The 104,684-nt window shown below is 36.1% G+C and overlaps 4 protein-coding genes across 18 annotated transcripts; 3 read left to right on the plus strand and 1 right to left on the minus strand.

Moving 5' to 3' along the window:
* Positions 1-1,336: 1,336 nt before the first annotated feature.
* Positions 1,337-12,990, plus strand: LOC141386686 (serine/threonine-protein phosphatase 2A regulatory subunit B'' subunit gamma-like). The gene is given in 5 exon segments (XM_073955606.1): positions 1,337-1,364; positions 1,813-2,429; positions 9,089-9,164; positions 9,167-9,257; positions 12,966-12,990. Coding segments are annotated over 5 exon segments (837 nt in total).
* A 3,406-nt stretch (positions 12,991-16,396) lies between these two features.
* On the minus strand, positions 16,397-24,522 carry DUBAI (Deubiquitinating apoptotic inhibitor). Its single transcript, XM_073957198.1, has 4 exons — positions 22,844-24,522; positions 22,434-22,780; positions 21,447-22,374; positions 16,397-17,352 (listed from the first exon to the last, which is right to left on the minus strand). The coding sequence occupies exons 1-4, from the start codon at positions 23,780-23,782 to the stop codon at positions 16,789-16,791; spliced, it is 2,778 nt and encodes a 925-aa protein (XP_073813299.1). The 5' UTR covers positions 23,783-24,522; the 3' UTR covers positions 16,397-16,788.
* A 10,065-nt stretch (positions 24,523-34,587) lies between these two features.
* On the plus strand, positions 34,588-36,736 carry Tmem18 (transmembrane protein 18). The gene is made up of 4 exons (XM_073958112.1): positions 34,588-34,751; positions 34,818-34,935; positions 36,316-36,464; positions 36,589-36,736. Exons 1-4 carry the CDS (start codon positions 34,686-34,688, stop codon positions 36,718-36,720), a joined length of 465 nt encoding a protein of 154 aa, XP_073814213.1. The 5' UTR covers positions 34,588-34,685; the 3' UTR covers positions 36,721-36,736.
* An 8,121-nt stretch (positions 36,737-44,857) lies between these two features.
* Positions 44,858-103,810, plus strand: Pdk (pyruvate dehydrogenase kinase). Of its 15 annotated transcripts, none has more exons than XM_073990696.1 (9): positions 44,912-45,021; positions 46,036-46,241; positions 82,202-82,409; positions 82,481-82,671; positions 83,660-84,009; positions 84,075-84,299; positions 88,150-88,248; positions 90,122-90,182; positions 102,988-103,810. In XM_073990696.1, the coding sequence occupies exons 2-8, from the start codon at positions 46,139-46,141 to the stop codon at positions 90,176-90,178; spliced, it is 1,233 nt and encodes a 410-aa protein (XP_073846797.1). In that variant the 5' UTR covers positions 44,912-45,021; positions 46,036-46,138; the 3' UTR covers positions 90,179-90,182; positions 102,988-103,810. The 15 variants fall into 15 exon arrangements, with proteins under 15 accessions (XP_073846790.1, XP_073846791.1, XP_073846795.1 ...); XM_073990703.1 differs by having other exon boundaries at positions 44,916-45,153; positions 90,122-90,205; XM_073990702.1 differs by having other exon boundaries at positions 44,916-45,021; positions 45,982-46,241.
* The last annotated feature ends 874 nt before the right edge of the window (positions 103,811-104,684 follow it).

Here is a 104,684-nt window from a genome sequence, read left to right on the forward strand (position 1 = left end):
AGAGTTTCAAGCTACGAAAGATGTTCTTGAAAACATTATGCCTTTAGTAGAGTTATATTCATGTGAAGGCGATTACCATATAGTCGAAAAAAGAACTATACTTAGAAATACAATAAATTTTCTTTATAGCATATCATTTACGTGGCAGGGAATAGATAACACCACAGGAATGGTTATTTCTTTTCATACAATGCTTCACTTTTTAGATGATCATGATTTTTCTTTAAATAATTGCACCACTCATTTTGTTATAGAAAAATTTTTTTATAAGTCGAGACGACGATTTAATTGCACCCCTACATTAGACACTTTACTTTATTTAACTAGGCGTTTACACCAGACAGTTTGTCTTCAAATACAACTCTGATTTACTAACACATACATACATTTGTCGTTTGTCTCCCAGCTGTCCACCATTTTTTCACAGACAGTAAGGAAGACAAATTTTTGGCATTTTTGAAAAAAAATGGGAAATAATAATTGAAATATGTTGAAAACAAAAGAACATGGACATAAACAAAATATGTGAACGGAAAATAAAAAGAAATCGACGATTTTCATTCAAAATTTTAAAACTGTTTTTGCCGTTGTCGGGACGCCTACGTCACACAGGCAAGTTGTGGGATTTTGACAATCAATACATGAACTCAACTGTCCTGTCATTTGTAAACGCAGAGTAAAAGCAAGGCAAGACGAGATTGTAAAATTATTAAAGTCATTTCATTCTCAATTATATTGGTGTGAACATAATTTTTCGAAATAATTACATTAATTCATTTAAGACATATATCTAAAACAACGGAAATAAATTTGAATCACAATAACAATAAATATAATGATAGTAAAGAATTAATAAAACCAAATAATAAAAAATAGTATAATAATACAATGAAAATAATAAAGTTAAAACTAAGGAACATCTATATAATATCCTAAAAAATTATAAATAAAATATAATGAAAATAACCAAATGAATAATAAATAATATATAATAACAACGAATATACAATAATTAGTTAACTTCGTTTAAACAAAAATAAGTACACAATGCTACCGTATATTGTTCGTTTACTTTACAGTCTTGCAATACAAAACACCTTACTCGTTTACAAGAAATTACTAGAAATTATAAATAATAATAGTCGGGGGTTATATGGGAAAGTGAATGCGCAAAACATAGCCTCTTCCTTTCCAAGTCAACCTCATCCCACACTTGGTGACCCCTGTTATCGCTAACGAGGCTCTGGCGACAAGCAATGATCATTGGTCTCTATTTTGCTTTTATAGAATTCTATACAACGACTTTGATTTGGTAGTAAATACTACAGCTAAAAGCATGGATTTTTCAGTAGACAACTATGAAGGTGGATTTTTTAGAACAATTTTTAGGGGACTACATCTTGACTTTTTGGGGGTCTATTACAGCTACAAACATGGATCCTTTAATGGACGTTTTAGGGGGACGGGCTATCACAGCTAAAAGCGTCGATCTTTTAGTAGATGGCCATGAATTTTAGCACCTGATGGCCATGAAGCTGCTAAAGAAGAAATTTCGCTGCTTTTCGGTTATGTGTGTGTAAGAAAGTAAGTCCGTAGTCTGTATTTTTTACATTTTTTATAAAATAAAGGCAGTTGTTTATTTTCCTTTGCATTTCTGCGAACTACTTTTGCATAATTTCAAGAAAATCATTGACATTTCCGCCTTTTTCATCTCCAAATTAATGGCGATGACAACTCAACGATAATATCGTTGTCTTCTATTCACCGTAAACGTGTAATAACAATGACCTACGACAGTTCTGTATGCTTTAGCCATTTTCAATTACACAATGCGTAAAGTATGGCTAACACAAGAACGGATTGGACTGTCGTTCTATGATGATGTGGGTCAAGGTTATTTACGAGAAATCGATATGGAAAATTATATTGTTGATATAATACCAACATTGGCACAAATAAGTGGTTGTGTTCAACCCTCATTTCAGAGTTTCTACGTATGTACTGTGGTAAAGACATTCTTTTTCTTTTTGGATCCTCTCCATACTGGGCGTATACGTATACGTGACATTTTAGCGTCTGGTCTTTTGACTGAGCTTTTAGAATTACGTGATGGGGAATCATCGAAAGAATCTCAAGAACATAATTGGTTTTCAATGGCTTCCGTGTTGACAGTTTATGGCAATTATTTAAATCTGGATAAAGATCACAATGGTATGTTGAGTAAACAAGAGTTGGCAGATTATGGTTCCGGCACGTTGACGTCGGTGTTTTTGGATCGTGTTTTTGATGAATGTCGCACCTTTGATGGTGAAATGGATTATAAAACCTTTCTTGATTTTGTTTTGGCATTGGATAATCGTCATGAACCACAATCGCTGCATTATCTATTTCGCATTTTGGATGTCCAGCACAAGGGATGGTTAGGTTAGGTTAAAGGACGCGCAGCTGTCGTGTTGGACAGCCACTCCACTCGGAGACCTTATGGTCCATTGTGTTCACTATAGGAGTAAGGGTAGGAGAAAAGAAAAGAAATAATAGCATATCGAGTTTAGAAGTAGGAAAAAGGAATAGTTAAGTAAGTTAGAGGATAGTTGAGAATGATTAAGTAAGTGCTACGGATTGAGAGATTATTTGTAAGGAGAGAGAGCGAGTAAGGAGATTAGCCGTATTAAGATGCTGTAGTTTGTTCGTGTTGAAGCCACTTCAGACCCTTGGCGAGAAGAAGCAGTGTTGTCGGCTCGGCTTGGCAGAATGTTGTCAGAGATGATAACGTATGTTCACCCATTGTTTGAACTCTCCTGGTCCTGAGCATTGGACAACGGCATAATAAGTGCTCAATCGTCTCTGTTTCTTCTTCGTCTTCGCATAATCTGCAGTAGTCAGTGGGGTCATCTCTATCCCATTTGCAGGTCATTGATCTTATCCTGCAGTGTCCCGTGATAACTCCAGTCATTAGTTTTAGATCGGGTTTTCTCATAGAGAGTAGGGAAGTGGTCTTCCTTTTGGAGAGGTTGGGGCAGATTGCCTTTGATACCTTGCAGCCAGGCTCGTTATTCCAGATCTGACCAGCCTTCTCCCTGTATGTTTGTTCTAGGAGCCGCATGAAGTGACACAGGGGTGGCCTGATTGAGTTATCGATTTCGATGTCGTTTGACTCAGATCCGCGACGTGCCAGTTCATCCGCCTTTTCATTTCCCTCGATGTCGCAATGCCCCGGGACCCAGCACAAGGTAACGATTGATCGTAGGGCCTCCAAAGCTTTCCTGCAGTGCAAGACCGCAGCAGATTTGATTGAATGGGATCTAAGTGATTTTAGGGCCGCTTGGCTATCCACATAGATAGTCACCGGTCCGGCTATATCCCCTTCCATGTTTTTAATCAATTCTGCTGCTTTCGTGACCGCAAAGATTTCGGCTTGGAAGACGCTACAATTTCCGCTTAGCTTGTACGAGATCCGTAAGTTGAGGGTATCGCTGTAGACGCCCGCTCCTGTTCCCTTTTCCATCTTGGATCCGTCGGTATAAATCTCTATACCGGGTAGAGGTAGGGAGTTGTGGGTCCAGGCTTCTCTGTCAGGTATCCGAACTTCAATGTCGTCGAAGTGTAATTGTGGTGATATATAGTCACTGATTACCTCCAAACCCACCGATAGTCCAGATTGTCGTAAGATAGCAGCATGGCCGTAGTCGAAGTTACGCCATGAATTTAACTCCTTGAGTCGGAGAGCACTCTTTGCTGCCAACTCCTGTACCACGAGATTCATCGGATGAAGATCCAGTAATACATTGAGAGCAGCCTGTGGAGTGCTTTTCATGGCACCGGTAATTAGGAGAGATGCCGCTCTTTGAACGACATTAATCTTACGGAGAAGGGATGTCTTACTCAAAGCATTCCACCATACCAATGAACCATAAGTTAGAATGGGGCGAACTATGGCCGTAAAAATCCAGTGTATGACCTGTGGTTTCAAACCCCAACTCTTACCAATAGAGTTCTTGCAAGAATAAAGGGCTATAAGTCCTCTCTTGGCACGTTCCTCGACATTCCTTTTCCACGTTAGTTGGTGGTCCAGGATAATGCCAAGGTACTTGGCCTCTAGGGAGAGCTTTAGGGCCACTCCATCCAGTGTTGGTAGGGTGAATGGTTTGACTTTTCTCTTGTTCGTAAATAGAACCAGCTCTGTCTTAGATGGGTTCACCCCAAGTCCATTGTTGTGTGCCCATCTTGATAATTTGTCCAGAGCTCCTTGCATGAGTTCCGATAGCGTTTGTGGGAACTTCCCGTTGATCATTATGACCACGTCATCAGCATAAGCTACAGTCTTTATACGTAGTTGGTCAAATTCCTTAAGTATTTCGTTAATCACCAGGAGCCACAGCAGTGGTGATAATACACCTCCTTGTGGTGTGCCCCTGGTGACAGACTTCCGAATGGAGGTCTCACCGATATTTGAATTGATTATCCTGCCGCTAAGCATTCCATCGATCCAATTGATCAGTGTAGTGGAAACACCTAAGTTCAAGAGTGAATTGTGGATGGATTCGAGTTTGACGTTATTAAAGGCGCCTTCTATATCTAGAAACGCTGCTAACGTATAGTTTGAGCCCATCATATTCCTCTCGATTAAACCAACGACTTCATTAAGTGCAGTCTCCACCGATCTGCCTTTGATGTAGGCGTGTTGGGCAGGACTAATAACACTGTTTCCAAGTTTGGACCTTATTCCTAGGTCAAGCAGTCTTTCTAACGTTTTCAATAGAAAGGAAGATAGGCTGATTGGTCTGTAGTCTTTGGGAAGCGTGTGACTTGACTTCCCCGCTTTGGGGATGTATGTCACCGTGACCTACCTCCACAGAACCGGTGTGAACGATAGACGTAGACAGGCCCTATAAATATGATCCAGGTGTGGTATCAATGCCTCCAATGCATTTTGTAGCATAGCAGGGAAGATACTATCTGGACCAGGTGATTTAAAGGGCTTAAAAGTGTTTATCGCCCAAGCTATTGTTATGAACAATTTAAGTCTTCGGTAGTTTTAAGTATCAAGATATGGACTATCTTTAATTTGCTATAAGCAAGGTTTGGACTTAAATTAGGAAGGATGCGCAAATGAAAAAATTATTATATTGTGAGCGAGAATTAGACAACAGGGAGCCATTAATTTTGCTAGCAACGGTCGGGGGGCGGGTTCGTGTCCTCTTCTACTCATAAACATTCCTTCCTGAACATAAAATGAAAAAATTATTATAGACTCCCATAAATAACATATGCATACAGAATTAAATGTATTGGGTGGACAAAGTTTCTGACCAAATACTGTACCCCAATTGGCCAGAAATAAAAGGAAGCAAGAAAACCAATCCTATGTATTCTATGACTCCAGGTGTTATTCGGAGTCCAAGCCTCTTATCCCCTCCCTACCATTGTCTCAAAGGCTAACCGTTTTACTGAGACCCCAACAACGAATGCTTACCCGATTTTTCTACCTCACCACAGTAGGAAAAATATTAGCACTTAGTGCTCCATCATAGACTACAACAGTTTTTTTTTATTGAAAAGAGAGATAACTTTCAGATAACTCATTTATTCTTAAGATACTTCAAGAAGGTTGTAGATACAGTGTATCACATGTAAAAATCATATAATCCATAATCTAAGCATACATTCGTATATAAAATCAAAAAAAATGGAAAATAATGAAGGTTCAATGTAGAGTTCTCTTTTGATATTACTCAAATTGATAACAACAAAAATAATACAAGATTCCTTCTAAACTTAGGTAAGAATGCTACATATATCGTGACATGGGAGATAACATACTTTAATTTTAGAATTCCTCCAGGAAGAAGGAAGAAGGGAAAAAATTTCAATGATTTGGGTATTTATCTCTAAAATAATTTATAAGAATTCAATTCATAGGTGAAATGCTATCCAAATTTTTTAGAATAAATGCTATAGGAATATTAAACTTGTACGGAACTGGGCTTTAAATAATTAATATATCTTCCGATAAATGAATATCCTAGCCAGCATCATTTAAGCTTTGCAGAGGCAATACCAGGTTTAATAATGAATGGAAGGGTTTATGCAAGCAAATAAAAGGGTAATGATGATGACTAGGATCTTCTACTCCTTTTAAGGATTCTTTTCTTCTCATATGCAAATATTTCAATTTAATTTCTTATTTGGCTTACAAACACACTCACTCTGTTAATCCTTTTGCTGATTGGATGATATCCTTTTTTTCAAATCACACTAATATCGTTGTTCGTCGAGGCCTCGATGAGCAATTGCATTCGTGGAAGGATGTCGCTTTGTTAGATTACCTTAGCTGTAGGACTGGGATAAGAATTATTAGTTAAAATGTTTGCATATGAATACTGAAATCGATTTAGATACGCTAGTAATTAAAAGTTACGAATTTTAATACTAAGAAATAATGTATGGCAGTTTCGGGATTTGAACCTGGGACCCCAGTGATGTCTACGTTATTACAAGCTGCAACACCGGCTTGCCGTCTGGGCCACTGACTTGTTATAATGATTGATGACTATTGCAAAGTTTTGGTGTGGTGTCGTAAAGCTCAATGGGGACTTCCACTTCCGTCACAGACATTCTATTTTTAGAACACCAGACTAGACAGTTTCTTTTTTTTCATCACGAATATTATTGCATGGCAACAGATGTTGAGGGGATTCCTTAGTTGTCAGTTAGGATGCCCAATGGGTAAAATCTTTGTTGTACTGTATAATATCGATGATTCTGGTGGCTTGGTGTTTCTTAATCAATATGAGCAATTGATGGTAAACTTCGGAGTTCCACGGCCAAGATATAATAACATTAGTTGAGCCACACGGAAAGCAATGCTAGGTTAGCACTTTTTTTTGCCCCAGAATAGTGTATTTTTTGGTTTTATTGCTTTGTGGTATGGGCAATTACACAAACGCCAACACAGATTTTGTTTAAGTGGCTAAACAATAGAAAAGACATTTGGCTAACAAATAGTCGTACGAATTTAGTGGCATGATTTCTTACCGAAAGTCCTTATATAAGTGAGAAAATTAGGTGTTTCCCTTTCCCAACGGGCAATGTAAATGATGGTTTCGGGGTATAAGTTTTTTTTTCACAAAACTTGGGTAATTTTTGGTAACACTTTATTAATTTTCATGCAAGTATGTTAGTTGATTATTGAATATGATTTGTTTAATCAACTGGTTTTAAGAATTCCGTAATGTAAACTTAGATTGCCACAATTTTTATGGATTAATTTTTTCTTGTTAAACAGTTTATGAGATCACACATTCATCAATTTGTCAAAGACCTGGAGTTTTTTTTAAGTTAATATGCAATTTACTTCGTGTGTTAGGGTTGAAGGTAGGAAAGGAAAAGAACATTGCTTGATTTGGTTGATGCTGTGAGAGCCAGCGTCTTAATCCCTTTGGAATTCACCACTGCAGAAGGTAGTGGGCATGAGGAAAAAAATATAAAAAAAATGTCTCACTAATACTTAAACAAGATTAGATTTAATCCAAGTCTCCAAATTCAAAGTACCGTAATATACTGTTGGATTTATAAGATTAAAAAAAATATATAAAAAAAATATTGGCTATACTCGGGATTTGAACTCGAATCCCAAAGATCGTGAATCGGGCGTGCTACCCTTGCGCCGCTTTAATTGTTGTGGGTGGCATCGCTAATGGTTTCCTTAGGTTTAAGGGTGGGTGTAGTTAACTGAACATCTTAGCCAAAAACCATAAAAATATACAAAAAGATAAACCGGAACGAAGGGTAATGGAACATAGAGGATCTACTTCCCAGCAAACATATTTTGAAACAATAGATCTAATTAATGAATGATTATAATATTTTTATAATAGGATTATACTATTATTGATTGTTGTGAAGTAGCTTGGTAACTGTGTCTAAAGGAGTCATTCCATTAATGAAAGTATAATAAGGTGCCATAAACTGCAGATAGACCATAATTTGCCACACTATCTTTGTGTGACTTATGATCTCCTCGATGACACTCACTTCCCCTGTGGCTTGGTTACAGATTGGTGGATCGGCTGAGCGATCTGGTGCATCCATGCAGTTGGGAAAGTGGGTTTTGGCCAGGAGATCCAGAGTTTCTAGACCGGAGTTAGTCCATGTGCCATCATCCCGCTTGATACTGCCGATGGATTTAGGGTCCTTCGACAGTACTCTACGAAACCTGGCTACATCCTTTACTCCCTCTATAGACTCGCTAAAGCAGACCCAAGATCTGCGTTTAGCCTTCTTTATTTCGCTGTTGTACTTATTGAAAGATACCTTGTAGTTCTCCCAATCTGTGGACAACTTCGTTTTGTTGGCTTTATTGTAGAGCCTTCTGCTAATCTTCCTGAGATTAGCCAGATCTTTCGACCACCAGACCGGTTGACATCTTCTGCCTGGGTAAGTGAGTGGGCAGGCGGTCTCATAGCTGTCCACCAAAACCTCTGTCACGTGATTCACTGCACTATTAACCTCTGTGGCTGTTTGGAGGTATCGTGATACTCCCAGCTTGGAGCTTACTAGTTCATTGAATTTGTTCCAGTCGGTTTTCCCTGGATTTCTAAATGGTGGCTGTCGAATGCCATTAACAGAGACTTGGAAGAATATCTTCCGATGATCCGAAAAGGAGCACTCTTCCGATACCCTCCAGTCACTGATAATAGATTCGTCTTTATTAGTGAGGGTTATGTCTATAACCTCCCCCCTGATTCTATTTTGAAAAGTGTATTCATTTCCCCTGTTGCATATTCTGAGATTATATTTTAAGATAAAATCGAATACGGACTCACCTCTGGCATTTGTGTCTCTGCTGCCCCAGTGGAAATGGTGAGCATTGGCATCACATCCTAGGATGATGAGGCAAGTGCTACCCATCTCTTTGACAAGCTTCTCCACGTCATTACCCGGTGGGTCAGGGCTCTCTAATGGCATGTAAATGGACGAGAATATGGTGGCTCCATGGGAGCTGCATTCCATCCTTACAGCCGTAATATCACCTCCGCTGAAATTAGAGAGGAATATTAGTTTAAGACTCTTCTTAGCAACTACACAGGTTCTTACCTTGACCGCCCAAACATTGCATTATTTCTTCAAGGGGATACAAGAGCAAATACGTGCTGTCAATGCAGAGGCGTGAATTTTGAAGATTTGAAGGATGAAATCTTTGATATGGTCAAATCAAAGGACCCGTATAAGATAATATTGCAAGATTTGATTAATTGGTAAGTGAATGCAGTTTACATAACATCTTCTTTAGTCCAAAACCTAAATCCACAAAATTTTAGCCACATTTTGTTAGATTTCGGGTATAAAAACTTGTCAGTAGTGTCCCAGCAAAATGTTCGATGACAGATCATGAGTTGAATCATAGGTGCAAGTGACTTGTCATAGGTGCAAATTTAGGTGAATCACCGATGAAATTTACAAGGGAGTGACACCTGATTTCACCTGTTCATTGTCATGGCATTTTGCACCAGTTCATTGTCATGACATTTTGCACCAGTTCATTGTCACGGCATTTTGCACCAGTTCATTGTCACGGCATTTTGCACCAGTTCATTGTCACGGCATTTTGCACCAGTTCATTGTCATGACATTTTGCACCAGTTCATTGTCATGGCATTTTGCACCAGTTCATTGTCACGGCATCTTGCACCAGTTCATTGTCATAGCATCTTGCACCGGTTCATTGTCATGGCTTCTTGCACCAGTTCATTGTCATGGCTTCTTGCACCAGTTCATCGTCATGGCTTCTTGCACCAATGCTTTGGATCCGGATTTTTGCCAATCAGAAATAAAATACGCAATACAATTATGTAATTTGTTGAATTAATTAATTTATTAATTTCAAAATTATATATTATATTAATCTGCAATATCATATTTATCTCTTCCGATGGCTGCAAGATACTTCTTTCAACTTGGGGGTTCCGTTTTTCCAATATTCGATAAATTATGTGTCAATCTCTGAACCAAGCTCATCGTTTGGGAAATCTAGTATAATTTTGAATTCTGTTATTTTATTTCAAAAGAAAAAGCTTATCCTGTAATAGTTACCACGTTATGGTCTCTTTTATACTTATTTTACCGATCTCCTACTTTGCTTCTCTCACTTTGCATGCCATGCTTGTGATATCGTGATCTTTCCATTGGAGTTTTGTTCCCTCGGGTCGCATAACGTCAAATGGCTCGTATTCATATGCCGGTGGCATCTTTATCCATCCTGTTAACATGGCCCAACCAACCCAATAATTGCAGCTCGATATGTTTTACTATATCGGTGTTGGTCGGCTGGGGAAGCTCGTGGTTTATAGACCGGGTCTTTTACATACTTCTTTTTAATATCCACAAAACGAAACAGGTTTCCAAACAAAAAAAAATTTTCTTTTGTTTTATGTAAATTTACATTGTATTTTTAATTAAAATATATAAATTTTGCCACTATCGACCACTTTCATCTGACTTTTATTTTCATTTTAACAATTACTTTTGCAAGTACACAATTATTCGGGTATATGAGTATTTGATAATTTATTGTGCGGTTACTTATCAATTTATTTGAACTCATGATAATATTGTGACAAAGATCGGATCTTTCACGACTTCAATTGCACTCATGAAAATTCGATGAAAAAGATCGGATCTTTCATGACTTCGATTGCACTCATGAAAATTCGATGAAAAAGATCGGACCTTTCACGACTTCAATTGCATTCATGAAAATTCGATGAAAAAGATGGGATCTTTCACGACTCCTTTCGCACTCATGCAAAAGAACCAGTGAAGTCATGATTTCACATGGAATCACTTCCATTTAATTTTGCTGGGGTTATACTGTATTCCATGATGTAGTAAACTTCTTACATCATGCAGTATTCATTGATATTAGAAGAGCCTTCTATTGTCCATTCGAGAAAGTTTTTTTTTTGGCTATAGTTTTTATGCCCTCCACCATAAGATGGTAGATGTATTGACTTTGCCATTCCGTTTGTAACACATCGAAATATTCGTCGAAGTACCAATAAGAGTATATTCTTGTTCCTACTTATGTATGTCCGTTGAAATAAAGAGATGCCGTTCTATGGGGTCTATGTCAAAATGTGGACCCATATAGCACAGTTTCAATACCAAACATCCTACGAGTAAGATAAACTTCCGTGCCAAATAATATTGAGATTGAACTTTATTATTTGGTGCGAAAGTTTCTCTTACTCCTAGGATGTTTGGTCCACGTCCCTATATAGCACTCATAGAAAGGTCCCTCACGATTTTCGGTATATTGAAGATTTTAGCGTCATCATCAAAATGAAATGGCTAAAAATTTGAATTTAGCCTACGATGGGGGTATAAAATATTCCAGAAGAGAATTTTTGGGATAGGTCCACGTTTTCTATTACCTCCCGGTTTTTTGTCTTTTGAATGTCGTGGTATTTGGGAGTTGTTGTTTTTGTAGCAGCATGAAATCTACGTTGAAGCATAGTGTTGATGTTGGGTTGGCAGCCGCTGGCCGAAACACTATGGTTTCAGGTCAATACGGTACGTAAGAACCCGCTGCCGTGGGATATATATAACGGTACCTCCCGATTATCGGCATTTTCGGAATATATGTAGCCGCGAGCAGTAGAATTAAAGGTAGAACAACTGATGGATATGAAAAGATCACTTTTCCAGAACGATGATGCTCCAGCACCAATTCCTGAAGTTGAAAAATTTTATGTGACCATTAAGTTATAAAAGCATGTAAATGTATATTTTTTGTCCGACTCTAAGTGGATGAAAGCGTGTGCGCATTAGGTTTTTGCGAATGGAAATGTTTGTGTGTGTGTTAGGTTCAGGATGCGTGACTGCCATACTGACAGCCACTCCACTCGGAGACCTTGAGGTCCATTGAGATCATCCAGACTATTGTTGTTATTGGCGATTGATGGTGTTTTTGTTGTGATGTACTTAGGTGAATCCGGTTATTGTGTTGAATATATGGTGATTGTGTGCATGATGGAGATGATGATTGTTGCTGTGTTTGTTATTGGTGATTGCTGGTGTTGTTGTTGTGATGTAGTTAGGTGAATCAGGTTATTGTGTTGAATATATGGTGATTGCGTGCATAATGGAGATGATGATTTTTGCTGGTTAGGGTGTTTGTAATGGTGATGCCAAAGATGATGATGTGAGAGTTCCAATGCTATGTGTTTGGGATGTGGTTGGTTATGTAGGAGGTTTGGATAGGAAGGAGAGGGAGAAAATGGAAATGTACAGAATAGATGAGAGGAGGGAAAAGAAAATAAAGTAATTAGTAATAATCAAGAGTAGGAGAAGAGTAAATTAAAGTAAGGAAAATATAGATATAAGTAAATATGTAAATATAGGTATACTACATGCTACATACGGATGCAGATTAAGTCCGCACTGTCCTGCCCCAGAGCCACTTAAGGCTCTTGCAGTACGCTACCAAGATTTTTGGGTCGACAGAGGAAAAGTAGGAAAGAGATTCAATCACGTGTACACCAAAAAGTAAATGCCTTTTGACAATTAGTCTAGGACATTTACATAAAAGGTGCTCAATTGTCTCCGTTTCCTCCTCATCCTCACATAGCCTACAGTACTCAATGCTGTTGCCATCCCACTTGCACGTCATAGATCTAAGGCCGCAGTGGCCAGTTATGACTCCTGTGGCGATCCTGATCTCCGACTTGCATAGTGAGAGAAGGGACGCAGTCCTACGCCTCGAGATAGCCGGCCAGATAGACTTTGATACCTTACAACCAGGTACGTCCTGCCATATCCTTTCGGTTTTCTCTGCGTAGAACTGTCTAAGCTTGCCGAGAAAATAGCAAAGCGGGGGTTTGACGTAGTCCTCTACCATAAGGTTAGAGGACTGGGAGCCACGTCTTGCTAATTCGTCAACAATCTCGTTTCCCTCAACATTGCAGTGCCCTGGTACCCAGCATAGCCTAACACGTGAATTACAAGTTTTTAACAAGGACCTACAGTTTTGAACAATCCTAGATTTAATAGTATAAGACCTTAGCGCCTTAAGGGCGGCCTGACTATCTACATAGATTGTGACTGCCCTACCTGTTTCGTCCGTCAGTCCTACTATTAATTCTAAGGCCTTCATTACTGCGAAGACCTCCGCTTGAAAGACACTGCAATTCGTATTAAGCTTGTAAGAGCGTTTAATTTTTAGCTCATTGCAGTACACCCCCGCACCAGTACCTTCGACCATCTTAGAGCCATCAGTAAAGATGGAGAGGCTATCGGGTAGTGGCCTGCCATGCTCCCATTCACTTCTGTCAGGGATATAGACCTCCGCTACATCAAAATGCTAGCATGGCCAGACCCTGAAGTACGCCATAGATTAAGCTCCTTGAGCCTCAAGGCACTACGGGATGCTTGATACTGAACAGAAGCATCCAGAGGGTGGATGTTCAGTATTGCACTCAGTGCTGCTTGAGGGGTGCTCTTCATTGCCCCCGTAATAAGAACTGAGGCTGATCTTTGCACACTAGCTAGTCTAGACAAATTTGACTTACTATTCAGGGCCTGCCACCAAACAAGACACCCATAGGTCAAAATGGGGCATACCACTGTCGAGAACAACCAATGTACGACATTTGGTCTCAGACCCCAACTCTTACCTATCGAGTTCTTACAAGAATAGAGTGCAATTAGACCCCTTTTGGTGCGCTCCTCTGTGTTCCTTTTCCATCTAAGTTGATGGTCAAGAATCACACCCAGGTATTTCGCCTCCGTAGAGAGATTCAACTGCACTCCATCTAGTGTTGGTGGTACGAACTCGCTGATCTTTCTTTTCCTAGTAAAGAGCACCAGCTCTGTCTTAGCCGGATTCACACCCAGTCCATTGTTGTGAGCCCAGCGTGAGAGTTTAGCAAGTGCCCTTTGCATTAAATCAGATAATGTGGTTAAGAATTTCCCACTAATCAGGATTACCACATCATCCGCATAAGCAACTACCTTTGTTCCTAAATTGTCGAATTCCAAGAGTATCCCATTTATCACCAGTAGCCAGAGCAAGGGGGATAAGACTCCCCCTTGAGGTGTGCCCCTGGTGACAGATCTCCTAATAGAGCTCTCCCCAATATTAGAATTGATCAGTCTGCTTCTAAGCATACTGTCAATCCAATCTATCAAGATAGAGGGGACACCCAGTGATTCTAGAGCGAGATGAATGGATTCGAGCTTCACGTTATTAAAGGCACCCTCTATGTCCAGAAAGGCAGCCAAAGTGAAGTTCGAATCCCCCATATTCTTCTCTATACAACCTACGACACAGTGTAGCGCTGTTTCTGTTGATTTACCTTTAATATAAGCACGTTGAGAATTGCTTATGAGGTCACTGCTGAAGAAAGTTCTAATTTCTAAGTCTAACAACCTTTCCAAAGTCTTTAAGAGAAAAGAGGAAAGACTAATCGGCCTATAGTCTTTAGGCAGCGAGTGACTTGGTTTCCCAGCTTTGGGAATATAGGTCACTGTCACCTCTTTCCATAGTGCCGGAATGTGCGATAGTAGTAAACATGCCTTAAAAATCTTCTGAAGGATGGTTATCAGCACAGCCGGTGCATTCTGAAGCATCGCTGGAATGACACCATCAGGTCCAGGAGACTTATATGGCTGAAAAGTACTTATCGCCCATGAGATTTTGGGATAGCTTATTAATCTGTTGACAAGAGCCACCTCCTCGGGCGTGCGGTTCCTGCTTTCATACACACCCAGTGCACTCGAGCTGGCATCCTCACTCCCAGGGAAGTGTGTGTGTGTTACTTAATAAATATTAAATACAATATAGATGCGATCGAGCGACTACGGGTTCGTTATTTCTTTAACTTTGTTCCTCATAACACAAGTTTTGGATTTAAAAACATGAAATTACTGCATTCGTAGAAATTAATGCTCTATTTGTTTGTATATGAAAGAAATCCTGTCGCAGCTTGTAGGGATCAACCAGATGGCTTGCTTGCTTAGAGATCCATAAGCACCTGCTTATGAAATATATCAAACGCATTTTTCCTAACTCTGTTGGATTGCATCGAAAGATGTAGTGAAATCCTGACTCCACATTAAACAACTTCCAATTTTTGTTTTTACTGGGTTCAGATTTCTGACTAAGGACACTTGTTAGAACTAATTGAGATTGTCCTTAACAACCGTTTGTATTAAGAACAGTTTTACATCTTCATTGGTTTTATCCATAAATTCTTGAAAATAAAAATAAATGTTTCAGGTTGGAGTTTATTTTTTTTTTTAATTCGAAAGAATTATTATTTTTTTGTTGTTTATTTTTAAACGTGCTCTTCTGTTGGTAGGACGTTATAAATTTTGTGTTTGCCACTTTTGTTGTTGTTCTTTTTTTTCTTAAATCAATACATTCATCAAATCTCTTAAGTCCAATTGTTTTATTTGAAGGTATAATATCTTCTTTTTTGTTTTCTTTGTATACCAGTCTTTATTTAAAAATTTCTTTCAATTCATGTTTTTCTTTTGTGTTGTTGTATTTATCATAACGCTCGCTCGCTATTAAGAATCAAATAAAAACTTATATTTAAAGAAATAAAAAGATAAACAAACAGAAAACATTTTAATAAACAAAGGGAAGGGGTTGTTTTTTTTATTAAACTTTGTTTTTAATAAATACTTTGTTTTTTTTTCATATTTTATGATAATGTATTATTAACTTTGTTTTTTTTTTTTAATAAACTTAAATTACATTTATATGATTTTTTTTTATAAATTTGTATTTTTTTATTTATAAATTTGGATTTCTTTTGAATAGTTTTTTTGTTGCTGTTTTATTATTTATGTTTATGTTTAAGAATAATAATTATTATAGTTATAAATAAAAGTATTACAATTTAATTGCAATACTCCATATATGTGGGGGAGTAGGGTCAATAACTGTATGATTCCTTGCTTGTTTTGTTATATTTTATATTTTAAATAACTTTATAAATTCTATCTTTTATATGTATTTATGGTATGATTAAATGGGGGACAGAAAGGTGGACACCAAAATTTGCCTGTATACAAAAAAAAAAAAATCTACAGAAAAACAAAATTATGTTTTAATCTTTTTTTAACTAGCTACTGTAGAAAAAAGAAAGATCTAATCTCACAATAAAGAGGCAGGTAGGTATGGATGGGGTCATGAATGACGACGAAATTTCTTTTGTAACACATATTTAATTGGTGGGCATAATTAGGAGATTTTGCAGATTTGGGGACTTTGGTTACAATAATGAATTTTTGATGTTGGATAGGGAGGGAGAGGCTTTTATGAACGTATGTATGTATTTGCTTTCCTACGAGTTAAAAATAAAATAAACAATATCGTACAAAATAGGTATTTTTCTTCTTTCATTCTGTTTGCTTTTAATATTTGTTTTATATATAAATTAAGCTTCTAAACCATATTCTCATGTTTGTAATTCTCAATATCCTTATTTTTGTTTGTTTTCGCTTTCACACACACTCACATTATTTAAAGTACAAATCAACCAAGTACTTTTCCTATTAATAACATTAGTTAATGATAAACATAAGATGTAGGTAGCTTGAAAAGGTATAAAGGAGGAAAATATATAAAGAGGATTTTTGTTTTTTTTTTTTTCTTTTCTTTTTTTGTTTATAAACATTACAAAAAGGCAACAGAGAATAGAGCTAAAGGACATTTTATAAGGAATCTTTACTTCCGTTGTTGTTACTATTGGTTTCATTTTCACTGCCAGTTGCCGGAGTTCAATATACAAACCTATTCATATTATTTAGCATACTGTTGCCACCACAACCACTGGCCGGCGGTGGTTGTTCATCTTCGTCATCATCAAAACTATCTCGTCGTGAGCCTTTATTTTTTGCTATTGCCGCCGAAGAAGCATTTGCCAGCGCTGTATTAGCTTTGAATCGTCGCATTTTTAATTCTTCCGAGAATGCATAGTTGTCGTGTGTCACCATTTCCCTTAGATCTCTTGGCAATTCTTCCAATGTTAATGGTGATGGTACATCGACTTTTATCACCTTTGTAGAGGCTGATGTTTCCGGTGTTTCATTCGACCGCGCACCCATTTGATAGAACAGTATGTAGGGTGTATTGGGTGGTGTTAGATTGTGTAATTCTTCGGTACGTGAGGGTGTAACAATGCTATCGTTGAATTTGTACCATTTATTTGTGGCATCTGCTGCATACGTGTAATAATGTCCAGAATCCATGCTAAAACCGGAATGTACTACACCGGCATAGATGTCATAGTGTACGGTGGCAATTTCTTCAAGACTTTCGGGTGAGCACACTTTCAATGAGACCTGCAATAAGAAGGAAAGAACATAAGGAATTTATATTGCGATATAGAGGTGGTATGATCAAAGCAATTGCCCTCTAGTGGGAAAGATCCAATATTACAAGAGAAAGGCGCTTGAACAGACAGCCAGCCAATCATACGGTTAAAAATGGTTTTCACATGAAGCAATCGCTGACACAATAAACAAGTATGGTGTGAATGCTATCCTCGGAGTCCATCTACTACCACAGTGGAACATCAGCGGTATATACTATGCAGTGTAGTTTTGGCTCAACAACTATAGAAGAATTCTTGGGAAGGTATTCTGTCTATAGAAAAACTCTTGGGAAGGTCTAATGTAAATGGAAGACTTCTTGGGAAGGTATTCCATTCACAGAAGACGTCTTTTGCAGGTTTTTTATATGGAAACCTGTTGAGCATGTCTTTTGGCTATAAAAGACTTTTAGTGAAGGTCTTCAATCTACCGAATACCTCTTGGAAAGGTCTTCCATCTACAGAAGACCTTTTGTACGGGTCTTTTGACTATAGAAGACTTCTTGGGAAGGTCATCTATCTACAGAAGACTTCTTGCGAATGTTTTTTGACTATGGAAGACTTTTAGTCTTTAGACTTTATGGAAAGGTCTTCCATCTACAGAAGATCTTTTGTACGGGACTTTTGACTACAGAAGACTTCTTGGGAAGGTCTTCTATCTACAGAAGACCTCTTGCGAATGTTTTGGGAAGGTTTTGCAGCTATGGTAGTTCTCTTGCGCAGGTCTTTGGACTATAGAGGACCCCTTGGGAAGGTCTTCCATCTAGAGAAGACCTCTAGAATAGCTCTTTTAAAAATAGATGACGTCTTGGGAACGCCTTCCATCTACAGAAGGCCTCTTAGTAAGGTCTTCCATTTACAGGAGACCTCTTTTGCAGGTCTATACAAGACCTCTTGGGAAGACCTTTTTGGCCTTGGAGGCTTTAGTATTATTGGTATTGAACTCGATGTCTGCTGTGAGTTACTGCATATTCCAATCGGAAAACATTGAAATCAAGAAGTCAGCCCTTAAAGAAAGAATGCCATTCTTGAAGCGATTCGGGGGCTAAAAGTTCTATAAATTTCTATTTGATATCCCTTGAACACAAATGATGGAAAGTAGGACTGAACGAAATGCTACACAGGTAGCGTTGCACTACCGTAAAAGGCACTTCGCAAAAAGCTGGGATGCGAATGAGGGAAATGGAAACTTAATTAAAGGTTACCCAGGTCGGTGTTTTAACCATAAACAGTGGGAGATGGCTAAGGTGTTATGCATCCGTTGGTATTTTTCCATACGAACTTCGTTGATGCGTGGTTAAAGGCATAAGTGTGTACCGGTATGATTTGAATTGTACTGGTATGATTTTAACCATCCCACAGGTAACTAAGGTTATGCACGTCCTAAAGAAACTGCAACTTTTTGGCTGAGTTAATGGCGTAAGTAGAGCCCAAATTGACAAATAAATTGCACAGGGATTATTTAAACCATCCGTCCTAAAGGGGAGTGCAACCCTAGAGCCGAGTCGGGAAGATTTTAACGAGAACAACTGGGAAGATATCTCGGTGCCATTCAAGCCCAAATTTACGAATGAATTGCACCGGGAATTATTTGAACCATCCCACAGGCAACTAAGGTTATACCCGTCCTAAAGGAGAGTGCAACCCTTGAGCCGAGTCGGGAAGATTTTAACGAGAACAACTGGGAAGATATCTCGTATTCAATCAAGGATATGGATATCACTGTAATTCCATATTACTAATATGGCTCAATAATCCAGATTGTAACTTCTTTGGGAGATATATCATATGCCGTTGTCGTCATACCTACCCACTCCTCTACATCCCCAACCACGAAAAGTAATATAACCAGAGAAAGGGGGTAATCGCACGCTTACGGAAGGGCAGAGCAGTATTATAACAATTTGGTTAACATGATCCCAGACTGAGTGTCTTAAAAGCGGAATTCCGCGACATTCGTCTGAAACTCAGGTTCGAGAGGCGTTACAAAACGTTTTCTCTCCATCGATCGAATCTCATGCTTCGATGGGATGTAGCCCCAGATCCAGTGGAGTTAGATGAGTAAGTTTGGCGGGCAGTTGAAAAGGTGCTTTGTGTCGTACGTGCCCATACCGCATACTGGGCAGATATTTTGCACGGCGCATTCGATTTCCTCCCAATAAGAATTTAGGCGACTGCAATATCCCGAGCGTAGTTCAGCTAAATCTACTCTAGTTTGTCGTGGCATTTGACGCTCCTAAGCTGCGATAGATGGTGGATTTACTACGATGAATTTATTCACACTATATTTGCTTATGGCCTAAGCAATTGCGTCCGTGTGAATGCTATTTTAACCTGCTTGATATACCTGTTGATCTAGGGGTTCTCTCCTGTATCGTTGGACCTCTCCGTCTAGAGCGTGGATATCCTTTCTGATTTGCCTGAATGTGTCGGGCCTAGCCAGTAGATGGTGATTGGGATGGCTCTCACGGTAACACCCAAGTACTATGACGAAAGCATCCCATTGTGTTGCTGTACTGCCTCCTCATGTAGATGGTCCACTGAAGACTTGAGGAGGCACCCACCCTGTTGCTGTTCTCAGGGCGACATTGTGACAAGTTTGAATCTCTTTCCAATGCGTATCAACCAAATTCGGGGACCAAACTGGAGCCGCATAGCTTACCACAGACCGACCTATCGCGTTATATGAGGTCAACAAGGTTTCTTTATCTGCACCCCAAGTTCTGCCTACTTGAGGACCTTGTTCCTACTTTTCAGTTTGTCGCAGATAGCTGTGGCGTGCGTGCAGGATGTGACACCTAAAATTTTGGGGCAGTTTGTGGTCGGAATTCTGCTACCGTCGACCACGACCTTCCAAACTGCGCTGTCCATGTGATGAACAGAGTGGCTGTAGATTTTGTGGCGGAACTCTGCATATTCCTCGCGTGGAAAAGTTGGTAAGATCGGTTAAATAGAATATATCGGTTATAGAATAAATAGAATAAAGAATATTTCGCCTGTGATTTTCATTGGGTAGCATAGTTGGGACCTGCATCATTAGGTCTCTAACTTTATGGTGGCAAGGTTTTGAAGTTGCAGACTTCAAACTGGAATGGCCTGGAAAACACATCTAATTTTCTTTTTATTTTTTACCAGCAGACCCGGGTCTGCGCTGCTGGCCCGTCGCTTTGAGTTTTAATGACAACTTTTTATGGACTTTATGCTTTACAATTCTAAAATAGGTATTTTCTACCTCATTTCTTCGGGTCCATTATCAAACCAAGTTTATTGTCTGTAACCTTTCTTTTCTCTTACGGACTTTGACGGATTTGTTCGCCCATTTATGCTGGTTAGGATTTATTATCTCCCATGTCCCCTATCTTTATCCTAAAACGATCTTTTAAATAAACCCTTGGGAAACCTCCCACCTCCTCTGATATTCATATAGTATACATTGTCACTGCAAACCTTGAGCATGTGCTGTAAATTTCATGGAAATCGGTTCAGTAGTTTTGGAGATATAACATATTTGAAAAAGGAAGCGTGGTCGGGTCTTTGCGTCCAAAATAAGTACGTAAGATTGGGTTATGGCGAACATTTCACTTAAATTCGTAGCCTATTTTTAACGGGGGCCATCACTGTACATTTCCTGACAATTTCAGGAAAATCGGTTCAGTAGTTTTTGTAGAAGAGATAAAATTTTAAAATTAAAAAAGTGGGTGTAAATTTGGGCGTGGTCAAATTGTCTTTGCATATAAACCTAAGGCGAACATTTCACAAAAAGAATTATCCAAATCGGTCCAGCCTTTCTCAACTGATGCCATTACCAACTAAAAAGATTTGATTTTTATTTATAAAGATTAATTTATCGTTGAGGTTGAGTATTTTTCCTTTCATTCCTTTTCTATCCCAACCCTTATTTGTACGCACTAGGATGAACAGAAATGTACGAAGGCCCCGAGTGAAGTAACCACTCTTTTTGATAACAGAAAGGCTAGTTGAAGCAAGGCAACATATTTTCTCGCAGAAGACACACAACTATTATCCAATTGAAATATTTAAATAAAATTCACATAATTCACTCACCTTTTCATCATGGAAAACTTTGTGCATTAATTTGGCACGCATATGATATTTTTGATCATATTTGAAATGTTTCAGTGTCAATATTAGATTCTTTGGCGCACTTATAACATTGATATAACGTTCAGCATCCGATAGTTTCTTGCAACGTTCACAAAAGTATTGATTATCTCCATAGAGTTTTTCGGATGAACAATAGTATTCAATAAGATCCTGTACTGAATAATTGGAAGCACAATCGTTTTTAACATCGGGAAAGGAGAGTTGCAAATCACGAAAACTATCAATGTTACAACTTTTCCAGCCACATGTTAAACATTTATAGGTGGTGGCCAATTTGCCAGTGAATGTCTTTTCGATTGTCGAATATGTTGTTGCGGTTTTTGCTCCCGCTGTAACAGTATTTGTGGCTGCGGCTGCAGATGTTAGATGTTTTGAAGTTGTTGAATGTGTTAAAGTATTGTCTTTAGTGGTTTGTTGTTGTGGTGTACATAAGGAATCTGCGGCGGCGGCATCTGCGACTGGAGTAGATATGTTTTGGCTATTTATTGACATTTGTTTCTGTTCTACAGCCTCCTTGAGTTCTTCATCATCGTCTAGATCGTCGTCGCCATCATCATTACCACCAACATTGTCATTGGGTTTACACAGAGCAGATGCCCCCCGTGAATCGGAGGAATTCATGCTTGTGTTCTTGTTGGCTTTCTTGCAAAAGGCCATTTCCTGTTCATGTAATGTTTCCAAAAGATAACCCAAAAACTCTGAGCTATCTTGTTGGAGACCAGGTGAAAAACCCGGTGGCCTGGTGGCATTTAACACTTTGGATGGTGTCAATTCTTGGCGGGTAGAATACAGCATTAAAGCTATTTGTTGTTGCATTTTAATTAATAATGGTGACTTGGATTCAGATAAAAGAATTTCTCGAGTAAATCTACAACACAAGAGCATGTTTAGAATTAAGAACCAATTCGAATACTCAATATTACTTACTCCTTTGTCATGGCCAAAGCCTGTAGAACGCTGTTCATATAACAGGTATTACCCAAATTAACCAAACCCACTTTGGCATTACCTTGATTCGAATAGTTTTCCACTCCCGATGAGTCAAACGACTTATTGCCATAGGCATAGCTTAAATAGTTACTCGATGGTTGAAAATCCTTCAGGGCCAATTCAAGCGATTCGTACATATCATCGTAACGATAAAAGCGTACCATTAAAGCACTTGTTCGATCTACTAACTGCTTTAATATTGCCTTGGTGCTTTCAGCATACTCTTCGGAACTATTAGACTGCTGTTTCAGCATTGTTATGACCCGTGGAAAGCGAGGTATTATCTGTAACACAAAAATGGAAATTAAACAAATTACAAAAAAATCCCTACCGCCACCCCTCCTTACCTTATGGAACACCTCAGGTGTTTGATCTGTAGATAACATATGGAATACAATTGGTGCCACTTTAGGCCTTAGTACAGGTATAATCAACGAAGAAAACAGTTGATCTATATTCTCCAATGCAATTTGATCGGCCAGAGTTGTCTTTTGTTGTTTTTGCAATCCGTTCAATATGGCCATTATCCAAATATTTAGATTTTGACAAAAATTGCAAATACGCAACCATTCGCAAAGTAAACACACTGTTTTACGTATACTTTGATCGGGAACATCATCGTCGAGTAGTGACTGTACAGCCTCAAATATCATATCCGTACTAAAGAGTTGAAATATCACAGCCAATGCACACGAGGGCTGTTCACCATCACTCATGGTAATCAATTTACATACCAAGGGCAAGAAGGTGTGATAATAGATCACCTTTTCATTATTGTTGGCAAAAAATGCCCCCACCTTGGCCATATCGTCTTTGAAACGTTTCAAATCCTCTGCCGATTGTCTGGGTACTTGCACTCGGGCCAATTTCAAGATCAAATGACTATAAATTTCCACCATTTTCTTGCTCAAATCCATTTCTTGTTGTTTCTTCTCCACCAAATCTATGAGTTGCAAGATTTGGGCAATATCAGTGGTCTGCTGGTGCGACATGGGTGCCGCATTACTGGGAACACCGCTGACATTGGCCGATGCTGTGGCATTCAACTTTTTTGCCTTAGCAAATGCTCCGGTGTTGCCACTACAACCGGGTAATTCGGCATTACTCGTCACTCCCATGCCGGATGGGTTAAGGCCACCTCCTCCACCGCCATCACTATTCGTGCCATTCGTATTCATTTTCTTTGATTTTGTTATTGTCCCGGTGGATTTGACACCGGTTCCATTCACTTGATTAGCATCCCCTGATGAACCATTCGAATCAGTGTTGTTTTGTTTAACAGCCATAACGGAAATAAAAACGGGAGATGTGTCCTGCCTAGGATTGTTGTTACTGTCACTCTCACCAATCAGCAAAACAACTCCACAATCTCACCACAACAGTTTGATGCAAAAAATTCCTCCTACAACAACCAACAACAATAAAAAAAAGTTCGACCTCGTCGACAGTTCAGTTCAGGTGTCCTTGATCTGTTGTTATTTCGCTAAGTGTGGCAAAGACTGGCGGTGACGGATGCGTCAACAACAACTCACTTCGTCTGCTGCTCTCTGCTACTACGATGATGCACTACTGAACAATGAACTTTTTCTTTTTCCCCAAAACAAAAACTTATTATATTTTGATCTGGCTGTCGCCGCTTTTTCTCAAACACACCAATTTGCACAATTTTCTTTTCCTGTTTTTTGTTTGTTTTATTTTGCTTCAATTTTGTCACTGGAATTCTTCGCTAGTTGTTTGTGTGAAATTTATGTATCGTATTTTTACGCCTTTCTTTTCCTTGCACTCTTTTTTTTTGTTATGTCTGCTATTTTTTCACTCGATTCGATGCTGCTGATTACGTTGAGCTTTTTGTGGGATAAAGGATTTCCGATCTGTTTCGTTTCTTTACTTTTTTAGTCTATTTATTTGCTCCGAAAATTAATTAATTAACAATTACAATTCGTTTATTATTGGTTGATTTGGTAATGGAAGATTATCGGGTATTCGCAGGGGATCTGTAGATCGAATAGTGATGATGTGAGTAATCGAATATCACACACGAAATTACTATTGAGCATTAGGTGTGTTCATTTTCTCAATTATTTGTAAAGCTGTAAACACATCCTACGTTTGGGTTTTTGCGTTTGGCATTGACGGCCAAAAATTTCTCTTATTCTATTTCTCTTTCTCCATATTTACATTACTAGGCGTTTACACCAAACAATTTGTCTTCAAATACAACTCTGATTTATTTACACATACATTGTCTATCATTTTTCAACAGGCAGTAGGCTTAGGCCGCCATCAGACCATCTCCTTTTCTACATGTATGACATCAGCTGTTCTGTATAATAGTCCCGGTCCACACTAGAGTGATTTCATTGAAAAAATTGCATGAAATTATGCGTCTCTAGATCGACTTCCGTAGTAGAGTAAAATAATAAAATTGCTGTAGTGGGGAATTCGATTTAAGAACGCCTAATTTCATGAAATTTTTTAATGAAACTCACGCTAGTGTGGACCGGGACTTAGTATACCCAAAGTGACAACATACATGTGAAAAAGCATATGGTCTGATGGCCGCCTTAAGAAAGTTTTGACATTGGGATTAACATTTGAAACCCAAACCCACTGGGTTAATCCGGTTAAGTGTAACCGGGGTATTAGGTCATGTTTATATTGTTACGGAATTAGATTTAACTAATCTCCGTGTAGACGTTGTTTTATTCCCCGATACGATTTGTACCAAATAAAACAGGGTTCGTTTTAGATTACGTTTCTACAATGCTTTATTTACTTTATTACACTTATTCGGAACCGACTTTAATTACTAGCACACAGCTTGTATCTAGTTAGCACGCAGCACTTCTTTTACCGATCTGTTCAGTTCAACGCTTAAAACACAACTCACTCAATGTTGCCATTCGTAACTCTATTTATACCCAAAATCTCCTTGGTCTAGAAATATCTAGAAATATGGCAACAACTCGAATCTGTGCAGCGAACACACAGACTCACATTCGCACTAAGCGAACATCCATACTCACATACATACAAGCACAGTAATGACGTAACTACAACAACAAACAACTACACGAAATACAAGAAGTAGGAACTAAACGATAATTACATTATTGTTGCAAAACAAAACAAACAAAAGAACATTAACAAAAGGTAATGTAACGACTAGAATGATGAAGAGAGTTCTACATGGTAGTTGTTGTTGCTTAAATAAAGTAACTGCGTAATAAAAACTTTACGTTACAATTCAAATTTTTAAATTAACGGAAATTAAACTAAACTAACTTAAACCTATCAGTTACATTCGTAACAATATTATAGGCCGTTTATATATAACAAGGTTAACCCGGTGGGTCTGGGTTTCAAATGTCATTTCCATTGTATATACTTCAAACAAATCCTCATAAAGAAGGTTAACCCTGCAAAAAACTATAATATAAACGCCGTATTATAGCCTTTTGCAGGGTTAACCTTCTTTATGAGGATTTATTTGAAATATAAGCAATGTAATTGACATTTGAAATCCAGTGGGTTTGTTAAATCTGGTTATATATAAACGTACTATAAGCTCTACTTCTCCAGACGGCATAGAGATCGTAATGTATGCCGATGATTGTACGATCCTGGCGTCGGGTCTTATAGTGCGGTTACACTACAGTTTTTTGCCGGGTTAACCCACTTTATGAGGATTTATTGCTTAATCTGGTCAAATCTGACCAGATTTGCCATACAAAAATTAAATCCTCTCACGACTGGGTTTATTTTAAATCCGGCACAAATCCACCAAAAATACAGTGTTGTATTCGGTATTTGTGCAAAAAAATCCAACTCTACTCAAAAAGTACCAAAAGTTGCAACTGTGTTTGCAACAGAGTTTGTCGTATTTTACACGTTTACGATTGGTCGCATGAGATTTTATGGAGTTAACAAATCTAAAGTTATTTGAAAATCATAAAATTATTTATTTTTTTACATTAGACACTTTTTTAACAAAAAGTACGCTTGATACCTTGATACAAAAATGTATCCCTGTGTGTAAAATATACCAATATGAGCAAAGAGGGGACGATATCTCATGCGAGAAATTATAAAAGTGTTAAACACGACTTTATTAGTTATTTTGTATGTATACGTAAACAAACATCAGCTGACAGTTTATATCCTCGAAAAGCTAAGTGTAACCAGCAAAGATTAACCCACTTGATCTATTAAACCCAGTGGGTTAACCTTCAATAGTGTAACCGGGGTATTATTGTCGATGTTGCCCTTAAGGCCTGGGTACATAAGCAGCCACGCCTGATTGCCTGCCTTGCTTCTGATAAAAGAATAAAAAAGAAAATGACTAAAGAAAAAGGAATAAATATTTTCGCCTGCGGCGTTTTTCGTTTTTCAAAGCTACATTTGCCCGTGCCTCGGCTGTTTTTTGTTTGTTTTGTTTATTGTTGAAGATTCAATCTCATTTCGATTGCTTGAGTGGAGTATTCCCCCATTGGCTCAACTTCATTTATTACCCTCTATTACAGAGAGTAATGTTTTTCAAAACGAACTGACAGTGTTGCAAAATTTTACTGATAGCTACCAATATCATGATTTCATCCCGGCGAAGGGAATTATCAATTGGCTTCTCAGTTTTTGAATAGATGCCTTTTTAGTGAAAAACCGAACTCTTTAATGCCAAGTTTACATTTGCGCTCTAAAATCCACTGGATTTCACGAAATCCTGAATTACACCCCGGTGTTTACACTTATTTTTTTGTTGATTTCAAACATATCACAATGATCAAGGTAGATGCATATGGGCAGCTGATCGAACATGAATTTTCAAAACAAGTTGTTGTTAATTGAATTAGTCATCAAAAATATACGACAATATAGAACTTTACAACTTTATTTCGAAATTTATCGTAAAACTATCTATATATCGTATTAATTGTGTATAGCACTAACAAATGAAAATATATAAAAATGATTTTATCGTTGAGACATCATAATAATAAATTTTGATAGATAAAAGTTGTGTTCAGAACTTGAAAAATATTACTACTTGCAGCAGTTTAGTGCTAAAAATGCGTTACCGTACTAAAGCCCCCGGCACATACGGTACGTTGTGCGACGCGTTGCGCGTTGAAAACAACAACCACGTAAGAAATGTGTAAGTGATGCCAAGTTTGTTCTTGAAGTTTTCATGTGGTTGTTGTAACACAACGCTCAACGCGCCGTATGTGCCGAGGCCTTAAGAAATCTAGCAAGACTTGTACTTCTCTTTAAACCAAAATATCGCCGAATAACACCCTATTCTCCTGTTTTCTGCCATACAAGTTTGGCATAGAAGAAACTAGCAACATGTTTATTATCATCTAAATACGATAGCTGATTTTGACATTTTTACTGGAGTTTTTCCGTTCTCGTATTTTTTAGAAATTTTTATGGGGAAGCAATTTTTGACAATTCGCTCTTTTTTTTCTAACATTACCATTAAAAAGGTACGGGGACACAATGAAAAATAGAATTGTAACAAAGTAATTTAATATTTTTCACATTGTTTACAAATTTTGATACTAAAGCTTTTTGTTGCAGCAATTGACCATCTACCTTGTTTATTGTGATACATGAAAAGTGTTGCAACTTTTGGTACCTTTTTAGGCAAAACCAGGGTTGTGTATCATGTGTACTGTGATTTCGATGTTGATTTCGCTGAAATCACGAAATGGGATGATTTCATTTTTGTATGCGAAATCATGATAAATTTTGCTTGATTTTGCGCGAAATCACGAAACGCCTTCGAAATCACGAAAAGAGGCCGAATGTAAACCAAACATAAGTGACTAGTATTCCCATGTTGCAGAATATTTTGATTTTGGTTTTTCTTTGGAAAAACCGAAAAGTGAGTGTGATTCTCATTAATTTGGGAATACTAAACACTTAAAGAGCTCGGTTTTTCACTAAAAAGGCATCATTTCAAAAACTGAGAAGCCAATTGATAATTCCCTTCGCCGGGATGAAATCATGATATTGGTAGCGAACAGTAAAATTTTGCAACACTGTCAGTTCGTTTTAAAAAACATTACTCTCTGTAATAGAGGGTAATAAATGAAGTTGAGCCAATGGGGGAATACTCCACTCAAGCAATCGAAATGAGATTGAATCTTCAACAATAAACAAAACAAAAAACAGCCGTGGCACGGGCAAATGGAACTTTGTTAAAAACAAAATTCCAATAACAACCTCACAAGCAACTGTGGTGATGTTATTTTCAACTCACAGAATTCGACGAATTCTTAGTTGATACGTGCTGATATGTTGCAGAATATTTTGATTTTGGTGTTTCTTTGGAAAAGCCGAAAAGTGAGTGTGATTCTCATTCATTTGGGAATACTAGACACTTAAAGAGTTCGGTTTTTCACTAAAAAGGCATCATTTCAAAAACTGAGAAGCCAATTGATAATTCCCTTCGCCGGGATGAAATCATGATATTGGTAGCGATCAAGAAAATTTTGCAACACTGTCAGTTCGTTTTGAAAAACATTACTCTCTGTAATAGAGGGTAATAAATGAAGTTGAGCCAATGGGGGAATACTCCACTCAAGCAATCGAAATGAGATTGAATCTTCAACAATAAACAAAACAAACGAAAATTATTTTTGTTGTAATTTCCTCATAAAGAAATTTTTGGCCATAACATATTCAAAATTTTACGATATTATACCCCGGTTACACTTATCCGGATTAACACAGTAGGTTTGGGTTTCAAATGTCAATTCCATAGCACAAACGTCAAATAAATCCTCATGAAGTGGGTTAAACCGCCAAAAAACTCTAGTGTAACCGTACTATTAGTCGTTGTTTAGACGTTCAAATTTAATGGGAAAGAAAATTGAGCTTATGGGTACTCGCAAATTCTGTTTTGTTTCCTTATTCTTCGCAGTTTTTTCTGCATTTTCTTTCAGTTTATTTTCTCCGCTGGCAAATAAACAATAACACATATATTTGAATCAAAAACTTTTGTGATGAAAAATAAATTGAACAAAAATTATCTTTAAAAATTAATGAACTTCAATTTAATTTCTATAAGCAATATCGCCTTAGTATTACCTTTGCATGATAAAACGAGAAAATGAGTGTGAAGAAGAATCAGAAAATTGACACACACACATTATGTGTGTTCGTTTACTCAAAATTTTGTACGAATTTTTACTGGATGTTGTTCATTTACTCTACAGTACAATGCAAAATACCTTAGTCGTTTACAAGAATTTACTGAATTTACTGGACTTGTACATATGATTGAGTAAACGAACACACCTATTATCTACGTCTTAACTGCAAGGAAATTTTAAAAGAAATTGAGAAGAAAATTTGCCATTATAGTTTGAACGTAAAAACACGGACAAATTCTCTACTAAATTCCAAATTAATTTGGAGCTCAAATTTGAACTTGTGAATTTGGAGACATGTGAGTGTCATGGCACATAAGTATAAAGCCACACGCTGAAACTATCATACGAAACTTTCCCATTATTTTGGCGTTCATAGATCGAGTTCAATACTAAAGTAATTTTATGAAATTAGTGTATTGGGGAACTCGACCTAAGAACGCCAAAATAATGGGAAAATTTCGTATGAAAGTTTCAGCGTGTGGCTTTAGAGTATACTAATATACAGAACAGCTGATGCCATACATGTGAAAAAGCAGATGATCTGATGGTGGCCTAACTAGAGTAATTTCATTAAAATTTTGACATGAATTTATGCGCCTATAGATCGAGTTCCATAGAAGAGTAAAATCATGAAATTGCTGTAGTGGGGAATTCAACCTAAGAACACCTAATTTAATGAATTTTTTTAATGAAATTTACTCTAGTGTGAACAGCGACTTACTGTATAGGGGAACTCGACCTAAGAACGCCAAAATAATGGGAAAGTCCGTACGAAAGTTTCAGCGTGTGGCTTAAGAGTAACACATTCAAAACTAAAGTAATTTTATGAAATTAGTGTATTGGGGAACTCGACCTAAGAACGCCAAAATAATGGGAAAATTTCGTATGAAAGTTTCAGCGTGTGGCTTTAGAGTATACTAATATACAGAACAGCTGATGTCATACATGTGAAAAAGCAGATGATCTGATGGTGGCCTAACTAGAGTAATTTCATTAAAATTTTGACATGAATTTATGCGCCTATAGATCGAGTTCCATAGAAGAGTAAAATCATGAAATTGCTGTAGTGGGGAATTCAACCTAAGAACACCTAATTTCATGAATTTTTTTAATGAAATTCACTCTAGTGCAATGGTGGGCAAATTGCAAGAGACTAGTGTATTTTTTACACTTTTGTGTATGAGGCCGAGCATTTCTGCCCAACGGTGCTCTAGTGTGAACAGCGACTTACTGTATAGGGGAACTCGACCTAAGAACGCCAAAATAATGGGAAAGTCCGTACGAAAGTTTCAGCGTGTGGCTTAAGAGTAACACATTCATACGATATCACTACCTGGGTAATGCTTTGTTTACATTTACGAAATCCAATTGATTTCAACTGTCAATTCCTTTGTGTATACGTCAAATGAAAACTCATCTGAAATCCATTGGAAATGTAAACAAAGCATAATTGTGCCAAATCTCTATAGATCCCGATTTTTTCGTTTTATAGATCTCTGTTTCTAGAGAAGAAGAAGAATTGTGGTAGTGCAAGTGAATTAATGTCCGATATTCTTATCAGTTTTTGTTTGTGCACAAAAAAAAACCTATTTTAACAGCCGATGGTCTCATCCAAGGTGCTACAAATTCAAATACACAAGCAAGTAATAGTACTGGAAGCGAAACATTGACAGCTACGAGTCTTGACATTGAAATATTGCCCGCACAACGTAATTGAAACGAATACTCAACTTGTTTGATGTAAACATTGCTTGTGTCAGTAGTTCTCAGTGAATAGTAGTTCAATGCAGCGATGCAATCGTTCAATGGCCAACAATCGTTCAAGGTGGCCAACAATCGATAAATCGGCAAATCAACAGAAAAATCTTTCAAATAAAAAAATGAATAATATTATAAGTGGAATGATTGAAAGTCAGAACAATTTATTTGAAAAATTGTTTAACAGGCAAGCTGAAATTGTTGAAAAGTTTTTGACAAATATGACAAACTTTTCAATCGTCACCTTGCCTGTTACCTCAACTCCGAAGATCACCGGCGACCCGGAGATGTCATCAACCCCAACCACGGAGATCACCGGCGATCCCGAAGATAACTTCGACGCCGGGGATAACATAGATGCCGATGATACCATTATCTTCGATCCCGAACATAACATCGGCTCGGATTTAGAATGCGATAGTGGTAAGTACGAACCGAGACGAATCCATAAAATGATTTTTCAGACCCTTTCCAGAGGAAAGACTTCTTCATAAAACCCTATTATGAGGAAGCTTTGCTTCATAGACACTCTCCAGAGGAAGGGGTGCTAGGGCAATTCATATAACTCTAGCGGCAAAGCTTTCAAGAGAAAACTAGATTATAAAGTTCACGAGGTGAAAGGAAAGGATGAGCTGAAAGGAGTCATTATAAACTGAAGAGATGGATGGCCTAATGGGATGCTTTAAAGGCGAACTGGCGGAAGACGACCTATAGGGAGCCTTTACAGGCGACTTAAAGGAGATTTTATAGATGATCTGAAGACAGTTTTTATAGACGTCTTGAAGGAAGTTTTTATAGGCGACTTGAAATGAGTTTTTATAGTCTTTTAGACAAGCTGAAGATAGTCTTTAAGACGAAATGAAGAAAGTCTTTTAGACGAGCTGAAGAGAGTCTTTTAGACGAGCTAAAGAGAATCTTTAAGGCGAGCTAAAGGGAGTCTTATAGACGAGTGTAAAATTTTTTTTTACGCAGTGTAAAAAAATTTAACGGCAATACATATTTATGAATGACTCTTGTTTAACAGTGCGATATTTCTACTGTTATCCCGCAAAATATTACAAGCACCTGACAAATCGTTGAAGACTTCAAGACTTTGGGTTTTTTGTTTCAAAGCTGACATTTTCACCGAATCCATTCATAAAAAGAAATTCATAAAAAGAAACATTGAATGGAGGCTGAGGATGGCGATTGAATTCCTTATAAAACAATTCCTTTTTGGTATGGCCTTGTAGCTTCTTCATTTAAACCCGATTGCAGTTTTTGGCGGCAACATCCACAATGTCCTTTTCAAAAATTTACCATTGTTGATAATGTGACATTCTTTGACAACTATTATGGATTGATTATCTTTATGGGCACACATGACCTTGTTTTCATATTCCATTTCTCACACACAATCTTTCTTGGATTTTTGGTAAAAAAAGAAAACAAGAAAAAACAAGAAAAAAAGAAAACAAAAAAAAAGCGGGGGACAGCTTTAGAAAGCTTTCACACGTACATTGTGGTTTTATTCCAAAAAAAACCAAATTACAAGCAACAATTTAGAAAGGAGATCATCTATTAATGACTCTCAGTACCAATTAAAAGAAAGATTGAAAGATTCCGAAGAATTTGATATTCCAGTATAATAATATAAAGTAATTTCTATTTAGTTTTAATTAAAAAACATTGTTAATTAAATTAAGGCCGAGAATGGATTTGCTCGTTTTATACACAGAGGACAGACAGATGAAAAATTTCCACTTGTTGTTGGTACACGTTATAATATACCAAGGCGAAATCTATGAAGTGGACAAATCAATGTTTGCCAATCTGGATATATTGGAAGATTATCCACACTATTATGATCGTGAAATACAAAAGATAAATACAACGGAAAGTAAAGAGTATGTTAGAAGAAAGAAGTGGGATTTTGAAATTTGTATATTTATGTTGAGAATGTGTTTCCTTATTGCAGGTTAAATTTCAAAAATGCAAAAGTGTATCAATTGCATTTAAACAGAACATGAATGTAGCAATAGACATAACATTATTTAGAAAAGCAAATTATTTAGAAAAGCACTTTTTTCCCCATATTTTTTATTACAAATAAAAACTTTGTCATTGGAGGCACAATAAACAAAACAATAATCTTCCATTACTTAATGTGTTTATATTGAAATCAGCGAATTATTTTATAAGCCGTGTTATGTTTAGCCCCTTATATACTACTAAATAGCCGGCGTTCGGCCGGGGATTTAAGACTTTCTCCTATGGACAGGTGCTCGGCCTTGAAACAATAGAATTTTCCGAATTTCAGAGGCCCATGTCTCGGGAAGTATGGACTTGTGCAAACAAAATTTTATTGAAGTAAATGAAATCACCGACTATTAAAAGTGTTACCCCATTCGCCAAAAACAGAAAAGGTGTTTCAGTGTTACCAAATGAAAAATAAACAAGTAAGAACAGACTATAGTCGGACGGGGCCGACCATGTGATACCCTATACCACTATCCCTGTGCACTAGCTTTCCGGGCTAGCTGTTATAAGATGTGCATTAGAAATTTTACCAATTTTCACACAAAAGTTTTGATCAATTTAACCCGCTAAATATTATCCGATCATACCGTTGACTTGCACGCTACTTCTTCATCTCAAACCAAAACTACGTTTAAAATTTCGCGCCGATCGGACTATTATTGCGACCTACAGAGCGGCTACAAAATCGAGCAAAAATTTTGTTTTTGGTCCATTTCATCCCTTTAACATTTCACGATCATCGCCAAAAACTTCTAGCTTGATTACAATTTTTAATGGACGGACAGACGGACGGACGGACGGACACACATCGCTAAATCGCTTTATCTCGTCGAGATATGAAGTTTGGTATACCACATGAGGGGTCTACGACGAATATTTCGCGGCGTTACATGAATTTTTGGGAAAACAAACTTATTATACCCTTTTCCACATTGAGGTATAGGGTATAAAAAGTAGATGTTTTAAATCAACAGCAAGTAAATATATAAAAATATTACTTTGAAGATCATTTTTAATAACAAGTTTTTAATATTTAAGCATTAAAAGATTAATATTTTCATATTTTTATTATTAATATGAATTTAACGGCTCAGTCGACAAAATTGTCGGCGGCGGCGGCTTTAAAATTTGAACGGCGGCTCGGTTTAGCCGACTGTGAGCCGATCGGCGCAGGTCTCTGACGGCACAACAGTTGTGTTTTATTTAAGAGAAAACGTAAATTAATAAAGGAATAATTAATATTCCATAAACAAATATGGCAATCGATCCAAATTGTATTGAAGTAAATGAAATCACCGACTATTGGACATTTCTGAGAAGTGTATGTTCCGGAATATAAATAAAAGAATCTATCGTCATATTGTTTTCATATTTGTTATTTTTTCAGATCGATTGGATGGATCCTTGGATAATTGGTCTTATTGTTGTGCATATATTAACTACCACAACTACACTGCTTACTAGGAATAATACAAATTTCCAAATCTTTTTATTTTTAATATTGCGTAAGTTTAACAAATTTGTTATTTGAGTATACTTTAAGAGGTATGAATGGATATTTGCATACGTTGGTGGGCTTGCAATGCGTTGTTGTTTGTTTATAGAGTACGATGAGTGAATGTAAACATCATTCGGCTGAAAGGTTAGGGACCTTTTTGAAGTGTAGTACTGGAGGTTACCTTGAATTGTGTGTTGTTGAGAGCTGCTTAACTATTCATCGCAATATTTGTGAAATTGCACTTGGGAATTATGATTTGGACTTTTTGAATGTTCTTAACTCTGTATATGTGTCAAGTTTTATCTAAACATAATGGATTCTGTATGGTGTATGTCTCAATGAAATTAATTTAACGGGGCTTATGAGGGAATTTGTTCACAATTTTCTATATATCGCTTAATTTTTGTAGAATTTCCGATATTGTGTGAATTAGTTCCGCTTATTTACAACTAATATCATCAATATCATCATTGATTCGAACACTCGACTGATGTATGATCTGATACATGACTTTATCAGCCTTGCTCCGATTCAATACGGTATCGTTGGTGGATCGTGGACGTTTACACAACGTTAAGGGCTGCTATGGAACTGTGAGTATTTTCCGAAATGAAGGAAACCGTTAACGTGTTTTATCCTCATATTGCAGGTTTTAAGTGTGTCCATACTGCTATAATAGTTAGTATGCGGACCCACCTCGCACTCATTAGGTCTTGTTATATCTTTTCATTTGACATTTTTTGGAACAAGACGGGAATACGATCGCACACCCGATTTTTTTGAAATTTTTACCACAGGTGGGTCTCGTCGTCCTGAACACAAAAATACATGTACCATCTCTGGGAAGTCCATACTTCCCGAGACATAGACCAAAAAAATCGGGTGTGCGCTCGTATTCCCGACTTATGCCCATTTTTTCTTTAAAAAAATCTCGATTTTTGTGGAAATTGAGCCAAAGTAGTGCGATTCTCTAACACATTTTTGGAGTTACCGACAAAAATCGGTAAATTAAATATGCTTATAATTTCGGTAATTAATGATATTATTCGGTAGGTTAGCAGCGACCAATAAAAAGTGGTCGTAAAGTTCTACGAAATTAACAGTGTTATCAAGTTTTATTTGAATTTTTCATGCATAATTTGGCATTTTAAAGTAACAGATTTTTTCGGTAACTCAAAAATTGATTTAGAGATTAGCACTACAGGTCGAAATTTGGACTGTACGAGTGTTTCTTCTTGGGGTGTTGAAGATAGATTTCGTGGTAAAAGTCATTCTGTTGTTAGATAATGTATTGAGTTGGCGTAGTTGGTTGTTTTTTTATGTTTTGATACTATTTTTAAAGATCTGATTCTAATTTTAATTTATTTTCTATTTTATCACTTTTCAGTATCAGCGGTTTATTTTTCGGAATCTATAAATGAGTACGCTGCCATGAATTGGCATTCATTTTCAAAGCAACAGTATTTTGATAGCAATGGTTTGTTCATATCCACAGTATTCTCAATACCAATACTATTGAATTGTATGCTTTTGATTGTAAGTATGAACTTTAAGTATAATACATTACAGTACAGCGACTTTAGCAATGATTAAGGCTATTATATAGATAAGTGTACATCAGTCATTTTTAGCTTGACCTTTTATCCTTTTCTATTAATAGGGAGCCTGGTTATACAATTCAACACAAATGATGGCAAAACTAAAAATAGCCCAACTAAAAGACAAGGCACGAAAAGAGCGTTTACAACAGCAAACATCACAGGAGGACGAAGTACACTTGAAGCAGCAATAATAAACCAAAAACACAATTATTTACTTAAAACTTTTTTATAATTACATACATACTCGTGTATACTAAAGACAGCCACAGCGACTACGTAGCGACAACGACTCACAAATTGAAACTAAAGAAAAAGAGAATCTGTCAATGTAAAACATACTGGGATGTAGAAGGTTATTTAAACCTTATCCTGTGTCCATTTATAAACAACCAGTAAAACAAATGACAACGTGTCCGTGGTAAAGACAATTTTTCTTATAAAACAATACCAAACATAAGTGTTCTCCTTAATTTGATTTTTGTAAAAGACTCGAGATGATATTGTGATGTAATTTCCTTTGTGTTCTTTTTTTTGTTTTTGCAGAATATTTTCATACTACAATAGTGTAAAGCTATTTGTATGTCCTATTTTTAATATATTTGTTTATCAAGGTAAAAGTTTAACTATAATTACATATATATGTAACTTAAAATGTATGCCATAGCCATGTAAAAGCTTTATATGTATAGATTTGTAGTGTATAATACAAAATAGCATTTGTTGAAAACAAGAAAAAAATAGTTTTCTATTTAGCAATTGAAAAAGCAGGTATAGATAAGACATGAATAAAAAACTGCAACGCTTAAGAACATAAATTTTTAACCAGAAGAACTGTCATAAGGAAGCCTAAAACTTACAAAGCCCTCTTGTTTTGTTATTCTTACGCACATAGGCCCAATAGCGAAGAGCTACTTTGCAAGAATGTCAGATTTATCACCGTACCAGTGACACTGTTAACGCGATGCGGGGTCTTAAAGTCAAAACAAAGTAGCTCTGTTCCTTTACGTTCAAGAATCTTCAAGTTTTACCACTTTTTACTAGAAAAGCGTTCCTTTACTTCAGACACAATACAATTCATATGGGAGCAATTTGCAACTCTTACTACTTTTGCCGGTATTACCATTTTCAGAAGTAAAGGAACAGACCAAGTGTTTGATTGGGGAAAATTGTGAATGAACTAAAGTCAACGGTGCGCCAACGGTGTTAACGGAGGCTCGTTGATACCAGAATAACTCATTTACTGCAGCACCATGCATTTCGGCATATTACATCCGTCTGTTTACAGTAGGTCCACTTCTTTACAGAAACATCTCTTCATGAGGTGGTGGTTTACATTGAGAGGGGAGGAGAGGTTTTCTTGGTATAGGTCTAGATGGTCTTTCAATAATATGTATAATACTTGAATGAAGTCACCCCTCACTTATGGATAGTTTACACTGTATGTAAATGTCATATGCCATGAAATTTTCCATCATTATGTAGTCGCTAATATGTGCAATATTGGGAATTTTCCTTACGCCATCTACTTTGTGCGCCCACACCAGTAATAAAATTATGTCTCCACATTGCCTGCGTGGGTGGATATGGAATGTTTTTATTTCGTGTCATATGACATTGATAGATATTCAGCCCTATTCTGAACATTCCCATGGGAACTGTTTCCCATGGGAGCGAAATTTCCCATTCCCACGTTTTCCATATTCTCAACGACGTGGGAACATCAAATCATGGGAATTGAATTTTCGAAATTCGAAATTAGTTACACCAAATTATGATAGCATACTTTTAGGGGGCTGTAATTTTGTTTTGTAATACAAAATGCCTATTTGCATTGAATTCGCGGTTTTTGAATTAGATTAGCAAAAGCACAACTTACTTAATTCAACAACCGTGCATTGATTTATGGATTTTTTAAGTGAATGGAGTCAACGATGTGTGATGTTGTTCTAATAAGCACATTTTCTTCAGATTGTGCGAATTGGTGTAAGCATTTTTTAATTAGTAGGCAAACATAATTTTTATGTAAAAAGTAATAGGAACTTTTTAAGTTTGTAACGAATTTAAAAATTGTATGTTGATACCGAGTAATTTTAGTTAGGGGTTTAACGAGTATATCGCTAGTTTTACTTATTCCTAATGATCGCTAGAACTCGTATTTTGCATATTTTTAAAAAAATTCAAAAAGATAAGTTCGGATATTTTTCTCGATTATTACATATTTTTGCTTGTTATTACATATCGTCACCATAAATATCCGAAGACGTATCTCAAAAAAAAAAAAAAATAATAATAATAATAATAATAAAATACGTTTGTGATTGAATCTAAAACTAAAACACATGCCCTAGCAAAATTTCAAGCTTCTACGTTCAAAAATAACGATCCTATTCAAGAAAAGGCATTTCGGAAAATGGAATAGCATTGCAATAATTTGGCATATATGTATGTACGCCTGTGATCTTTGTCGTGTCGTTGAGGAGACTAACACGTTTTCAATAGAACGTTGGTCGTCTGATTTAAAAAACCCGAAAGTTATATTACGAAAATGAATAAAAGTTGTAAAGATTGTATATTATGGTTATTTTCCAATATATTTTAATAATTATTGCCAAAAATTCTTTTGAAATTGATTTGTTTTTACTTGTTGTTCTGCGTTAATAGAATCAACCATGACTCTTTTTCTCGTATTTCAATACATATGGTCTGTTCCAGAACTGCAAAAATCTACTAATTTTTACTACTTTTTTTGTTTTGTTCGATAACATAAAGGAAAAATTTTTATCGGTGTAAAACATGTTAGATTCTTGCAGGTTTTTGTATCATATAAGAATATGCAAAATCCGAAGTCTACTAATGACATATTTTACAGTACATTTTGTATGCTTTTATTAAGCAAACACATGGCGATTATAAATATTTGCAATAATTTTGTCGTGTAGATGTCTTAAAATATGAAATTTCATAAAAATATGAAATTTCTTGAATTTTTTTTTTCAAACTCCCACACTGTTTGCTGGGGAGATTTTTCCCACAAAAAGACACAAAATTCTCCCACAATTCAAGATAGAGAATGTATACTTTTTTCCCATGGGAACAAATTCCCAATTCGAACTTCATTCAGAATGAGGGGAGATGGGAAATGGGAAAAAAACTCCCTCAAAATTTTGTTCAGAATACGAAAATGTGGGAATGGGAAAAAATTCCCAACTCCCATGCGTTCAGAATAGGGCTGAGTGTAAACTACCTTTTAGTAATGTTAACACGCCGAAAACTCTGCACGGTGTACCTGAACCAACTTTAAATGGAAGGTGCTTAAACCAGGGAAGTTTTTTCGGATTCTGAAACTACAATGTTCATAGATGATAAAAAAAAACAAAAAATATCAACGGAGCGTTTTTTAAATAAATCGCCGTCAAAAGTCGTACACCTAATGAAATTCATTTAATTGACTTATATCTCCGACACAAAAAGGGATATGAAGAAATTATTTACGCAACTTTTTATCCATTTAGTCGACGGTTTAAAAACACGAAATAAGAATAAAATCAACCCCGTTTACATTGTTAAAAAATTAAATTAGTTCAAATACTAAGAATTTTAGCATCAACATAAAGTCGTACATCAAAAGCATTTGTTAATACATATAATTAATCCTAGTACATGTTTTTATTAAATCCTATGATCGATTTAGCGTAACATCAGTACTTCTTTAAAACCAATAGGGTCAATTCTAGAAAACTTAATCAGATTAAATGGGACTGAAGCGTAAAAATGATTTTTATAAAACCAAATGATAAAATAAATTACTAAACTTTACAAAAACAATTTTTCCAATTTAGCAGATATTGAAAATTAAAATTACAACACTATCCAATGCCTTGATGTTATCACGGATGTGTGTTAAAAAGAAAAAATGCATATATAATTTTTAAAATATTTCGAAAATGAATTCCCGACTCTACTCCATTGAGAATGATGTATTGGTCAATGTAAGCATTGTTCTTTCTGCCAAAACTCTGATTTCAAGCATAAAAGCTTAATATTTGCGGTCACTTCTATTTATTTATTTGTTCAATAACATTGGTTCGCTAGAACGTAGTCCAATCATAAGCAAGGAATCATCTATAGTGGTTGTAAAGGTAGAAAACTTCTCCAGATAATCTGTTCTTCCAAACATCTTTATAGGAGAGCTTTTCAGAACTAGCGGCGACATATTTTATACTAAAGTTGTACAGAACCGGCTAACAATATTCTAAATCGATTGCAGAATTCAACTGAGATCAGGAATATGCACAAGGATTTAGTGTTTTTACCACCCACATGTCAATTCAAAAAGTTTATTTGATTAAAGACCCAAGGAACCAACCATTGACCAACTTTATCAACCAACAGAACAAATTCGTGCATAATTTGGAGCAAACTGGAATACGATAGAACATTTTTTATGTCGTTGCCAAATTTACTTACTTTCCAACGCTGCTTTTACTTTCCTCCAACCTTTTATCCATGGAGCCCATCATCAATAATAGCATCAAGAACTTGGCTTAGACGACGTAACCTGGAAACGTAATTGCTTCTCCGAGCGATTTCCAAGCATCACCACTCTAAAAATTCCAAACACCTTGCTTATATCTTTGGATGAACACCCAGTAGGACTAAGTTGGTTTAAACTCAATAACATTTCTTGGCATAAGTTGAATATACGGACTGGATTCAGATCGATGATAAAAAATTTCGATTTAAAGGAAAATTTTGTTCGCCTTAACCGAGATTTGTTCCTGTCCATAGGATAAAATCTTAAATTCCCTGCCGAAGGCCGGCTATATATGAAAACATTTCGATTTAAACTAAACTTATCGTCAAAACCAAGGGATTTTTTGAACTTTTGGAGTCTATATCTCGGGAAGTATGGACTTCCTGGCGTAATCAGCACTGCGAGCCCTACCTGTGGTAAAAATTTCATATCGATACGAATCCAGTCCAAACATTCAACCTGCTCCCATTTCTTTTTTCACCAGAATCCACAGATGTGGTGAGGTCTACTCCCCACCGCGTTTCCCTGCTGTTTTAATAAGGACCACTAACTGAATGAACACTTGTGCACTTGTTTCAATAAAATTCAATTTGATGAAAATACGTTGACATTCGATAACCGTTACAATAGTATCAACAAAGAATAACGATGGAATGAAGGAACCGCTGTGAAAAGTGAGTGTGGAGGAATAAGAACAATACATTTAAGAAAGAAAAAATATGCTTGCAAATTTAATTCATTTTAAAGAGCACTCTTTTCATTATACTCGTAAGTGATTTTTGAGAATTTTTAATACCATCGTTTACATTAATAGCCTATTTATATTATAGCCTTTTGTAGGGTTAACCTTTTTTATGGCGATTTATTTGACGTATATGCAATGGAATTGACATTTGAAACCCAGTGGGGTTGTTACTATAAACGTTTCAGACATTTCAAATCGGTTTTTGGTTCTTAGGTTTTCTAGGTTAACCCCAATTTCCAGGTAGTGGTATCGTAAAATTTTGAATATGTTATGTCAAAATTGTCTTTATGTTGTTGGGGAAATTACAACAAAAATAATTTTTTTATAAAGGGAGTTGACTTTTCATATTCGAACAGCTAGCGTGATGTCACTACCTTGGTAATTGTGCCATGGTTAATACCGTAGACAGACGGCAGCGTTAATTTGCATTAACTGCCTTAATTCAAATTAATTCGTGCATTATCCACATTCTTAATGCACAAAATCGAGCTGCATTTAAAAGGCATTTAGGTATTTCAATATGGCAATGCCGTAGAAGAGAGCTCATATTCATATGGAAGAGAGAGCATATTCATGCTCTGAGACACAAGGAAAACAAAAAATACATTGCAAACAACAACAAAACAGCAATCAGCTGTTTCGTAAATGCAGAAACTGTCGTCTGTCAGGCCAAAATGAAATACAGTTATTAATGCAAATTAACGCTGCCGTCTGTCTAGGGTATAAGCCCAATGCATGGTACAATTACTTAGGTAGATGCCTCAGCCCAGCTGATCGAATCTAAAACGTCAAAAAACTAGGAATTCGCTATGAAAAATCAAAACAAAAAACCATATGATTCGGTAAGTAAGAGATAGCATGTGTTCACTTCACTGTACAAACACAAGCGATAAAAAGAGACAACAAGAAACCATTTGGCGAATATTTTGACAGTTTACATTACAAAAAAAGTTGCTTTGTTGTAGCAATTCGCCGATGTTTCTACCTAAGTAATTGTACCATGGCCCAATTTAAAAAAAAACATGCCTCATTTAATTTGTCTACATCATAGAATATCTGTCAAATAAATGATATATTTGCCCCGAGACGCATTTTACACTTGCACTTAAAACAGGTGTTTTGGAAGTTTACGTCATTTATTTGACAGACATTGTATGGAATTGACAACTTAAATGATGCATGATTTATAAAACATATTAAGTGTAAAATGCGTTTAAATACTTCTTTAAGGCCAATTTACACTTGCACCTACAACATGTCATTTATTTGACATTTATTCTCATCCCCGCGTTTGGACTATGCTTGGTTTAGCGAATCTAGTCGATTTAAGTTGTCATTTTCATACAATAAATGTATATCAAATAAGTAGAGATAATGCACTCTATCATCGTATATGTCCATAGTTTAAACTAAGTTTAAGGAATTGACAACTTAAATGACGCATGTTTTGTAAAACCTGCAATATGTAAATGCGGATTTAAACGCCTTTTATACTTGCACTTAAAACAGATGTTTTGGGAATTAACGCCATTCATTTGGCAGATATTCTATGATATTGACAACTTAAATTACGCATGTTTAATAAAACATTTTAAATGTAAAAGGTAGAGTTGGGTAATATAGTTCCTTGTACTAGTTCCAAAACGTATGAGTAACATCATTGGTCTGTTCCTTTACTTTTGAAAATAGTAAAAACGGCAAAAGTAGTAAAATTTGTAAACTGCTCCCCTATGAATTGTACGGTGTCTAAAGTAAAGGAACGCTTTTCGAGTAAAACGTTGTAAAACTTGAAGATTCTTGCACGTAAAGGAACAGAGCTCATGAAATATAACGTGCGTTGGTCCCGGGCCACACTACAGTAATTTCACTGAAATTTTGACACAAAATTATGCGTCTCTAGATCGAGTTACATAGTAGAGTAATAGTGCGGTTACACTACAGTTTTTACCGGGTTAACCCACTTTGAGAGGATTTATTTGACGTTTGCGCTATGGAATTGACATTTGAAATCCAAACCCACTGGGTTAATCCGGTTAAGTGTAACCGCGCTATAAAATCATAAAAATGCTGTAGTGGGGAATTCGAGCTAAGAACGCCTAATTTCATGAAATTCATACTAGTGTGGACCGGGACTTGTTAAGTATACGCAGTTTGTTCAAAGAAAAAATGTGGACCATTGGAACTGCGAAGTGAACTAGATAGTTCCATATAGTTCCTTTGGCACAACTCTAGTAAAAGCCATGTTAGTTCGTTAGTCCCGGTCCACACTAGCGTGAATTTCATTAAAAAATTTCATGAAATTAGGCGTTCTTAAATCGAATTCCCCACTACAGTAATTTTATGATTTTACTCTGCTATGGAAGTCGATCTAGTGACGCATACTTTCATGCAATTTTTTAAATGAAATCACTCTAGTGTGGCCCGGGACTTAGGTTGTCATCTCAGTTCTTTCGATGTTTCAATGAACCCAAAATGAACGACAACCTAGTTCAGTCGCTTTCTTTAGTGAATCGTTCAATTGATCTAGTTCGTTCATACTAGAGTTGGGCAATATAGTTCCTGGAGCGGATCGATCTTTCTAGTTTCTTTTGCCAAAAGGAACTAGTTCCTTAATATAGTTCCAAAAAGTTCCGAGAGAGATATAGTTCAATGAATCTTTCTCGTTCCTCGTTCATTTTATTTCCTTCATTCCAAATAGTTCCGAGAGTGAAGTACTTTAACGAAACTTTTTTTTTTGTTTTCATCTTTTATTGGATGAATTGACAAAAAAAAAAAAATCAATAAATTGCATCGACGTAACGAGGATGTGATTCACGTTTATTTAACAATGTGGCCGGATCTAAATGATGAAGGAACCGAACGTGAAAGATCGAAGTGAGTGTGGAATTAAATAAAGAAAATGAATTATATAAATGAAAGAATTATATGCACGGCTGGAACTATATGAACTAAAGGAACTATATAAATGAAAGAGTCGGATATAGTTCCAATAGTTCCTTGTCCGGAATAGTTTCTTGGAACTAGTTCTTTCCGGAACTACACAACTCTAGTTCATACGCAAATCATCAATTCCACCACAAACAATAATCTCCTCACCAAAACCAAGCAAATCAAATCAGACGGTCGGTCATGGAACAAAGTTAACAAACATATTTTATTTAAACGAGGAACGTTGAAGTTGGAAGAACAAAAAAAAAAATAAAACTTGACAAAGTAATACAACAACAAATTATTATTTACAAGTTTATTAAATACAAAACAAATATTCTATTAAAAATAGAAAAAAAAACACTTTGACTAATAACAAGTGTAAAAAATAAAACAACAACTACAAATGAGTGTGGTGTAAATAATTAACAACAAAATAAAAACGAAACTTGTTACGAACGAATAAACTTTTCAAACAAAATTTTGATAAGAAAAAATGAAATTATGCAAAAATAATGTTATATGTATTCTACTGAGATGTGGAACAATTAGGTGGTGGCAAGCTTCCTCGTGGATTGAATTCTAATACATGTTTAATAAAAAGGAACAGCATGCTTTAACAGCTGTTTTTTTCCACAACTCTCATTCTCTATACTCGGCATTTGGATTCTTTTTTGCACATCAAATTTTAGCCTACATCTACTCCAGGGAGCGGGCGGCGAAACATGTATCATATGATTGTTTCTTTTGGCAAATTAGAAAATGAAAAATTAAAAGCTGCAAGAAAATTATGCCGAGATAATATGAATAATCATAACACATTATACAAAAGACGAAACAGAGGTCAAATAAAATTCTCTCCTGGCATATAGAATTTACCGGACACTACACCCTGCCCCTGCGCTATTTGGTGTTTCTCGTCAAGCCCACCCACCGAATACGTGACAAGCGTTTATATTGTGTTTTTGTTCGTATTCGCTAACAGTCGCACATTCTCTAGATTCAGAGTTTAATGTCAACATTAACTTTGTGGGCCGGTTCCTCTTGCATCCAACACCAATTGTCCCCATCTGTTGTGGCATACAACAAACATTTGTATTACAACAAACAATTTCGTCATCAAATCTTTGTTGATTCCCTCTCTCGTTCGTGTCTTTTTGGCGACCACTACTAATTTGACAAATTTAATTTAATTGCCACAACCAAACAACAATCCACTTTATTTGTTTGTCGTTTGTTGTGCAGCAACATTGTATAAGTGCTATACTTTTTTTATTTATTAATTTATTCTACAACTAGTACATCAAAACAAAACTAAGAACACAGTAAAAAAATTGAACAAAACAAACGACGACTCGATCACAACAACAACAACCACAGATAAAACAGATAAAACGACAAAATGCGGTTATTTCCAGTACGCTTGTCGAGCATACCAAAAATGCTCGACTTTTATTCACAATTCAATCCATCACCGCTCTCTATAAAGCAATTCATTGACTTTGGTAAGTATTTGAATGTATTATTATGTGATCTATGTGTGTTATGAGTTTTATACATATTTACTATATTTAAGTAGATATCAATGGGTCTTGAAATGCTTAGGAAATGGAACTTAGGAATTGCTCTAATAGTCTCACCACTAACATTGTAGCCAAAGTGTCCGTTGTCATCCCATTGAAAATGGTTAAATATTGATTTCATCGTCCTGGCCAATTAATTTTTAAGTCCTTAAATGCTACATTGATGCTAATTATTGACAAAACAAATAGGTATCTCATTTTTTCTGGAACGCATATAAAATGGAAAAAATGAAAAGTTGTGTTGAAATTTAATTAAGCAACTGTTTGTCGGGAAATCTATTCCTCTAGAGATTTTGGGTGGGTGCCATTCTGTTGCACTGCTTACCAGAAAGTCTTGGATACGAGTATTGGCCGCGACGACAACCCTGATGATGAAAGCCCACTACGTAATGTATATAAGTTCAGTTAATTTTAATAACCAAAAATTACGGTTTTAATTGAGTTTGCACGCTAAGCTCGGATAAGGATAATATGAAATTTATGTCACCGGTAGTTCTCGTCACCCTGATCACAAATATATGTATATAAAATTTTTGAGGGAAGTCCATACAAGTTCCGTGAATCGCTAGTTTTTAAGGCCCGGCTACTTAGAAAACAAAACAATTGTTAAAAAATTTAAAAATCGTATCTTATAGTACGTTTACATATAACCCAATTTGTTAAACACACTGGTTTTCAATAAATCTTCTTCTAGAGGATTAAGCCGGAAAAAGCTATAGTATAAACTGGCTATTATGCACGTAGGAACGACTTTTTAACCTTGCAAAATGTGCACTAGATGTATGAGGAAACCATGTACCTCTTACCCACTCCTTGTACGATCGTTTCGTAAAACGTTCCAAACTTTGGGATATACCCAGAAGAGTGGTCCGATGTAGTCAATATTCGGGTATAAACCGAATCTGTAAAAAATAAGGAACAAATTGAATACTCTACCAGCTGGCGGAAAAAAATCTGATTTTTTTATGATTTTTGTTAATTTTCTCGTTTAGAATTAAGCTTGATGATCTGAAATTATTTGCAAGTGAAAAAGGAAAGCCAAGGACTCGAACCCACATAGTCACCAAATTACGTTACCTGGTTTCATTGGTGGTAAAGCAAATCTTCGGACGTATCGACTATGTAATGGCTTCTCTGTCCTAGAACTTATCGTTTTTCAAATGCAAATGTGTTTTTGTACATTAACGCAGATACTTGGCCACAGAAATGTATTTTCTTCATGACAAACGCTTTTTGCGCTGACTTTGAAGTTATGAGTTGGCTTTGAACGCTAACACGCCATGACAACATTTTTCGATATGTTTTTCAAGGACGTGGGTTCAAATCCCAGCCGGGCTCAGCCTGTTTTTTATTTTTTTGATATTTTGCCTTTTTAGGGCGAAGATCATTTTTTAATGATTTTTGTTAATTTTCTCGTTTAGAATTAAGCTTGATGATTTGAAATTATTTGCAAGTGAAAAAGGAAAGTTTTTCTAAGTAGCCGGCCTTCGGGCACGGGAGCAACATTTTTTTAATTTAAATTTTCGGAACTTCAGAGGCCCATACTCGGAAAGTATGGACTTCCCCCCAACAAACTTTATATTTTTGTAATAAGGACGTAAAGATCTACCTGTTGTAAACATTTCAGACTTTTCCGCCAGCAGGTAGAGTATTCAATTTATGCCAAAAATAATACGAGGTACATCGTTTGGACCAAATCGATTTCTACTTTCGAGGGTTATCTTACGTATTTCCCAGAAGGTGCCGGCAGGCTTTTTTGGAGCTTTTAGCCCATTATCTCAGGAAGCATGGACTTTCCCTGAAAAAATTCCGCCGTCGTAACAGGGCCGCAAGAAGAACTTGTTGTAGTTGTTGTTGTTGTTTGTATGGGAGGTACGAAGAGGAAGTAGTATACCGATTTAGTCCATATTCAAATCTGATCATTGCCTCGAAGGTAATATTATCATATGCAAAGTTAAGACCAATTCGGTTACTCCTTTTACGAGATGGCCTATTTTCGAACTCAAACTAAGTTTGGACAAAATATTAAGATTACCAAAATTTAGAACAAATCGGTTGGTCCGTTCGAGAGTTATCGTGCGCCACAGCCAGCCAGACGGACGGACATGCCTAAATCGACTCCAAATTGTCTGAAACGAATTTCGTCCAAACATACTTGGGGTCTAAAACCATTATTTCGATGAGGCACAATTTTGGTCGTATCAAAGTGTATATACACTCTTTAGCCTAAAGGCTGAGATTATGAAAAGTATGTCCAATATATTTGAGATTATATGAATCGGGCGACACTCATGGATATTTGAAAAATGTCCCTTGTCCTTTCTGGGATGTTTGTGGGAACAATTACTATTATTATTGCCACGATATGCTTTTTCACATGTATGTTGTCACTTTGGGTATACTAATATACAGACCAGCTGATGTCATACATGTGAAAAAGCATATGGTGTGATGTAGCCATTAGCAGATTCCTATATGCACCCATGACATATCACCGATGATGGAATGTGATGGATGCGCACCTGACTAGTGGAACTGATACTTCTCTATCCCGACAAGGGATATACTGCCTCTACGATGGTAAAAAATACATCACGTGAGCCCATCCGGTGCACCGGCCACCATGCATTTGTAGGGCGAACAGCAAGTAGATGATTGTCGCTTTTGATCCGCATTTTTTTTTGGAGTTGTGCCAATCTAGTTTAATTGAAAAATCAAGGGCTTATCTCTCCTTTACCGACCCACCTCTGAAAATTATGAAAAAATTACCACATATAGTGCTTTTTATCCCGATTCCAACCATGTATTGCTTTTGTTGCGGAAATGTATACTTCCCGAGATATGGGCCTCCAAATTTCCACAAAGGCCCTAGCATAAAATGTTGGCAAACCACCGCAGAATATTATGAAAGAATTACCACAGATATTGCTTTTTATCCCGATTCCAACCATGTATTGCTTTTGTTGCGGAAATGTATACTTCCCGAGATATAGGCCTCCAAAGTTCCACAACGGCCCTAGTCTAAAATGTTGGCAAACCACCACAGAAAATGATTAAAAAATTACCACAGATAGTACTTTTTACACCGAATCCAACGAAAATATTTAATTTAGAAGAAAATGTTGTTCCCGTTCCCGAGATTTGCACCTGTCCATAGGAGAAAGCCTTAAATCCCGGCCGAAGGCCGGCTATTTAGAGAAAAATAGGATAGGGCCTTTGTAGATCTTTTGAGGTACATATCTCGGGAAGTATACATTTCAACAAAAGCAATATATCGTTGGATTCGGTGTAAAAAGCACTATCTGTGGTAATTGTTTTCATAATTTTCTGCGATGTTTTGCCAAAGTTATAGGTTAGGGGCTTTGTGGATCTTTGGAGGCCCCTATCTCGGGATGTATACATTTCCGCAACAAAAGCAATACATGGTTGGAATCAGGATAAAAGGCACTATCTGTGGTAATTTTTCTGGGTGGGTCGGTAAAGGAAAAGAGTTCCAGATCAAGTTCACTATCGAGTTTCAACCGATTGGAACGTTTGTATGAAAAAACTACGTAGATTCATACAACTATATTCTTCGTCAGCCTCTTGGGATGATAACAGTCTATGAGTGTGCCCAGATTTTAGGTGTCCCCGTTTTGTTTTGACATCAGAAATTTTTATCTCTTTTCCGAATGAGCCCATTTTTTATAACAGAATATTTGTATTTTTTTTATTATTAAACCCTTTGGACTTTACAAAAACATTTTCACACATAAAATACGTAGAATGTCGCTGAAAACAGCCAACTGAGTTATTTACCTATCTCAACATTTTCTGGAACAAATCTTTATCTAAGCAATTAACAAATAAACGAGATACGTATTATAAATATTTTGTGAATAATAGCAACACAATTTTATGGCTTAATATAGCAATGTACTCATAAAACGACAAACAATTCAAGCCTACAACAAACAGTAGTAGCTTTTGTGGTGGTAAATAAGGATTTAAGGATTATTTTAGCTTTAGGGAAAGTGGTAAACGAAAACGAGAAAAGGTTAATGTTTTTTCTCCACAAGGACATCAGACAGGTGCTATCCAGAGGGGTGAACGAAAAGAAGAAAATGTTGCTGTTGCTCTGCAGAACGCAGTATACATACGTAAGAATATCAGTCAATTGCTATCCAGAGGACATCTAGATGTCAACAGATTGTTGTTAGCAAAATTCTTCAACAGGATGCATTATCATCCCCAAAACCAATATTAGCCAAATGTCCTATCTACCATCATTGCCTTTACTACTAACCTACCCTTAGTACAAAGTACGTGCAAAGCCACTAATCTCAATTCTATTAATTTGTGGTTAAAGCCTACTCAGTTTGTTTGGTTGTCATCCATCCATCTATCCTTATTCACACAACCAATTAATAATTCAATATATATTTTTACATTTTACCAGGATAAAGCAGAAGAGAACCAGATAAAACAGCAAACAAAATGACCTTCGAAAGTACATTTCATTCTAAATTTGTACAATTGATTAAAATTTCCAAATATAACATCGTAAATGAAATCCCCTTTCTTTTATGACTAATAACATTTTGGTGTTTTCTTACTTTCTTCAATGTCCTTTAAAAGGAACAAACAAGCTCAACAATATTCATTCATTTTTTCATTCCATAGGCCAATGACATTTGTGTAAACCAACCTACCAACCCAACCAATACACGTGTCCAATGTTTGTGTGCTTGTTTTGTTATAGCTTTTTGTGTATTCCTTTCGTTTTTGTTTGCTTTTTCTAACCAGCCCGCCTAAAGGATGGAAATTTCCTTATGGCAGCTGTCGCCTTTAGAAAAGAGCATGTGTTACTTTATCATTGAAACGTCCTTGACACTATATTACATTTCCATGAGGCGGCATACATTCACCCTGTAATGACGCTGATCCACTCTGCTTTTATATTTGTTTCTCTTTTCGTGCTTTACCGCTCTCAAAATATATTGGCAGTATTTGCAACTTTTTTTGTAACTTGTTTTGTTGTCTGCTCAGAAGGGTGGGGAAAATGGGAAACCTAACTGTTTGACGGGACAAAACGAAAAAAACGATTCTTTGGAAAACAATAGGCCTAGATGATAAAATAAGTGTTTTGTTGTGACTGCTGTTTTGTACGTAAATGGAAATGGAATTTATTATAGAAACAAGTTTTTTTATATTTTATTGTTGCTTTTATTTACTGGATTTGTTAGAAAAGCAAATATATGTTCATCCACATATTCATTGTTGGCGAATATATATTTACGTTTATTCTTATAAGATATCTATAAGGATGTAGAGAAATATGCACATACTAGTACATGGATTGAATTTCCGCTTCCAAACAATAACCCGTCAATTTCCTTTTTGCTAGTAAATAATTTGTTTGTACAAATGATTTGTATCCCCTTAGCCCTTTAGGCTAACGAGGGTATATACTCGGCCGGGGCGATTTGTATGGAAGGAAAAAAGTGATAGTGGGCGCCTGGAGTTTCTGATTCTCGGGATTGTACTGAGCAAAAAAGTCCACTAGACCATATGTCTACGGTGAAAATCGAGCCCCCGGATTTTGACTTGAAATTTTTTTCAAGGATATTTTGGCCAAACCATATTTCAGAAACTTGACCTATCCTGAAAATTTCCTTTTGCGTTCTTAGTACACTCACCAAGGGTTTTCATCCCCAAAGGAAATTTCCATCCACTGACTTTAAGTCAAATTTTGTAGCACAGTATAATTTATCGACATTTTCCGAAAAATTTGCACATTCTCGGGATCATAACTGCCTGAAGGAGCGTTCCAATGCTTTTGCTATGTACTAGAGAATTCTTAATTATTGTCTTGGCTACAATTTTAGTCTTTGTGTTGCATCGAGAATCTCAGTGGTTTGGCTGTTACATACATGCCAAAATATCCAAAAACCCCGATTTAGATTCGATTTAGTCATGTCCTTCTATCTGTCCGGCTGGCTGGAACGCACGATAACTCTCGAACGGATCAGCCGATTCGCTCCAAAATTTGGCCTTGGTAATATTTTGTCCAAACTTAGTATAAGTTCGGTACTTTCGGGTACCTCCACCACAAAAGTTTTACAGGGTGTCACCTCATGTCTGCAGTGGACCATTTACATGAGGAGACCAAGATCCTTCCTGTGCGTCGACACAACAGGATGTTGACGATGCAGTACTTGCTTGGATGCTATTGGCAAGACCACCTAAATCACCATCTGGTGGATATGCCTGAACCCCCAGGCGAGTAAGGGAGGATTTTCCTCATAAGGAAAGGGAGGTCCAGAGATATAAATGAGAACCTCTAGATCAACGTTCTTTACAGGCAGGTTTGAAAGATATTTACATTGACGCGGTCGCTGAGGCTCAGGCAGCCTACAGTGTGAATATCGTCCTCGTGGCAGCGGAAGAGCAACAGCTGCCAAGGCAAACGAGAGTCGTGTTGGCAAAACTAAGATCCGGTTGGTGCAGCCGCCTCAATTCTTACTGGGCCAATTTGCTGGAATATCTTCCCAGCATGTGGCACCGTCCGCACACTACGCAGCACCTGTTTAACTGCCCAGCCAACCCGACTAACCTGACTCCACGCTCACTTTGGACTAATCTTATTTAGGTGGCGTCCTTTCTGAACTTGGAGCTGGAAGCAGAGCCGAATCAATAAAATGAATATGTACATGTTCTTGTAGAAGCTGCTACAACAACAACAAACGTTTAAAAGCTTTCGCTAAAATAAAGCGTAGCCCTCTTACGACGACACAATTTTTTCCTGAGGTAACGGCCCAATAGCTCCAAAAGAGATTTCCGGCATCAACAAAACTGGGTATTACGTAAGATAACGCTCGAAGGCAGAAGCCGATTTGGTTCAATCTTTGTACATCGTATTATTATACCCTCCACCATAGGATGGGGGTATATTAAGTTTGTCACTATTCTTGATCAGCGTGTAATTCTACATCGATATAGCCATGTCCGTCCGTCTGTCCGTCTGTGGAAATCACTCTAGCGTCCGAACGAATTGACGTAGGTGGATGAAATTTTGGGAAAAGCTATTATTTGTGCGTAGGACTTTTGGTATTGAAAACGGGCTATGTAGGTCCACGCTTTCGTATAGCCCCCATACAAAATGACGCGTCGTCGTTTTTAGGAATTTTTATGATATTTGTCCCATCTTACCACCGAATTGGTTGTAATTTGGTATTTTGTGTATTTTGGCCAAAAAACATTCCTACCAAAGTTGGTTTATATAGGTCCACGTTTTGGTATAGCCCCCATATAACGCCCCATATAAAGTACGCGTCATTTTAATATATTTTTGTCCCATTTGACAACAGAATCGGTTGAAACTTTGAATTTTGTGTTTCCAGAGGCTAAGAAACATTTCAACCATAAAATTTTTATATAGGTCCACGTTTTGATATAGCCCTCATAGGACGAGATCTTCCGATTTTCGGTATTTTGAAGGTTTTGGCCTCATTATCACACTGAGATGGCTGAAATTTGGTACTTAGTCTTCGTTGGGGTATAAAACTTTCCCCCAGAAATTTTGTAGGTATAGGTCCACGCCATCATATAGCCCCTATAGAACGGTACCTTCCGATTTTCGGTATTTTGAAGGTTGTGGCCACACTAATCCACCGAAATGGCTAAAATTTGTGGTGGAGGGTATAAAAAGTTCGGCCCGACCGCACTTAACGCTTTTCCTACTTGTTTCTTATAGACTCGGATTATGTCAGAATATTGACTACATCTGACCACTCTTTCGGCTACCTCACAAACAAATTTTGGAAAGAGTGCAGTATAAGGACACGTTAGAGATCGTTTTTAAATTTTTGGCAACATGTTGGGTATGCGGCCCTTGTTGCGACGATACAAATTTTTCGATGGCAAGTCCATACTTCCTGAGATAATGACCCAAAACCTGCAAAAAAACCTTCCGGCACCAACTATACTGTGTACTACGTAAAATAACCTTCGAAGGAAGGAACCGACTTTGTCCAAACATTGTATTGTACATCGTATTATTTCTTACAGACTCGGATTATGTCCGAATATTGACTGCATCGGACCATTCTTTCGGATACCTCCCAGTTTGAAAAGAGTGCAGTATAAGCTCCCGATTGGGATCGTTTTTAAATTTTGGTAACATGTTGGGTATGCGGCTCTAGTTACGACGAAACATTTTTTTCGGAGGCAAGTCCGAACTTCCTGAGATAATGGCCTAAAATGTCAAAAAAAAAAACAGCATAAACGACAGAAGTTTTGTGTTCACTTTTTTAGTCCGAGGTCTGTCGGCACAGCTGACTGTTACTTTCTAACTTGTTTAAAAAATTTAAGTTACTATTTGTAGAATGTAATGATTCAAATAATAAATTGACTCATAAGCTTCAAATCGCACTTAATATAACATCCCATTCCATCGTGAATATTATAAACAAATATCAATATGTAGGAAACAACTTCCAGGTATTACTTACATATATGACTTGGAATATAACAAATGCAATTATTTTTTTAAAACAACTTTAGATTTGTTTTTTTTTTTTTTTTTAATTTCAAAACATTAAGGAAGTATGGTGACGAAGCAGTCATTGACCCCTTCCCGTCACCATCAGTGTTTTTTGTTCTTATTTGTGATTTATTGTTTTCATCTCTCTTGCGTACTGTTTTAGAAAGCAGCTGTACACAAGTGTAAATAAATAAAAACGATTCAGTATTTCTCAATTCAGTTTCGTTTATTAAAAACAGTTGGGCTTGGCGAAGCAATGAAAATTAAATATTTATATATATTTTAATTTAAATATTACACATCACTTTTTGTTTAAAAACCAATAAGAAAACACTACAGAGTGGCGGGTATTGAAACATGTTGTACTCTATAGTACAGTTTATTTTGAATTTAAATAAATTTTGTATATATTTATAGAGTTGAAACAATAACTAATACATCCATCATAGACTACTGATGACCTACATTGCATATACAAAACACTAAACTATTTATGTAAATTTTTATTGCATTAATATTTTATTAAATAGTTCTAATTCCAATTATTTATTTATATATTCGTCTGATTGATAATCGCTTAAAACAATAGCTAGGCAGCCAACAGAAATTGAACAATTCGTATGATTTGTCAATACTACCTTTGTATTTATTGATAATTTTTTGTTGTTTCCTTGAAAATACTGATAACTCATTAACTGGCTGACTGACTGACCACTGTATCAATATAAACACAGCAAAAAGAAAATCATGTCAACTAAATATTTGTTTATATTTTGAAATTATTATCGAAATAAACAAACAAAAGTCAGCTGTGTTCGTTTTTAATCTCTATGTACAAATTGAATTCATTGGAAAAGAAAGAAGTGCAAGATATTGTCAGTCCTGAAAATTAACAATTGTCAAAGGAACAAGTAACAAAGTGTCATTCAGTCAGTATTCAGCTTATGATAGGAAAAGGAGGCAGTTTTCCAATTAATGGAATTTTCAGATTTCTTTCCATTTTGTTAACAAGTTTGTAATAAACTCAAGATATATTAAAGGTTAGGTTTAAAGATGCGTCTAATCGCACATATATATTGCTTGATGAATTGAATATGATGTAGGAGTTGAGGTAGTGATGATTTTGTGGATATTGCTCATTAATTAAAGGTGAAGGAGAGATTTCTAAAAAATTGCCGTGTTACTCATCGTTCTTTTTTTATTTATTTTATTTTTTATATACTTACTTAAAGTAGTAGGAAGGAAAATTTAGTTTAGTTATGTACAACCCTTGCCAAGCCATGATAGGTGTTTGGCTATGTTAACAAGTCAAAAAATGTCAGTCGGCTATGCCGACAGAGGGTATTCCTACAGTCCGTGACATAATGAAAAGAAGCAAACCCAGTATGTGTTTTTCCAAAACATTACTGTTGGACCTGTTCTTATACCTAAATGTTGGAACTTTTGTGGTAGAAGTAGATCGATATAGTCCATCCCTAAACTGGGCATTTGCAAAAAATTTTGAAATTTTGTGTGGGATGTACCCGAAGTAGTGGACCGATATAGTCCATATCCAAGCATGATATAAGTGCAAAAGAAATATTATGATGCGGAATTGTTAGAGACCAAAGTCCATCAACCATTTCGATAATTGTCGTGCACATCAGGTACTCACCGTTGATTTTTTAGAGCTTTTGGGCCATTATGGCAGAAAGTTTCGACTTGCCACCGAAAATATTTCATTCCGATTCGACAAGAGTCCCTAAAATGCACTTGTGCCGAAGTTGTGAAACGATATAGTCCATATTCGAACCTGAAATATAAAAATATTTCGATGAACAAAGTATGGACCAAATCGGTTACTCCTTTCCATTTTATAGAAAAATGTTGAACTTTTGTGGGTGATGCACCTGGAGGAGTGGGCCGATATGGTACATCTTCGAGCTTAAACTATGTTTGGTAAAAATATTAGTATTTACAAAATTTAGACCCAATCCGGTCAATGGACCAATGTAAATCACTCCTTTCGATAGTGATCGTGCTCACCAGGCATTTTAGGTGATGCCGGCAGGGTTATTTAGAGCTCTAGGGACATTATCTCGGAAAGTATTGACTTATCCCCGAATAAAAATTGTACCGTCGTGAAGGAAAAATTGTGTGGGAGTTGGCGGCGGATATTCGAAACTGATCTATGCCTGGAGGGAATAATACAACTTGCAAAGTTTGGACGCAATCGGTTAATCTCTTTTCACGAACATTTTTGAACTTTTGTGTACCCGAAGGAACAGACCGATATATGGTCCATATTCGAACTTAAGTTTAGACAAAATTTTACGAAGGCTTAATTTTGGACCGAATCGGTACAGACAGACGGAAAGACATTGCTTAATGACTCCAAATTGTCTGAAACGTATTTCGTTCCATTATAGTTGGGGTCTAAAATCATTATTTCGATGAGAGCACATTTTGGTGGCATGAAAGTGTATATATCATCGGTAGCCTAAAGGACAGTGGGATCTATGTTAGGTAGGAAGGTGAGAGTATCTATCTCTTCTTGTTTGCAACAAGGGACACTTAAAAAGTAAATTTTCGACAGTCTCTATCTCTACTGCATCTTCACGTAGCCAATGTAGTTTCCTGCAATCAAGGATTGCTCCAAAATTTATGGTCCGGAAGTTGAGAGCCTTGAGGGCCGCTTGACTTGTGTCCCTGCTAGGAAAAATAAGTAAAAAAAGTAAATTTTCGACAGTCTCTATCTCTTCTGCATCTTCACGTAGCCAATGTAGTTTTCTGCAATCAAGGATTGCTCCAGAATTTATGGTCCGGAAGTTGAGAGCCTTGAGGGCCGCTTGACTTGTGTCCCTTCTAGGAAAAATAACGGATAAGGAGTCAAAACTGAAGGAGGTGGTGTCACTTACGTAGCGCTTGTCATTTAATTTAACTTCAAGTCCGAAGTGTGAAATGAGCTTAAAAGCCGTCCTTGCATCCTGATACTGGATTAGGATTTCCAAAGGTTGGAGATTAGGGTGTGGCGATTTGAACACTTTATTGGGCTTTTCGCATTACTGATTTCTTGGATTGTAGTGAGCAAAAAAGTCCACTATACCATATGTATACGGTGAGACTCGAGCATATTGGAAGTTTTTTATCCATGTTTTGAATATTTTGGCGTAAAACAGCCAGATTTTCGATCCAACACTCAGTACAATACCAAGAATCAGAATCGCGTAGGGCCCAATAAGGTGTTTTTCCTGCCATACAAATCGCCCCGGCCTATTGGAGATCCAGGATTTCATTTAAGGCGGTCTGAGGAGTGCTATTAATTGAGGCGGTAATCAGTATTAACGCCATCCTTGGCACACTTGATAGTTTGACTGTAACGCTTTATTCTCAAGTGCTTGCCACCAAACAAGTCCTCCGTAATCTATGGCGAAGGGCAGGACAACGGTTACATGCAGCCAGTGCATGACTTGCGGTCTCTGTTCCTAACTTTTCCCAATTGAGTTCTTGCAGGAGTAGTGTGCAATAAGTGCTTTCTTCGTCCGCTCCTTGTGAATAATACATGTTCCGTCTTCTCTGGGCTAACTGCAAAACTATTGTCACGGGCCCAGTTTGCCAGTTGTTTCAGATCACTTTGTAAGAGATCAGACAGGGTTGTTAACAATTTTCCACTTATCAGCACTACAAAATCATCGGCATAGGTCACAACAACCTTAGTCTTCAGCCAGTCGAAATATACAAGAATTTCATTTATAAATAGAAGTCAGAGCAGATGTTAGGTTAGGTTAAAAGACGCTTAATTACCAATACAACTTCAACTGTTGGCCAGAAAAATAAAAAATAAAGAAGAAAGCTGTAAAAGGCCCTGTGTTTATTTAGAGAGCAATATTTTCCAAACGAAATGGACAGCTTTGCAATATTTCCTGACTGCTATCATTATCGTGATTTCATTCCTGAAAAAGGGCAGACATATGTCCAATATTACGTTATTTATATTTTCTTATTGGAGGCTGGAACTTACGGCCTATTAGGTGTAAGGCGGAGATGTACCATTGTGAAAATCAGCTAGACCACCATCTCGCATATACTTTGCCTTTGTTTTAAATTTCTTATTAGATATGTATTTACTAACCTGACTATACTATACACTTATGAGTTGTTCTTTGTTGTTCTTATTTGCTTTGCTTTGACAGTTTCGTTTTTCATGTCGCTAGCGATAATGTGCGTCAAAATGTACAACAAATCGCGGCAATTGATGATTGTAATGGCGGTGATGATGATGAAAACGTTTGTATTGCGTTTTTCTAGCTTTCGTTTTTTAATTGCTACAACACTCCCCAGAACCTTACACAAAACAATAAAGTAAGAAAGACACACAGTAATCAGATGATGGTCAGCCAGCCGGCCAGCCAACTAGTCACCCATTATTTGCCGGGCCTTTTTTCTCCCACTCTCTGCCCTCTTCATGTGATTTAATGTCTTACTTGTCATTGATAATTTCGCCTGTTTTATTTTCATCTCTTCACCTTTTCCCATTTCCTCACTTAGTAGCTATTTTATATGGTTGTGGTGGGCATTTGACGTGTTCTGGGAAAATTTTCTTGATTTTTTTGGTGAACGACGTCAGTCAAACAGAAAACAAAAAAAAAAAAAAAAAAGAAGACTGAAAATTCTGTTTAGAATTTAATTTGTAGAATTGACAATGTAAATATTATGATTTATTTACATGTACAGTACAGCAGTTTATAATTGACTTTAATTCATTAGTCATATTTTTATTAGCAGCAATTAATATGGTCCGACTAGATTTCCATTTTAAACAAGTTTTACTGTGTTTGGTCGGTATATTTACATTTGTTGAAGTGTATCTCACATCAGTTGGAATGATGAGGAAATGATATGTGTCAAATACATGAATTTGAATTTTACTTGTCGATTATAATACAAATTATTTTTAATGTGAAATATGAAATATTTTTATGAAACCATTTGAACATTCTTCAAGAATTAAAGGCAATTTTTTATAATTTATTAAGAAAAAACAATTCTCAAATGCATAACATTTCAGCCAAACAGATGATAGCGCACATCCTTCTGTATTATATTCTGATTGAAAATAGTCAGTTTAAACATCTTTTTAAAAGTTGGCTGGCACCAGAAACATCTTGAAAACCGGTTTCTGGGTTACTTCCGACAGATCTATGTATGTATATTGCCTGGAGAAAAACAAAGATTGCCTTCTTATCTAACATGTCTCTCTACGTTCGTTACCTGTAAATTAAAATGTTCATTTTGTAAATATAAGTAAAAAAAATAGGCAGTGCAATTGTTTGTAGCAAAAATATTAACAATTTTAGAATAAAAGCAACAAAACAGGGCACATTTTGAAAACCTCAGACTCGGCGGCATGCATAACACTTGACACTTGAATGAAATTGCTTTCAGCCTTTGCCTATTTTTGTTTGAGTTTGAATTTCCATACAAATTAACACCCATTTAATACTCAAAATGTTTACGAGCATCTTCTGGATAGATGGCGATGTAATTTATTTATTAAGCTTGTCAATGTCGACAACTGCTGCTTACCGAGTCAGTGCTTTGCATGAACTGCTGTTATAAAATATGGGCATATTTATTAAACAAAATGAGCTCACGATCTCATAGAGCATGCAGTGTTGTATAATATCGATAACTGTAATATTGTAATAATACAATAATAAGTATAATAGCTTATCTAACATTTAATATAAAAATTGAAACGTGATATTGAATCGCGAGGAAATAAATTGTTAAGATTAATTTACAGAAACATTTAGCTATCAATACTAATATCAGTATTACTAACATTGTTGACAAAAATTAATATTTGTAGTTTTGAATAAAACATGAAATTGGAGAGAGCAGAAAAAAGAATGTCTTACTAACTTACATAGCTGGTCCGATATATGAGTACATATGAAACATTTATCCCATAAGAAGGGACTAGGAATAGATAAGCAACTAACATACAGCAATCCCACGATAGCGGGTTCTTTCGTACCGGATTGACCCGGAACCATAGTATTTCGGCCAGCGGTTGTTGCAGCCACAATATATATTTTCAAAATACCATATCTTGTTTTCAGATTATGATTACTCCAACAACAATTTTATAAAGGAAGTAATTCAAATAAATAAATAAATAAATAAATAAATAAATAAATAAATAAATAAATAAATAAATAAATAAATAAATAAATAAATAAATAAATAAATAAATAAATAAATAAATAAATAAATAAATAAATAAATAAATAAATAAATAAATAAATAAATAAATAAATAAATAAATAAATAAATAAATAAATAAATAAATAAATAAATAAATAAATAAATAAATAAATAAATAAATAAATAAATAAATAAATAAATAAATAAATAAATAAATAAATAAATAAATAAATAAATAAATAAATAAATAAATAAATAAATAAATAAATAAATAAATAAATAAATAAATAAATAAATAAATAAATAAATAAATAAATAAATAAATAAATAAATAAATAAATAAATAAATAAATAAATAAATAAATAAATAAATAAATAAATAAATAAATAAATAAATAAATAAATAAATAAATAAATAAATAAATAAATAAATAAATAAATAAATAAATAAATAAATAAATAAATAAATAAATAAATAAATAAATAAATAAATAAATAAATAAATAAATAAATAAATAAATAAATAAATAAATAAATAAATAAATAAATAAATAAATAAATAAATAAATAAATAAATAAATAAATAAATAAATAAATAAATAAATAAATAAATAAATAAATAAATAAATAAATAAATAAATAAATAAATAAATAAATAAATAAATAAATAAATAAATAAATAAATAAATAAATAAATAAATAAATAAATAAATAAATAAATAAATAAATAAATAAATAAATAAATAAATAAATAAATAAATAAATAAATAAATAAATAAATAAATAAATAAATAAATAAATAAATAAATAAATAAATAAATAAATAAATAAATAAATAAATAAATAAATAAGTAAATAAATAAATAACTAAATTAATAATCCTATGAAATATATTATACAGAAAATATTTTTCATTTCAAATTGTTATAGAAATAGAATCCACACCATTTTATAATTTCAGTTGTAATTCGGAACATTTCACTTGTAATTTGAGAATTCCAATTGAATTTCGAATTATTTCATTTGTATTTTGAATTTTTTCATTTGTAATTCGAATTATTTCATTTGTAATTCGATTTTTATACCCTCAGCATTTATGCTAACGAGGGTATATACACTTTCATACGGGCAAAATGTGCCTCATCGAAATAATGGTTTTAGACCCCAAGTATGTTTGGACGAAATGTGTTTCAGACAATTTGGAGTCTGGCTGGCTGGAGCGCACGATAACACTCGAACGGATAAACCGATTCGGTTCAATATTACTTTCGTAATATTTTACCCAAACTTAGTTTAAGTTCGAAGATGGGCTATATCGGTCCACTCCTTCCGGTACCTCCCCCACAAAAGTTCGAAAATGTTCGGAAAATTTGTGCGCACCATAACTCTTAACCGATTTGCTCCATACTTTGCCCATCGTGAAATGTGTAGCAGACTTAAATAAGGTTTCAATATGGACTCAATCGGTCCACTACTTCGGGTACCTCCCACACAAAATTTCGGAAAAGTTCAGCTTAGGGCCATCTCTCGAATCGCTTTGATTTTTGTTTTAGCAACTTGTAATCACTGCCCTCCATACGACGGTACAAGTTTCATCAGGAGCAAGTCCATACTTCCTGAGAAAATAAGCTGAAAGTTGCAAAAATAAACCCCTATGACACCGTGTGAGGTGGTCGGAGCGCAAAATAACCCTCGAACGGATCTGCCGATTCGGACCAAAATTTGGCCTTAGTAATATTTTGTCCAAACATACCTTAAGTTCGAAGATAAGCCATGTCGGTCCACTCCTTCAGGTACCTCCCCCACAAAAGTTCAAAAATGTTCGGAAAAATTGTTCGTACGGTAACTCTTGAAGGGAGTGGGCGAATTGGTCTTTACTTTACACATCCTAATATATCTACCAGATATAGATCAGGTTCAAATATGGACTATATTTGTCCACTCCATCCGGTACCTCCCACACAAAATGTCGGATAAGTTCACTTTAAGACCTCTTGTCGAATCGCTTTGATTTTTGTTGAAGCAACTTGCATTCGCTGCCTCAATTACGATGGTTAAAGTTTTTTTTAGGGGCAAGTCCATACTTCTTGAGCAAACAGCCCGAAAGTGGTAAAAATAATCCCTAAGGCAACATATGTTGTGGCTGGAGAGCTCGAACCGAATACTGCGTTCGTCCACACTTTGGATATTGTAATATCTCTTTTAATATTAGATGAAATGCGAAGGTGGTACTTATAGGTCCACTCCTTCTGGTACCTCCCCCACAAAAGCTCTAAATATGGTCGAAACTTAGTTTATGTTCAAATTTGGGCCCAATCTGTCCAATCCTTGTGATACCACCCACCCAAATGATCAACATTTTTGTGTGGTTAAGGGTCTGTTCGAGGATCCTTTGGACATGTTTACAGAAGGTTTTCCTAGTGGCCCTGTTTACAGCGATATTATGTTTTTCGTAGGCTAGTGTGATAAAACAGCCCTATCTATCATTATCTCCGAAAATTTTTGATCTTTACTCCTATCTATACTTTTGTCGGCTCATACGCCCAAAATTTTGAAAACTCCCCTAAATACATAAGTTTTTTTTTTTATTTACAAATAGAAAAATTCAAATTACAAATGGAAAATTTCGAATTATAAATGAAATAATTCGAATTATAAATGGCAAAATTCAATTTACAAATGAAATAATTCGAATTTGAAATGGAATTCTGAAATTACAAATGAAATAAATCGAAATTGAATTGGAATTCTCAAATTACAAGTGAATTGTTTCGAATTTCAAATGAAATAATCAAATACAACAGAAATTCTTCCAATTACACTTGAAAATGGTATAGACACTGGGCCGAAATTCTTATTTTATGAAAAGTGAAATGAAAAATATTTTCAATTAATATATTTTTTTAATCGATATAAAAGAAAAATGTTTTCTTTATAAAATTTCTCATTTTTTGTTTTTATAGCCCCAGCACAGTATTAAGATTAATATCATTATCATTAACTGACCATCACAAATTTCCTAAAAAGTCATCATTTTCAATTTTCATTCCCGGACGTCAATGACCAATAGTTTAAAATGCTCATGCAATGATCTATGTCCATTCATACACGTTGTCATTCATACGGGAACGTAATTATTGATAAGCCCCTCAAAAACAAACATGATCTTTGGATAATTGCCATTAATTTCAAGTAAAAAAAAGCTGTCAAAGAAATGTATTTCAACAGGCAAAAATTTCCATGGTTATATTTAGTGAAATATTTTTGTATTGATCTGAAAGTATTTTAAACGATACTATGGTGATGATTTTCGATACAATCTCTATTTACATTTTAGAATAGACGTCACTATTTCTTTACTTTTGTGAGAATAAAAACAAATCACATGTACATATATCTATCTATATGTCTTTACTCTTGACATACTTATGAATATTTTAAACTGCACGAGCAAACTTTTTTTGAAGTAAACAACACCTCACACGCGCACACGATTTTTGTCAGGGTACAAAGTCTTTCCGCATTGATTGAATCATAGATTATGAAGAAAATGTATTTTTGATGGATTTTGAAGGGATTTGCGTTCAAACATTTTGTGATATGAATCGAATACATACATAAGGATACTGTCCTCACTGAGCAAATATGTAAATGCAGCAACTTTCAGATCAATGAATGTCAAATGTTACAAAATATATGCTTGCAGCAACTATGTTTTTTTCTCCAAAGTTTCCCTTCGAGAGCAGAGACGGATAAGATCAGAGCAAACATATTTTGGAAGCAACATGAAGTGTGGTGTTGTAATGATGCAAAATATATATTCTTGCTGTAACAATATAGTTTGCGCCAAACAGTATAATAATAGTTAATGGAACAACATATATTTTTGTCCTGTCTATTCAAGTCTTTTGCATTACTCTATAAAACTAAATAAGAATGGATTGAATTAATTAAATTTTATTTTACTGGGTTGTATTCAAAATACCAATTCCCTATGTTCATATTTACATTAGGCAATTTTCCTTTGTGTGTTTGGGTGTTGAGAGGCAAAGGGTTACCATATACCTCACCTCTCTCTCCAACAAACTGACAATTGCCGCAAGAAAAATTGCCTGATATAAATATGGACTATTTTTATACATACCCTCCACCATAATATGGAGGGTATAATTAAATCTGTCATTTAGTTTGTAACACATGGAACAATTAGTTGGAGACCTTATAAAGTATATACATATATTCTTAGTCATCCGTCCGTCCGACCGTCCGTCTGTCGAAATCAATATACAGATTTATATTACTCCTAAGATGGTTGGTATTGAAAATGGGATATATAGGTTCACGTTTTGATATAGCCCCCCTAGAACGGTACCTCCCGATTTTCGATATTTTCAAGGTTTTAGCCTCAATACCGCACCAAAATAGCTGAAATTTGGCATTTAGTCTTCGTTGGAAGTTTAAAACTTTCCATCTGAAATTTGTCGGTATAGGCCCACGTCTTTATATAGCCCCCATTGAACGGTACCTCCCGATTTTCCGTATTTTGAAGGTTGTGGCCTCAATATCCCCTCGAAATGGCTGAAATTTGGTTTTAGTCTTTGTTGGGGGTATAAAACTTTCCACCTGAAATTTGTCGGTATAGATCCATGTCATCATATAGCCCCCATAGAACGGTACCACTCAATTTTCGGAATTTTGAAGAATTTAGCCTCAATATCCCACCAAAATGGCTGAAATTTGGGGGCATACAACTTTTTACCTGAAATTTGTCGGTATAGGTCAATGTCTTCATATAGCACCCATAGAATGGTGCCTCCCGATTTTCAGTATTTTTAAAGTTTTAATATTTAGTCTTCGTTGGGGGTATAAAACATTCCACCTGAAATTTGTCGGTATAGGTCCATGTCATCATATAGCCCCCTTAGAACGGTACCTCCCGATTTTCGGTAGTTTGAAGGATTTAGCCTCAATATCCCACCAAAATGGCTGAAATTTGGGGGCATACAACTTTTTACCTGAAATTTGTCGGTATAGGTCAATGTCTTCATATAGCACCCACCGAAATGGCTGAAATTTAGTATTTTGCCTTCGTGGGGGTATTAAACTTTCCACCTGAAATTTGTCGGTATAGGTCCACGTCTTCATATAGTCCCCATAGAAAGGTACTTCCCGATTTTCCGTATTTTGAAGCTTGTGGCCTCAATATCCCCTCGAAATGGCTGAAATTTGTTATTTAGTCTTTTTTGGGGGTATATAACTTTTCGTCTGGAATTTGTCAGTATATGTCCACGTCTTCATGTAGCTCCCATAGAACGGTACCTCCAGATATTCGGTATTTTCAAGGTTTTAGCCTCAATATCCCACCAAAATAGCCGAAATTTGGTGGTCGGGGGTTTTGTCAAAATTTTTTATTTGTTCTATAGAAATTTTTACTTTTTCGAAATTTTCTTTTAGAATTTGTAGCCAATATTTATTAGCCATATCTCTAAGATACAATGAAATCGGCGGCAAATCACAAAAGTAGTTGTTGTTTTGTAATAAACAAAGTAAACAAAATCACATGGCATTCATGATCCGACAACCATATTCCAAAAAGAACAAAAATAGTATTTCAATAAAGCAAATACTGGAACTTTATTTAGATAACTTGTTGATGTGTGGTAATAAACGTGAATTGTACGATGGCGATGTGATTACAGAATGGAACTTCGACAACAACAATAGCCATACGTAAGAACAATATTTCCAAATAGTCGCCTTTAATAAGAAACAAAATATTTTGAAAATATTGTTGTGCTTATTTGTTTGGAGGGAGAAACGAGAACCTTTACGAAAATAGACACTTCAAATAATTGATGGGTGGTTAAATATTTACAATAACATTGTAAATAATTTAGTATTTTTCTTCTTCTTATTCTGTATTGGAAATGAATGCCATTAAGATAAGCATTTCGATCGATCACAATAAGGGTGCAAAACAAAAGTAAAAGTAACGATGATGTTGTTCGTAAGGCATATTGAAAGACCTCATCGGAGGAGGGCAATCTTAATTTGTTCTAACAGCAACAATTTGCCTGCTCACACCAACTTTTTGTTCGCAATAAATTATTTGTGAATGGTTATGTAAAAAAGGGCATTAACATTTCTTATGTAAAAATATTTTTTTTAAACACGTGGACGTGTTGTTTTGTTTGGCGTTAGAATTCTGTGGAGAAACAAACAAATAGGAATGTGTATTCAAATAACATCATGATTTCTTCTTCATTTTTTATATTTTCTGTACAAAAGAAATTATCGACATTGAAAACTAACTCATGGGAGGGTATATTAAATAGGAAACAAGTAATAGTATACCCTACACCACGAACTGTTTTGAAATAAATACTAGCAGCTAGTTTCCTTTTGTTTATGCGAGTACTAAGTTCTTCTTTCACGTTAAGGTTTATTCCCTGAACGAGTAGAATTCTTAACTGATGACAAATTTCTGGTGGAAGGTTTTATACCACCAATGAAGACTAAATATCAAATTTCAGCTATTTCAGTGGGATATTGGGACCACAACCTTCAAAATGCCGAAAATAGAGGGGTACCGTTCTACGGGCGCTATATAAAAACGTGGACCTATAACGACAAATGTTTGTGGGATAGTTTTATGAAGAAGACTAAATGCCAAATTTCAGGCATTTCGCTTGATATTGAGGCCACAACCTTCAAAATACCGAAAATCGGGAGGCACTCTTGTATGGGGGCTATATGAAAACGTGGACCTATACCGACAAATTTCTGGTGGAAATTTGTATACCCCCAATGAAGACCAAATGCCAAATTTAGCCATTTCGGTGGGATATTGAGGCCACAACTTTCAAAATACCGAAAATCGGGAGGTACCCTTGTATGGGGGCTATATGAAAACGTGGACCTATACCGTCAAATTTCTGGTGGCAAGTTGTATACCACCAATGAAGACTAAATACCAAATGTCAGCTATTTCAGTGGGATATTGGGACCACAACCTTAAAAATACCGAAAATCGGGAGGTACCCTAGTATGGGGGCTACATGAAGACGTGGACCTATACTGACAAATTTCTGGTGGAAAGTTTTGTACCCCCACGAAGACTAAATACCAAATTTCAGCCATTTTCGTGGGATATTGAGGCCACCACATTCAAAATACCGAAAATAGGGAGGTGGCGTACTATGGGTGCTATATGAAAACGTGGACCTATACCGACAAACTTTTGGTGAAAAGTTGTACACCCCACAATGAAGACTAAATGCCAAATTTCAGCCATTTCAGTTGGATATTGAGGCCACAGCCTTCAAAATACCGAAAATCGGGAGTTACCCTTCTATGGGGGCTATATCACAACGTGGACTTCTACCGACAAATTTCTTGTGGAGAGTTTTGTACCACCAATAAAGACTGAATACCAAATTTTCAGCCATTTCGGTTGGATATTGAAGCCACATCCTTCAATATACCGAAAATCTAGAGGTACCCTTATATTGGCGGCTATATGGAAACGTGCACCTATACTAAAAATTCTCTTCTTGAATGTTTTATACCCACATTGACGAATTCATATCAAATTTCATCCATTTCTTTTTGATAATGACGTTGAAACTTACAATATATGGAAAAACAGGAGTGACTGTCCTATGAGGGCTATATAAAGGCGTGGACCTATACCTACAAACTTCATATATAATTTTATACAGATCAACCCCCATCATCAGGGTCTTCGACGAATATTTGCATGTGTGGCAGGCGTTCTTCTGCTGCGATTGATTGGGGGTAGTCCCCGAGTACAGCATTCACAATGTATTTTTGTACTGCCTGAAGCATCAGCGTAAATGCTATTCAAGCCTGATAAGCACACTTGATGTGGAGGCTTTCAAAAGTACCTTTGGACAGGGGACCTACGCAGGGGGCCCCGACTAAGAAAAAAGTTCATACAATTTTTGAAGATTTTGATTCCAAAAGGTCCGGTGACCTAGAACACATCGTCAACATCTGTTTGTGTTGATGTACCTGTAAAATCTTCGTCTCCTCATGTAGATGGCCCACTAGTACCATGAGGAGGCATCTGGTAGGTTTGAATATTCTTCCACTGCGTAGGGCTTACGTTTGCATAGCACACTGGCTCTGCATAGCTTACCACAAAACGGCCTATTGTTTCGTAAGAGGTCAACAACGTTTCTTTGTCAGCACCCCAAGTCTTGTCGGCCAGCGACTTGAGAACCTTGTTCCTACTTCTGATCTTGCCGCAAATAGATGTGGCTTGCTGCGCGTACGACTTAAGTATCCTGTTGAATATTACACCCAATTTTTGGGGTAGATTGTGCTCGGAATCAGAACACCATCTACCAATATGTACAACCATCCGCATACATTACGATATCTATGCCGTCTGGAGGGTGTGTTTCATAAGGTAGAGGTTAAACGGGTGCCACCGTTGTGTAATGGTATGTACACCAGCTGCACTCAGAAGGTCTGCGGTTCGATTCCCAGTCCAAGTAACATCAAATTTTCAACGGTGGCAAAGTACTACTCAGTGTAATATTGGTGACATTTCCTGAGTATTTCAGCCATGTAAAACTTCTCTACAAGTAAGTGTCGTAAGTGACATGCCGTTCGGACTCGCCGATAAACAAGAGGTCCCATATCATTGAGCTAATATGAATCGGGGTGCACTAATTGACTAATTAACTAATTGCGAGAAGTCTCCCTTGTCCCTTCTGAGATGTTTGTTGAACATTATTATTAGAGGTTAACCTGTCCCGGAGATATCGCCCCTTCTTGGGGAACTTCCTGTTTCACTCTTGAACTACTTATTTCTGACAAACGACTGGCGTCCACACATATAGTTGATTATCCAACATTTCAACATAGTCAAGAGCCACCACGACTGTTCTGTCGCACAGCCTTTTCTGCCTCAGTCCTTAACCGTTATGTGTGGATATGGTTTCTAATGCTGATCAATTATGTGTTTGTGTGTGTGTTTTTTTCGCAATCTGTTGACGCGCCTATAGTACTCAGCAATACTCCCTTCTCCGAAAGGCAAAAAGTTGTAAAAAACGACCACAACCCTCAAACCGCCAACATGTTTGGAAATAACAAAAATAACACTGTGCAACATTTTTAAGGTGATCTTGTGCAAACAATTCGAACTGAGGATTTTTTGAAAGTATAGACCCAAACGACAAGAAACCCTAGTTGTGTTTTTTTGTGTCAGATCCAGCTCGGATTTTATGGCCCCATCTAAACATGGTTAAATATTGAGTTGTTAAAGAAATTCGGGGCTATATCTCTGAAACCAATGCGAATCTTCTTCTGACCTCTGAAGCAAATTTGTAGATAAGGACATGTATAAAATATTTGCAGAAATAATGAACTCGAAAAACTACATTTATTGCCTCAAATTTCAAAATATATGCAACAATTCCACAATTTTTATACATTTCGCACCGTATCTCCAAAACCGTTAATTTTTTCTGAACATTTTCTTTTGGAAAAATATTCCCTGGAATGTAATACACAACTCTTCAGAACATGTCATTGTCGTAAAATGCCACTATGCCGTTGTTTTCAGTACATTTTTCAAGGACCATTTAATAAATATGTCACTAATGTAGTGAAATCCGAAATGCGAGAATAAACTGTTGGTGTGAACTGTGTTTAAAATACGTGTTGTAAAAGATATGATGCAAAATACCGCTGAAACAATATAAAGTAAGCATTTTAGAGTTTCAAAATGTTCTAAAGTATTGTTGAGAACTTTATTTAGAAGATTTTTGCAAAAGGTTACTTGGTTCAACTCCCAATAGTTTAGCTGATACTGACCAGAATTTCAGCAATTATGTAAAATTTTCTATATTTTATAGATTTTGATGCCCTAGATGGAGTTTTTCTTATGTTGCTTTTTCAAAAGATAAGTTCTACTAGTTTAGGGCTACAATATTGCTAAAGACAGCAAGGCCAAATTCCTATTCGTTTCTGAGATAAAGACCTGATAAATGCAAAAAAGTGTAGATTTAGCCCGGTTTAGATGAGGCCATAAAATCCGAACTGGATCTGACAGAACAAAACCCTACTAGGGTTTTTGTAGTCTTAATATGTACTTTCAAAAAATGCATACTAAAATTTGTTTGCATTTTCAGTGTTGCATAGTGTAATTCAACAAATACCATTCCTATCTTTATATCCATGTTTTGTTTCATTTACAGAAAAAATAACAAAATAAATTCTTATCGCTTGTTTTTGTTGTTCATTGGATATTTTTGGTTTACAATTGTTTTGTTTTTTAATTAATACTTAATTAAATTTGTATTATTTCTTTTTGTTTTTTTTTCTGTTTTATGTTCTGCTTAAAGTTCTTTTTCTTTTATACAACTTAATAGCCTAGCCATTGCCTTCAGGTCAACTTGACCTTAAAGTGTCTATGAATGAATTATTGAAGCGCAAAAACAAGAAAGAAAACCTTCTGGCAATTGAATTTCTCATAAAACGATTTAGATTGTCGTAAAAAATGTGCGGGTCAATTGTTAATAAATAATTAAATAATTTAATAATATATTATAAGGATTCAAAATGTATCCTAGTGGGTTTGAGTATCGACATCATTTGAGAGAATATTTTAAGTCAATAGATCTACATCAAACCACAATAATCTGCAAGGTGTAAGGATGTTTGAAAAATTAGGAAAAATTTGCCTATTGTCAAATTGCTATAAATACATATGCTAAACGTTTGTGTTTTTTTAAATATGCACATATAACGATTCTTTCATGTCATCCAGTAACAGCATATTGCAGTTTCTTACCTATAATTTCCAAAATATTGCATCATACCAAATTTTTAAAAATATATGTATCTACTTCTCTTTTCTAAAAGTCAGTGGACAAAGTCAAATTCCTGGTCACATGCCGTTTTGTTTCCAATATGTATTGTAATGGTGGATGGGCAATGTCCACAAAATATATTAACAAAAAAAAAAATTCCTTATGAAATGTTAATCGAAGGAATATTTTTATTGGATAATTGCCATAAAACCGCTTTGACCAAAAGCAAGCAAAAATGTATGTATGTATATAAAATTTAATAAAAACGCATATTCAACATTCTTGACGTCATTAATAAGAAATGTAATTTTCTCCCAATTCAAATTTAATTGGCATAGGCTTCTTCTCAATGGGATAACCTTTAGACCTTTGAGATTATATGGAATATACAGAGTAAACACGTGTTATTCACTGTTTTATGTTTGTTGTCAAATAAGAGTATTATTTATATGTGGCTATTTTATAGAAATTTGACGACATTTTAATTGTTTTAAAATATTAAAACACCAACAACGGGATTAAGGCCATGTTTATATTATAGCCTTTTGCAGGGTTAACCTTATTTATGAGGATTTGTTTGATGTATATGTAATGGAATTGATATTTAAAACCCAGTGGGTTTGTTAAATTCGGTTATATATAAACGTACTATAAGCCAGAATATTTTGAAAAACAAAATTTAAATATTATTTAAAATTTTGATAAAAATTTTACATAGAAAATATTTAAAATTTCGACAACATTTAATAGAAAACAAGTAAAAAAAGTATCAGACGTCTTTGCCGACCGAGATATACCCTCAGCCTGTGTGAATTTAAACTTTTTCAGAATTTTGTGGCCTTTTTTGGACATTTGAGCTTGCCGACAAAAATGTGGATTAGTACTAAAGTTCAAAAGTGTTGCGGAGTAGGTACTTAAAGGAATGGACCGACTTTTTCCATTATAGCAGTGGAACTTATTTTGGGAGTTATATCTTTTCGATAGATATCGCGCCCACAGTGAGTCATGTTATAAATTTGGATCATGGACTTGTTCACGGAAAACATAATATCGTTGTAAGCAGGACCACAACGAACAGCATCGGTATACATTTCCAAAGGATCTTCGAACAGACCCTAAACTGCACTAAGACGCAAATGTTGTACTTTTGTGGTGTAGGTACCCTAAAGGTAGAGCCGATATGGGCCATTTTAGAAATTAAACTAACGTTTGACAAAATATTAGGAGATCTAAAGTTTAGACCAAATCGGTTGCCCTGTTCAACAGATATCGCGCATACCATATTAGTGACATTTTTTAGATATTGGGGCGAAGTATCGGAAGTTGTGGAGCGGTATTGCCCATCTTCGAACAGAAAATAAGTTTGTACAAAATATGACGAAGGCCAAATTATGGACCAAATCCGTTGATCAGTTTGAGAGTTATCGTGCTCTACAGCCACTACTTAGGGTGCCATAGGGGGTTTTTAGACCTTTCGGCCAGTTTTCATAAGAAGTATGGACTTGCCCCTGAAAAATATATAGCGTCGTAATTGAGGCAGCGAATGCAAGTTGCTTCAAGGTCTTAAAGTGAACTTATCCGAAATTTTGTGTGGGAGGTACCCAAAGGAGTGACCAAATATAGTCCATATTCGAACCTGATCTATATCTGGTAGATATATTAGGATGTGTAAAGTATGGACCTAATTGGTCACTCCCTTCAAGAGTTATCGTGCGCACAATTTTTCCGAAACTTTTTGAACTTTTGTGGGGAAGTTACCTGAAGGAGTGGACCGATATGGCTTATCTTCTAACATAAACTAAGTTTGGACAAAATATTACGAAGGCCAAATTTTGGACCGAAACGGCGTATCCGTTCGAGGGTTATTTTGCGCTCCGACCACTACACACGGCGTCACAGAGGTTTTTTGCAACTTTCAGGCTATCTTCTCAGGAAGTATGGACTTGCCCCTGATGAAACTTGTACCGTCGTATGGAGGACAGTGAATAAAAGTTGTTACAACAAAAACCAAAGCGATTCGAGAGCAGGACCTAAAGTGAACTTTTCCAAAAATTTGTGTGGGAGGTACCCGAAGGAGTGGACGGATTGGGTCCATATTGAAACCTCATCTAAGTCTAGTAGAAATTTCACGATGTGCAAAGTAGGGACCAAATCGGTTACTCACTTCAAGAGTTATCGTGCTCACAAATTTTCCGAACATTTCCGAAGTTTTCTGGGGGAGGTACCGGACGGAGTGGACCGATATAACCCATCTCCGAACTTAAACTAAGTTTGGACAAAATACGAAAAGCCAAATTTTGGACCGAATCGGTTGATCCGTTCAGGAGTTATCGTGCGCACCAGCCAGCCAGACAGACGGAGAGACAGACAGACAGACGGACGGACATGGCTAAATCGACTACAAATTGTCTGAAACACATTTCGTCCAAACATACTTGGGGTCTAAAACCATTATTTCGATGACGCACATTTTGCCCGTATGAAAGTGTATATACCCTCGTTAGCATAAATGCTGAGGGTATAAAAAGTAAAATTGATTTTAAAATTTTGCCTATTAGGGCGAATATTATTTTAAAATTTATTTTAATTAATTTTTCGTTGCAGACGAGCTTAATGACCTAAGATTTTTTTTAAGTGAAAAAGGAATGCCGAAGATTCGAACCAACACAACCGGTTTCGCTGTTGGTAGCATCTCATCATGGAAGCATGTGGCAAAAACGTTGACCTATGTCCACAATTTTTGATAGAGATGTGTTTTGACAGACAATTTAGGCTGGAAAGTAGATAAAAGAAAGTACCCAAAATCAAAGTAACCAAATTTAATCTTCATTTGGGGTATGAAACTTTCCACCTGAAATTGGTGGCGTTGAAATAGCATTTACGCTGATGCTGCAGGCAGTAAAAAAGTACAGTGTGAATGCCGTACTCGGGGACTACCCCCAATCAATCGCAGCAGAAGAACGGCTGCCACACATGAAAATATTCGTCGAAGACCCTGATGCTGGGTTGATCTGTATAAAATGATGTATGAAGTTTGTAGGTATAGGTCCACGCCTTCATATAACCCCAATAGGATAGTCACTCCTGTTTTCCGATATATAAATAGTTTCAACGTCATTATCAAAAAGAAATGGATGAAATTTGATATGAATTCTTCAATATGGGTATAAAACATTCAAGAAGAGGATTTTTAGTATAGGTCCACGTTTCCATATAGCCCCCAATATAAGGGTACCTCTAGATTTTCGGTATATTGAAGGATGTGGCTTCAATATCCAACCGAAATGGCTGAAAATTTGGTATTCAGTCTTCATTGGTGTTACAAAACTCTCCACAAGAAATTTATCGGTAGAAGTCCACGTTGTGATATAGCCCCCCATAGAAGGATAACTCCCGATTTTCGGTATTTTGAAGGCTGTAGCCTCAATATCCAACTGAAATGGCTGAAATTTGGCATTTAGTCTTCATTGGGGGTATACAACTTTTCACCAAAAGTTTGTCGGTATAGGTCCAAGTTTTCATATAGCACCCTTAGTACGGCACCTCCCTATTTTCTGTATTTTGAATGTGGTGGCCTCAATATCCCACCAAAATGGCTGAAATTTGGTATTTAATTTTCGTGGGGGGTAAAAAATTTCCACCAGAAGTTTGTCGGTATAGGCCGACGTTTTCATATAGCCCCCATATAACGGTACCTCCCGATTTTCAGTATTTTCAAGGTTTTAGCCTCATTATACACGCTGAAATTTCGTAATTAGTCTCCGTTGGGAGCATAAAACTTACTTTGTCGCTATAGGACTACGTTCTGATATAGCCCCCTTGGAAAGGTACCTTCCGATTTTCCATATTTTCAAGGTTTTAGCCTAATTACCAGATGAAGATGGCCGAAATTTTGTATTTAGTCTTCGTTACGGTACCTCCCGATTTAAGGTATTTTAAGGCTTTTAGCTCCTTTTTTTGAACGAATTAGCTGAATTTTGACATTTGATGATCCCAATGACCAAAAAATTCTCTACAAAGAATTTTCAAGATAGGTTCACGTTGTGGTATAGCCTCATATAACAGTACCTCCCGATTTAATGTTTTTTGGGGATTTTAGCTAAATTTGTTAACCCATCTAGCTGTAACTTGACACATGAAGTTTTCACTGCTCACGAAACTTGTCCACCAAAAATCGTTAACATAGGTCCGTCCATATAACGGTATCCCCGATTTTCGGTGTTTTGAGGATTTTAGCTAAAATTTTTAACCGAACTAACTCTAATTTGAAACTTGAGGTTTTGAGCGGTCACGAAACTTCTCCACCAAAAATCGTCAACATAGATCAATGTTTTGGTATAGCTTCCATATAATACGATGTACAACGTTTGGACCACATTGGTTTCACTCTTCGAGAGTTATCTTACGTACTACCCAGTTTAGTAGGTGCCGTCAGCCTTTTTTTGGAGCTTTTGGGCAATTATCTCAGGAAGCATAGACTTGCCACCAAAAAATGCGCCGTCGTAACAGGCCCCGCAAGAAGAACTTTTTCTGTGGGAGGTACCCGAAGGACGGGATGGATATAGTACATATTCCAACCTAATACATGACTAGATAAAATAATACGATGTGTAAAGTTTGGATTATCTCAAGAAGTAGGGACTTTTGTCCGAAAAAAATGAACCCTCGTAAGGAGGGCCACGTGGACAACCTGCTGCAAATTTTTTAAACTTCACTAATTCCAAAATTTGTGTGAGAGGTACCCGAAGGAATGGACCGATATAGTCCATATTCGAACCCGTTCTATACCATGTGCAAAGTTATGACTAATTCGGTTACTCCCTTCAAGAGTTATCGTGCGACCCATTTTCGATTTCGTCCAAGGATATTTGGGGTCTAAACCCATTTTTTCGATGAGGCACATTTTTGGTCGTATCAAGGTGCATATACCCTCTGTAGCCTAAAGACTGATGGTATAATGATCAGCGTACGTAAAAATACTTTAAATAACATTTCTAATCGTTTCGTATTTTCCATAGGAACAATACAAAAAGAAACATAACCCATGCTGGCGGAGTTCGCTGTTTAGTTTCGTTTTGTTTACATTCGTGAGTGCGAACAAAACGAAATACTCAACTCCACAAGAGTAGATAGAAAACTAAATAGTACTAAACACATCTGAATAAATCAAAAACGTTTGGTGGTTGATAAAATTGTCACTGTGGTATGTTTATGTTAGTTTATAGGGTTGTTAAGCAATTACATGTGTGTGTGTGTGTGCATGAGTGTGTCATTGGCCATAACGCACGGCAAACGTTTGCCAAAAGTTCATTTTGTTTCGGTGGTGAACATGGTACAATTACCAGGTAGAGGCATCAGCTAACAACTACAACAAAAACGAGTTCAGTACTGTCCTGTATGATTGTGCCATGGTGGTGAATGAAACAGCTCGGCAAAGCATAGCCGAAGTTACATTTCGGTTACATCGTACGATTTCCATCTTTTAACATTGAAAAGTTTGTGGTTTTGTTTTGGTTTTGAGAATGACGCGATTCAGGGAAGCTGAAAAGTTTGTGTTTCTGTGATTGGTACGGGAATCGTTTTGTTTGTTTACGTTCATTGATAATGATAGCACTAGTCTACTTGGGTATTTTTTAATACCCAATTTTGCTGATTTTATTAAAATTATCGCTATTACCTACAGTAGGGTGTTTATTTTGTCGCTATGGTACTTTCAGGGCATTCTGTCACAAATTCTAAAAATGCACTGTATTTCACAGATTTTGGTCCTTAAAACGTTTATGGTTGTCGCCAACTTAGAGGACTTTCTCGTATTTTCTTCTTTTTAGGACGTTTTGCTAAAGGTGGAGGCTGTTAAAAGTATCTCCCCAAGTGATACCACAGGTTGGTATGTGTCCACTTGAGATGAAAAACGTAGCAGGCATAACAAAACACCAAACACCTTATTTTGCAGACAAACTTTAAATAAAAACAAAATAATAAACAAGTCCAAAGATCGAGACCGAAAACGTGTTTTGGTCTCCCCCTCCCTTCCCTTTAAAGAGGGAAATAGTGCGAATTATCTAAAAATATCAACAACAATAGTAAGCAAAGAAGTGCAAACAACCTCGAAAAAAGTAAAGTGTCTAGCAAAATGTTTATAAAAACAAACTTTCAAAACATATGGTTACTCATAAGTATATAAATATGTGTGTAAAGATATGTGTATGGGTTAGCGCGCGTGTTTTACTATGTATATGTTTATGACCATTTAATTTGCTACACATGTTTAGTTTTTTTCTGTTTGTTTGTTTTGCCAAAAAAATCATTGGAAAAAACTTGAAAAAATATGCTCTGCTCATCATATGATATGACGAAAATAATGAATGAGGGCCGGACCTGGAAGAAGAAGCATAACGCTCGTGTAGACTAAAGAAGTAAACACACACATTATTATATATATAGTTGGATGTGTGTATATTTTGAACTGTTCGACATGATTGAAGAAACAAGAGTATAATAGGCTTCCATAAAAGGGCTCGTCATAAATATGTATAGAGATACTCTTCTTGTTATTGTTTTCTTATAATGACAAGAATAAAAATATCACCGACGTAATCACGCCCCTCTTTCATTATCTATGGTTTGTGGGCTTCTTGTTTTGGATTTTTTGTAACACAGTGGAGAGCGGTCAAGTCAATACATATTAATCTGTCATTGAAATACTGTTTCTCAAGTCGCACACAGATTCACAAACTTGATGATTACGTACATATGTACATACATAAATATTTGTTTTGATTCTATCATATTTAAACAATAAACGGATGACGTTTTTTTGCTTTTTTGGAGAGGAAATGATAACATTTAGTGAATTAATTATCTGCAAATTCAACTGTATGAAATTCTATACACAGAATTTTGTTTGTTTATTATTACTCGTAAAAAGCATCGCAATTTGAGGACTTTTTTTGAATTTAAATTTTGATTTTATACTTTGCAAATATTCGCAATTTGAACTGAAGAAATACATGTTTATATAAACATATTTTCAATATAGAAAATTTCGTATATTTTTCAAGGTAAAAAAATCGTCGTAATTTTTATATGGACTTCGTAGTCGACCAGTCGACCACATTTGCTACATTAATGGAATAGTTTAGGTTAGGTTATAGGATGTGCAGCTGTCATTGCTTGTAGGCAGCCACTTCACTCCGAGACCAGCAATTAGTCCATTGTCATCGTCACCAAGTGTGAAACCACTTATTTTCTCTACTTCAAAATACCGAAAATCGGAAGGTACCGTTCTATGGGGGCTATACCGACAAAGTTTTATGCCCCCAACGAAGACTAAATGCAAAATTTCAGCTATTTCGATGGGATATTAAAGCCACAAACTTCAAAATACCGAAAATCGGGTACAGGTACAGTTCTATGGGAGCTATATGAGGGCGTGGGAGTGGAAAGTTGTATGCCCCCAACGAAGACAAAATACAACATTTCAGCTATTTCGGTGGGATACTGAGGCCAAAACCTTCAAAATACCGAAAACCGGTAGGTAGGGGTCTATGGGAGCTATATGAAAACGTGGACCTATACCGACAAATTTCAGATGGAAAATTGTATACTCCCATATAAATTATAAAGCTGTAAATTTTATGCTGATCAAGAATATATATATAATAGGGTCTCCGACGAATATTTCGATGTGTTACAAAGGGAATGATAAATTTAATTATACCCTCCATATTATGGTGGAGGGCATAACAAGTAAAACAAGTAAAAAAGTATCAGTCGAGATATTATAGATATTATACCCTCAGCCTGTATAGACCAAATTACTTTTTTCCCAAAAAAAAAAAAAATCATGTGTATTTAGGGGGGTTTCAAAAGTTTGAACCGACAAAAGTATGGATAGGATTAAAGCTCAAAAATTTGCGGGGATATCGATAGATAGAGCTTTTTTATCACACTAGCCTACGAAAAAAATAATATCGCTCTAAACAGGGCCACTAGGAAAACCTTCTTTAAAAATGTCCAGAGGATCCTCGAACAGACCCTTAACCACATAAAAATGTTTAACATTTGTGTGAGTGGTACCACAAGGATTGGACAGATAGGGCCCAAATTTGAACATAAACTAAGTTTCGACAATATTTAGAGATCCAAAGTTTGGACCAAATTGGTTGCTACGTCTATGAGAAATTGCGCGTACCATTTGAGAAAATTTTTTCGAACTTTTGTGGGGGAGGCAACGGAAGGAGTGGACCTATAAGCACCATCTTCGAATTTCATCTAATATCCAAAGTGTGGACGAACGTAGTATTCGGTTCGAGCTCTCCAGCCACTACATATAGTGTCATAGGTTTTTTTTTACAACTTTCGGGCTGTTTTCTCAAGAAGTATGGACTTGCCCCTGAAAAAACTTTTACTGTTGTAATTGAGGCAGTGAATGCAAGTTGCTTCAACAAAAACTAAAGTGATTCGAGAGCAGGTCTTAAACTGAACTTTTCCGAAATTTTGTGTGTGAGGTACCCGTTTGAGTCCATATTGGAACATCATCTAAGTATGGTAGAAATTTCACGATGTGCAAAGTATGGACAAATTCGGTTAATTCCTTCAAGAGTTATCGTGCGCACGAATTTTCCGAACTTTTGTGGGGCAGGTACTGAAAGGAGTGGACCGATATAACCCATCTTCGAACTTAAACTAAGTTTGGACAAAATATTACGAAAACCAATTTTTGGACCGAATCGGTTGACCCGTTTGAGAGTTATCGTGCACTCCAGCCAGCCAGACAGACGGACGGAAATGGCTAAATCAACTCCAAGTTGTCTGAACACACATTTCGTCCAAAAATACTTGGGGTCTAAAACCATTATTTCGATGAGGCACATTTAACATAAATGCTGAGGGTATAAAAAGTATCAGCCGACTTTGCTCGGTGGCTTAAGCTCCTTGCTGGTTTTTTGGCTACCCAAGGAGCACATAACCTGCTGACTACATACCCAAGATTGGGGGGTTCGCATGCGGTCCCAAGTGGTACAATAATATGTCCCCCTTTGAGCTCACAGCTGTCTATTTTTATTGGGTCACTTCACAGTACGTCTTCCAATATTTTGTTGCTGACCATTTTTGAATGGCCTTTTGACGTTCTTTGGATAGTCTGCCAGAGCCTCTATTGGAGACGATCGTCCATGTAGTTCTTTCTGGCTATATTGGCGTAAGTAAATGGCGGTGCCGCTCCGGTTTCCGCGGCTATCTTCCTCTTCTGGAAGCTTCTGTGATTCTTTTCGGAATACGCTGTCATTCCAGAAGATTCTGCGATGTCGTTTACCCTCTTCGGGTGATACTTGCATAATCTCCTCCTCGTTGGTTTTGACTGAACTTTCCGAACATTTTTGAAATTTTCGAAGCTTTTGAAATACCTAGCCAAAGCATCTTAAATAACTCCGGAATTATTGTAAGTGCAAAAACAATTTTCAGAATGTGGGATAGTGCTCTTTCCACGATCCCAGCATGTTATCTAAATATGTTACTAGCTTCTCTTTTTCGACTTTCCTCTATGGAGGATACGCCTGCAAAAAGCTATTAATTTGATATTTTACTCTTTGGCAAAATTGTTGGATTTCTTTCTGACTCCTATACATTCGCTATTTCCCACCCTAAGTATCATTATATCGACATTACACACTACTAAGCATACATGAATTTTTTTGTTAGGTTTACAATCTTCCAAAAATCATGAGACTATCTTCGAAAAAAAACTTTCTTCCAAAACAATCAAAAACAATTAAACGCGTGTGCCACATTAACTGATTAGCACATGTTTGCCAAAAATATTGATAAAAATAAAACAAAAACAAACTACCTACTTTATCTTAAAAACAACCCAATTTTGTCTAGACAATAACGTCATAGGTCTGTTCACTATACAGTCGTATGTTTTTTTTTAAATGCTGATAAGCATTAACATAACATTGCGAACAGCAGAAGTTGATGCAAATTAACCTCAGATAAAGGAACCTAAGGAACCTCGAGCCATGCAAATTTATTTTTTTCCCTGTCAGAAGTTCAGATAATTGAGGTAAAGCCTAAGCATGACTACTTAGGAAAACCCCCGATTTGAGCAGATGTTTCGTATTTTTGTGAGCTAACTCTCGTTTTTGTCTTCAATTTTGCATATCGCTTACTATTGGTTTTGTTGGGTGACAAGATTGTTTTTTTTTTTAGTAACAAAATTGTATATTTTCACAATCAATTTGTTATTGTTTTGTTATAGCAAACATCACTTATCTTTTATTGCAATAAATTAATTAATTTTGTTTTTCTTTCTTATTTTTCAGGTCAAAATGCATGCGAAAAGAAATCATTTATTTTTCTGCGCAAGGAACTTCCGGTACGTTTGGCAAATATTATGAAAGAAATTGCTCTATTACCTGATAATCTACTCAATACATGTTCAGTGAGCCAAGTTAGTTCGTGGTATATGAAAAGTTTTGAAGAGGTGCTGGAATATGAAAAGGCAGAACCCTCACATGATAATCTTCAGTCGTAAGTAGAATTTATTTCGATTTTTCCCAAACACTACTAAACAACACATCTTTATTCCCCTTCTTGTACAGATTCTGTAGCGCTTTGGAACACATACGCAATCGTCACAGTGATGTTGTCCAGACAATGGCCCAGGGTGTTATTGAAATGAAAGAAACTGAAAATGGCAATGTTGATTCATCAATGGAAACTTCAATACAATATTTTCTGGATCGTCTTTATATGTCACGTATTAGCATACGCATGTTAATCAATCAACATAGTAAGTAAAATAACATTGCACACGTTTACATTTGCCCTGAACTTTGATTTTAACAAATAGCTGTGAATTTTCATGCCAACGCCCCAGACAGTTTATTGTTTATATTATTTTTCCCAAGACTTCTAATCGTTTTCTTTTCTTTGTTGATTAGTTAAGAAAGGGGAGGGAGTTTAATCTTAAGTATTTATTTTATTTATGATTTTTGTTACAATTTGAATCGATTGAGAGCAACTCAGTTATGCTTGACAACAGTAGCAGTAATACTTGTCCTAGAAATAGTTATATTATCAAAGTATGGTTAAAGATTAGAAATTTTGTAATTTCAATAAATGCGATGAGGGTAAATAAAACAAAGTTCGTTTGTGTCTGCCGTAATTGATACCAAGTTTCCACTTGAGAGTTACATCAATATTTTATTTATTTATTTTTTATTTACTTTGCAATTGAAGCCAGTTCACAATCCTATGGCCTATTTAAATATAATTACAAAGATTCCACATGAATGTCATAGCTACTCGAAAATATAATTAAGTAATTACATATATTTTAATAATTTTAACAAGTAATATACATTAATGATTTTAAAGAATTCAAATTTGTTTAAAATAACTAGCATAACATTATTTCATAGCTACTCGGCTATAAAGCCTACTTATAGAAAAAAGTATTATTTATAATAATTTCTGAATTATTTTAATAAGTAATATAGTTTTTTGTTTGAAACTACTATCATTACATTATTTTATAGCTACTCGGTTTATTCCCTACTCATAGTGAAAAACATATTTATAATAATTTTCGCAAAAAGGAAGCATTTTGACTTTCCTTTGTCTTGAACTTTCAATGGTTTCCTCCATTATGTGTTATTCTACATACATAGTTAAACATATTCCATTCAGGAATATGTCAGGAACATAAATAAATTGTACAAATTTTTATTCCATCAATAGATTATGTACTATTCATATTCTCTTATTATTTTTTTCAGCCCTCCTATTTGGTCAATCAACAGAGGCCCAAGGTCGTCATGTTGGTTGTTTAGATCCTGCCTGTAATATATCTGATGTTGTAAGGGATGCCTATGAAAATGCCCGTTTCCTTTGTGATCAATACTATTTGGTTAGTCCAGAATTAGAAATAGAACAACACAATTCAATGGATGGTGAGACGCTGCCGATACGTACCGTTTATGTGCCATCGCATTTGTATCATATGCTCTTTGAGTTATTTAAGAATTCCATGCGTGCTGTTGTTGAACATCATGATCAAGATAAATGTGATAAACTGCCACCATTAAAGGTATTAATTGTTCGTGGCAAAGAAGATATTTGTGTTAAGGTAATTAGAATTATTTCTTATTTTCAAAATAAATCGATTAATCATTTCTGTTGTTTTTTATTCAGATCTCCGATCAAGGTGGCGGTATTCCACGCTCACAAACAGATCAATTGTTTAAGTATATGTACAGTACGGCTCCTCAACCCTCAAAATCGGATTTACATACCGTTCCGTTGGCCGGTTATGGCTATGGTTTACCCATATCACGTTTATATGCTCGTTACTTCCATGGCGATATTGTTTTGTTGTCATGTGAAGGTTATGGCACTGATGCCATTATTTATTTGAAGGTAAGTTATTAAATTATAAGGTAAATGAATTTCTAAAAAAAATGAATGGTGTCTCTACTATATCTGTAGAATATTGATGTCAGTTAGTCTAGTCGTGAAACGATCTGTAATCGATCGGGACGGAATTCGTCTGTCCATTACCCTAAAAATGTATACCTCAGCAGGTTGCTTTTGCATTATATTTCCACTGCCATCCATCTGACGGCATCCTGTGGTTTTGAAATTGTCAACATACTCAAAGATTATATACAGTCTGTAAGTTAGTATACACCGTTGAAACCAAAATGTATTAGGGATTAAAAGCACAATAACTTATTGAAAACAACAAACAATTAGTTTTATTTGAGAGACAAGAAGGTCGTCTTCGGTAATAACAATTAAAAGTGCGCAATATTTGCATACATTAGCAAATGTAGGGTTCGAATCCAAAAAAGACCGAAAAGGAAAGTCCTTATGTGTAAGGATTAAGGATTATTACATGTTTCAAAAGGACAACGGCCTCAAAAGTATGGGTTTCCTTCAAGAAATTCCTGTTTTTTCAAACAGCACAAGTCGAAACTCGATCAAGATCACCCCATATTGAAACTTTAGAGCTTTTCTGAGTATTTCATGGCTTTAGAATTCATAAACAGGACATAACTCCCGGAATTTTGTCGCTACAGTTGTTGTATTTGTAAATGACCAATTTCTGTGGATTTTACGATCCAGTGTAAGTTGGACTTGTCACTTAAGTACTATAACTGCCATTAAAACCAATTAATATACTCTTTATGATCTTAAATACAGATTTAGATTCATTTTGTTCAAAACTATCAAGAATTTTTTACACAGTTCCACGAGGATCCTCCTTTGTATACTAACTTTTGCGACATAAATTTTGGTATTTTTGGGATTCGAACCGTACATTTGCTAATGTATGCAAATATTGCGCACTTTTAATTGTTATTGCGGAAGACAACCTTCTTGTCTATCAAATAAAACTAATTGTTTGTTGTTTTCAATAAGTTATTGTGCTTTTTATCCCTAATACATTTTGGTTTCAACGGTGTATACTAACTTTTGCGACAGACTGTATGAGGCCTTCTGTCTATGAAAGACACAAAGAGTTCTTTTATCCATAGAAAACCTCAAGCGGTCTTCTGTACAGGAAGTCCTCAAAGTGTCTTCTGTCTGTTGTAGTTCTTGAGGTATACTTTTTTAAAAGTTATAGAGAGATCATCTGTTGTCTTTTGCCTTTAGACGACCCTTAAGAGGTCTGTTGTCTTTAGAAGTTCTAAAGGTGTCTTCTGTTGCCAACAGAAAACTTAAAAATGTGTTGTGTAAAGGTCTCAAGAAGTCTTCTGTTGTCTATAAAAGACTTCAAGATATCTACTGTCTATAGAAGACATTAGAGGTATTCTGTCTACGAAAGGTCTCAACTAATATTCATAAACAATAAGTTCTTTTGAACTTTGCTTGTCCTCTTGCCAGCATTGGGATAAATACATACGGTAAGGGAGTCACGTACTACAGTTGATAGCATTTGCCATCAACTGAATATTTATTGATCTTGTAGCTTCCTTCCATGCAAGTAAGACGATGTTAACAAACTATTCCAAATTACTAGAGGTCTTCTGAACTTGATACAGCTACATATCTGCGATAAGATTAGAAGAGGAGAGATCTAAGGATCTTAGTTGAAATTTTACAACACTGTTAAAAGCTATACGGCGTCATTGTGCTATCGTAAATGTTACGCAATGAAAAAAGATCCAAACTTGCCAGAATGCATAGCCAGAATGTTCCCAATGACTTCTTTGGACTATTTAAATGAAGAGTCCAAGTTATTGTCAGAACGTCTACGTTAAGGTCGTAGAAACCTTCGGGGTTTTGTCGTGATCGCAGTAAATAAAGGATCTCTAGACCAGAGTTAAATCAATATTAGTTTATTCGCATGGTGCTCTCCATAGTTGTGGGATGACAGAATCTAGCGGAAACTGAATGAAGAATTTAACTCCTCCTGCAGACTCATTGAAGGCTATTTAAGGATCGTTTTTAGCTTTTTTGAAAAAGTTTTCGTACATGAATCACAATTCGATGTAATATGTTAGGTTAAGTTCATAGGTATGGAAGGAAAACACCTTATTGGGCCCTTCGCGTTTCTGATTCCTGGGATTGTACTGATCAAAAAAGTCCACTAGACCATATCGACACCTCCAAATAATAGTATGCTAAGTCTAAAAAGTGAGTTTTGCAGGAGAAGCTCTCAAAATTTGGAAATTTTTTTGAACTTCAGTACTATGCTAAGTCAATATTTGTTTATAACTTCTGTTCGGATTGACCGATCATTACTAAAATTAGACAGAATTTAAGTTAAAGGACGTTCGACACCTCCAAATAATAGTTTGCTAATTCTGAAAAGCGAGTTTTGCAGGACAATCTCTAAAAGTTTGGACATATGATCTTGTTGACTCTAGTTGTCCAGTACAATCCCAGGAATCAGAAACGCGAAGTGTGTTCAAATCGACCTACCCTAGTATACGCGGTTTCTGAAACGGCAGCCGTTTCGCTCGGAGACCATTTGTCCATTTTGTTACCCTAGGTGAGGCGTAGATTATATTTAAATATGAGTGAGTAAGAGGGGAAGTAAAATCCAGCAGAATCCACATCTATTGTATAGTACAAAAAGGCTGACGTTATAGGAGAAAAGACGGATAAGGTGCAGTTACTAAGCCACAAGAAGTTCTTAGCCATCTTCACATAGTCTGCTGTTGTTGTTGTAACAGTGTTTTTGTTATGTTTATTTGTTCGTTCCTCTGTTCAATCTGGCTCTGGGTCTATCTCCAGTTCCAGAAAAGTGGCTGCTGCGATGGGATGTAGCCACAGATCCACTGGACTTAGATGGGTAGGTTTGGCGGGGCAGTTAAAAAGGTGTTGTGTGTCGTGCGGGCCCATGCCGCATACTGGGCATATGTCTTGCACGGCGCGATCGATTTCCGCCCAATACGAATTTAGGCGACTGCAATATCCCGAGCGTAGTTGAGCCAAAACCACTCTGGTTTGTCGTGGCAGCTGACGCTCCTCAGCTGCGATAGATGGAGGATGTACTCCGAGTACTTTATTCACACTATAATTGCTTAAGGCCTTGGCAACTGCGTCCGTGTGAATGCTATTCAATCCTGCTTGATATGCTTGTTGATCTAGGGGTTCTCTCCTGTATCGTTGGACCTCTCCCTCTAGAGCATGGATATCCTTCCTGATCTCCCTGAATGGGCCGGGCCTACCCACAAGATGTTGATTGGGATGGCTCACACGATAACGTCCAAGCAGGTACTGCAACGAAAGCATCTCATTGTGTTGCTTTACAGGAAGAATTTTTGCCTCCTCATGTAGATGGTCCACTGAAGATTTGAGGAGGCATCCTGTCGCTGTTCTCAGGGCGGCATTCTGGCAAGTTGGAATCTTTTTCCAGTTCGAATCACACAATCTCGGGGACCAGACTGGAGCCGCATAGCTTACCACAGACCGAGCTATCGCGTTGTACGTGGCCAACAAGGTTTCTTTATCTGCACCCTAAGCGCTGCCGGCCAGGGACTTGAGGACCTTGTTCCTACTTTTCAACTTGTCGCAGATAGCTGTGGCGTGTGCGCACGACGTGAATGTAGTGTCGAATGTGACCCTGCTGTAGTCAACATCACTGTCACCCAATATTGAAGTTAGATATAGCGGGTGTTTCATTGGTGGCTATAATCTCCGCATGAAAGACGCTGCAGTGTAGGGCGTATTTTTACTTTTATTTCCTATAATTATGAAACTATCGTACCATTGTTAAATCCTTAATGAATTCTATGTTTCTTTTTCTTTTTTACAGGCTTTATCTGACGAGGCTAATGAATTGCTGCCAATTTTCAATAAGACAAGTTCGAAATTCTACAGAGCAACAGTGCCCACCGGTGATTGGTCCAATCAGGTAAAACATACAAAAAGGAAACGAGAGATACATGCCTCCAACTGAAAACCAATAAAATATGTGACTTATAAAGACTCACACAGCTAACACCAACCTTCTAACACACAAACAACCAGACCCTCAAAGCGAACAAAACCCACCAAACAATCCAGCAACCTACCTACCTATCCACCATATCTATTTCTACATTACCTCTAAATCAACATCCACATCTATATCTGATTAATTGTTTTCAAATGTAGTTGCATTTGCATTTCCTATGTAAAATGTTATTTAGGGTTGTGTTGTATTTTTTGGGTTTCATTGAAAACGGTTCTGGGCAATTTCTATTTTTTGTGTTATTTTAGATGTAAAATATATTTATTTCCTTTTTTGTTTTGTTTTATTATTATTTCTTTTAATTAGAAAGCATGTTTTAAAAACACTTTAATTAAAATGTAATTTAGCGTAATTATGTAATTTTGGTTGACATTCCAAAATTGTAAAACATTTATTTTGTTCGGTTTTTGAAGATAAAAAACAAACGAAAAAAAGAAACAAGTGATGGATGAGCTGTGTATGTCATAAACTAAAACTGTGTTTAATGTTGAAAGGATAATTTCTTGATTCGATTCGTCCTGTTCGTTTTTTTATGAAACATCAGTTTTGGGTTGTAATTGTTAAAGATTTATTTCTTTGATGTAGTTATAGTACTTTATTAAGCTAATTTCTCTAATTTTTCTTCTATTGTTATTAAGAAAAAACACTGTTTTTGCATTTCTGCATGATACTGGTTTTTATTTATTTTTGTTAGAGATGTAGTTATGAACTAAATAAACACATACAACAGACAAATATACACAAAAAAATGTTATGATTATTATTGCTTTCATCTAATACCCACCACCTATCTATCCACAAAACTCGTTTCTATACCTAACCACAACCTATCCCCCTATGCCCTACCTATGTGTATATCCCCAATGTAAAATAAGTAAAATTAATAAACAAAATTGGAAAATTTAATTAAAATTCAAGTTTATTTAAAAATTTTTATTTAAGCTTTAATTTAGTTAAACAAAATACCTTGTATTATTTGTCTTTTGGAATTTTTGTTATTTTTAAGTGATATAAAACAAACTCAACAACATCATCGAGCACAAATATTTAAAGAATTTTTAAATAAATGAAATTAAAAAAAAACTCCTCCCTCTCTTTTGTTCGTTACAACTGATATGAAAGTGTTTGTTGTTATTCATACATTTTGTATTACTTCCCCCTACTATTACTGAATATCCCGGTACGAACACAGAAAATGTGAAAATCGTAAAGAATATGGGTTTCATCAAGACTCACAGAATCATTCCATTACAGGCTAGTATTTTCTATTTTATTGTTTATTATTTTAATTGGTTATTTACTATAAAATATACATTATATTTATTAAAAAGAATTGAAAAATTTTTGAAAAACTTCGTTTGTAACACGTAACCCCCAATATTTCACAACCATTCTTTTAGCATTTAACTCATTTATAAAAAATAAAATTGATACACTTTTAAATTAAAAATTCCTTTAAGATGTGCAACGAAAAAAATTATGTTATCCTGTGGACTTTTCACCGCTATCAATAGTTCCCATTGTCACTTCCAATAACCGTCACACTTTACTTGCTTTTCTCATTGCTCCGCCCACAAATCTTCTCATTTGATCCACTTGGTATTGGGTTTATCCTATCCTCTAATAAAACAAAAAATGAACAAAAAAACAGTCCATTTTGTGGTGCCTTGTTTCCTCTTGCTTTTCTTTTATATATTTCTTAAACTTTTTCTCTTCTTTTTTCTTTCTATCTTCTTTTTTTAATTTTTCTATAAACATATTAATATTTTTTCAGGATTTTTCCAATCGTTGGCGTTATTTATACAGTCTTATTCGTTCCAAGGGTCATTAGTTAAGTTAGTTGTGTCTAAAACAGAATGTAATTGTAAAATTGTAATTAACAATTGGCTTAAAGGTGTAGACTGACAAATTATAGTGTTAAATATAAATTAGCACAAACTTGTGTTTTTATTAGTTATAAATAATAAAATGAATGCATTTTATAATTTTTTACACATAGACGATTTATTTTTAAGCTTTTGTTTGGTAATTTTTAGTTAATAATAATAATAATAGTATAGTTGAACATACACTAGAGCTGGCAAACTATCCATAGTCAGACTATCGTTTTGACTGCTGTCGTAGAGCAATGATTACGTCAGTAATATTATCTGTCGCGAATTATTTAAAAAAAATAATTTTTTTGGAGTCCGAAATAAACAAAGTTTTACTACAGCGATCAAAACGATAGTCTGACTATCGATAGTTTGTCATATCTAATATACACTACAACACGGTAATACGTATGTATGTACTTTTTGCCACAGAATTGTTATAAATTATCAAAGCATTCTTTTAAGTCCAATTAATGGAGTTAATTTTGGGGTGAAGATTGCTGAGGAGATTTTATGCATTTTGTTCGATGATTAGTAATCGAACAGAAAATGAGTAAGAAAGGAAATAGGTAGGTGAAAATGAGTAAGAAAGGAAATAATGGGATCTATATAGGTAGGTGCTCGATTATCTCTAACTCGTATGTATCTCCACTATCCCATCATGAAGTTAGATATCTAACTATACAGTGACCCGTAATGAGTGCCACAGTGATCATCATCCCTAACTTATCGAGTAAGGAAAGGAAAATGGTCCTATGTTGGGAGATTTCAGGCAAGGTTCCATATACCATCTGCGGAACGCCTTCTGAAGGTAATTTTTATAAAGTTTGCCGATGTAGTGCTCATATGTGGCTTAACAGATTCATCTATTGGCAAATCGATCGAGAAAGACCCTACAAATATTGCTACGCTTTTAGGAGTTTTTGATTAGTGTATTTCCGCAGTAGACACGGTCGCCGCCATTGACTCTAAATGGGCTAGCCCACCTTGAAACTTGAAAATTGTTTAACTTTATGGGGAAGGAGTTGTTCGATTGATTGATTTACGTTTGAGAGTAGTATTACGATGTGTAAAGGTTGAAAACAATGCCAAACTTATCTTTAGATAGTTATTTTTCTGACTCACCAGACATTTTAATTGATCACCGTAGAATTTTTTAAAACTTTCGGGTATTTATTTTATGATTCATGGAATACAATAGGTCATGTTGTTCTAGGACCAGCCGGTTATCGCCTTCCAAAAGTGGCCTGATGTTAGTCGAATGAGCGGGACACAACTATTTATCGGCAAGATATAAACATTCCGCAATTCTATTTCGGCGGTTCCACACATGACCGCGACCCCCATACATTCTAAGTATGGGTCACTATAATCGAGCTCTGGCGAGGTGGGCAGACTGGTGCAATAGGATGCCAAGTCCACCACCTCTACTTATCGTACATTGCAAACGAAGTACGTGGTATCCATCACAGTTCCGAAGACTGCTTCGTTTCTTGAATCGCCACGACCATCGAAGAGTGGATCGATATAGTTCATTTCAGAACTTGATATACATACATATGTTTGAAATGTAACAATGTAATGTTTTGACAAAGAGGGTACTCCCTCCAAGAGTTATTATGTTAACCAGACAGCCAGATGGACGGACTGACATGGCTAAATCGGCTCCAAATTTTCAAAAATCGAATTTGGATTTAAGGGGTTACTCCTACTTATCATTTTCAAGTCGATCGGAGCAAAATTGGCCGAGATATGACCGAACCCGTTGTGTTTTGTATGTGGAGGCGAATTTTAAAACGCGTTTTACTCGAAATGACATTTTTGAAGTCGGTGCCAACGATGCACAGTGGTCGCTGCCATTGGCCAAAATTAAAAAATGAAAGTCAAATTTTTGGTACCAAATGTGTTCATTTCTACTACTAACATGTTAAATTTCTTTAAAATAAATTTGTTATGGATTACTTCTTACTGTACTCTTTGAGAATGGCACCAAAAAAGAGAAAATTTAACAGGTTGGATTTCTAGGTGAATTCAGTGCAAAAGTTAGGTGAAAGTAAAATATCAATATCAAACTAAATGAACTCTATATTGACCAAACTTAATTCGAATATTGAAAAACAATGTATTAACATAATTTTTCTGCAGTTTTGTGTTTGTTAATTTTTGAGATTCATTATTGAATACGTGTGCTGACTGAAGGACTTTTGTAATGTCATTTCTTCAATATAATTCAATTTCATGTAAATTTTTAATTATGTTCCCCCTCTTTCCCTCTAACGAAATTTTTTTTAAAAGATCAGTAGTAGTCTAACGGTTGTATTTTTCAAACATTCAGCTGCATCTTTCCGCATCTTTGGAACTGGTTTCCAAAATACTAAGGGTACATTTCAGGGTGTTCTTGTAATTTTTTCAAATGTGCAGGTGATACATTTCAGCTTTTTAAATATACAGAAGAGGCATTGTCAGGTTCAGTTATATGAAGGATACGTAAAAATGTGGTCTTAAATGTAAAATTTAAAAAATTCAGCCATTTTGATTGATTATTACGGCTAGAACCCTAAAAATACCGAATATTGGGCGGTACCTATTTATGGGGACAAAATTAAAGGGTGGACTTACATTAATCGACAATTTTCTGGGGGTAGCCTACATCTACGAAAGATTAAGTGGCATTTCGGCCATTTCGATTTAATAACTTATATGAAACCTTCAAAATTCGAAAATCGGGCGGTTCAATTACATAGGGACCCTACCAAAACGTGGACCCAGTTCAAAAAAAAAAAATTGCTAGAAGGTTTTCTAACACTAGGGAATACCGATAGCCAAATTTTTGCCAATTTCACTGCAAGATGTGGTCAAGAACCCCAAAATGCCTGAAATCAGGGGGTACCGTTCTATGGGGGCTATACCTAACCTTAGACCTATATTGAATTTTTTTTTTTGCTTCTTTTTATTTGTGTTGCTAAACTAGCCTTTACTGAAATTTTCGTATTGTTATCTGCTCAGGAAGTATTTTTGGCCGCTCTTCCCATACAAGTTCGACCACAGTGCAATGGCTCGAAAACGAATAGATCGATCTTCAAATATTTTTTGAGTTTATATACATAAAAAGCTTGTCTTTAAGCGAGCCAGATTTTTTTAAAAAAATTTTTGTTCAATTTTTGGACAAAAAAAAGGGAAATTTTTCCCTTAAAGCCTTTACCTAATTAACTGCGTGTTGCGTGTGCGTTCAAAAATACAAAAACAAAATACATGTATTGGTTTTCAATTTGAAATACATGTATTTTGTTTTTGTATTCTTGAACGCACACGCAACACGCAGTAATTAGGTAAAGACTTAAAATCGAAATTTTGACTTTGACAGCTGACAATTTTTTTAAAGGCAGATTTTTAAAATTATTTTTCGCTTAGAAACAAATGTATTAAGTTCTTAAAACGCGCAAAAAATATACAAAGATCGGCCTATTCCTTTTCGAGCCATGGTTGGCACCGCAAAACGCTTTTACAAAAAAAGGGTTTCGTAGGTAGCCATTTACCACAAAACTATGCAATATTTTTCAAAAAAAAAAAAAAGAACATTCCACAAGTAGTATAAGATGTGTTATTTCATATGAAAGAAAGAACTAATGAAAAACATTGGTAGTTTCTTTGAAAAAAATCATGAAAAATGAGTATTTTTGGTGTGCACAACTAGGGATAACCCCTTAATATTTGTGGGGGTCTTAAACCGGTATTTTAACGAGATACAATTCCGATCTTGACACATTGTACATACCATCTGTAAGGCATATCTCTGAAGGTATCATTACATACAGTTTGTCAACTAATGTATTGCAAAAACCGAAAATGTAACAAATTGCATATTAATTGTTCATTTATGGCAAAGTAAATCAACTTGGTATATTTTGACGGAATATTGGGTCTGTACGATAACTTTCCCAGCAATAATTACTCAGCAAGTTATAGCAACTTCTCTCAGTGAATTTTAGAAAGTTATAGAACAACATTAGGCCTGTACGATAGGTTAGGTTAGGTTTGGGGATGTGCAGACACTAACTTGTGACTGCGTCGCTCGGAGACCTTCCGGTCCATTGTGATCATCCAGTAGAAAAAAGAGGAACAAGCTGTAAAGAAAAGAGGAGATGGAAAAGGGAGGAGAGAGGGAAGAAATAAAAAGAGGAAGTTATTAAAAAGTAAAGAGCAAATAAATTACAGAAAGTTTAAGAGGGGAGGAATAGTTTTAGAGAAGGGAAAAAAGTTTTATTTTGATGCTAGCCAGAATATTTGAAACATCATGCACGCGTTCAGGTTGCGCTGTCCCAGCCACTATGTCGTCTACGAGCCAGAGCTGGACAACGACACAGGAGGTGCTCGATCCTCTCCAACTCCCCCTCATCCTCACAGAGTCTGCAGTAGTCAGTAACATCCTCATCCCATTTGATGGTAAAGGCCCTGATATAGCAGTGTCCAGTGATGACTCCCGTCGTTGCTCTAACTTCAGCTTTACTCTGGTTCAACAGGGAGTTCGTTCTTTTGACTGACAGAGACGGCCATATGGATCTTGCCACAATGCGCCTAGGTTCATTATGCCACAATTCACCGGCTCTTTCGTCAGAGAACGCTTCAATTTTCTGGAAGAAATGACAAATGGGTGGTTTGATGGAGTCAGCGATAGCTAGATCTGTAGACTGCGATCCTCGTCTAGCTAATTTATCTGCTCTTTCATTACCCAGATAGTCGCGGTGTCCTGGTACCCAGCATAGCCGATAGCCGTTAGTTAGCGTTCCCAAAGATGTCCTACACTTGAGGACGACATCGGACTTGATGTTGCAGTTGACTATACACAAAGATTTCTGCATCCAAACTTTTTATCAATTCCGTTGCCTTCCAAATCGCGAAGATTTCAGCCTGGAAGACACTACAGTTGCTGTCTAGCCTGTAGGTGTACTCAAGAGATAGCCTTTCACAGTAGACGTCACATTTATACCTGATTCGTTCAGGATACATCCACGCACAACCGCGCCAGAGATCCTGTTCATGCAGCCGTTGGGTACTGCGAGTTGCCTGACACGTAATGCTGAGACTCAGTGGTTTTAAGTTCAACACTGCGTTCAGAGCAGCCTGTGAGGTGTTCCAGTTATGAGAATCGCGGCAGCTCTTTGCACCTTGTCAAGCCTACTGTCGATTTTTGGCGCAGTGAGTGCCACCAAACAAGAGAACCATAGAATAAGATGGGTGTAACCACGGTGTTATACAACCAGTGTATAATCGATGGATTTAGACCCCAACTTTTCCCAATAGAATTCTTACATGAATAAAGTGCAATCAATCCTCTCTTCGCCCGCTCCTCAGCATTTCTGTTTCATCGCAATTGACAGTCCAGGATTGTGCCAAGGTACTTTGCCTCGGGCGAAAGCTAAAGCTGCACTCCATCCAGTGTTGGTGGTACAAATACGCCGAGCTTACGTTTTCTCGTGAACATTACCAGTTTTGTCTTAGTTGGGTTTACTCCAAGGCCGTTAGCCTTAGCCCAGCCCGACAGCGTCGATAAGGCTCCTTGCATAAGCTCCGAAATGGTTGACGGGAACTTGCCGGAAATCGGGGGCCTAATTATGTGATTCGATATCGAGTTGTTTCGACCTGAGTACTCAAAGTTGGGATGACAACATTCGTTATCGAGTAAAATTATCGAGTAATTGAGCATAAATTTGCGAGTAATTTCTCGAGGGCAAATTACCTATCGTAAACAAATAAAATGAAAGATTTCCTTATTGTCTTTTTGTTTAAAATGTAAAAATTGTTGTTTGTTGTCGTTTTATAGAAGAAAAACGCTGTTAGTAAATAATTGGCAGCATTTTTTAGACAATATAACAAGAGAAATTGGGAAAAGTCCTTTGCAGCCGTTTTGAGAAATTGTGATAAATTTAGAATTAAAATGCATGCAATCATTAACCAAAAATTACTTTTGCAGTCGTTAAAAAATAAGCATTTCTGGAAAAAAGAAAAAAAATATTTAATATTAATAGCCTTTATGTATAAGGGAAGTACATTTTAAACATTTCATCCCCCGTTGTTTACAAAGGAAATATTCTCTCAGAGAGGCTAATGCAAAACATCCACCAAACTCTCTCTCATTTATTTTGAGAGAGGATTATTAAGGTAGATGTATCAGCAATCCGTTACAACAATGTCAAAAAGATTTTGCAAGAATTAATAATTTTCTTATTTTCATAGCACAACTTCATTCCGAAATTATTATTGAATGTATTGTTCAACAAATTCCACAAGTATTTACATTTTTCATTCATAATTTTGTTTTTTTTTGTTCTTGCTTTCAAAAAACACCTTTTTTAACATCTACCTTCATAATATTCCCTATAGTACACATAGGTTTTCATAGTTCGATTACCGGTTACTCTCGAAACATTCGATCAACGATTTCGATCGAATCTCGTCATGCCGCTTTTTTATCGTGTCGAAATCTTTTTCACGAGCAAATACTCGATCGAATCGAATCACGTAATTAGGCCCCAGTAGTATCACGTCGTCCGCATAAGCAACAACATCGATACCTTGATTATCCAGCTCCGTCAGAATATTGTTTATAACAAGTAGCCACAGTAACGGTGGAGCACTCCACCCTGGGGAGTGCCTCTAGTTACTGTTTTCCTAATTTTTGTCTCCTCAATATTGGAATTTATAATTCTGCTTTTTAGCATATTATTTATCCAGCAAGTTAGGATTTCGGGTGTGTTAACTTTTTCAAGTGAGAGTTTTATGGACTTTGTTAAAAGCTCCTTCTATGTCTAGAAAGGCAGCCAAGGTAAAGTTTGAGTTCTCCATATTCTTCTCAATGAAGCCAACCACCTCATGCAAGGCAGACTCCACAGATTTCCGTTGAAAAAAGGCGTGCTGAGAGTTGCTTATAGAGGCGGTGTCTACATGGCTCCTTATTTCCAGATCGATCAGTCTTTCGAGAGTCTTAATGAGAAAGGATGATAAACTGATGGGCCTGTAGTCCTTTGGTGCAGAGTGACTAGGTTTCCCGCTTTGGGAATGTAAGTAACTTTTACCTCTTTCCACAGACCCGGTACAAACGAGAGAATCAAACACACCCTATAGATCTCCTCCACACGCAGAGAAAAAATATCCTCATCCCATTTGATGGTAAAGGCCCTGATATAGCAGTGTCCAGTGATGACTCCCGTCGTTGCTCTAACTTCAGCTTTACTCTGGTTCAACAGGGAGTTCGTTCTTTTGACTGACAGAGACGGCCATATGGATCTTGCCACAATGCGCCTAGGTTCATTATGCCACAATTCACCGCCTCTTTCGTCAGAGAACGCTTCAATTTTCTGGAAGAAATGACAAATGGGTGGTTTGATGGAGTCAGCGATAGCTAGATCTGTAGACTGCGATCCTCGTCTAGCTAATTTATCTGCTCTTTCATTACCCAGATAGTCGCGGTGTCCTGGTACCCAGCATAGCCGATAGCCGTTAGTTAGCGTTCCCAAAGATGTCCTACACTTGAGGACGACATCGGACTTGATGTTGCAGTTGACTATACACAAAGATTTCTGCATCCAAACTTTTTATCAATTCCGTTGCCTTCCAAATCGCGAAGATTTCAGCCTGGAAGACACTACAGTTGCTGTCTAGCCTGTAGGTGTACTCAAGAGATAGCCTTTCACAGTAGACGTCACATTTATACCTGATTCGTTCAGGATACATCCACGCACAACCGCGCCAGAGATCCTGTTCATGCAGCCGTTGGGTACTGCGAGTTGCCTGACACGTAATGCTGAGACTCAGTGGTTTTAAGTTCAACACTGCGTTCAGAGCAGCCTGTGAGGTGTTCCAGTTATGAGAATCGCGGCAGCTCTTTGCACCTTGTCAAGCCTACTGTCGATTTTTGGCGCAGTGAGTGCCACCAAACAAGAGAACCATAGAATAAGATGGGTGTAACCACGGTGTTATACAACCAGTGTATAATCGATGGATTTAGACCCCAACTTTTCCCAATAGAATTCTTACATGAATAAAGTGCAATCAATCCTCTCTTCGCCCGCTCCTCAGCATTTCTGTTTCATCGCAATTGACAGTCCAGGATTGTGCCAAGGTACTTTGCCTCGGGCGAAAGCTAAAGCTGCACTCCATCCAGTGTTGGTGGTACAAATACGCCGAGCTTACGTTTTCTCGTGAACATTACCAGTTTTGTCTTAGTTGGGTTTACTCCAAGGCCGTTAGCCTTAGCCCAGCCCGACAGCGTCGATAAGGCTCCTTGCATAAGCTCCGAAATGGTTGACGGGAACTTGCCGGAAATCGGGGGCCTAATTATGTGATTCGATATCGAGTTGTTTCGACCTGAGTACTCAAAGTTGGGATGACAACATTCGTTATCGAGTAAAATTATCGAGTAATTGAGCATAAATTTGCGAGTAATTTCTCGAGGGCAAATTACCTATCGTAAACAAATAAAATGAAAGATTTCCTTATTGTCTTTTTGTTTAAAATGTAAAAATTGTTGTTTGTTGTCGTTTTATAGAAGAAAAACGCTGTTAGTAAATAATTGGCAGCATTTTTTAGACAATATAACAAGAGAAATTGGGAAAAGTCCTTTGCAGCCGTTTTGAGAAATTGTGATAAATTTAGAATTAAAATGCATGCAATCATTAACCAAAAATTACTTTTGCAGTCGTTAAAAAATAAGCATTTCTGGAAAAAAGAAAAAAAATATTTAATATTAATAGCCTTTATGTATAAGGGAAGTACATTTTAAACATTTCATCCCCCGTTGTTTACAAAGGAAATATTCTCTCAGAGAGGCTAATGCAAAACATCCACCAAACTCTCTCTCATTTATTTTGAGAGAGGATTATTAAGGTAGATGTATCAGCAATCCGTTACAACAATGTCAAAAAGATTTTGCAAGAATTAATAATTTTCTTATTTTCATAGCACAACTTCATTCCGAAATTATTATTGAATGTATTGTTCAACAAATTCCACAAGTATTTACATTTTTCATTCATAATTTTGTTTTTTTTTGTTCTTGCTTTCAAAAAACACCTTTTTTAACATCTACCTTCATAATATTCCCTATAGTACACATAGGTTTTCATAGTTCGATTACCGGTTACTCTCGAAACATTCGATCAACGATTTCGATCGAATCTCGTCATGCCGCTTTTTTATCGTGTCGAAATCTTTTTCACGAGCAAATACTCGATCGAATCGAATCACGTAATTAGGCCCCAGTAGTATCACGTCGTCCGCATAAGCAACAACTTCGATACCTTGATTATCCAGCTCCGTCAGAATATTGTTTATAACAAGTAGCCACAGTAACGGTGGAGCACTCCACCCTGGGGAGTGCCTCTAGTTACTGTTTTCCTAATTTTTGTCTCCTCAATATTGGAATTTATAATTCTGCTTTTTAGCATATTATTTATCCAGCAAGTTAGGATTTCGGGTGTGTTAACTTTTTCAAGTGAGAGTTTTATGGACTTTGTTAAAAGCTCCTTCTATGTCTAGAAAGGCAGCCAAGGTAAAGTTTGAGTTCTCCATATTCTTCTCAATGAAGCCAACCACCTCATGCAAGGCAGACTCCACAGATTTCCGTTGAAAAAAGGCGTGCTGAGAGTTGCTTATAGAGGCGGTGTCTACATGGCTCCTTATTTCCAGATCGATCAGTCTTTCGAGAGTCTTAATGAGAAAGGATGATAAACTGATGGGCCTGTAGTCCTTTGGTGCAGAGTGACTAGGTTTCCCGCTTTGGGAATGTAAGTAACTTTTACCTCTTTCCACAGACCCGGTACAAACGAGAGAATCAAACACACCCTATAGATCTCCTCCACACGCAGAGAAAAAATATGATTCATGCCACCATATTTTGAAATAAAAATATATATTATAGATATATGGTAACCTCTATCATATTTTAATAATACTATTTTTGAAATATTTTAAAATGATGTGGTAGCCGTCGAAACATGTTGTGGTTGCCTGTAATAAGTAGTATTTTTCTTGGAATTATACTGTACCTTTGTGATTAATTGCCCATTAAAAGATTTTTCTATATATTTTAAATAAAAGTTTTATTTATTTAAGAACACTTTGGATATAATAGAATAAATAAGTATAATATAGAATACACTTATTAAAAAAACACTATGCAGTTCTCTCTGTGGTCCCTCCGTTTGTTCCATACCGAAGACATGTTTATGTTGGAGAACATTACGAAACAACAACAGATGTTTATGTTATTCATACATTCTTTTTCTTGTTATTTGATCACTTGCATACGATTTGTATTAATTATTAATTACAAAATGAAATAATGCACAACATTTGCACGAAACGTTGGGAGATTCTTTTTATTTAAGAAGTGAAAGAAAATGAAGCACAACTCAGGCACTGATATCTTTTTGTCACTTTTTGATTTTTCTTTCTACGCATTTTCATATCTTCATTCACAAATAAATTGTTGTCATTAATACCGTCAACAAATACTCGAACTATTTCATTTTTTGTTTGGAGTCTGTTTTTACTAATTTTATACCATTCTTTTAAATGAAAATTAAACAAATTTTACAACCTTTTTACTCAGCGACAGAACAACTAATGAGAGAATATGTATTTGCTTTTGGCAGTGAACAGCTGTTCCTAGTTTTTGACACTTTATATGTCAAAATGAGAAAGTTAAGCAGATTGTGGTTGGGTCGACCATCAGATAATTATGAAAATATTACCATATATCAAGATTTTGTGATTTGTTGCTGTTTTATATGGTGAACAGAATCAAAATTGGCAATATACATTATCGCCTTAAAAATAATATGTGCTCCACAAAAATTATTTGGTGCCAGCGAAAATAAAATTTTGCCCACCACCAGTTAAAAAAATATTTTTTCTCTGCGTGCAGGATTTGATATAAACGTGGCGGTGCAAATTGAAGCACCATCCGGTCCAGGTGACTTATATGGCTTGAAAGTGTTGACAGCCCATTTAATCTTATTTATATTAACCACCTTGTCAATGAGATCCGAATCCATAGGCTCTTGAATTTGGAAGTCGTCACATTCATTATTGACGGTGTCCGCATCCTTACAGCCTGGAAAGTGGGTCTCTGCCAAGAGGTTAAGAGTCTCAGTAGCCGAGTCTGTCCACGCACCATCTTGCTTCTTGATACTTCCGATGGATTTAGGGTCCTTGGAGAGTAATCTTCGAAACCTAGCTGCGTCGTTTACTCCTTCTACTGACTCACAGAAATGAACCCAAGATTTTTTCTTAGCTGGATTGATCTCACTCTTGTATTTATTGAAACTCACCTTGTAGGACTCCCAATCAATGTCGAGTTTAGTCCATGCGCCCTGTTATACAATCGCCTGGTGGTTTTTCTAAGCTCGCCAAGTCCTTGTTCCACCACACGGGCTGAGATTTCTTCCCAGGATAGTTTAGTGGACAGGATTCCTTATGGCAACGGAGAAGAACGTCTGTAAGATTATTTACGGCCCCATTAAGATCCTCAACTGTTTCTATATTAATATTAAGAGCCAGTTGAGAACTCGTTAGTTCCGTGTACTTATCCCAGTTTGTTCTGCGCGGGTTCATATAAGGAATTTGGCGACCTCCGTCCAAAAAGACATCAAAGAATATCTTCATATGGTACGAGAAGGAACATTGTTTAGATACCCTCCAATTTCTTAGGACGGAGTCATCTAGATTAGAGAGGGTTAGGTCGATGACCTCCTCCCTATCCCTAATTTTAAAGGTTGGATCATTACCCCTGTTACATATTCGTAAATTATATGATAAAATAAAATCGAATATAGACTCACCCCTTTTGTTGGTGTCCTTGCTTCCTTGCTGCCCCATTGAAAATGGTGAGCATGTGCGTCGCATCCCAGGTCTGTACGATAACTTTCCCAGCACCAATTACTCAGCAAGTTCGAGCAACTTCTCTCAGTGAATTTTTGTCTCTCAAGCAATAAAAATTGCAGAAAGTTATCGAACAACGTTTTGCAAGAACTTGCAAGAAAGTCAGCTATTTCCCAAAATGTATGAAAATTGTATTTGTTTCTTTTAATATTTTAAACCAAATGGAACAAAATCATAAATTTGATAATTGCATTTTACTTATTTAATGCAATAATCCTATCCACAACGCTCTCATTTACTGGACAATTTTGTTATCGAACAGCATTTAGTAAAAATTTGTACGAACTTGTACAAATTTTTGGGTTATCGTACAGACCTATTGTTTTGAGGATCAATAGCAAGAAATTTGCACGAAAAACCTATGGTTTTTACATACATATGTAATTTGTTGCCATAAATGAACAAATAATATGCAATTTGTTACAATGTTTTTGCAATTCATAGTTGGCAAATTGTATGTTAGTGTTGCTGCTAAGAATAATAAGTCGTTAGATAGAATATGGAATATTTGTCATTGAAGCCGAACATAGAATAAATTTGAAAAACCTGGGTTTTCTTTGCTACATCAACGGACAACATTAATTAATGTACTGCCGGTTGGGCGCCATCCATTCTTGACTTGTATTGCTAAAAATGCGTTACACTGTGTTTTACAACTAATCCGGGAAACGGTGCTGGGTCTCTTATTTTTTTATTAGATATTTTATGAGTTTTTATAACCACACACATCAAAGTATTTTGAGTATCACGCCTCCTCTAGAAAACTGCAATGCAAATTCCAAACCATCAAAACATGTCTGGCATAATTTACAATTCTTTTTTATAGAATTCCGATATGAATACACGACAAATGAATGCATCAGGACCGAAACGTATTAATGGAGCTATATAAGATATGGAGAACGAAGTTCCAGACCGATTCTAATAAATTCATCAGGGCAATACAACAGCAGGGTATTTGCAATAACATCAACAGCAGCAGCAACAATGACACAAAACGCTCAACAGCACTCGCTTTTGTTTTAAAAAGGATAACATTTTCGGATGATGATATGCATTTCGTATTTCAATTAATTTCACGAATCCCAAGCGATTACCCAGCGCTCAACAACACTCGCTCTTTTTCGCCAATGGAGAAATTTCCCCTTGAGATGTACTTCGGATCCCAATACCTATATATTCTAGAATCTCTACCAACCAAGCAACCAAATTTACAAATCTCAAACGACAACAGTATGACGACGATATGTTTGTAACATTTCTAGCACAAAAAAACATCAAATGTAGCTTTTAGTCTTTAACAAAATCGATATCAGGAAACAATCGAGTATTTTTTGTATGGAAATATTTCTATGTTCTACACAAATGAGACTCAAACATATTTAGTGGAAAAAAGTCCACAATTTATTTAATAACAAATATTTATTAAGTAATACCCAACAACAACTAACTAACTTGCTTTAACCAACAAATGGTGTAGTTTTATAATTGTTTTGTGTGTTTATTGTTTCTTATTTTTAAGCAAAATATTATTAAAAACAAATTAAGAAAAGAGAAACTAGTGTTGTGTAGAAAATAAAAAAAAACTAACAAAATTTTATTAAAAAAATATTTAATAAAAATACATAATGTCCTTTCGCACGAATTAATATAGACGTTTTTTTGTTCATCAAATGTAGGCAGCATCCAAGGTAAGTTAAGAAATTATGACTAAAAACACACAAATTAAATGAAAGTAAGCGATTGAAGTTAGTCGGATGAACTGACAGATTCATCGCTTGGTAGATAATACGACTGAGAGCCAGCCCGAGATGGCTCATCACCTAGTTCATCCACCATTATGTTGTTATGTTGTCCATGAGTTCAGGTACGCCTGACCACATACATAAGTGGTGACGAGTCCTGTGAAACTTGGTTTGCATGTCCAATGCTAGAGACTCGCCATGATCCTGTTACTCGAAGCCTTAAAGCGTCCTAAATATTTTGAATTGAATCACTGTCTCCAACAACAGTCAATGATCCTAAGGTCAGATCTGCCATTGAAGTTAAGAGTACAAATCACATGCAACTAAAATAAAAAAAAAAAAAACTACGATGGGAAGGAGACCACAACCCATGTGTCGTCGAGATCAAGAGATTGTGATCCGGCTGTTTTTTTAAGTGAACAATACATAAATGATAGGAAAGATGACGAAACAACGACCCATTCTTTGTGTGAGGATAAACTACATGGGACTCTAAAACTATTGAAGATAGCTTATAGTTAAAAAGTAGGGACCTTCTCGAACAAATACTTGTTCCAGAAGAGCAGAACGAGGGCACACACCCCAGAGGACATGTTACTCAACTAACTGACGACGACCTGCATACCACGGTGATTACAGCCAAATCTACTGGGAAAAATGAGAGTAAGATGGAGGGAGGAGGATGCTCAACTGGCAGCAAGCCCAGTTCTTGCTGGTGCTATATCGACATAGGCCGATGAAAAACTTCAAAGGCAGGATGCAACAGGATCATTGACTG

This window comes from Musca autumnalis, unplaced genomic scaffold (assembly GCF_047663935.1).
Source record: "Musca autumnalis isolate F117 unplaced genomic scaffold, ASM4766393v1 scaffold_5, whole genome shotgun sequence".
Taxonomy (NCBI): Eukaryota; Metazoa; Arthropoda; class Insecta; order Diptera; family Muscidae; genus Musca; species Musca autumnalis.

Coding starts and splice junctions, on each gene's coding strand:
- DUBAI (XM_073957198.1), bottom strand. CDS start 23,782: ATGGCTGTTAAACAAAACAACACTGATTCGAATGGTTCATCAGGGGAT. Junction 22,781..22,843: donor CACCTGAGGTGTTCCATAAG/GTAAGGAGGGGT, acceptor TTTGTGTTACAG/ATAATACCTCGCTTTCCACG. Junction 22,375..22,433: donor GCTTTGGCCATGACAAAGGA/GTAAGTAATATT, acceptor CTTGTGTTGTAG/ATTTACTCGAGAAATTCTTT.
- Tmem18 (XM_073958112.1), top strand. CDS start 34,686: ATGGCAATCGATCCAAATTGTATTGAAGTAAATGAAATCACCGACTAT. Junction 34,752..34,817: donor ATTGGACATTTCTGAGAAGT/GTATGTTCCGGA, acceptor TTATTTTTTCAG/ATCGATTGGATGGATCCTTG. Junction 34,936..36,315: donor CTTTTTATTTTTAATATTGC/GTAAGTTTAACA, acceptor ATCACTTTTCAG/TATCAGCGGTTTATTTTTCG.
- Pdk (XM_073990689.1), top strand. CDS start 46,139: ATGCGGTTATTTCCAGTACGCTTGTCGAGCATACCAAAAATGCTCGAC. Junction 46,242..82,201: donor AAAGCAATTCATTGACTTTG/GTAAGTATTTGA, acceptor CTTATTTTTCAG/GTCAAAATGCATGCGAAAAG. Junction 88,249..102,987: donor CCGGTGATTGGTCCAATCAG/GTAAAACATACA, acceptor TCTTTTTTATAG/AATTCCGATATGAATACACG.